General features: G+C 44.4%; 3 protein-coding genes across 6 annotated transcripts; 2 read left to right on the top strand and 1 right to left on the bottom strand.

The window, feature by feature from the left end:
• The first annotated feature begins 31,774 nt into the window (after positions 1 to 31,774).
• Positions 31,775 to 50,673, top strand: LOC123743225 (COX assembly mitochondrial protein homolog). Its single transcript, XM_045719377.1, has 4 exons — positions 31,775 to 31,904; positions 32,616 to 32,708; positions 40,004 to 40,094; positions 49,707 to 50,673. Exons 1-4 carry the CDS (start codon positions 31,886 to 31,888, stop codon positions 49,825 to 49,827), a joined length of 324 nt encoding a protein of 107 aa, XP_045575333.1. The 5' UTR covers positions 31,775 to 31,885; the 3' UTR covers positions 49,828 to 50,673.
• Positions 50,674 to 58,925: 8,252 nt separating this feature from the next.
• LOC106606131 (5-azacytidine-induced protein 2) lies at positions 58,926 to 77,864 on the bottom strand. The gene is given in 9 exon segments (XM_045719376.1): positions 58,926 to 59,566; positions 59,569 to 59,840; positions 65,218 to 65,348; positions 70,463 to 70,512; positions 71,209 to 71,342; positions 72,411 to 72,510; positions 73,220 to 73,336; positions 76,111 to 76,368; positions 77,656 to 77,864. Coding segments are annotated over 8 exon segments (1,194 nt in total). The 5' UTR covers positions 76,336 to 76,368; positions 77,656 to 77,864; the 3' UTR covers positions 58,926 to 59,401.
• On the top strand, positions 76,892 to 80,934 carry LOC123743224 (zinc finger CW-type PWWP domain protein 2). 4 transcript variants are annotated; one of them, XM_045719372.1, is made up of 6 exons: positions 76,892 to 77,183; positions 78,560 to 78,907; positions 79,246 to 79,408; positions 79,691 to 79,817; positions 80,120 to 80,202; positions 80,413 to 80,934. In XM_045719372.1, the coding sequence occupies exons 2-6, from the start codon at positions 78,594 to 78,596 to the stop codon at positions 80,539 to 80,541; spliced, it is 816 nt and encodes a 271-aa protein (XP_045575328.1). In that variant the 5' UTR covers positions 76,892 to 77,183; positions 78,560 to 78,593; the 3' UTR covers positions 80,542 to 80,934. The 4 variants fall into 4 exon arrangements, with proteins under 4 accessions (XP_045575328.1, XP_045575330.1, XP_045575329.1 ...); XM_045719374.1 differs by having other exon boundaries at positions 76,893 to 77,183; positions 78,610 to 78,907; XM_045719373.1 differs by lacking the exon at positions 76,892 to 77,183 and adding an exon at positions 77,902 to 78,238 and having other exon boundaries at positions 78,610 to 78,907.
• The last annotated feature ends 22,012 nt before the right edge of the window (positions 80,935 to 102,946 follow it).

Raw genomic sequence — 102,946 nt, 5'->3', positions numbered from 1 at the left:
TCAATTCCTTTGATGAAGACAACATCATATAGAAAACAACCTTAGATGTAAATAAAAAACTGCTCAGAGGAGAATTTCCCCTGAGAGTGAAGGCAGATTGGTGTAGTCTCACAGAACTGAAACCCAAATCAACCCCCTCTCCTCCTTCTTCCCCCATATGTTTCCTCTCCTCCTTCTGCTTGCTCTCTACTCCTCTCTATCACATTGGGAGTTTTTTTTTCTCCCCTCGCTGTATATTTTAGCACCTTTTCCTCTGAAGCTTGTCCTCTCTTCTGTGATCTGCTCCACGATTCAGGATAAATAGGAGCCAGTAGGAATTAGAAAAGCGAGCGACTGCTGAAATAACCTGCTGCTTTTAGATGTGATATTATGAATCATGGGTCCATCGTCCCTGTAGAGGTGTTGTTGAGGAGTGTTTTCTCATCTTTAGGTTCATCATTCGTTAGATAATAAAGACCCATAGACCATCCTGTTCTTGTCATAATGGACTGAGAATTGGGTCACAAGGCTCTGAAGCAGCAGTTCCTAAAACTAGGGGTCGCGACCCCATGTGGAGTCGCCTGGTATGAAAATGGGGTTGCGCGAATTTCCCAAATTCTGAAATAAATATATATATGTATGCATACAAAAATATATTTATTATAATATCGTCTTTGTATGTCAAAATCATTGTAATGTGGTTAACCTTAAAAATCAAACTAAAATGTATTAAAATCTAAAAGATACCTTTCAACCAGAGATTGCGTTAGATCGTGGGAAAAGGCCACACTTAACCATTCATTGCACTTGAATCATTCCCACGGTGAATGGTTAGGACACTATGCTATTAAACCACACACTATTGAATCATTCCCACGGTGAATGGTTAGGACACTATGCTATTAAACCACACAGTATTGAATCATTCCCACGGTGAATGGTTAGGACACTATGCTATTAAACCACACAGTATTGAATCATTCCCACGGTGAATGGTTAGGACACTATGCTATTAAACCACACAGTATTGAATCATTCCCACGGTGAATGGTTAGGACACTATGCTATGAAACCACACACTATTGAATCATTCCCAAGGTAAATGGTTAGGACACTATGCTATTAAACCACACAGTATTGAATCATTCTCACGTGCATTTTAGCAGACGCTCTTATCCACCACTTATCAGTAGTGAATGCACTACTCATTTCACACATTTTTTGTACCCTCACTATCATTCCCAAGGTGAATGGTTAGGACACTATGCTATTAAACCACACAGTATTGAATCATTCCCACGGTGAATGGTTAGGACACTATGCTATTAAACCACACAGTATTGAATCATTCCCACGGTGAATGGTTAGGACACTATGCTATTAAACCACACAGTATTGAATCATTCCCACGGTGAATGGTTAGGACACTATGCTATTAAACCACACAGTATTGAATCATTCCCACGGTGAATGGTTAGGACACTATGCTATGAAACCACACAGTATTGAATCATTCCCACGGTGAATGGTTAGGACACTATGCTATTAAACCACACAGTATTGAATCATTCCCACGGTGAATGGTTAGGACACTATGCTATTAAACCACACAGTATTGAATCATTCCCACGGTGAATGGTTAGGACACTATGCTATTAAACCACACACTGTTGCAGAGACTTTTATAAAACCAGATGCAATTGTTATGGTGAAAGCAATGTGTTTTTTTATTTTATTTAACTCGTCAAGTCAGTTAAGAACAAATTCTTATTTTCAATGACTGCCTAGGAACTAGTGGGTTAACTGCCTTGTTCAGAGCGACAGTTTTTTTTTACCTTGTCAGCTCAGGGATTCGATCTTGCAACCTTTCGGTTATAAGTCCGAGACAAAGAAGAGACAAAGAAACACACATCAATACCTTTCGTCAGATAAAACGGTTAAACTAAGAATTGATACTATAGCTAACAATCAACAGCAAACTGACTGAACGACACAAAAACTCCCCAGCTTCTGCTCTCCAAATGGACGTTAGCTGTGAGGGCCGAGACGCCCCATGCATTGACTTCTGTTCGCTATACATGTCGGGGGGGACGCTATTCACGAGGACATATTGTTCTGTCTCACGATTCCCGAACAGGAAACGAACACAGGGGATGTTCAGTGTGCTGCGTGGCTATCACAGGAGGCTGCTGTTGGGAGGACAGCTCATAATAATATCTGGAACGGCATCAAACACCTAGAAACCATGTGTTGGATGTATTTAATACCATTCCACTGATTCCGCTCCAGACATTACCACGAGCCCGCCCTCCCCAAATGATGGAAAAACAGATTCCATGGGGATGGAATGGTGGACTTTTGTACAGATGAGGCTCCATCTATGGTGGAACTTCGGGCAGGCCTCTGAATGTGTCTCTCTCTGCCATATGGACTCATTGTATGAAACACAGAGAGCAACTGGAGGCAAAAGAGCTGAGCACAGAACTCTGAGATATCCTGCATCGCACACGCATGTTCGCAAAACTATGTGAAGACACGGGATCAGAGCGGGACCAGTAGCGACCCGTCGTTCAGAACTATGTGGAGACACGGGATCAGAGCAGGACCAGTAGCGACCCGTCGTTCAGAACTATGTGGAGACACGGGATCAGAGCAGGACCAGTAGCGACCCGTCGTTCAGAACTATGTGGAGACACGGGATCAGAGCAGGACCAGTAGCGACCCGTCGTTCAGAACTATGTGGAGACACGGGATCAGAGCAGGACCAGTAGCGACCCGTCGTTCAGAACTATGTGGAGACACGGGATCAGAGCAGGACCAGTAGCGACCCGTCGTTCAGAACTATGTGGAGACACGGGATCAGAGCAGGACCAGTAGCGACCCGTCGTTCAGAACTATGTGGAGACACGGGATCAGAGCAGGACCAGTAGCGACCCGTCGTTCAGAACTATGTGGAGACACGGGATCAGAGCAGGACCAGTAGCGACCCGTCGTTCAGAACTATGTGGAGACACGGGATCAGAGCAGGACCAGTAGCGACACGTCGTTCAGAACTATGTGGAGACACGGGATCAGAGCAGGACCAGTAGCGACCCGTCGTTCAGAACTATGTGGAGACACGGGATCAGAGCAGGACCAGTAGCGACCCGTCGTTCAGAACTATGTGGAGACACGGGATCAGAGCAGGACCAGTAGCGACCCGTCGTTCAGAACTATGTGGAGACACGGGATCAGAGCAGGACCAGTAGCGACACGTCGTTCACGGCCTGTTTGGAGTCACAGCTGTTTAACTAAAAATGTGTAAAAACATTTTTTTAAATAATAATAAAAAATATTTTAAAAAATCAAATAAAAAATGTGTTATTTTGGCATTAATATGTGTCACATATCAGTTTGCAAACAATGTAAAAAATAATCTATATAATTGAGTTAATAAAGCCACATACAAAAATGGTCTCTTTTTTTGTTTTGTTTTCGCAAGGCAGCTCCAAAATGCAGGTGTTTCAGCCCAGCTCAGTGCTTTCTGTGGTGGTGGGGCAGCCAGGGGAAAATACGGAGCGTAGGGGGGTTGGGCATTTTCTTGGCTCACTGTTTTGTCACTCATGGGGACACCACGTCACCTCAAAATCTGTGTAGTTGCTTAGCTGGTATTCACCCCCCCCCAAAAAAAATTGCCCCACCAAGACTGACATGCTAAAATCCCCACTGAGCATGACAATGCTCTATTTCACACCCAGGCTTGGTTGTTATCGAGGGGGAGTGTTGGAAAGATTTTTTTGCGTTGAGAGAGGAGCTGTTGTTATTCACAATTGATGGAAAAAATAAAATAATGACTTGGTTAAATAAAATGTCTCTCCTTGCCTATGTAACAGACATATTTGGGAAACTGAACGAACTGAATGCAAGCATGCAGGGGAAATACAACAACATTCTACAGATCATTGACCGAATCAGGGGATTAAAAGGAAGGAATTCTTATCGGAGAGAGTCCTTCGAAAGCGAACCCTGCCCCCTTCCAGTGGTGGAAAAAGTAACCGATTGTTATACTTCAGTAAAATTCTAAAAGTATTTGGTTTTAAATATACTGAAGTATCAAAAGTAAAAGTATAAATTATTTAAAATTCCTTATATTAAGCAAACCAAATGGCACCATTTTCTTTTCTTATTTTTTATTTTTTTTACGGATAGCCTGGGGCTCCAGACATCATTCGCACATTTTCAGATATCAGAATGGAGTTGTGGGCCAAAGAAGTTGGGAAGCCCTGCTCTGAAGCCCTGCTCTGAAGCCCCGCTCTGAAGCCCTGATCTGAAGCCCTGATCTAAAGCCCTCAGTCAAGGAAGAGGTCTTGTGCTTCACATTTGTCAGTGCACCTTTACTACACAGAAGATTAGAAATCAGTCAGCAGTCCGTCCAAGTCTACTTCTGATAAGCTTCCCAGTAAAGCATTGAAAACATTCAAGCAACCCAGAAAAGTGTTAAAATAGCCCATATTAACATATGTAGCCTAAGAAAAAAGGTTAATGAAGTCAATAACTAGTTTGTAACAGATGACATTCATATTCTGACTATCTCTTAAACTCAGTTAGATAATACCTTTGATGATACAGTGGTAGTAATACATGGTTATAACATCTACAGAAGAGACAGAAATGCCAAAGGTGGAGGTGTTGCGGTCTATATTCAGAACCACATTCCTGTAAAGATTACAGAGGATCTCATGTTAAATACTGTTGAAGTAATCTGGCTACAGGTTCATCTGCCTCACCTAAAGCCCATTCTGGTGGGAAGCTGCTATAGACCACCAAGTGCTAACAGTCAGTATCTGGATAACATGTGTGAAATGCTTGATAATGTATGTGATATCAACAGAGAGGTATATTTTCTGTGTGATTTAAGTATTGACTGGCTTTTGTCAGGCTGCCCACTCAAGAGAAAGCTTCAAACTGTAACTAGTGTCGGCATCCTGGTTCAGGTTATTAGTCAACCTACCAGGGTCGTTACAAACAGCACAGGAATTAAATCATCAACATGTATTGATCACATCTTTACTAATGCTGCAGAAATGAGCTTGAAAGCAGTATCCAGATCCATCGGATGTAGTGATCACAATATAGCAGCCATATCTAGGAAAACCAAAGTTCCAAAGGCTGGGCCTAATATAGTGTATAAGAGGTCATACAATACGTTTTGTAGTGATTCATATGTTGATGATGTAAAGAATATTTGCTGGTCTGTGGTGTGTATTGAGGAGCAACCAGACGCTACACTTTTACACATGTATGACATTTCCTATTCCAGTTACTAATAAGCATGCACCCAAAAATAAAATAAATAAAAGAAAATAACTGTAAAAACGGTTGAATCCCCTTTGGATTGATTCATAAAAATAAACAAATTGTATGGTTGAGAGGGATGAGGCAAAAGGAATGGCAAATAAGTGTGGCAGAACAACCGATTGGCAAACACACCGAAAAGTGAGAAATCATGTGACTAAACTAAATAAAAAAATAAACTGTATTATGAAACAAAAATAAATGATTTAAAGAATGATAGTAAAAAGTTTGGAGCACCTTTAAATTATGTTTTTGATTTAAAAAGGCAAAATCCGCTCCATCAATCATTGAATCAGATGGCTGATTCATCACAAAACTCACTGATAATGCCAAATACTTTAATGATTTTTTTCAATGGCAAGATTAGCAGACTCAGGAATGACATGCCAACAACAAATGCTGACACTACACATCCAAGTATATCTGACCAAATTCTGAAAGACAAGCATTGTACTTTTGAATTCCCGAAAAGTGAGTGTGGAAGAGGTGAAAACAACGATTGTTGTCTATCAACAATGACAAGCCACCGGGGTCTGACAACCTGGATGGAAAATGACTGAGGATAATAGAGGATGATATTGCCACTCCTATTTGTCATATATTTAAGTTAAGCCTACTAGAAAAGTCATTCCGCTACCCAAGAATAGTAAAGCCCCCTTTACTGGCTCAAACAGCCGACCAATCAGCTTGTTACCAACCCTTAGAAAACTATTGACGAGATACAATGCTATTTTAACAGTAAACGAATTGACAACAGACTTTCTTCACGCTTATAGGGAAATACCTTCAACAAGCACAGACAGCACTTACACAAATCACTGATGATTGGCTGAGAGAAATTGATGATAAAAAGATTGTGGGACTGTTTTGTTAGACATAGTCTGCTGCTGGAAAAACGTACTGTATGTGTTATGGCTTTACACCCTCTGTTATATTGTGGATAAAGAGTTACCTATCTAACAGAACACAGAGGGTGTTCTTTAATGGAAGCCTCTCCAACAAAATCCAGGGAGAATCAGGAATTTCCCAGGGCAGCTGTTTAGGCCCCTTTCAATCTTTACTAACGACATGCCACTGGCTCTGAGTAAAGCCAGTGTGTCTATGTATGCGGATGACTCAACACTAAACACGTCAGCTACCACAGCTACTGAAATGACTGCAACACTAAACAAATAGCTGCAGTTAGTTTCAGAATGGGTTGCAAGGAATAAGTTAGTCCTAAGTACTTATAAAACTAAAAGCATTGTATTTGAAACAAATCATTCACTAAACCCAAAACCTCAAATAAATATTGTATTAAATAATGTGGAAATTGAGCAAGTTGAGATGACTAAACTGCTTGGAGTAACCCTGGATTGTAAACTGTCCTGGTCAAAACATGTTGATACAACAGAAGCTAAGATGGGGAGAAGTCTGTCCATAATAAAGCCCTGCTCTGCCTTCTTAACAAAACTATCAACAAGGCAGGTCCTACAGGCTATCAACAAGGCAGGTCCAGGCGGCTATCAACAAGGCAGGTCCAGGAGGCTATCAACAAGGCAGGTCCAGGAGGCTATCAACAAGGCAGGTCCTACAGGCTATCAACAAGGCAGGTCCAGGAGGCTATCAACAAGGCAGGTCCTACAGGCTATCAACAAGGCAGGTCCAGGAGGCTATCAACAAGGCAGGTCCAGGAGGCTATCAACAAGGCAGGTCCAGGAGGCTATCAACAAGGCAGGTCCAGGCGGCTATCAACAAGGCAGGTCCAGGCGGCTATTAACAAGGCAGGTCCTACAGGCTATTAACAAGGCAGGTCCAGGAGGCTATCAACAAGGCAGGTCCAGGCGGCTATTAACAAGGCAGGTCCTACAGGCTATTAACAAGGCAGGTCCAGGAGGCTATCAACAAGGCAGGTCCAGGCGGCTATCAACAAGGCAGGTCCTACAGGCTATCAACAAGGCAGGTCCTACAGGCTATCAACAAGGCAGGTCCTACAGGCTATCAACAAGGCAGGTCCAAGAGGCTATCAACAAGGCAGGTCATACAGGCCCTAGTTTCGTCACTCCCGGACTACTGTTCAGTCATGTGATCAGCTGCCACAAAGATGGACTTATGAAAATGACAATTGGCTCAGAACAGGGCAGCACGGCTGGACCTTAAAAGTACACAGAGAGCTAACATTAATGACATGCACGTCAATCTCTCATGGCTCAAAGTGAAAGAGAGATTGACTTCATCACTACTTGTTTTTTGTAAGAAGTGTTGACAAGCTGAATGTACCGAGGTGTCTGTTTAAACGACTAGCACACAGCTCAGACACCCATCCATACCTCCACAAGACCTGCCACCAATCTCGTCACAATCCCCAAGTCCAGAACAGGCTATTGGAGGCCCACAGACTTGCCTTGGCAGCAGCTAATGGAGATCCCTAATAAATACAATACCTCTGAACTGCTCTCATTCTCCGGTATAGAACGGACAACCACGGACAACAACAGCAACACACCGTATATCACCCTCTTATCCCAAATCCTCTCTAGTGACAATCTGAGCACTCAGGACAGGACGCTGTCTAAGCTTTGACACACTCTCTCTAGAAGTGTCAATAGATCTGATGTCATCTTCGTTTCTCACTTGGCTGAGACGAGGGGGCGGGGGGACCGTGGCGTTGTGAGTGGGGCACACAGAGTGTTGGTTGGATGAGTAGGGTTCACAGAGGAGTCAGGGGGTACATGGAGGCACTGTGATATGACAAGTACACCACCGTCTATTCAGGAGCGCTCTCAGCCAAGACCCTAGCACCAATATCACCAGGCAACGTGTTAAACATTTAAGGCCCTTTACAGCACAAGATTACCTGTCACTCAGGGTCAACCAGGGGCACAGACAGACTGCTGTCACGCTATCTCTTCCCTATCCTTCCCTCAGCATGGGCTGAACAGAGGTAGGCTGTAGAGTCACAGAGCTAGGCTGTAGAGCCACAGAACTAGGCTGTAGAGCCACAGAGGTAGGCTGTAGAGTCACAGATGTAGGCTGTAGAGCCACAGAGCTAGGCTGTAGAGTCACAGAGCTAGGCTGTAGAGTCACAATGCTAGGCTGTAGAGCCACAGAGCTAGGCTGTAGAGCCACAGAGCTAGGCTGTAGAGCCACAGAGCTAGGCTGTAGAGTCACAGAGCTAGGCTGTAGAGCCACAGAGCTAGGCTGTAGAGCCACAGAGCTAGGCGGTAGAGCCACAGAGCTAGGCTGTAGAGCCACAGAACTAGGCTGTAGAGTCACAGAGCTAGGCTGTAGAGTCACAATGCTAGGCTGTAGTGTCACAGAGATAGGCTGTAGAGTCACAGAGCTAGGCTGTAGAGCCACAGAGCTAGGCTGTAGAGTCACAGAGCTAGGCTGTAGAGTCACAGAGCTAGGCTGTAGAGTCACAATGCTAGGCTGTAGAGCCACAGAGCTAGGCTGTAGAGCCACAGAGCTAGGCTGTAGAGCCACAGAGCTAGGCTGTAGAGCCACAGAGCTAGGCTGTAGAGTCACAGAGCTAGGCTGTAGAGCCACAGAGCTAGGCGGTAGAGCCACAGAGCTAGGCTGTAGAGCCACAGAACTAGGCTGTAGAGTCACAGAGCTAGGCTGTAGAGTCACAATGCTAGGCTGTAGAGCCACAGAGCTAGGCTGTAGAGCCACAGAGCTAGGCTGTAGAGTCACAGAGCTAGGCTGTAGAGTCACAATGCTAGGCTCTAGAGCCACAGAGCTAGGCTGTAGAGTCACAGAGCTAGGCTGTAGAGCCACAGAGCTAGGCGGTAGAGCCACAGAGCTAGGCTGTAGAGCCACAGAGCTAGGCTGTAGAGTCACAGAGCTAGGCTGTAGAGTCACAATGCTAGGCTGTAGAGCCACAGAGCTAGGCTGTAGAGCCACAGAGCTAGGCTGTAGAGTCACAGAGCTAGGCTGTAGAGTCACAATGCTAGGCTGTAGAGCCACAGAGCTAGGCTGTAGAGCCACAGAGCTAGGCTGTAGAGCCACAGAGCTAGGCTGTAGAGTCACAGAGCTAGGCTGTAGAGCCACAGAGCTAGGCTGTAGAGCCTGGAACTTGCCTTCCAAGGAAGACATCTCCATTTCCTTCTCCTCCTCAATTCCCTTGAATTGATGAGGAATTGAAAAATTGTATGGTTGAGAGGGATGAGGGAAAATAAATTGCAAATAAGTCTGGCTGCACAAACGATTGACAAATGTATTGCAAATTGAGAAATAATGTCAGTAAACTACACTATGAAACAAAGAAAAATTACTTAAAGAATGATAGTAAAAAGCTTTGGTACACCTTAAATTACATTTTTGGGCAAAAAGGCAAACTCAGCTCCATCATTCATTGAAAGCCCACTGATATTGCCAACTACTTTAATGATTTTTTAAAATTGGTAATATTAGCAAACTTAGGCATGACATACCAGCAACAAACGCTGACACTACACATCCAAGTATATTTGACCAAATTGTGAAAGACAAGCTTTGTAATTTTTGAAATCTGAGGATAATAGCTGGCAATATTGCCACTCCTATTTGCCACATCTTCAATTTAAGCCTACTAGATCGTGTGTGGCTTCAGGCCTAGAGGGAAGCAAAAGTAATTCCCCCACCTAAGAATAGTAAAGCCCCCTTTACTGGATCAAATTGCCGACAAATCGACCTGTTACCAACCCTTAGTAAACCTTTGGAAAAAAATTGTGTTTGAGCAGATACGATGCTATTTTACAGTAAACAAATTGACAACAGACTTTCAGCATGCTTATAGGGAAATACATTCAACAAGCACAGCACTAACACAAATGACTGATGATTGGCTGAGAGAAAATGATGATAAGAAGAATGTTGGGGCTGTTTTGTTAGACTTCAGTGCAGCTTTTGACATTATTGATCATAGTCTGCTGCTGGAAAAAAGGATGTGTTATGGCTTTACACCCTCTGCTATATTGTGGATAAAGAGTTACCTATCTAACAGAACACAGAGGGTGTTCTTTAATGGAAGCCTCTCCAACAATATCCAGGTAGAATCAGGAATTCCCCAGGGCAGCTGTCTAGGCCCCTTTCTTTTTTTCAATCTTTACTAACGACATGCCACTGGCTTTGAGCCAATGTGTCTACGTATGCAGATGACTCAACACTAGATTCGTCAGCTACTACAGAAACTCAAATCACTGCAACACTGAACAAAGAGCTGAAGTTAGTTTCAGAACGGGTGGCAAGGAATAAGTTAGTCCTAAATATTACAAAAACTAAAATAATTGTATTTGGGACAAATCATTCACTAAAGCCTAAACCTCAACTAAATTGTGAATTGAATAATGTGGAAATTGAGAAAATTGAGGTGAGAAAACTGCTTGGAGTAACCCTGGATTGTAAACTGTCATGGTCAAAACATACTGATACAACAGAAGCTAAGATGGGGAGAGGTCTGTCCATAATAAAGCGCTGCTCTGACTTCTTAACAACACTATCAGAGAGGCAGGTCCTACAGGCCCTAGTTTTGTCGCACTTGGACAAAACTGTTCAGTCGTGTGGTCAGGTGCCACAAAGAGGGACTTATGAAAATTGGCTGAGAGCAGGGCAGCACGGCTGGACCTTGGATGTACACAGTGAGCTAATATTAATAATATACATGTCAATCTCTCCTGGCTCAAAGTGGAGGAGAGATTGACTTCATCACTACTTTTATTTATGAGAGGTATTGACATGATGAAAGCACCGAGCTGCCTGTTTAAACGACTACCACACAGGTCGGACACCCCATTCATACCCCACAAGACATGCCACCAGAGGTCTCTTCACAGTCCCCAAGTCCAGAACAGACTATGGGAGGTGCACAGTACTACATAGAGCCATGACTACATGGAACTCTATTCCACATCAAGTAAAAACCGATAAAAATACCCCTTATGGAACAGCAGGGACTGTGAAGCAACACAAACATAGGCACAGACACATGTATACGAACACATGATAACATACCCACTATACACTCACGTACACATGGATTTTGTGTTGTAGATATGTGGTAGTAGAGTGGTGGCCTGAGGGCACAACCTAATGTTTTATGAAAGATGTTATGAATGTATTGTAATATTTTTAAAATTGTATAACTGCCATAATTTTTCTGGACCTCAGGAAGAGTATCTGCTGCCTTGGCAGGAACTAATGGGGATCCATAATACACCCCAGGAAGAGTAGCTGATGTCTTGGCAGGAACTAATGGGGATCCATAATAAACCCCAGGAAGAGTAGCTGCTGCCTTGGCAGGAAATAATGGGGATCCATAATAAACCCCAGGAAGAGTAGCTGCTGCCTTGGCAGGAACTAATGGGGATCCATAATAATCCTACAGGAAGAGTAGCTGATGCTGCAGAACTAATGGGGATCCAAATACCCAGGAAAGAAGCTAGGCTGCCTTGGCAGGAACTAATGGGGATCCAACCCCAGGAAGAGCTAGCTGCTGCCTTGGCAGGAACTAGTGGGGATCCATAGAACTAGGCTAATACAAATACAGAGCTAGGCTGTAGAGCCACAGAGCTAGGCTGTAGAGCCACAGAGCTAGGCTGTAGAGCCACAGAGCTAGGCTGTAGAGCCACAGAGCTAGGCTGTAGAGTCACAGAGCTAGGCTGTAGAGTCACAGAGCTAGGCTGTAGAGCCACAGAGATAGGCTGTAGAGCCACAGAGATAGGCTGTAGAGTCACAGAGCTAGGCTGTAGAGCCACAGAGCTAGGCTGTAGAGCCACAGAGATAGGCTGTAGAGTCACAGAGCTAGGCTGTAGAGCCACAGAGCTAGGCGGTAGAGTCACAGAGCTAGGCTGTAGAGTCACAGAGCTAGGCTGTAGAGCCACAGAGCTAGGCTGTAGAGCCACAGAGCTAGGCGGTAGAGTCACAGAACTAGAATGAAGAGTCACAGAGCTAGGCTGTAGAGCCACAGAGATAGGCTGTAGAGTCACAGAGCTAGGCTGTAGAGCCACAGAGCTAGGCGGTAGAGTCACAGAGCTAGGCTGTAGAGTCACAGAGCTAGGCTGTAGAGCCACAGAGCTAGGCTGTAGAGCCACAGAGCTAGGCTGTAGAGTCACAGAGCTAGGCTGTAGAGTCACAGAGCTAGGCTGTAGAGTCACAGAGCTAGGCTGTAGAGTCACAGAGCTAGGCTGTAGAGTCACAGAGATAGGCTGTAGAGCCACAGAGATAGGCTGTAGAGCCACAGAGCTAGGCTGTAGAGTCACAGAGCTAGGCTGTAGAGCCACAGAGCTAGGCTGTAGAGTCACAGAGCTAGGCTGTAGAGTCACAGAGCTAGGCTGTAGAGCCACAGAGCTAGGCTGTAGAGCCACAGAGCTAGGCTGTAGAGTCACAGAGCTAGGCTGTAGAGCCACAGAGCTAGGCTGTAGAGTCACAGAGCTAGGCTGTAGAGCCACAGAGCTAGGCTGTAGAGCCACAGAGCTAGGCTGTAGAGCCACAGAGCTAGGCTGTAGAGTCACAGAGCTAGGCTGTAGAGCCACAGAGCTAGGCTGTAGAGCCACAGAGCTAGGCTGTAGAGTCACAGAGCTAGGCTGTAGAGCCACAGAGCTAGGCTGTAGAGCCACAGAGCTAGGCTGTAGAGCCACAGAGCTAGGCTGTAGAGCCACAGAGCTAGGCTGTAGAGCCACAGAGCTAGGCTGTAGAGCCACAGAGCTAGGCTGTAGAGTCACAGAGCTAGGCTGTAGAGCCACAGAGCTAGGCTGTAGAGCCACAGAGCTAGGCTGTAGAGCCACAGAGCTAGGCTGTAGAGTCACAGAGCTAGGCTGTAGAGCCACAGAGCTAGGCTGTAGAGCCACAGAGCTAGTCTGTAGAGTCACAGAGCTAGGCTGTATAGAGCCACATAGAAAGAGAGCCACTGTCAAGTCAACTAGTGGACTCTGACACACACTCACACACAGTTACTTCTGAAAGGTTCCAAAAAACGAATTACTCTTGACTTTACATTAAAAAGGTATCCATCAATCTTTATTTTATCTATGGGAGATGGAGATGTTGATAATTTGTCTCTGTGATAAAGGAAAGGCTGTCAGCCTATTCTTCATGATATGTACAGTAATTATGGATGAGAAAAGTTAAATAGGTTTTTTTTTTCTTCCTTTCACATGCCTGCTTTCAGAGGAACTCTCTCTCATCTCAGCATTCTTATTAGAGATGTATCTCTCTGAAAAGCTCTGTATGGTTTTCTCTCCGGCCATCCGCTGTATCTCGCCTTTGTTGGCATTAACAAGCCAACGAACCAAAAAGGGGATCTTTTCAACAGGTACAAAGTTTTCTTTCTTGTAATTAACTGAATTCAAGCACTCAGTGGTTCGCCAAAATGAAGAAGCCAAAAGAAGTATACTCCTGGAGAGAAGAGAGAAGAGAAAGGTGAAGATGTTCTCTGTGGAGCCGTTTAGTGCTCTTCCTGGATTCTATATGAAGTCCCATTCAAACAACATCTTCATCTCCCTCCTCTTCCTCCTCCCCAGCTTCGTCCTTTTAACACTTTGGAGTGAGCAGCACTGTACCTCATAATGAGACAACACTGGGATAGGTAGGTCGGAGATCAGACAGACAGACAGACTGACTGACTGTCTTAATGACCAGTTTAAACACTGTACCTCATAATGAGACAACACTGGGATAGGTAGGTCGGAGATCAGACAGACAGACAGACAGACTGACTGTCTTAATGACCAGTTTAAACACTGTACCTCATAATGAGACAACACTGGGATAGGTAGGCTGGAGATCAGACAGACAGACTGACTGACTGTCTTAATGACCAGTTTAAACACTGTACCTCATAATGAGACAACTCTGGGATAGGTAGGTCGGAGATCAGACAGACAGACAGACAGACAGACTGACTGTCTTAATGACCAGTTTAAACACTGTACCTCATAATGAGACAACTCTGGGATAGGTAGGTCGGAGATCAGACAGACAGACAGACTGACTGACAGACAGACAGACAGACAGACAGACAGACAGACAGACAGACAGACAGACAGACAGACAGACAGACAGACAGACAGACAGACAGACAGACAGACTGACTGACTGACTGACTGACTGACTGACAGACAGACTGACTGACTGACTGACTGACTGACTGACTGACTGACTGACTGACTGACTGACTGACCAGTTTAAACACTGTACCTCATAATGAGACAACTCTGGGATAGGTAGGCTGGAGTGCAGACAGACAGACAGACTGTCTTAATGAATAGTTTAATCATGACAGAGAGAGAGATAGACTGAATGGTCTGTTTTGTTCCCCATGCCTCGTGCCCCCCAGCCCGCCCCCCAGGTAGGCAGCCCGCCCCTCAGGCAGCCTGTTGAAGAAGGACCATCTGATGCCGATCTCTTGTTGCAGCCTTAAAGCCAGAAAAGCACAAGGCAGGAAAAGTAATTTTCTTCCAGCCATTCTCTTTGTGGCTTCTTCTTCTTCGTCCACTTTTCCTGTGTGCTCTCCTGAAGCTCCTTAATTACCTGGGTGAGTGGTCCCTCAAGTGAGAACCCAGGAGGCTGCTTTGTACCTTTCTTTCCCCCCGTCTCCTCTCTCTTCTTCTCTCCAAGATGGAAGTCATATTAACATTTCTTCTTCTTCTTCTTCTTCCCCACTTTCTCCCTGACGACGCAGTGGCAAAAAAAAAAAAACAGCCATTTTGTCTCACCACCTCCCAGTTTCCCTTCTGTCAGACATGATGATCTCGGGGTGCAACTTGTTGTACACAGTAACTACACTATATAGCGTACAGATTGGGGACAGTTTTCCAGTTGTTATACATTATCTGCAGATAATGTAGTTCTAGAATACGAACAATACATACAGTTAAAGGGGCAGTCTGCAGTTTGTTTTGGAGTAATACATGTATGATTTGTACCCATTGATTCTTCAATAATATATTCGTATAAATTCCTCCCCCTCCCCAATCAGATTCCCAAAATATAAGCCTGTTTTACTCCAATGTTTGTAAACAAACACTGTATAGCCTCAAAACATGGTTAAAACTATACTTTTGATATCATAAATGGCCGGTCCTTACATTCACAGCCCTGACTATGAATTTGAGAGTGGTTACATTTCTCCGGCCCCAATCCCTCAGCTGTTTACCAATATCCTCTTCTGAAATGGGAGGTTTTTCCTCCGCCAGTATATTTTTCCTTGAGTTCAATGATAAATGGATTCAGTCACCTTCCTAAACCCTTAAAGACACTAACCGTCAACTCCTTGTCTTTAGGATGACACATTTTCTGTGCTTTGTTCTGTGGAGAAGTTGTGACACAGCCCTGGGAAACGTACCTGTCCCTGTACTGGAGGTTATAGCAGGTATGACCCTGGACGGGCAGGACCCCGGACGGGCATGACCCCGGACCCCGGACGGGCAGGACCCCGGACAATGGTTTCCAGGAAACGGTGTGTGTCTCAGAGCCCAGAGTCTGGCTGTATCTGACAGATCTCAGAACAGATCATAGTGTCGTAGCGGGGAACAAAACCTCAAGCTGAAATCAGAGAAGCATCTCTGTTTCCTTATGCCCAGGAGTTACGCTATTTATGCAGCTCTCCATCATGTAAACTGACAGTGTGTGTGTGTGTGTGTGTGTGTGTGTGTGTGTGTGTGTGTGTGTGTGTGTGTGTGTGTGTGTGTGTGTGTGTGTGTGTGTGTGTGTGTCTGCATGCCTCTGTGTGAGTGTGTCGTGACTGAAGGTGCTGAAGCGTCTCTCCCTGCTGGCTCCACCTGAGGGTGAGTCCTCCTTTTAGGAGCCCCTCCGTGTCACTTCCTGCCAGCTCCTCGTAACACCTGCCAGACGCTGGTCCTCTCTGTTTATTCATCCCATCTGACACCGTAACAGAGAGCAGAGGGGGGTCTTAATAACATCAGATCTCCCATGGCCAGCAACACAGTGTTTACGTCCCTAATGACACCCTATTCCCTATATAGTGCACTACTTTTGACACCCTATTCCCTATATAGTGCACTACTTTTGACACCCTATTCCCTATATAGTGCACTACTTTTGACACCCTATTCCCTATATAGTGCACTACTTTTGACACCCTATTCCCTATATAGTGCACTACTTTTGACACCCTATTCCTTATATAGTGCACTACTTTTGGTACCCTATTCCTTATATAGTGCGCTACTTTTGACACCCTATTCCCTATATAGTGCACTACTTTTGACCAGAGCTGGGCCTTGGTTAAGCAGCAAGCAATGCAGGTGTAGAAGCACGGTGGCTAGGAAAAACTCCCTAGAAAGGCCGGAACCTAGGAAGAAACCTAGAGAGGAACCAGGCTATGAGGGGTGGCCAGTCCTCGTCTGGCTGTGCCGGGTGGAGATTATAACAGAACATGGCCAAGATGTTCAAATGTTCATAGATGACCAGCTGGGTCAAATAATTATAATCACAGTGGTTGTCGAGGGTGCATCGACCTGGCTAAGGCTTTCGGCTCTGTCAATCACCACATCCTTATTGGCAGACTCAACAGCCTTGGTTTCTCAAATGATTGCCTCGCCTGGTTTACCAACTACTTCTCTGATAGAGTTCAGTGTGTCAAATTGGAGGGCCTGTTGTCCGGGCCTCTGGCAGTCTCTATGGGGGTGCCTCGGGCCAACTCTCTTCTTTGTATATATCAATGATGTCGCTCTTGCTGCTGGTGACTCTCTGATCCACCTCTACGCAGACGACACCATTCTGTATACTTCTGGCCCTTCTTTGGACACTGTGTTAACTACCCTCCAGACGAGCTTCAATGCCATACAACTCTCCTTCCGTGGCCTCCAACTGCTCTTAAATACAAGTAAAACTAAATGCATGCTCTTCAACCGATCGCTGCCCGCACCTGCCCGCCCGTCCAGCATCACTACTCTGGACGGTTCTGACTTAGAATATGTGGACAACTACAAATACCTAGGTGTCTGGTTAGACTGTAAACTCTCCTTCCAGACTCACATCAAACATCTCCAATCCAAAATTAAATCTAGAATTGGCTTCCTATTTCGCAACAAAGCATCCTTCACTCATGCTGCCAAACATACCCTCGTAAAACTGACCATCCTACCGATCCTCGACTTCGGCGATGTCATTTACAAAATAGCCTCCAACACTCTACTCAACAAATTGGATGCAGTCTATCACAGCGCCATCCGTTTTGTCACCAAAGCCCCATATACTACCCACCACTGCGACATTTACATTTACATTTACATTTTTAAGTCATTTAGCAGACACTCTTATCCAGAGCGACTTACAAATTGGTGCATTCACCTTATGATATCCAGTGGAACACTTTACAATAGTGCATCTAAATCTTTTAAGGGGGGGTTTAGAAGGATTACTTTATCCTATCCCAGGTATTCCTTAAAGAGGTGGGGTTTCAGGTGTCTCCGACCTGTACGCTCTCGTTGGCTGGCCCTCGCTTCATACTCGTCGCCAAACCCACTGGCTCCAGGTCATCTACAAGACCCTGCTAGGTAAAGCCCCGCCTTATCTCAGTTCGCTGGTCACCATAGCAGCACCCACCCGTAGCACGCGCTCCAGCAGGTATATGTCACTGGTCACCCCCAAAGCCAATTCCTCCTTTGGCCGCCTCTCCTTCGAGTTCTCTGCTGCCAATGACTGGAACGAACTACAAAAATCACTGAAACTTGAAACACTTATCTCCCTCACTAGCTTTAAGCATCAGCTGTCAGAGCAGCTCACAGATTACTGCACCTGTACATAGCCCATCTATAATTTAGCCCAAACTACTACCTCTTCCCCTACTGTATTTATTTATTTATCTTGCTCCTTTGCACCCCAGTTTTTCTACTTTGCACATTCATCTACTGCACACCTACCATTCCAGTGTTTAATTGCTATATTGTAATTACTTTGCCACCACGGCCTATTTATTGCCTTAACTCCCTTATCTCACCTCATTTGCACTGACTGTATATAGACTTGTTTTTCTACTGTATTATTGACTGTATGTTTTTTATTCCATGTGTAACTCTGTGTTGTTGTATGTGTCGAACTGCTTTGCTTTATCTTGGCCAGGTCGCAGTTGTAAATGAGAACTTGTTCTCAACTTGCCTACCAGGTTAAATAAAGGTTAAATCAATAAATAAAGGGAAGAGGGTGCCATTTGGGACGAATGTCCAAATATTAAACGGCCTCCTTTAGGAGGAAGCTCCTTTAATGCCTGGAGCAGGAGGAGATAGCAGAAGGAGATAGTAGGAGGAGATGGCTGGAGGAAATAGCAGGAGGCTGGAAGAGATAGCAGGAGGCAGGAGGATATAGCAGGAGGCTGGAAGAGATAGCAAGAGGCTGGAGGAGATAGCAGGAGGCTGGAAGAGATTGCAGGAGGCTGGAGGAGATAGCAGGAGGAAGTAGCAGGAGGAAAAGCAGGACGCTGGAAAAGATAGCAGGAGGCTGGAGGAAAAAGCAGGTGGCTGGAGGATATAGCAGGAGGAGATATCAGGAGTCTGGAGGAGATAGCAGGAGGCGGGCGGAGATAGCAGGAGGAAAAAGCAGGAGGCTATAAAAGATAGCAGGCTATAAAAGATAGCAGGAGGCTTGAGACTTGCAGAAATCTCTGGAACATGCTAACATCTCTGACGAGTCTACGATTCGTATAACACTAAACAAGAATGGTGTTCATGGGAAGACACCACGGAAGAAGCCACTGATGTCCAAAAAAACATTGCTGCCCGTCTGAAGTTCGCAAAAGAGCACCTAGATGTTGCACAGCGCTACTGGCAAAATGTTCTGTGGACAGATGAGGAGATAGCAGGTGGAAAAAGCAGGAGGCTGGAGGAGTTCGCAAGAAGCTGGAGGAGATTTCAGAAGGCTGGAGAAGTTCGCAGGAGTACTTAGGAGGCAGGAGGATGTAGCAGGAGGATAGAGGAGATAGCAGGAGGCTGGAGAAGATAGCAGGAGGATATTAAAAGAGGATATAGCAAGTGGCTGGAGGAAAATGCAGGAGGCAGGAGAAGATAGTAAGAGGCAGGAGGAGATGGCATGATGAAATAGCAAGAGGCTGGAGGAGAAATCAGAAGGCAGGAAAAGATTGCAGGAGGCTAGAGGAGATAGCAGAAGGCAGGAGGAATTGCAGGAGGAGATAGCAGGAGGCTGGAGTAAATAGCAGGAGGCTGGAGGATAGCAGGGGGCTGGATGAGATAGCAGGAGGCAGGAGGATATAGCAGGAGGAGATAGCAAGAGGCAGGAGATAGCAGGAGGCCGGAGGAAATAGCAGGAGGCAGGAGATAGAAGGAGGAGATATCAGGAGGCTTGAGGAGATAGCAGGAGGAGATAGCAGGAGGCAGGAGGAAATGGCACAAGGAGATACCAGGAGGATATAGCAGGAGGAATTCGCAGGATTTTGGAAGAGATAGCAGGAGGCTGTAGGAGATAGCAGGCGACTATAAGAGATAGCAGGAGGAGTAGGCAGGAGGCTGGAGCTCTGAGCATCTGATATGACCCACCAGGCCAATATAAGGAGCAGCAGGTCTCCACCAGGCCTCCCCATCTGATATGACCCACCAGGCCACACACACACACACACACACACACACACACACACACACACACACACACACACACACACACACACACACACACACACACACACACACACACACACACAACACAGGTCAATATAAGTAGCAGCAGGTCTCCCTGGCCCTGGCAGAAGGGAGGTTAGAAAAGTTAAACCCTATTAGACCACACATCACTGACCAGGCCAACTGCGGTCCACTCCAACTGTCTGTCCACACATCACTGACCAGGCCAACTGCGGTCCACTCCAACTGTCTGTCCACGCGTCACTGACCAGGCCAACTGCGGTCCACTCCAACTGTCTGTCCAGTGAAGGCTGGGCAGGAACACAAGGCCCCTGTCAGAGAGTGTTAAAGGGTCACTGCGTCCTTGTGCCCCTAAAACCTTACAAAGCCAACTATTAGCCGATCTGGTATCTACCCACCTACCTTCCCCAAAGACCAACATTTTTCATTAGATGGATACGGTCCTACAGATAGTGACCAAATCTGGGAAGGACAGGATGTTCATAAGGCGTCATGTCCAGTTTTATGTCAGACAGTCAGAGCCTCTCCAAAGGCCCCTTCCCCACCGTGTAGCCATCCCTACATCCCCCTTCCCCCACCGTGTAGCCATCCCTACATCCCCTCCTTCCCCCACCGTGTAGCCATCCCTACATCCCCTCCTTCCCCCACCGTGTAGCCATCCCTACATCCCCTCCTCCCCCCACCGTGTAGCCATCCCTACATCCCCTCCTCCCCCCCACCGTGTAGCCATCCCTACATCCCCTCCTCCCCCCACCGTGTAGCCATCCCTACATCCCCTCCTCCCCCCCACCGTGTAGCCATCCCTACATCCCCTCCTTGGCCCACCGTGTAGCCATCCCTACATCCCCTCCTCCCCCCACCGTGTAGCCATCCCTACATCCCCCCTTCCCCCACCGTTAGCCATCCCTACATCCCCTCCTTCCCCCACCGTGTAGCCATCCCTACATCCCCTCCTTCCCCCCACCGTGTAGCCATCCCTACATCCCCTCCTCCCCCCACCGTGTAGCCATCCCTACATCCCCTCCTTCCCCCACCGTGTAGCCATCCCTACATCCCCTCCTTGGCCCACCGTGTAGCCATCCCTACATCCCCTCCTTCCCCCCCACCGTGTAGCCATCCCTACATCCCCTCCTCCCCCCACCGTGTAGCCATCCCTACATCCCCTCCTTCCCCCCACCGTGTAGCCATCCCTACATCCCCTCCTTGGCCCACCGTGTAGCCATCCCCTACATCCCCTCCTTGGCCCACCGTGTAGCCACCCCTACATCCCCTCCTTGGCCCATCGTGTAGCCATCCCTACATCCCCTCCTCCCCCCACCGTGTAGCCATCCCTACATCCCCTCCTCCCCCCACCGTGTAGCCATCCCTACATCCCCTCCTTGCCCCACCGTGTAGCCATCCCTACATCCCCTCCTTCCCCCACCGTGTAGCCATCCCTACATCCCCTCCTTGGCCCCACCGTGTAGCCATCCCTACATCCCCTCCTTCCCCCACCGTGTAGCCATCCCTACATCCCCTCCTCCCCCCCACCGTGTAGCCATCCCTACATCCCCTCCTCCCCCCACCGTGTAGCCATCCCTACATCCCCTCCTCCCCCCACCGTGTAGCCATCCCTACATCCCCTCCTTCCCCCACCGTGTAGCCATCCCTACATCCCCTCCTTCCCCCACCGTGTAGCCATCCCTACATCCCCTCCTCCCCCCACCGTGTAGCCATCCCTACATCCCCTCCTCCCCCCCACCGTGTAGCCATCCCTACATCCCCTCCTCCCCCCACCGTGTAGCCATCCCTACATCCCCCTCCTCCCCCCACCGTGTAGCCATCCCTACATCCCCTCCTCCCCCCACCGTGTAGCCATCCCTACATCCCCTCCTCCCCCCACCGTGTAGCCATCCCTACATCCCCTCCTTGGCCCACCGTGTAGCCATCCCTACATCCCCTCCTCCCCCCACCGTGTAGCCATCCCTACATCCCCTCCTTCCCCACCGTGTAGCCATCCCTACATCCCCTCCTCCCCCCACCGTGTAGCCATCCCTACATCCCCTCCTTCCCCCACCGTGTAGCCATCCCTACATCCCCTCCTCCCCCACCGTGTAGCCATCCCTACATCCCCTCCTTCCCCCACCGTGTAGCCATCCCTACATCCCCTCCTTGGCCCACCGTGTAGCCATCCCTACATCCCCTCCTCCCCCCCACCGTGTAGCCATCCCTACATCCCCTCCTCCCCCCACCGTGTAGCCATCCCTACATCCCCTCCTCCCCCCACCGTGTAGCCATCCCTACATCCCCTCCTTGCCCCACCGTGTAGCCATCCCTACATCCCCTCCTTGGCCCACCGTGTAGCCATCCCTACATCCCCTCCTCCCCCCACCGTGTAGCCATCCCTACATCCCCTCCTTGCCCCCACCGTGTAGCCATCCCTACATCCCCTCCTCCCCCACAGTGTAGCCATCCCTACATCCCCTCCTCCCCCCACCGTGTAGCCATCCCTACATCCCCTCCTCCCCCCACCGTGTAGCCATCCCTACATCCCCCCCTCCCCCCCACCGTGTAGCCATCCCTACATCCCCTCCTTGGCCCACCGTGTAGCCATCCCTACATCCCCTCCTTGGCCCACCGTGTAGCCATCCCTACATCCCCTCCTCCCCCCCACCGTGTAGCCATCCCTACATCCCCTCCTTCCCCACCGTGTAGCCATCCCTACATCCCCTCCTCCCCCCACCGTGTAGCCATCCCTACATCCCCTCCTCCCCCCACGTGTAGCCATCCCTACATCCCCTCCTCCCCCCACCGTGTAGCCATCCCTACATCCCCTCCTCCCCCCACCGTGTAGCCATCCCTACATCCCCTCCTCCCCCCCACCGTGTAGCCATCCCTACATCCCCTCCTCCCCCACCGTGTAGCCATCCCTACATCCCCTCCTCCCCCCACCGTGTAGCCATCCCTACATCCCCTCCTTCGCCCACCGTGTAGCCATCCCTACATCCCCTCCTTCCCCCACCGTGTAGCCATCCCTACATCCCCTCCTTGGCCCACCGTGTAGCCATCCCTACATCCCCTCCTTCCCCCACCGTGTAGCCATCCCTACATCCCCTCCTTCGCCCCACCGTGTAGCCATCCCTACATCCCCTCCTTCCCCCACCGTGTAGCCATCCCTACATCCCCTCCTTCCCCCACCGTGTAGCCATCCCTACATCCCCTCCTCCCCCCACCGTGTAGCCATCCCTACATCCCCTCCTTCCCCCACCGTGTAGCCATCCCTACATCCCCTCCTCCCCCCACCGTGTAGCCATCCCTACATCCCCTCCTTCCCCCCGTGTAGCCATCCCTACATCCCCTCCTCCCCCCCGTGTAGCCATCCCTACATCCCCTCCTTGGCCATTCTTCCAGGCTGTGAGTGAGGGGGATCTCAGTAATGTCTCAGCAGATGGGGTTGAGATGGGCTTTTAGAGAGGAGAGTGGTTTAGTCTGGGCGCAGGGAGCAGTGGGGGGGGGATCCGTTTCAGGGTCGATGGAGAGGAGATAATCAAACCGTTCCAGGTGAAGGGATTACCAACTACCAGAGGACTTCAACTGTTGATTCTATACCAGGGATTTGTCTTGTTAAATCTCTTCTTTCCAAAGAGACAATTTAAAGGTTTTTCTCCAAAGTTTTAATGCATGTTCCATATACCTTTTAAAATTAGTTTAATGCTAAACCAAGCATTCCGTTTAGGCTGGAACATAAATTCAGGAATGTGGCTTTAAACTGTCAGTTAGGAGCGAGCACAACCCTTTTAGTTTTCACCCCCACACCTTCACCTCCACCCTTCCCCAGACACTCCACACCTTCTGTGTTCCTCCTATTCTACTGCTATATTAATATCGTATTAATGAATTATAATTACAAGTGACAGTAATATAGGAAAGCACCTTCTCTACCCATGGTGACTATCCTCTCATTGTGACCGTGCCCCGTGGCCAGACCGTGCCCTCGGCCCTGTACAGTAGACTGCCTTTTGTTCATGTTGTCGTAGGTCGTCCAGGTCACACAGGTTGGTGTCAGGATGCATTTCCTCTCCAACCAAGTGAGGGGGGTTTACCACAGCGCTGCAATCTGGGCCCACTTCTCAAGCCCACTAAACCCTTTGACACCGCAGTTTTTAATTAAAATTACATTACGAGTAATCAGCCGGAAGAGTTAGCCATGGAGGGAGGGGTGGGGAGGGAGGGGTGGGGAGGGAGGGGGTGGGGAGGAGGGAGGGAGGGGTGGGGAGGGAGGGGGGAGGGAGGGGGGAGGGAGGGAGGGAGGGGGGGGTGGGGGTACACTTCTTGATTACAAACCTGTGACGGATGAGTCTGTTGTCAGCCTGCTAAAGACAAGGGCAGGCTAATGCCAGGTCAGGTCTGGCCATGGGATTTGGAGGGGATGGGGAGGCTCCGGTCTGGCCATGGGATGGGATGGGATGGGGAGGGGAGGCTCAGGTCTGGCCATGGGATGGGATGGGGAGGCTCAGGTCTGGCCATGGGATGGGATGGGGAGGAGCTCAGGTCTGGCCATGGGATGGGATGGGATGGGGAGGGGAGGCTCAGGTCTGGCCATGGGATGGGATGGGATGGGATGGGGAGGGGAGGTTCAGGTCTGGCCATGGGATGGGATGGGGAGGCTCAGGTCTGGCCATGGGATGGGATGGGGAGGGGAGGCTCAGGTCTGGCCATGGGATGGGATGGGATGGGGAGGGGAGGCTCAGGTCTGGCCATGGGATGGGATGGGGAGGGGAGGCTCAGGTCTGGCCATGGGATGGGATGGGGAGGGGAGGCTCAGGTCTGGCCATGGGATGGGATGGGATGGGGAGGGGAGGCTCAGGTCTGGCCATGGGATGGGAGGGGAGGGGAGGCTCAGGTCTGGCCATGGGATGGGATGGGATGGGGAGGGGAGGCTCAGGTCTGGCCATGGGATGGGGAGGGGAGGGGAGGCTCAGGTCTGGCCATGGGATGGGGAGGGGAGGCTCAGGTCTGGCCATGGGATGGGATGGGGAGTGGAGGCTCAGGTCTGGCCATGGGATGGGATGGGATGGGGAGGGGAGGCTCAGGTCTGGCCATGGGATGGGGAGGGGAGGCTCAGGTCTGGCCATGGGATGGGATGGGATGGGGAGGGGAGACTCAGGTCTGGCCATGGGATGGGATGGGGAGTGGAGGCTCAGGTCTGGCCATGGGATGGGATGGGGAGGGGAGGGGAGGCTCAGGTCTGGTGAGTCATGTTTTCAGCACTTTTATTTCCGTGACCATGACTGACCAAAACTCGTTTTCTCATGCTCTCTAGCCTCTCTGCAGCAGACATATGGTGAGCAATATGTTTGGAACATTGAATTGCAATATCAAATTGCAATACATATTGAATAGTGCATGATAAATCATGATACAGTGGCAAGAAAAAGTATGTGAACCCTTTGTAGTTACCTGGATTTCTGCATAAATTGGACATAAAATTTGATCTGATCTTCATCTAAGTCACAACAACAGACAAACACAGTGTGGTTAAACTAATAACATACACATTATTGTATTTTTCTTGTCTATATTGAATACATAATTTAAACATTCACAGTGTAGGTTGGAAAAAGTATGTGAACCCCTAGGCTAATGACTTCTCCAAAAGCTAATTGGAGTCAGGAGTCAGCTAACCTGGAGTCCAATCAATGAGATGAGATTGGAGATGTTGGTTAGAGCTGCCCTGCCATATAAAAAAGGCTATTCACAAGAAGCATTGCCTGATGTGAACCATGTCTCATACAAAAGAGATGTTTGAAGACCTAATATTATGAATTGTTGACTTGAATTGTAACTGGGAAGGGTTACAAAAATATATCTTAAAGCCTTGATGTTCATCAGTCCACGGTAAGACAAATTGTCTATAAATGGAGAAAGTTCAGCACTGTTGCTACTCTCCCTAGGAGTAGCCGTCCTGCAAAGATGACTGCAAGAGCATAGTGCAAAATGCTCAGTGAGGTTAAGATGAATCCCAGAGTGTCAGCTAAAGACTTACAGAAATCTCTGGAACATGCTAACATCTCTGTTGACAAGTCTACGATACGTAAAACACAAAACAAGAATGGTGTTCATGGGAGGACACCACGGAAGAAGTCACTGCTGTCCAAAAAAAACATTGCTGCACGTCTGAAGTTCGCAAAAGAGCACCTGGATGTTCCACAGCGCTACTGGCAATATATTCTGTGGACAGATGAAACTAAAGTTGAGTTGTTTGGAAGGAAGGAAGGAAGGAAGGAAGGAAGGAAGGAAGGAAGGAAGGAAGGAAGGAAGGAAGGAAGGAAGGAAGGAAGGAAGGAAGGAAGGAAGGAAGGAAGGAAGGAAGGAAGGAAGGAAGGAAGGAAGGAACACAAAACACTATGTGTGGAGAGAAAAAAGGCACAGCACACCAACATCAAAACCTCATCCCAACTGTAAAGTATGGTGGAGGGAGCATCGTGGTTTGGGGCTGCTTTGCTGCCTCAGGGCCTGGACAGCTTGCTATCATTGACAGAAAAATCAATTCCCAAGTTTATCAACACATTTTGCAGGAAAATGTAAGGCTATCTGTCTGCCAATTGAAGCCCAACAGAAGTTGGGTGATGCAACAGGACAACGACCCAAAACACAGAAGTAAATCAACAACAGAACGGCTTCAACAGAAGAAAATACGTCTTCTGCAGTGGCCCAGTCAGAGTCCTGACCTCGACCCGATTTGAGATGCTGTGGCATGACCTCAAGAGAGCAGTTCACACCAGACATCCCAAGAATATTGCTGAACTGAAACAGTTTTGTAAAGAGGAATGATCCAAAATTCCTCCTGACCGTTTTGCAGCTCTGATCCGCAACTACAGAAAACGTTTGGTTGAGGTTATTGCTGCCAAAGGAGGGTCAACCAGTTATTAAATCCAAGGGTTCACATACTTTTCCCACCCTGCACTGTGAATGTTTACACGGTGTGTTCAATAAAGACATGGAAACGTATAACTGTTTGTGTGTTATTAGTTTAAGCAGACTGTGTTTGTCTATTGTTGTGGCCTAGATGAAGATCAGATCCAAAGGGTTCACATACTTTTTCTTCCGACTGTATATCTAGAATCGCAATAAATATTGTATCACCACTTAAGTATGGTGATAATATCGTATTTTTGACGTCCTTGGCAATTCCCAGCGGCACGCACGCACGCACGCACGCACGCACGCACGCACGCACGCACGCACGCACACACACACACACACACACACACACACACACACACACACACACACACACACACACACACAGCTGAGTGTTCCACCAACAGGTTGAGGCCACTGAGGTGTCAAGCCAGGTCGTCCCAGTATGGCGCATGGCTCTAATATTGTCTCATCTAGACTATGGTCTCAACTATACAGAACAGAGGGAGAGGAATCACATCTGGGAGAATGTTTCTGGGAATGTGGAGAAGTCTCCATACGAGGAGGAACTGTCATTTTACCCAATCAAGTATTGAGCGGTGAGACTGTTGTCCAATGACAGGGACAATAGCAGAAATCAAAGGACGCGCAACCTAGCCACAGCAACACCGGATATTTTATGTTGCCTGATAACTGTTTATGTCTGAACCTACAGCTGTTTATGTCTGAACCTACAGCTGTTTATGTCTGAACCTACAGTTGTTTATGTCTGAACCTGCAGCTGTTTATGTCTGAACCTACAGCCTCTGTCTGATAACTGTTTATGTCTGAACCTACAGCTGTTTATGTCTGAACCTGCAGCTGTTTATGTCTGAACCTACAGCTGTTTATGTCTGAACCTACAGCTGTTTATGTCTGAACCTACAGCTGTTTATGTCTGAACCTACAGCTGTTTATGTCTGAACCTACAGCTGTTTATGTCTGAACCTACAGCTGTTTATGTCTGAACCTACAGCTGTTTATGTCTGAACCTACAGCTGTTTATGTCTGAACCTACAGCTGTTTATGTCTGAACCTACAGCTGTTTATGTCTGAACCTACAGCTGTTTATGTCTGAACCTACAGCCCCCTGTCTGATAACTGTTTATGTCTGAACCTACAGCTGTTTATGTCTGAACCTACAGCTGTTTATGTCTGAACCTGCAGCTGTTTATGTCTGAACCTACAGCTGTTTATGTCTGAACCTACAGCTGTTTATGTCTGAACCTACAGCTTTGTTTATGTCTGAACCTACAGCTGTTTATGTCTGAACCTACAGCCTCTGTCTGAATAACTGTTTATGTCTGAACCTACAGCTGTTTATGTCTGAACCTACAGCTGTTTATGTCTGAACCTACAGCTGTTTATGTCTGAACCTACAGCTGTTTATGTCTGAACCTGCAGCTGTTTATGTCTGAACCTACAGCTGTTTATGTCTGAACCTACAGCTGTTTATGTCTGAACCTACAGCTGTTTATGTCTGAACCTACAGCCCCCTGTCTGATAACTGTTTATGTCTGAACCTACAGCTGTTTATGTCTGAACCTACAGGTGTTTATGTCTGAACCTACAGCTGTTTATGTCTGAACCTACAGGTGTTTATGTCTGAACCTACAGCTGTTTATGTCTGAACCTACAGCCCCCTTCGTAACTGTTTATGTCTGAACCTACAGCTGTTTATGTCTGAACCTACAGGTGTTTATGTCTGAACCTACAGCTGTTTATGTCTGAACCTACAGCCTCTGTTTATGTCTGAACCTACAGCTGTTTATGTCTGAACCTACAGCCTCTGTCTGATAACTGTTTATGTCTGAACCTACAGCTGTTTATGTCTGAACCTACAGCCTCTGAACACACACATGATCTCACCAACGTACTGCTCCTCAACCAGGCTGCAGACAAACACACACACACACACACACACACACACACACACACACACACACACACACACACACACACACACACACACACACACACACACACACACACACACACACACACACACACACACTATATACCCATCTACCAGTGGAGGTGACAGACTTGCTGTGGTCCCATTTTGCACCCAGCTCCTTGTCTCATGGTCGTCTCAAAAAAAAGCAGCTGCACGTTTCTCTTTGATTTCTCTCTCTGGTATTTTCTTTTGATGGACGGAAGAAGGGGAAGAAGAAAAACAACTCTGCCACCTTTCCTCTTCTAGTGGGCTGAAAGGAGACGTGGTGTTTAATGTTAGAGGACAGTGTGAGAACTGACGGCAGAGAGACAGACAGACAAACAGACGGGTCCTCTGCTTCTATCTGTTGTTGTGGTGGTCCAGGTGTTACATACTTACATATCAGACCTGTCGTAGATAGACCAGACACTGATACACAAACACCTGTGGGCCTCACATGAATTCCAGACTGCCAGTCTAGAGTCTACAATAGGCCTACACTTCACAGGTGATTGTGGTCAGCATCCAGCATGTTGCACAGCGGCTGTGAGAAGAGACTCCAGCACCACCTTGAATGCAGCTGTGGTCAAAGCTGAAGTACATCTAGGTGAATGTTGTTATTTCTATCGTATACCAAGTTTTTTTTGTAGGATGAAAGCCTGTTGCATGTCAGGTAAGCTGCCACTGTCATCTCTTCATTTGTTGTTGAAGACAATACATTAAGTTATTCACTTGGTAGATCCAGTCTCATTCAAACAGATCATTGAACCACTCTTTAACTTGACAGTTATGCGTGATGGACAATGTAATACACATTTTAAAGTGTACACGCTTCCAAACCAGCTGCCCACTGCACTGAGGATAGGAAACTCTGTCACCTCTGATAAATCCACTATAATTGAGAATTTCAATAAGCATTTTTCTACGGCTGGCCATGCTTTCTACCTGGCTACCCCTACCGCGGTCAACAGCACTGTACCCCCCCACATCTACTCGCCCAAGCCTTCCCCATTTTTCCTTCTCCCAAATCCAGTCAGCTGATGTTCTGAAAGAGCTGCAAAATCTGGACCCCTATAAATCAGCTGGGCAAGACAATCTGGACCCTTTCTTTGTAAAATGATCTGCCGAAATTGTTGCAACCCCTATTACTAGCCTGTTCAACCTCTCTTTCGTGTCGTCTGAGATTCCAAAAGATTGGAAAGCAGCTGCTGTCATCCCCCTCTTCAAAGGAGGGGACACTCTTGACCCAAACTGCTACAGACCTATATCTATCCTACCCCGCCTTTCTAAGGTCTTCGAAAGCCAAGTCAACAAACAGATAACCGACCATTTCAAATCCCACCGTACCTTCCCCGCTATGCAATCTGGTTTCAGAGCTGGTCATGGGTGCACTTCAGCCACGCTCAAGGTCATAAACGATATCGTAACCGCCATCGATAAGAAACAATACTGTGCTGCCGTATTCATTGACCTGGCCAAAGCTTTCAACTCTGTCAATCACCACATCCTCATCGGCAGACTCAATAGCCTTGGTTTCTCAAATGATTGCCTCGCTTGGTTCACCAACTACTTCTCTGATAGAGTTCAATGTGTCAAATCGGAGGGCCTGTTGTCCGGACCTCTGGTAGTCTCTATGGGGGTACCACAGGGTTCAATTCTTGTGCCAACTCTTTTCTCTGTATACATCAATGATGTCGCTATTGCTGCTGGTGAGTCTCTGATCCACCTCTACGCACACGACACCATTCTGTATACTTCTGGCCCTTCTTTGGACACTGTGTTAACAACCCTCCAGACGAGCATCAATGCCATACAACTCTCCTTCTGTGGCCTCCAACTGCTCTTAAATACAAGTAAAACTAAATGCATGCTCTTCAATCGATTGCTGCCTGCACCTGCCCGCCCGTCCGGCATCACTACTCTGGACGGTTCTGACTTAGAATATGTGGACAACTACAAATACCTAGGTGTCTGGTTAGACTGTAAACTCTCCTTCCAGACTCACATCAAACATCTCCAATCCAAAGTTAAATCTAGAATTGGCTTCCTATTTCACAACAAAGCATCCTTCACTCATGCTGCCAAACACACCCTCGTAAAACTGACCATACTACCGATCCTCGACTTCGGCGATGTCATTTACAAAATGGCCTCCAAACACTCTACTCAATAAACTGGATGCAGTCTATCACAGTGCCATCCGTTTTGTCACCAACGCCCCATATACTACCCACCACTGCGACCTGTACGCTCTCATTGGCTGGCCCTCGCTTCATACTCATCGCCAAACCCACTGGCTCCAGGTCATCTACAAGACCCTGCTAGGTAAAGTCCCCCCTTATCTCAGCTCGCTGGTCACCATAGCAGCACCCACCTGTAGCATGCGCTCCAGCAGGTATATCTCTCTGGTCACCCCCAAAGCCAATTCCTCCTTTGGCCGTCTTTCCTTACAGTTCTCTGCTGCCAGTGACTGGAACGAACTACAAAAATCTCTGAAACTGTAAACACTTATCTCCCTCACTAGCTTTAAGCACCAGCTGTCAGAGCAGCTCACAGATCACTGCACCTGTACCTGTAGCCCATCTATAATTTAGCCCATACAACTACCGCTTCCCCTACTGTATTTATTTTGCTCCTTTGCACCCCATTATTTCTATTTCTATTTTGCACTTTCTTCCACTACAAATCTACCATTCCAGTGTTTTACTTGCTATATTGTATTTACTTTGCCACCATGGCCTTTTTTGCCTTTACCTCCCTTATCTCACCTCATTTGCTCACATTGTATATAGACTTATTTTTCTACTGTATTATTGACTGTATGTTTGTTTTACTCCATGTGTAACTCTGAGTTGTTGTATGTGTCGAACTGCTTTGCTTTATCTTGGCCAGGTCGCAATTGTAAATGAGAACTTGTTCTCAACTTGCCTACCTGGTTAAATAAAGGTTAAATCAATAAATCAATATAAAAAAACAGGCCTTTGTAGTTCAAAGTTGTGGAGAACTGTGGGGATTGTAGTTCGTTCCACAGTTGAGTGACGCACGCGGAAGTAACGTGATGATGAAGAGAGGTGACTTTGCTTCAGTTTTGTAATGTTTTGATTCAGCAACACTGCTGATAATTATGGAAGCAACCAAAGCAGGTATTGTATAGACAATATGTTGAGTATCATTATCCTATGTCGCTCTTACGGCATTGTTATAGTTGTAAAGCATCTATAGAAAAGTGTGTTATCATACGCACATCCTTAAAAACATAACGTTAGGTTCTGGACTAACAAAGTCTAGGTAAAGAACAAGAAGGCCCAAGCACACTGTTAAAGCTCCCAATTCACCGCTTTATTGACAAAGTTTCGATCCCGACACGGATCTTCGTCGAATCGAAACGTTGTCAGTAAAGCGGTGAATTGGGAGCTTCAACAGTGCGGGGTCTTGTTCTTTACTAGTTGTAAAGCATGCTAGCATTAGCAGTTAGACGTCGCTAGCCAGGGCTAACTAAGCTAGCTTCAGTACAGTCAACATGTCATTCAATTGGCTAGCTAACTATCACGGTGAGCAAGTGTCGTAGCCGATTAAACGTTTAACTTTAAACTGTTTTCCTGACATACTAGCTAACTTAGCTGTCATACTTCTAATCTTCCACGTTCATCGCTTGCGAGCTCAGAAACAACTGGGTTACCTAGATGTTGTTAGCTATAGTTACCTAGCGTCTACTGTGTCTAACTAGCTAGCTAGTTTGATGGATATGCTAGCCCTGGTACAGCAGGGTAGCTATGACTGATGTGTGTGTGTGTGTGTGTGTGTGTGTGTGTGTGTGTGTGTGTGTGTGTGTGTGTGTGTGTTGTGTGTTCCAGAGGAGCCTTTCCTGAGGCATGTGGAGACAGATGTACTCATACCCAAGATGATGAGGGAGAAAGCCAAGGAGCTCTGTGCTGAAAAGGTTACAGGTGAATATCTGAGATTAATAAAACACATGTGTTAGTTCCCTGAACAAATGCTTTAGGTCACAGCGGGCTTACAGTCTTGTGGCTCCCAGGATATATGATCTGGAACCCAAGATGCTCACAGAGATATATCCACCGTTCACCTTCGCTGTTTATACACATTGTATTGTTGAAGTCTCTATGCACCTTCCCAGTTACAATCTCAAGCAAAGGCCCTGTTAATGCCCTGAGCCATGACAGAGTATTAATGGATACCTCCCCTGTTATGTATATTTGTGTTTTTCTGTTGCGTTGATCTGGCTGTCATGCCCTGTCTGAAAACCAGTCAGAAGTAGATGACCCGATGAAGAAAAAAATACAGTCAAGATCAAACCTGATATGGTGGTTAAATATGAATATACCACTTGATACAATGAACTTCCTCTTTTCTGCCTCCAATGTCCTTTTTCTAGCAGTGTTTATGGTATCTGTATTATAAGGAGTGTAGACTGCTGATCTGATCTCGTTATTGCTCAACATGTAGGCCTAACAGAAACTTGGCAAATGTTCTCCTTTTTACAGGAAGATACTTGAAACAGACTGCAGTTGAATGTTTTTGTTACTAACATCTCTAAATTCACTTTATGCTGCTGACATCAACATTTTATTTATTTTTGAACCTTACGAAGACTCTGAGCCGCTGCTCTAATGTTGTGGTCCCGTGTGGCTCAGTTGGTAGAGCATGGTGTTTGCAACGCCAGGGTTGTGGGTTCGATTCCCACGGGGGACCAGTACTGGGGGAAAAAGTTTTTCAAAATCTATGAAATGTATGCATTCACCACTGTAAGTCGCTCTGGATAAGAGCGTCTGCTAAATGACTAAAATGTAAATGTTGCAGGGCAATTCCACGGCAACGGAATGATGCTGAGACTCAGATATTTCACTTTAAAATGTATGTCAAACAAAAAACAATTTTTTTGCAAAGTTAAACAAACCATACAACTCTATGCATAAAGACTACTTTTAACAATTTCCACCATTTTTTTATTTTTTTTACATAAACACATTTTATGGATGAACAGTGCAGATGCACCATTTTGGCATGGCACCAGCTGCACAAACCGTCATTCTGTTACCAAAATGTACATCTGCATTGTTCAAGTAAATGTGTTTTTTTTGGTAAAATGTTCTTTGAAAGTTGTTAAAAGTAATTGTGCATGGAGTTGTATTGTTTGTTTTAAGTTGACAATCATTGGTTTTTGTTTTGGCGTCCATTTTAAAGTGAAAACGGCTCTGCATCATTCTGTTACTTTGGGATTGCCCAACAGCAACTCTCGGTGCTGCATAGGTACTTCGATTGTGGTTAGGCCTAAAGTCCTCTTCATCCTCTGAGGCTGCACGCCTGCTGCTGCTCGCCCAGAGAGACACAGCCTAGCCCTCGAGGTGACAGGGCTGTGGAAATCCCCTTCTGGTCTCCTCTCTGCCCCCTCCTTTTCACACCTCCACCCCAGCCCTAGCTGCTGTATTGCCTGCATACTACCCTATTTGTATTACTGATGCTTGCAGTGGCTGTTTGCTCTGACCTGTGTGTTTGTGCATGCGTGTATGTTATGTAATGTTGTTTAGTTAAATACAGTTCCATAAAACATCTGACCAGAGACGGTGTGTTTACTCTGATCAGAGACGGTGTGTTTACTCTGATCAGAGACGGTGTGTTTACTCTGATCAGAGACGGTGTGTTTTCTCGGTGTTTACTCTGACCAGAGACGGTGTGTTTTTCTCGGTGTTTACTCTGACCAGAGACGGTGTGTTTTTCTTGGTGTTTACTCTGACCAGAGACGGTGTGTTTTTCTCGTTTACTCTGACCAGAGACGGTGTGTTTTTCTCGGTGTTTACTCTGACCAGAGACGGTGTGTTTTTCTCGGTGTTTACTCTGACCAGAGACGGTGTGTTTTTCTCGGTGTTTACTCTGACCAGAGACGGTGTGTTTTTCTTGGTGTTTACTCTGACCAGAGACGGTGTGTTTTTCTCGGTGTTTACTCTGACCAGAGACGGTGTGTTTTTCTTGGTGTTTACTCTGACCAGAGACGGTGTGTTTTCTTGGTGTTTACTCTGATCAGGGACGGTGTGTTTTCTTGGTGTTTACTCTGACCAGAGATGGTGTGTTTACTCTGATCAGAGACGGTGTGTTTTCTTGGTGTTTACTCTGATCAGGGACGGTGTGTTTTCTTGGTGTTTACTCTGACCAGAGACGGTGTGTTTTCCGGTGTTTACGCTGACCAGAGACGGTGTGTTTTTCTCGTGTTTACTCTGACCAGAGACGGTGTGTTTACTCTGACCAGAGACGGTGTGTTTACTCTGATCAGAGACGGTGTGTTTACTCTGACCAGAGACGGTGCGTTTTCTCGGTGTTTACTCTGACCAGAAGCGGTGTGTTTACTCTCACCAGAGACGGTGTGTTTTCTCGGTGTTTACTCTGATCAGAGATGGTGTGTTTTCTTGGTGTTTACTCTGACCAGAGACGGTGTGTTTTTCTCGGTGTTTACTCTGACCAGAGACGGTGTGTTTTTCTCGGTGTTTACTCTGACCAGAGACGGTGTGTTTTTCTCGGTGTTTACTCTGATCTGATCTGATGACGACCCGTCGTGCAGCAGCTTCTTTCCCCACTAGTCTACCAGAATGACATCACCTCTCCAAACCCATGCCCTTTTCTAAGACACGTGTCCTTACTACTGCACTGATTTGATCAGCTACTTCAGAACAGTCAGCTCTCCATATCTCATCATCACATAGATTATTCTGTAGAGTCGATTTAATGTCAGTTTCATCTGGGGACTCGGATTAGGAGATTATCATTTTAGTGGGGGGGGGGAATAATCCCTCACTACTCCATACCTCCTCCTGAAGTCCCCTCCCTCTCACTACCACGTCGTCTCTAGTGGAGATCACTGGATAATGGGCGCGTCCCACGTGGCACCCTATTCCCTAATGGGCCCTGGTCAAAAGTAGTGCACTATATAGGGAATAGGGTGTCAGTTGGGAGGCTACCTCTGAGATCATTGTCACTATGGTCTTTTCTGTGACTGTGTTGGGTGACTGCTGATGTGTGATGGGATACCAGCGGCGGTGTCAGGCCCCAGTACAGTCCTCTGTGTTTCTGTTCTACTGATTTAGATTAGTCACACTGTTCTGCCTCTTCAAATTGCTTCTGCAGGTTTTCTGCGTTCGGATGAAAGCAAGTCGTGGTGATAATCACGCTGATCATAACAGGGAGATTATGATGATGGGTTTGCATCCCAAATGGTACCCTATTCTCTATACAGTGTACTACTGTTGAGCAAGGCTCTGGTCAAAAGAAAAAGTAGTGCACTTCGTAGGGTTAGGGTACATTGTCAATTTTGGGATGTATCCCATGGTTGTTTATGAGACGCTGGAGACGGGGGGACGGGGGACGAACGAGGCTAATTAAAGTCTACCAAAGACCTGGCTAACAGCGTGAGAGACAAGGCCAGGACCCTTCAGCACCTCTTTAGCACCACCAACACAATGGCACCTTTCATCCACAACACCTTGATATCAGTTAAAGGATTGAAAGGAAAATACCTTGTTTATTTATTTTTTATCTCTGTAGTCTTAACGCAGTTAGGCCTAATGGCTAACTCCATCTCTGTGTGATTCACCTTGCACTCAGCTGTTTGTCAGGGTCTCAACTGCTTGCCAAACATCATGTCTTTTTTAGGAAATGGTTAGAAAGGAGAATCCTTGTTAAGTCGACCATCTCAGCCCTAAATGTGTCTTCTACGGTCAAACTAAAAGAGACACACCGAGTTCTGTATGTTATTCAGAGTTAATATAGACCTCGTTGGTTTACAGTTAGCATGTTATTCAGAGTCAATATAGACCTCGTTGGTTTACAGTTAGCATGTTATTCAGAGTAAATATAGACCTCGTTGGTTTAGAGAGTTCTGTATGTTATTCAGAGTAAATATAGACCTGGTTGGTTTAGAGTTAGCATGTTATTCAGAGTAAATATAGACCTGGTTGGTTTACAGAGTTCTGTATGTTATTCAGAGTTAATATAGACCTGGTTGGTTTAGAGTTAGCATGTTATTCAGAGTTAATATAGACCTGGTTGGTTTACAGAGTTCTGTATGTTATTCAGAGTAAATATAGACCTGGTTGGTTTAGAGTTATGTATGTTATTCAGAGTAAATATAGACCTGGTTGGTTTAGAGAGTTCTGTATGTTATTCAGAGTTAATATAGACCTGGTTGGTTTAGAGTTAGCATGTTATTCAGAGTTAATATAGACCTGGTTGGTTTAGAGTTAGCATGTTATTCAGAGTAAATATAGACCTGGTTGGTTTAGAGAGTTCTGTATGTTATTCAGAGTAAATATAGACCTGGTTGGTTTAGAGAGTTCTGTATGTTATTCAGAGTAAATATAGACCTGGTTGGTTTAGAGAGTTCTGTATGTTATTCAGAGTTAATATAGACCTGGTTGGTTTACAGAGTTCTGTATGTTATTCAGAGTTAATATAGACCTGGTTGGTTTACACAGTTCTGTATGTTATTCAGAGTAAATATAGACCTGGTTGGTTTACAGAGTTCTGTATGTTATTCAGAGTAAATATAGACCTGGTTGGTTTAGAGTTAGCATGTTATTCAGAGTTAATATAGACCTCGTTGGTTTACAGAGTTCTGTATGTTATTCAGAGTAAATATAGACCTGGTTGGTTTAGAGTTAGCATGTTATTCAGAGTAAATATAGACCTGGTTGGTTTAGAGTTAGCATGTTATTCATAGATCATTAGTGTTGAGCGATTTAACGTCCGTTTCCTATTTCTTCCGGTTATTAAACAGCTACTTGACCGATGTCGGTTCAATTACTTGAATTCCATTTAGTTAGTTTTTTGGGAGCCCAAATAATTCATGAGAGAAATCAAGTCAATAACGATGTGGGAAGCTGGGCTGAAGGGAGTTGTAGTTTTCATAAGTAAATATTCAAACTAAGTTCAGCGCAGAAACGTGGTAATTAACTATACTGAACAAAAAATATAAACGCAACATGTAAAGTGTTGGTTTCATGAGCTGAAATAAAATATCCCATACACACAAAAAGCTTATTCCTCTAAAATGTTGTGCAAGAATTGGTTTACATCCCTGTTAGTGAGCATTTCTCCTTTGCCAAGATAATCCGTCCACCTTACCGATGTGGCATATTGTGCTTTGGACAATATATGGCCACTCAAAAATGTGCAGTTTTGTCAAACAACACAATACCATGGATGTCTCATGTTGAGGGAGCGCGCAATTTACATGCTGACTGCAGGAATGTCCACCAAAGCTGTTGCCGGAAGATTGAATGTTCATTTCTCTACCATAAGCCACCTCCAACGCCGTTTTAGACAATTTGTCAGTACGTCCAACCGGACTAAAAACCACAGACCATGTGTAACCACTCCGTCCCAGGGATCGTCTGAGACCAGCCACCAGGACAGCTGATGAAATTCAGGAGTATTTCTATCTGTAATAAAGCCCTTTTGTGGGGGAAAAAAACTCATTCTGATTGGCTGGTTTCCTTATATGAACTGTAACTCTGTAAAATCTTGAAATTGTTGCGTTTTTATATTTTTGTTCAGTGTATAATGACCATAATCCATTGCACCATTTTTTATTTTTATGGCACAGAGACGGATGAAAGAGGCGAAGCGAGACGTTTCACTCTTCACTAAAATCTGTCTAAAATGAATCCCAATGCGTTTCAATGAGCTTATTTTTGGACCTAAGCCTTCCCGCCTTTGGGACAAACACTCCCATTTTGTTAGGGCAGCGATATGAGCATTACGCCTGCTATGTTACGTTAGATACACACAGACCGCATAGACCACATGACAGAGGACTGTACACAACACAACTAGGAGAGGAGGTAGAGACAGTTAGTGAAAGTATGCCTTATCTTCTTTTGAAGAACTAGTCAAATGATTTGAGCAGACCGCTCTGCAGTGTACTTAGGCAGGCTAGCTAAATAGGGTGACTAAAGACCGTACAGTATGGGGAGCACATAGCGCTAGATGGCCTGGCTGGCTGCTTCTGTCTGAGCAGAGATCAGATGATTTTACTTTAAGGAATGAAAAAGAATAAAGTCATCAAATAAAAACCAATTAAAATACGCAACTGAAATATTGTATTATTTCCTAGTAATTTCCTGTTCTATTGATGTCTACCCAATGTGGGCCTGACAGAGACAATATAACATTTTCAATGTTTTGGAAATTGAATTTTCTATTTTTCTATTTTAAAAGCTCTCAAATCATTATAACATCATTATTTCATAATACATTATCAAAACCGAAATCGAAAACCGTGATGATAAAAAAAAAAAAAAAAAAATGGAACTGAAACTCGAACCAACCTCAAAAAGCCCTTATGGCTCAGCACTATTCTTCATGTATGGCCTCTCCTCCTCCTCTGTATGAATAGAAAGCCCTAATGGCTCAGCATTATTCTTCATGTATGGCCTCTCCTCTGTATGAATAGAAAGCCCTAATAGCTCAGCATTATTCTTCATGTATGGCCTCTCTGAATGAATAGAAAGCCCTAATGGCTCAGCATTATTCTTCATGTATGGCCTCTCCTCTGTATGAATAGTTTAGATTGCTGCTCTTTTCCATTCATATTAATAGCCAGATAGGCCTGGTCTGTGTGAAGGACAGTTATAATGGGCCATGCCAGCCAGATAGTTACACTGGTGCCAATGTGGACAGAAACACCAACCACAAGTATGAATACATATGATAGTCAGTCTTTTACTTCAGCCTGGCGGTAGAGGAAACATTGGGGCTGGTAAGATAAGAGGCCTGTCAGTACTCACTACGGTAGTATCTACTTTGACCAGGCTTGTCACCGTGTGGCAGAGATGCCTAGCAGAGACGGTATGGTTGGCTGTCCCCTCTCTCTCCTCTCAGCCTGTGGCTACACTCAGATTGGCAGAGGGGGACAGATTTGAAAGAGACATGACCTTTTTAGACTGGGGCTCTTACCCTGGCTGCTTTTTAAAAAGCCCCTGTCAAGAGACTGGCTTCCTGATGGTGGTCATTTACTGGCTAAATCTATGTCTCCTTGCATCTATCTGGTTTCAGCGTTCAACCACTGCTGTAAAGAGACTGGCTTCCTGATGGTGGTCATTTACTGGCTAAATCTATGTCTCCTTGCATCTATCTGGTTTCAGCGTTCAACCACTGCTGTAAAGAGACTGGCTTCCTGATGGTGGTCATTTACTGGCTAAATCTATGTCTCCTTGCATCTATCTGGTTTCAGCGTTCAACCACTGCTGTAAAGAGACTGGCTTCCTCATGGTGTTCAAGTGTCGGGATCAGAACGCTGCCCTGAAGGACTGTCTAACCGTACAGTGAGTCAACTAACTCACACCTCATGTAATCAATAAGGCTTCATAAAACATGTCTTTTATTTACACTTTAAAACAAATACATTTATTTTATTACCATTTAAGACCAAACAAATTATATCAAGTACAATACATGTATTTTTTTCTGGTATATAGTTCATACTAGTTCTGACTCAGTGTTCTAATGATAACTGTTCTTCATACTAGTTCTGACTCAGTGTTCTAATGATAACTGTTCTTCATACTAGTTCTGACTCAGTGTTCTAATGATAACTGTTCTTCATGCTAGTTCTGACTCAGTGTTCTAATGATAACTGTTCTTCATACTAGTTCTGACTCAGTGTTCTAATGATAACTGTTCTTCATGCTAGTTCTGACTCAGTGTTCTAATGATAACTGTTCTTCATACTAGTTCTGACTCAGTGTTCTAATGATAACTGTTCTTCATACTAGTTCTGACTCAGTGTTCTAATGATAACTGTTCTTCATACTAGTTCTGACTCAGTGTTCTAATGATAACTGTTCTTCATACTAGTTCTGACTCAGTGTTCTAATGATAACTGTTCTTCATGGTAGTTCTGACTCAGTGTTCTAATGATAACTGTTCTTCATACTAGTTCTGACTCAGTGTTCTAATGATAACTGTTCTTCATACTAGTTCTGACTCAGTGTTCTAATGATAACTGTTCTTCATACTAGTTCTGACTCAGTGTTCTAATGATAACTGTTCTTCATACTAGTTCTGACTCAGTGTTCTAATGATAACTGTTCTTCATACTAGTTCTGACTCAGTGTTCTAATGATAACTGTTCTTCATACTAGTTCTGACTCAGTGTTCTAATGATAACTGTTCTTCATACTAGTTCTGACTCAGTGTTCTAATGATAACTGTTCTTCATACTAGTTCTGACTCAGTGTTCTAATGATAACTGTTCTTCATACTAGTTCTGACTCAGTGTTCTAATGATAACTGTTCTTCATACTAGTTCTGACTCAGTGTTCTAATGATAACTGTTCTTCATACTAGTTCTGACTCAGTGTTCTAATGATAACTGTTCTTCATACTAGTTCTGACTCAGTGTTCTAATGATAACTGTTCTTCATACTAGTTCTGACTCAGTGTTCTAATGATAACTGTTCTTCATACTAGTTCTGACTCAGTGTTCTAATGATAACTGTTCTTCATGGTAGTTCTGACTCAGTGTTCTAATGATAACTGTTCTTCATACTAGTTCTGACTCAGTGTTCTAATGATAACTGTTCTTCATACTAGTTCTGACTCAGTGTTCTAATGATAACTGTTCTTCATACTAGTTCTGACTCAGTGTTCTAATGATAACTGTTCTTCATACTAGTTCTGACTCAGTGTTCTAATGATAACTGTTCTTCATACTAGTTCTGACTCAGTGTTCTAATGATAACTGTTCTTCATACTAGTTCTGACTCAGTGTTCTAATGATAACTGTTCTTCATACTAGTTCTGACTCAGTGTTCTAATGATAACTGTTCTTCATACTAGTTCTGACTCAGTGTTCTAATGATAACTGTTCTTCATGCTAGTTCTGACTCAGTGTTCTAATGATAACTGTTCTTCATACTAGTTCTGACTCAGTGTTCTAATGATAACTGTTCTTCATACTAGTTCTGACTCAGTGTTCTAATGATAACTGTTCTTCATACTAGTTCTGACTCAGTGTTCTAATGATAACTGTTCTTCATACTAGTTCTGACTCAGTGTTCTAATGATAACTGTTCTTCATACTAGTTCTGACTCAGTGTTCTAATGATAACTGTTCTTCATACTAGTTCTGACTCAGTGTTCTAATGATAACTGTTCTTCATACTAGTTCTGACTCAGTGTTCTAATGATAACTGTTCTTCATGCTAGTTCTGACTCAGTGTTCTAATGATAACTGTTCTTCATACTAGTTCTGACTCAGTGTTCTAATGATAACTGTTCTTCATACTAGTTCTGACTCAGTGTTCTAATGATAACTGTTCTTCATGCTAGTTCTGACTCAGTGTTCTAATGATAACTGTTCTTCATACTAGTTCTGACTCAGTGTTCTAATGATAACTGTTCTTCATACTAGTTCTGACTCAGTGTTCTAATGATAACTGTTCTTCATACTAGTTCTGACTCAGTGTTCTAATGATAACTGTTCTTCATACTAGTTCTGACTCAGTGTTCTAATGATAACTGTTCTTCATACTAGTTCTGACTCAGTGTTCTAATGATAACTGTTCTTCATACTAGTTCTGACTCAGTGTTCTAATGATAACTGTTCTTCATACTAGTTCTGACTCAGTGTTCTAATGATAACTGTTCTTCATACTAGTTCTGACTCAGTGTTCTAATGATAACTGTTCTTCATACTAGTTCTGACTCAGTGTTCTAATGATAACTGTTCTTCATACTAGTTCTGACTCAGTGTTCTAATGATAACTGTTCTTCATACTAGTTCTGACTCAGTGTTCTAATGATAACTGTTCTTCATACTAGTTCTGACTCAGTGTTCTAATGATAACTGTTCTTCATGCTAGTTCTGACTCAGTGTTCTAATGATAACTGTTCTTCATACTAGTTCTGACTCAGTGTTCTAATGATAACTGTTCTTCATACTAGTTCTGACTCAGTGTTCTAATGATAACTGTTCTTCATACTAGTTCTGACTCAGTGTTCTAATGATAACTGTTCTTCATACTAGTTCTGACTCAGTGTTCTAATGATAACTGTTCTTCATACTAGTTCTGACTCAGTGTTCTAATGATAACTGTTCTTCGTACTAGTTCTGACTCAGTGTTCTAATGATAACTGTTCTTCATACTAGTTCTGACTCAGTGTTCTAATGATAACTGTTCTTCATACTAGTTCTGACTCAGTGTTCTAATGATAACTGTTCTTCATACTAGTTCTGACTCAGTGTTCTAATGATAACTGTTCTTCATACTAGTTCTGACTCAGTGTTCTAATGATAACTGTTCTTCATACTAGTTCTGACTCAGTGTTCTAATGATAACTGTTCTTCGTACTAGTTCTGACTCAGTGTTCTAATGATAACTGTTCTTCGTACTAGTTCTGACTCAGTGTTCTAATGATAACTGTTCTTCATACTAGTTCTGACTCAGTGTTCTAATGATAACTGTTCTTCGTACTAGTTCTGACTCAGTGTTCTAATGATAACTGTTCTTCGTACTAGTTCTGACTCAGTGTTCTAATGATAACTGTTCTTCGTACTAGTTCTGACTCAGTGTTCTAATGATAACTGTTCTTCGTACTAGTTCTGACTCAGTGTTCTAATGATAACTGTTCTTCGTACTAGTTCTGACTCAGTGTTCTAATGATAACTGTTCTTCGTACTAGTTCTGACTCAGTGTTCTAATGATAACTGTTCTTCGTACTAGTTCTGACTCAGTGTTCTAATGATAACTGTTCTTCGTACTAGTTCTGACTCAGTGTTCTAATGATAACTGTTCTTCGTACTAGTTCTGACTCAGTGTTCTAATGATAACTGTTCTTCGTACTAGTTCTGACTCAGTGTTCTAATGATAACTGTTCTTCGTACTAGTTCTGACTCAGTGTTCTAATGATAACTGTTCTTCGTACTAGTTCTGACTCAGTGTTCTAATGATAACTGTTCTTCGTACTAGTTCTGACTCAGTGTTCTAATGATAACTGTTCTTCGTGCTAGTTCTGACTCAGTGTTCTAATGATAACTGTTCTTCATACTAGTTCTGACTCAGTGTTCTAATGATAACTGTTCTTCGTGCTAGTTCTGACTCAGTGTTCTAATGATAACTGTTCTTCGTGCTAGTTCTGACTCAGTGTTCTAATGATAACTGTTCTTCGTACTAGTTCTGACTCAGTGTTCTAATGATAACTGTTCTTCATACTAGTTCTGACTCAGTGTTCTAATGATAACTGTTCTTCATACTAGTTCTGACTCAGTGTTCTAATGATAACTGTTCTTCATACTAGTTCTGACTCAGTGTTCTAATGATAACTGTTCTTCATGGTAGTTCTGACTCAGTGTTCTAATGATAACTGTTCTTCGTACTAGTTCTGACTCAGTGTTCTAATGATAACTGTTCTTCGTACTAGTTCTGACTCAGTGTTCTAATGATAACTGTTCTTCATACTAGTTCTGACTCAGTGTTCTAATGATAACTGTTCTTCATACTAGTTCTGACTCAGTGTTCTAATGATAACTGTTCTTCATGCTAGTTCTGACTCAGTGTTCTAATGATAACTGTTCTTCATACTAGTTCTGACTCAGTGTTCTAATGATAACTGTTCTTCATACTAGTTCTGACTCAGTGTTCTAATGATAACTGTTCTTCATACTAGTTCTGACTCAGTGTTCTAATGATAACTGTTCTTCATGCTAGTTCTGACTCAGTGTTCTAATGATAACTGTTCTTCATACTAGTTCTGACTCAGTGTTCTAATGATAACTGTTCTTCATACTAGTTCTGACTCAGTGTTCTAATGATAACTGTTCTTCATACTAGTTCTGACTCAGTGTTCTAATGATAACTGTTCTTCATGCTAGTTCTGACTCAGTGTTCTAATGATAACTGTTCTTCATACTAGTTCTGACTCAGTGTTCTAATGATAACTGTTCTTCATACTAGTTCTGACTCAGTGTTCTAATGATAACTGTTCTTCGTACTAGTTCTGACTCAGTGTTCTAATGATAACTGTTCTTCGTACTAGTTCTGACTCAGTGTTCTAATGATAACTGTTCTTCGTACTAGTTCTGACTCAGTGTTCTAATGATAACTGTTCTTCGTACTAGTTCTGACTCAGTGTTCTAATGATAACTGTTCTTCGTACTAGTTCTGACTCAGTGTTCTAATGATAACTGTTCTTCGTACTAGTTCTGACTCAGTGTTCTAATGATAACTGTTCTTCGTACTAGTTCTGACTCAGTGTTCTAATGATAACTGTTCTTCGTACTAGTTCTGACTCAGTGTTCTAATGATAACTGTTCTTCGTACTAGTTCTGACTCAGTGTTCTAATGATAACTGTTCTTCGTACTAGTTCTGACTCAGTGTTCTAATGATAACTGTTCTTCGTACTAGTTCTGACTCAGTGTTCTAATGATAACTGTTCTTCGTACTAGTTCTGACTCAGTGTTCTAATGATAACTGTTCTTCGTACTAGTTCTGACTCAGTGTTCTAATGATAACTGTTCTTCGTACTAGTTCTGACTCAGTGTTCTAATGATAACTGTTCTTCGTACTAGTTCTGACTCAGTGTTCTAATGATAACTGTTCTTCGTACTAGTTCTGACTCAGTGTTCTAATGATAACTGTTCTTCGTGCTAGTTCTGACTCAGTGTTCTAATGATAACTGTTCTTCGTACTAGTTCTGACTCAGTGTTCTAATGATAACTGTTCTTCATACTAGTTCTGACTCAGTGTTCTAATGATAACTGTTCTTCGTACTAGTTCTGACTCAGTGTTCTAATGATAACTGTTCTTCGTACTAGTTCTGACTCAGTGTTCTAATGATAACTGTTCTTCATGGTAGTTCTGACTCAGTGTTCTAATGATAACTGTTCTTCATACTAGTTCTGACTCAGTGTTCTAATGATAACTGTTCTTCATACTAGTTCTGACTCAGTGTTCTAATGATAACTGTTCTTCGTACTAGTTCTGACTCAGTGTTCTAATGATAACTGTTCTTCATACTAGTTCTGACTCAGTGTTCTAATGATAACTGTTCTTCATACTAGTTCTGACTCAGTGTTCTAATGATAACTGTTCTTCATACTAGTTCTGACTCAGTGTTCTAATGATAACTGTTCTTCATGCTAGTTCTGACTCAGTGTTCTAATGATAACTGTTCTTCATACTAGTTCTGACTCAGTGTTCTAATGATAACTGTTCTTCATACTAGTTCTGACTCAGTGTTCTAATGATAACTGTTCTTCATACTAGTTCTGACTCAGTGTTCTAATGATAACTGTTCTTCATACTAGTTCTGACTCAGTGTTCTAATGATAACTGTTCTTCATACTAGTTCTGACTCAGTGTTCTAATGATAACTGTTCTTCATACTAGTTCTGACTCAGTGTTCTAATGATAACTGTTCTTCATACTAGTTCTGACTCAGTGTTCTAATGATAACTGTTCTTCATACTAGTTCTGACTCAGTGTTCTAATGATAACTGTTCTTCATACTAGTTCTGACTCAGTGTTCTAATGATAACTGTTCTTCATGCTAGTTCTGACTCAGTGTTCTAATGATAACTGTTCTTCATACTAGTTCTGACTCAGTGTTCTAATGATAACTGTTCTTCGTACTAGTTCTGACTCAGTGTTCTAATGATAACTGTTCTTCATACTAGTTCTGACTCAGTGTTCTAATGATAACTGTTCTTCATACTAGTTCTGACTCAGTGTTCTAATGATAACTGTTCTTCGTACTAGTTCTGACTCAGTGTTCTAATGATAACTGTTCTTCATGCTAGTTCTGACTCAGTGTTCTAATGATAACTGTTCTTCATACTAGTTCTGACTCAGTGTTCTAATGATAACTGTTCTTCGTACTAGTTCTGACTCAGTGTTCTAATGATAACTGTTCTTCATACTAGTTCTGACTCAGTGTTCTAATGATAACTGTTCTTCATACTAGTTCTGACTCAGTGTTCTAATGATAACTGTTCTTCATACTAGTTCTGACTCAGTGTTCTAATGATAACTGTTCTTCGTACTAGTTCTGACTCAGTGTTCTAATGATAACTGTTCTTCATACTAGTTCTGACTCAGTGTTCTAATGATAACTGTTCTTCATACTAGTTCTGACTCAGTGTTCTAATGATAACTGTTCTTCATACTAGTTCTGACTCAGTGTTCTAATGATAACTGTTCTTCATGGTAGTTCTGACTCAGTGTTCTAATGATAACTGTTCTTCATACTAGTTCTGACTCAGTGTTCTAATGATAACTGTTCTTCATACTAGTTCTGACTCAGTGTTCTAATGATAACTGTTCTTCGTACTAGTTCTGACTCAGTGTTCTAATGATAACTGTTCTTCATGGTAGTTCTGACTCAGTGTTCTAATGATAACTGTTCTTCATACTAGTTCTGACTCAGTGTTCTAATGATAACTGTTCTTCATGGTAGTTCTGACTCAGTGTTCTAATGATAACTGTTCTTCATGGTAGTTCTGACTCAGTGTTCTAATGATAACTGTTCTTCATGGTAGTTCTGACTCAGTGTTCTAATGATAACTGTTCTTCATACTAGTTCTGACTCAGTGTTCTAATGATAACTGTTCTTCGTACTAGTTCTGACTCAGTGTTCTAATGATAACTGTTCTTCGTACTAGTTCTGACTCAGTGTTCTAATGATAACTGTTCTTCATACTAGTTCTGACTCAGTGTTCTAATGATAACTGTTCTTCATACTAGTTCTGACTCAGTGTTCTAATGATAACTGTTCTTCATACTAGTTCTGACTCAGTGTTCTAATGATAACTGTTCTTCATGCTAGTTCTGACTCAGTGTTCTAATGATAACTGTTCTTCATACTAGTTCTGACTCAGTGTTCTAATGATAACTGTTCTTCATACTAGTTCTGACTCAGTGTTCTAATGATAACTGTTCTTCATACTAGTTCTGACTCAGTGTTCTAATGATAACTGTTCTTCATACTAGTTCTGACTCAGTGTTCTAATGATAACTGTTCTTCGTACTAGTTCTGACTCAGTGTTCTAATGATAACTGTTCTTCATACTAGTTCTGACTCAGTGTTCTAATGATAACTGTTCTTCGTACTAGTTCTGACTCAGTGTTCTAATGATAACTGTTCTTCGTACTAGTTCTGACTCAGTGTTCTAAAGATAACTGTTCTTCGTACTAGTTCTGACTCAGTGTTCTAATGATAACTGTTCTTCGTACTAGTTCTGACTCAGTGTTCTAATGATAACTGTTCTTCGTACTAGTTCTGACTCAGTGTTCTAATGATAACTGTTCTTCGTACTAGTTCTGACTCAGTGTTCTAATGATAACTGTTCTTCGTACTAGTTCTGACTCAGTGTTCTAATGATAACTGTTCTTCGTACTAGTTCTGACTCAGTGTTCTAATGATAACTGTTCTTCGTACTAGTTCTGACTCAGTGTTCTAATGATAACTGTTCTTCGTACTAGTTCTGACTCAGTGTTCTAATGATAACTGTTCTTCGTACTAGTTCTGACTCAGTGTTCTAATGATAACTGTTCTTCGTACTAGTTCTGACTCAGTGTTCTAATGATAACTGTTCTTCGTACTAGTTCTGACTCAGTGTTCTAATGATAACTGTTCTTCATACTAGTTCTGACTCAGTGTTCTAATGATAACTGTTCTTCATGGTAGTTCTGACTCAGTGTTCTAATGATAACTGTTCTTCATGGTAGTTCTGACTCAGTGTTCTAATGATAACTGTTCTTCATGGTAGTTCTGACTCAGTGTTCTAATGATAACTGTTCTTCATGCTAGTTCTGACTCAGTGTTCTAATGATAACTGTTCTTCATACTAGTTCTGACTCAGTGTTCTAATGATAACTGTTCTTCATGCTAGTTCTGACTCAGTGTTCTAATGATAACTGTTCTTCATGGTAGTTCTGACTCAGTGTTCTAATGATAACTGTTCTTCATGGTAGTTCTGACTCAGTGTTCTAATGATAACTGTTCTTCATACTAGTTCTGACTCAGTGTTCTAATGATAACTGTTCTTCATACTAGTTCTGACTCAGTGTTCTAATGATAACTGTTCTTCATACTAGTTCTGACTCAGTGTTCTAATGATAACTGTTCTTCATGCTAGTTCTGACTCAGTGTTCTAATGATAACTGTTCTTCATGCTAGTTCTGACTCAGTGTTCTAATGATAACTGTTCTTCATACTAGTTCTGACTCAGTGTTCTAATGATAACTGTTCTTCGTACTAGTTCTGACTCAGTGTTCTAATGATAACTGTTCTTCGTACTAGTTCTGACTCAGTGTTCTAATGATAACTGTTCTTCATACTAGTTCTGACTCAGTGTTCTAATGATAACTGTTCTTCATACTAGTTCTGACTCAGTGTTCTAATGATAACTGTTCTTCATACTAGTTCTGACTCAGTGTTCTAATGATAACTGTTCTTCGTACTAGTTCTGACTCAGTGTTCTAATGATAACTGTTCTTCGTACTAGTTCTGACTCAGTGTTCTAATGATAACTGTTCTTCGTACTAGTTCTGACTCGGTGTTCTAAAGATAACTGTTCTTCGTACTAGTTCTGACTCAGTGTTCTAAAGATAACTGTTCTTCGTACTAGTTCTGACTCAGTGTTCTAATGATAACTGTTCTTCGTACTAGTTCTGACTCAGTGTTCTAATGATAACTGTTCTTCGTACTAGTTCTGACTCAGTGTTCTAATGATAACTGTTCTTCGTACTAGTTCTGACTCAGTGTTCTAATGATAACTGTTCTTCATACTAGTTCTGACTCAGTGTTCTAATGATAACTGTTCTTCGTACTAGTTCTGACTCAGTGTTCTAATGATAACTGTTCTTCGTACTAGTTCTGACTCAGTGTTCTAATGATAACTGTTCTTCTGTACACCACTGTCTCTGTCTCTCAGCTACAGAGACTCGGCATTCTTCGAGGAGTGCAAGCAGGAGTACATCAAGGAGAAGCTGGAGTTCCAGAGGACAGGGGTGGCGGCTAAGAACCGCTCACAAAAACTTCCTACCAGCATGTAGATTCCAAATTGACCCCTGAACATGTTGCTTCCACCTGTCCAATCCTCTCAGATCTACAGGAGTGGTTAGGTAGCAGGGGCTAGGGGTCACGAGGTAGCTAGGGGTCACGAGGGTGGCAGGGGGAGGGACGGCTACTCACAGGGCTTTGCAGTGTGTGTATTGTACATCCGGTTGGGATGCTCATTGCCCCAACGGGAGGAACTAGATCAACGAAGGGACAGGAGACAGGAGGACATCCTAGGCCCTAAGGGACCTGTGTAACGACTATGAGCCAGGTTGGAAAGGTGTGTCTAAAGGCCTCCGTTCACCTGTATGTACAGAAAAGGAATCTCTTACAGATACATGTCCTCCACAGAGTCCCTCTGGTTGATCTGATCAAACAGCCATGATGGAAAAACACACTGTCCTCCTGTTTCAGAATGATCATTAATGTTTTGTTGATGATGCCGTCTGTCTGCTCTGCAGTTTGTGTATGTTTATGAAGAATTCTTTCTGTCAATGCTTTGGGAGTGTTTTCATGTTGAGCTTGTTAGCAACCAATACTGTCCAAAGTGAGATTGATTCCAAGGATAAGACCTGTCCAAAGTACATGAATAATATTCAAGGTGTTGACATCAACATCCTCCACTATGAGAATGTTCCAGATGGTTCCTAATTATACACAGATTGATACTGCGTAGAGGCTTATCCCATAATTAGGATTCACCGGTGAGTTGCCGTAACTAGTGGTGTGATGACAGGTGAAGCATTACGGACAGAGTTGTTGTAAAAAAAGGTCTGATTATATAACATTTGACTTGACATTGTGTTAACGTACATATAAATAAAGACAAACGGATGTTCATAGCCTCTGTGTGTTGTGACTTTGGCTTTTTAAAACCATACAGGTGTCACAAAAATGACTTCCAGGTTCACAATCACCCTTTTCAATGTCCCTTGAAATCCCTATTTGAAGTGTTATTACTGAGTCACTTAGGCTTGTGACTGTCGTACCTCCACACAGCCTTGATTTATACTGGATGTGGATCACTGACTGTCACCCATATCTCATCTACCTTTTTTAGATTACATGTGTTCATCTCTATTCATTTTATTCATACAAGCCTGGCGCTGTATGCTACAAGACAGGAATAGCAACACAATGAGCCGTGGCAGGGGCCATTTCAGTGTTCAGCTGTCAAGCAGTAGTCGCACAAGACAATTGTTCATGAAATATCACACACAATATCTGCCTATCGTAAATATTCACCCACTTGGATTTCTTCACATTTGTGTTAAAAAGTGTGATTATAATGGATTTAATTGTTTTTTTGTCAATGATCTACATAAAATATTCTGTCAAAGTGAAATAAAAAAATAAAAAAAGTTTTTAAAGGTTAATGAAAAATAGAACCCTAAAATACCTTAATTAGATAATGATTCACTCCCCTGAGTCAATACATGTTAGAAACACCTTTAGCAGCGATTACAGCTGGGAGTCTTTCTGGGAAAGTCTCTAACGGGTCGATCTCGATTCAGGAATGTATGCCTTTCTTACACACACTATTTATTTTCCAGTAACTTAACGTGCGCACTCTGAATACATTTCATTCAACCGCTGAAAAACCTCCCACTTGGTGACCAATAGATTTTTTTTTTCGTGGAGTTTTCATTCAATAGAAGTTATCAGTACATTTATTTTAGCCATTCTTTTAAATACGGGGTGCATTTCATTAGAATTTAGTTGACAGACACTAGAATACATGGAGAGAACGGGGTCAGAATATAGGAATCATGGGGGGGGGAAGCCATCTATGCATTTTCGCTTCCGTTTCACGACCAACTAGTAGATTTAAAAATACTCTTGATCTTCAAGATTATTTAGGCACATTTTAGGTTTAGGAAAGTATGCATGTATTTAAATTTAAAAAACCGGTTTGGAGAGCCTTTACGCACGAAATATGTTGATAAATAAAAAACAGTGGCTGAATTCATCCTGAAAGATGTCATATTCTAGCTCAATCCATGAAATATTGGAAGGTGGTGAAAGTGTACAATAGGGGTTGAACATTAGTCCTATAAATGTTCCCTAATTCTCACTAATCATGGAACTGTAATGACCACGGTCCAGTCGTGGTGAACCGTGCGCCAGGCTCCATGTTTAACCTGCTGCGCTGCGTGGGTTCCAGAATGATTCAATAGGCTACATGTCCCAAATCATTACACAACGTCAGCCTAATATCATCCACTAACTCTAGCGACGCACAGGAACAATTTACAAGGACGTGACAGAGGAAATACATGTAAACGGAATGGAATGATAAAAAAAAAAAAAATGTATGTGTGTATTACTGACGTGGCTCTCGATATTCGCTAATATTTAACATTTAACATTTATCATTGTAAAATAAAACGGAGAAAAGCCCAGATATAATCAAAACATTCTAAAGCGCACACAAAACTCGGCAGGTTCAGCCCTACAGAAGCATATAGCTTGGATGTCCACATTTCATCCACGCAAATGATGAGGGCACACAATAACAATTCTGAATAATGGCGAAGGTATTTATATCCTATTTCACAGTGTAAAAGGGACCGCAATACACGTGATATGATTTTCAGTTTGGCTTCCATGTGGCTGGTTTCACATTCGTCTCCAGGGATCATAAGGAAAACTAATCTAAAACAATATGCTATGTATATTTACAATCGCCTTCTCCAAATGGAGTACTCATTTACCTAGGTTTTATCAATAGCTCTTATCAATTTATAAATTATGAAGGAATTAAGTCAAGGTCAGAATATATTTTGTTTTGCTATCTGTAAGACACACCTCCGCATAAAATGGGAATTGCATTCCATTTAAGAGCTTAACTCAAGTCGGAACAGAATCGGGACTTATTAATGTTTTACACACCTGGATTGTGCAATATTTGCCTTTTATTCTTTTCAAAATTCTTCAAGCTCTGTCAAGGTGTTGGGGATCATGGTTAGACAGCATTTTTTAAGTCTTGCCCTATATTTTCAAGCAGATTTAAGTCAAAACTGTAACTTGGCCACTCAGGAAAATTCACGTCTTCTTGGTAAGGAACTCCAGTGTAGATTTGGCCATGTGTTTTAGGTTATTATCCTGCTGAAAGGTGAATTCATCTCCCAGTGTCTGAAGCAGGTTTTCCTCTAGGATTTTGTCTGTGCTCAGCTCATCCCATTTATTTTTATCCTGAAAAACTCCTGTCTTAGCCGATGTTAAGCATACCCATAACATGATGCAGCCATCACCGTGCTTGAAAATAAGGAGGCAGTTACTCAGTGATGATGTGGATTTTCCCCAAACATAAGGCCAACAACTATATTCCTTTGTGGAGTCACTACATTGTTGTTGACCCATCCTCAGTTTTCTCCAATCACAGCCATTGAACTCTATAGCTGTTTTAAAATTCAGATGGGTCACAGAGTCAAGTGTTTTAAAATCGTCATGATGACATCCCTGAGCAGTTTCCTTCCTGTCCTGCAGCTCAGAAGGATCACTATCGTTGTGTCTGGGTGACGTAATACATCATCCACAGAATAATGATTCACTTGACCACGCTGAAAGAGATATTCAATGTCTGATTTGTTATTGTTACCAATCTACCAATCACTGCCCTTCTCTATGAGGCTTTTGAAAAGCCCCCTGGTCTTTGGAGTTTAATCTGTGCTTGAAATTCAACATTTGACTGAGGGACCTTCCAGATGTTGTATGTTGTATTATTTCAGACAGAGTGAGTTTATGTGATTTGTTAAGCCAAATTTTACACCTGTACTAATTGAGGCTTGCCTAAACAAAAGGGGGTGGATACTTCAGCAACTAATATACATAAGCTATAAAATGTGTATTCATTTGTAAATATATTTGTAAAATTATTTTTATTTTGACATTATGGAGTATTTTGTGTAGATCAATGATTTAAAAAAATAAATAAAATCACAATTAAAACTATATTATTCATCCCTCATGGTAACAACAAAATGGGTAGAAATCCAAGGTGGGGTGAATACTTCTGATACCCACTGTACCTACAACAATGTGAAAAACTGGAAATCACAGCTAGCCAATCAACAGTATCCATGATAGAAGAACAAAGTGTATCTGAGCCAGTCAGTCTATAACTGAGATGTAGATGGTGGGGTTCTGATGCCGAGACACAATCTGATCTCATGTCGCTCATGTAAAACAACCGCTAGCTAAAAAATGATCATCCTGAATGAGAAATGACTAATATCATGGGACATAGAGTCTACTAGTTACAGCTTCATATGAATAATCCGTCTTTAGATTGCATGACTGTTTGAATGTTGAATAAGTACCGTATTGTTGGCAGTTCCACATCCACTACTCTCACTGGTTATATTACAGTACTTGGTATAACTGAAATAGGTCTCAGGGTTAGGACTGAAATAACCTGAATAACTACAGTATGTGTGATTGGGGTCACTTCCTGTATTTTATCATAGATACAGTTGCTCGACCTTTTCCCTGCTCTTCTCTGATGGAACTATTTTAGTCTACGAGACAGTCTCTCTCTCTCTCTCTGTGGGTTAACAAAAATGGCAATTCTTGCGCGTGCTGCTCTTCGGGTTGGTCAGTTATCCATTACACAAAAATAGATGGTGAGTGAACGCCTTTATTCACACATTTTTTTTGGCAAATAGCGTGATCTTTATCCAACCTGTTTCTAACCAGTCAATAAATATTCCTCACTGGCAGTCCACAATATGTGTGTATCACAAAAAAACAAAAAAAAACATGATTTAGAATCTTGTAAAGTTAAGAACACAGGATATGAAGTCGTGAGTTATGAACCAAAAGACATTCAATCATTTATTTAATTTAAATCATATTTACATAAAGCGGTAGGTTCTAAAATATAATCCTTATCTACTGTACATTGCATTGTGGTCTGCAAATCTTTTACAGGAGTGAGTATGAAACAACTGCTGTAAAAATAACATAGGTTTAAAAAAAATAAAAAAGAAAATATAGAAATAATCATTGATCACAATTGTAAAGGGACTGTAGGAGAAAATGGAGGTAAGAGAAATCCCTTTCACCATCGTGGCCCTTTTCCAGACAAGACAGAAGTCACATGACATTTCTAGATGATATTTGACTTTATATCCATGGAGAGGCTTCCTCTATATTAGGACGCCTCTTAAAAACACTGGAGTGAACTCAACTCAGCCCGGCAGAACACTTCAGAAACATACGATACGACTCTACATGTGGATCTCAGCACCTCCCAAACGGCACACTATCCCCTACATAGTCAACTACTTTTTGTTCACCGGGTAGTGCACTAATATAGAGAATAGGGGGCCAAATGTTGCGTGCCCCACTGACCTGGTGGATATCCATCTCACAGGAAACAAGACTGTACAGCTACTGCACACCAACTCTCATATGATTAAATATGCTTCCCATAACACACCTCTTTCATATATAGATATATATATATATTATTGTATTGACATGGTTTTGGTGTAAAAGACAAGCCCTACTTCCATTGACTTCAAAACAGAATAGCTGAACCATAATACATTGGAAAAAAGTGAGTAATATAGAAATAAAGATAGCTTTTGACGTGAAGATACCAGGTACGGTGTGGATTTGGGCTGTGAGCCCAGCAGAACTTGATACCAGGTATGGTGTGGATTTGGGCTGTGAGCCCACCAGAACTTGATACCAGGTATGGTGTGGATTTGGGCTGTGAGCCCACCAGAACTTGATACCAGGTATGGTGTGGATTTGGGCTGTGAGCCCACCAGAACTTGATACCAGGTATGGTGTGGATTTGGGCTGTAAGCCCACCAGAACTTGATACCAGGTACGGTGTGGATTTGGCCTGTAAGCCCACCAGAACTTGATACCAGGTATGGTGTGGATTTGGGCTGTGAGCCCACCAGAACTTCATACCAGGTATGGTGTGGATTTGGGCTGTGAGCCCAGCAGAACTTGATACCAGGTATGGTGTGGATTTGGGCTGTAAGCCCACCAGAACTTGATACCAGGTACGGTGTGGATTTGGCCTGTAAGCCCACCAGAACTTGATACCAGGTACGGTGTGGATTTGGGCTGTGAGCCCATCAGAACTTGATACCAGGTATGGTGTGGATTTGGGCTGTGAGCCCAGCAGAACTTGATACCAGGTACGGTGTGGATTTGGGCTGTAAGCCCACCAGAACTTGATACCAGGTACGGTGTGGATTTGGCCTGTAAGCCCACCAGAACTTGATACCAGGTATGGTGTGGATTTGGGCTGTGAGCCCAGCAGAACTTGATACCAGGTACGGTGTGGATTTGGGCTGTAAGCCCACCAGAACTTGATACTAGGTACGGTGTGGATTTGGGCTGTAAGCCCACCAGAACTTGATACCAGGTATGGTGTGGATTTGGCCTGTGAGCCCAGCAGAACTTGATACCAGGTATGGTGTGGATTTGGGCTGTAAGCCCAGCAGAACTTGATACCAGGTACGGTGTGGATTTGGCCTGTAAGCCCACCAGAACTTGATACCAGGTACGGTGTGGATTTGGGCTGTGAGCCCAGCAGAACTTGATACCAGGTATGGTGTGGATTTGGGCTGTAAGCCCAGCAGAACTTGATACCAGGTACGGTGTGGATTTGGCCTGTAAGCCCAGCAGAACTTGATACCAGGTATGGTGTGGATTTGGGCTGTGAGCCCACCAGAACTTGATACCAGGTATGGTGTGGATTTGGGCTGTGAGCCCAGCAGAACTTGATACCAGGTATGGTGTGGATTTGGGCTGTGAGCCCAGCAGAACTTGATACCAGGTATGGTGTGGATTTGGGCTGTAAGCCCACCAGAACTTGATACCAGGTATGGTGTGGATTTGGGCTGTGAGCCCAGCAGAACTTGATACCAGTTATGGTGTGGATTTGGGCTGTGAGCCCACCAGAACTTGATACCAGGTATGGTGTGGATTTGGGCTGTGAGCCCACCAGAACTTGATACCAGGTATGGTGTGGATTTGGGCTGTGAGCCCACCAGAACTTGATACCAGGTATGGTGTGGATTTGGGCTGTGAGCCCATCAGAACTTGATACCAGGTATGGTGTGGATTTGGGCTGTGAGCCCAGCAGAACTTGATACCAGGTATGGTGTGGATTTGGGCTGTGAGCCCACCAGAACTTGATACCAGGTATGGTGTGGATTTGGGCTGTGAGCCCACCAGAACTTGTAGGTCGCAGTACTGGGTTAAAGGCCTTTATATTTCAGGGGATTTCTGCAATGCTTATTTGCCATGATACACTATATACACACACAAAAGTATGTGGACAGCCCTTCAAATTAGTGGATTTCAGCCATTTCAGCCACACCCGCTGTTGACAGGTGTATAAAATCAAGCGCACAGCCATGCAAACTCCATAGACAAACATTGGCAGTAGAATGTCCTTACTGAAGAGCTCAGTGACTTTCAACGTGACACCGTCATAGGATGCCACCTTTCCAACAAGTCAGTTCGTAATTTCTGCCCTGCTAGAGCTGCTCCGGGTCAACTGTAAGTGCTGTTATTGTGAAGTGGAAATGTCTAGGAGCAACAACGGCTCAGCCGCTAAGTGGTAGACCACATAAGCTCACAGAACGGGACCGCCGAGTGCTGAACCGCGTAGCGCGTAAAAATCGTCTGTCCTCGGTAGCAACACTCACTACCGAGTTCCAAGCTGCCTCTGGAAGCAACGTCAGCACGATAACTGTTTGTCGGGAGCTTCATGAAATGGGTTTCCATGGCAGAGCAGCTGCACATAAGCCTAAAATCACCATGCGCAATGCCAAGCGTTGGCTGGAGTGGTGTAAAGCTCGCCGCCATTGGATTATGGAGCAGTGGAAACACGTTCTCTGGAGTGATGAATCACGCTTCGCCATCTGGCAGTCTGACGGAGGAATCTGGGTTTGGCGGATACCAGGATGTTACCAATAAAGTTAGGTGGAGAAGGAATAATGGTCTGGGGCTGTTTTTCATGGTTCGGGCCCCTCAGTTCCAGTGAAGGGAAATCTTAACACTACAGCATACAATGACATTCTAGACGATTCTGTGCTTCCAACTGTGGCAACAGTTTGGGGAAGGCCCTTTCCTGTTTCAGCATGACAATGCCCCCGTGCACAAAGCGAGGTCCATACAGAAATGGTTTGTCGAGGTCGGTGTGGAAGAACTTGACTGGCCTGCACAGAGCCCTGACCTCAACCCCATCGAACACCTTTGGGATGAATTGGAACGCCGACTGCAAGCCAGGCCTAATCGCCCAACATCAGTGCCCGACTTCACTAATGCTCTTGTGACTGAATGGAAGCAAGTCCCCTCAGCATTGTTCCAGCATCTAGTGGAAAGCCTTCCCAGAAGAGTGGAGGCTGTTATAGCAGCAAAGGGGGGGACCAACTCCATATTAATGCCCATGATTTTGGAATGAGATGTTCGAGGAGCAGGTGTCCACATACTGTTGGTAGTGTAATGTAAGTTGTACCAAATACAATACAAATTAGCCATCAGTATCTGAAACAACGGACAGATCAGCCTTGTTATGGGGTTTAGGACAAGGCAAGCTGTGTGGAGGTTTATACCTTGTGTTGTGTGGTTAAAAACAGCTTTTGGTGCTATTGGCCCAAACAGATTTTTAACCTTGTCAACCCAGGGAATCGATCCAGCAACCTTCCGGCTACTGGCCCAACGCTCTAACCGCTAGGCTACCTGCCGTCCCTCCACTCTAACCACTAGGCTACCTGCCGTCCCTCCACTCTAACCACTAGGCTACCTGCCGTCCCTCCACTCTAACCACTAGGCTACCTGCCGTCCCTCCACTCTAACCACTAGGCTACCTGCCGTCCCTCCACTCTAACCACTAGGCTACCCTGCCGTCCCTCCACTCTAACCACTAGGCTACCCTGCCGTCCCTCCACTCTAACCACTAGGCTACCTGCCGCCCCTCCACTCTAACCACTAGGCTACCTGCCTTGTGTTGTGTGATTGAAAACAGCTTCAGGTGCTACTGGGGGTATATATTCCAGTATCTGTTACAGCGCAGCTACACTATAACCTCTATATTATTAAGGACAGATACCGTAAGGATTGACTATATATCTTTATAATACATGACAAGGGGAACATGTAAAGAAGTCACATTTAAGGGGGGCTAAAATTGAAAAGCAGTCAGACTGTGGATTAGTTCACTACAGCTTTGAGCTCTAGTAAATACCAGTATGGATACACACACACACACACACACACACACACACACACACACACACACACACACACAACAGTCATAATCTGGCTGTCCAGACTCTCCATCATCTTTCCCTCTTGTGTGGATGAAATGTCCTTTCTCTGCCACCTGGTTCCCAGGGAGGGGAGTCATCAGTGTGTCTGGGCTGGGTCAGAGGGTAGCCCATCACAAGCTTCTCCTGTGGTTTGCTCTGTGGCTAGTTGAATCCTCCTGGAGCTAGTTCACCAGGCTGGAGAGTCCATAGGAGTTGTCTCCTCATCTTAAGGCAGGTTGGGTGTTGCACGGCAGGGCAGGCTTAGAGCCAGGGAGTCTCCACCTCAGTAGGGTGGGGGCTTGGCCCAGTCTCCATTAGGGCTTATGGGGGTACTACCCCTGGAGGAGTGGATGGGGCTGCCCTGGCTCAGACCCTGCCTTTGGCCCTCCCAGAAGAGGGCGTCGCTGGGTTTGGGCGGGGAGGGGAAGGACCAGGAGGAGTCATCTAGAGAGGCCTGGTTGAGAGGAGGAGGAGGCAGGAGGACAGGGCTGGTACTGTCCAGACCCAAGGCTCCAGGGTAGTGGCTGGACCAGGGACCGTTTGGCCAGTAGTCCTCCCTGAGACCCTCCAGAGCCGGGGGGCCCACGGGGGGCAGGCAGGGCCGGCCAGAGCTGGAGGGGACAGGGGGGCGCTAGGGGCACGGGGCACGGACATGCGGACTGTTCGATGGTTCAGGTTCTTCTCCACATCGTCCAGGCACTGGACAGGGACAGTTGGTGCAGCTAGAGAGAAGGGCACAAACACTATTTATTTAACTTGACTGCTTCAAATCAGGTTGTCAGATAATTAGAATGTTTTACCTGGTTGTGTTCAGTAGACGTCAAACAGGAGGAAACATTTTGACACTGTTGTTTTGGTACTACCTGAACTGGTACAATGACACTAATTGTTGGCTTTCAGTTGCATTATGTTCTACTACGTTATGCCCTACTGAACAAGACCCAGTATTTAGCACCATCACCCTTGCCACCAACCCCAAAGCAGCACTCAAGAAAATAAATCCATTTCAACACACCAAAATCAAAAAAGCAACTCATCACACCTGACTGTTCATGAAGACCAGGGAACATTCATTAGGATCATTTCAGTTAGCGTGACTGGCTCTGGTAATCATTTCAGTTAGCGTGACTGGCTCTGGTAATCATTTCAGTTAGCGTGACTGGCTCTGGTAATCATTTCAGTTAGCGTGACTGGCTCTGGTAATCATTTCAGTTAGCGTGACTGGCTCTGGTAATCATTTCAGTTAGCGTGACTGGCTCTGGTAATCATTTCAGTTAGCGTGACTGGCTCTAGTAATCATTTCAGTTAGCGTGACTGGTTGTAGTAATCATTTCAGTTAGCGTGACTGGTTGTAGTAATCATTTCAGTTAGCGTGACTGGTTGTAGTAATCATTTCAGTTAGCGTGACTGGTTGTAGTAATCATTTCAGTTATCGTGACTGGTTGTAGTAATCATTTCAGTTAGCGTGACTGGTTGTAGTAATCATTTCAGTTAGTGTGACTGGTTGTAGTAATCATTTCAGTTAGTGTGACTGGTTGTAGTAACCATTTGGGCTCAATAATCAACTGTAAATGCTGTTGATTGATATCCGTTATCCTCTAAGTTGGATGAGTGCCAGGCTAATTAATTAAAGACTGTTCCTGTGTACCTTTAGGGATGTGTGGTTGGGTTGGGTGATGCTGAAAAGGAATTAGTAAACAGTGTGTGAATATAGTAGACAAAATATTTATTAAGAAATTATTTATCTTACATTCAGTCAGCATTTTAGTTTATTTTTCTCCTCTAGAAATCAAAGTGACAGACAGACATGTAGACAGACATGTAGACAGACAGGCAGACATGTAGACAGACAGACATGTAGACAGACAGACATGTAGACAGACAGACATGTAGACAGGCAGACAGACAGACATGTAGACAGGCAGACAGACATGTAGACAGACATGTAGACAGACAGGCAGACAAAGACAGGCAGACAGGCAGACCATGTAGACAGACAGGCAGAGCGCCAGACAGCCAGACAGGCAGAGCGCCAGAGCGACAGACAGGCAGAGCGCCAGAGCGACAGACAGGCAGAGCGACAGACAGGCAGAGCGACAGACAGGCAGAGCGACAGAGCGACAGACAGGCAGAGCGCCAGAGCGACAGACAGGCAGAGCGACAGACAGGCAGAGCGACAGACAGGCAGAGTGACATACAGGCAGAGCGACAGACAGCCAGACAGGCAGAGCGACAGACAGGCAGATCGACAGATGAACAGACCGACAGACAGAAGAACAGCCATACAGACAGGCAGAGCGACAGACAGGCAGAGCGACAGACAGAAGAACAGCCATGCAGACAGGCAGAGGGACAGCCATGCAGACAGGCAGAGGGACAGCCAGGCAGAGCAACAGAACGACTGACAGACAAACAGCCATGCAGACACGCAGAGCGACAGACAGATGAACAGACCGACAGACAGAACAGCCATGCAGACAGGCAGAGCGACAGACAGATGAACAGACCGACAGACAGAACAGCCATGCAGACAGGCAGAGCGACAGACAGGCAGACACTGTAGTTTCCAGAGGCTGTATAGCTAATTGGGCTGAGTAGTGTGAGGAGAGACAGAGTGAGAATCACACCTCTGACGTTCCCTTCAGAACTAGACAGGCTTCAGAAACACACACAGGCCTGATTACGGCTTTTAGAGAGATGCATCCCTGAGATAACATGGCTTAGAAAAATATTTCAAGAGAATAGACATTTCTTTCTATGTAAAGAGAGTCAGAGCAGTTCAGTCAAACAGCTTACACACACACACACACACACACACACACACACACACACACACACTCTTTAATATGCAGCACAAACACATGCAACATTAGACACACACATCATTGGTTTTCTATCCAATCATCATGTTGAGCGGATAATAATAAAGTTTAAATGAGAGTTCCTCTGTGTTTGATGGAAGAGCAGGAGGGAGAGAGAGAGAAACAGTCTCATGAGAGTTTCCATTTGAATAAAAGTGATTCCGTAGGAAGAACCGCCGACGAATACAGATGCTCAGTGTCTTTGAATAAATACATCTCTCCCTTTTTCTCTCTCATCTACAAAACAGGATTAGTCTGGGATATTCACTACAATAAATATATTTGCTCTTTATATTTCATTCTAATTTACACCTCTTGTTTGGTCCCCTGTTCCACAAAGAGAATAGTAACCTACTAAATCTCTTGTTTGGTCCTCTGTTCCACAAAGAGAATAGTAACCTACTAAATCTCTTGTTTGGTCCTCTGTTCCACAAAGAGAATAGTAACCTACTAAATCTCTTGTTTGGTTCTCTGTTCCACAAAGAGAATAGTAACCTACTAAATCTCTTGTTTGGTCCTCTGTTCCACAAAGAGAATAGTAACCTACTAAATCTCTTGTTTGGTCCTCTGTTCCACAAAGAGAATAGTAACCTACTAAATCTCTTGTTTGGTCTTCTGTTCCACAAAGAGAATAGTAACCTACTAAATCTCTTGTTTGGTCCTCTGTTCCACAAAGAGAATAGTAACCTACTAAATCTCTTGTTTGGTCCTCTGTTCCACAAAGAGAATAGTAACCTACTAAATCTCTTGTTTGGTCTTCTGTTCCACAAAGAGAATAGTAACCTACTAAATCTCTTGTTTGGTCCTCTGTTCCACAAAGAGAATAGTAACCTACTAAATCTCTTGTTTGGTCTTCTGTTCCACAAAGACAATAGCAACAAACTACATCTCTTCAGGGAAGAAAAACATCAGAACAGGAAAGAGAGATAGCTTTAATATCATCATATATCCTCTACCATTGTAGTGCTATGATAATAGCTGGGCTCTCTTTCTCCACCGAGCCTCCAGTAGAATCCCTCTTTCTCCACCTAGCCTCCAGTAGAATCCCTCTTTCTCCACCTAGCCTCCAGTAGAATCCCTCTTTCTCCACCTAGCCTCCAGTAGAATCCCTCTTTCTCCACCTAGCCTCCAGTAGAATCCCTCTTTCTCCACCTAGCCTCCAGTAGTATCCCTCTTTCTCCACCTAGCCTCCAGTAGAATCCCTCTTTCTCCACCTAGCCTCCAGTAGACTCATCAACAACTTTTATTTTGAAAGATTCCTTGTTGATGGCATGTTGTTTTGCGATGTGTGAAAAGACAGGTTGGATTTAGTTATCACTCCGAGAGAAGGGGGAACTCATGAGATGTTGACAAGGGAACTTGAAGAGAAAACATTCATTTCTCTACACTAAATAAGAAGTAGCAGTACGTCAGAAAATCTGCTCTTTAGTCTTTAGTCTGAGGCCCTCTCCCTCATACACAGGGATTCTGTTAATGAGGAGGGCACATTATCCTGGACTGTTCAGATAGAAATACATTACCTAGAAAATACACACATCTCTGCCATGTAGTATAGGGGATCAAGCCAGCTCAAGACATTTCTGTCTGCAACCTTCCAGAATGTCTGCTGAAAGAGCCTCAGCCAGGACTTACCTTGTCTGTTAGCTGCGGTTTGTAACTCACCTCATCTGTTAGCTGCGGTTTGTAACTCACCTCATCTGTTAGCTGCTAGCTGTGGTTTGTAACTCACCTCGTCTGTTAGCTGCTAGCTGTGGTTTGTAACTCGCCTCGTCTGTTAGCTGCTAGCTGTGGTTTGTAACTCGCCTCGTCTGTTAGCTGCTAGCTGTGGTTTGTAACTCGCCTCGTCTGTTAGCTGCTAGCTGTGGTTTGTAACTCGCCTCGTCTGTTAGCTGCTAGCTGTGGTTTGTAACTCACCTCGTCTGTTAGCTGTGGTTTATAACTCACCTCGTCTGTTAGCTGCTAGCTGTGGTTTGTAACTCACCTCGTCTGTTAGCTGCTAGCTGTGGTTTGTAACTCACCTCGTCTGTTAGCTGCTAGCTGTGGTTTGTAACTCACCTCGTCTGTTAGCTGCTAGCTGTGGTTTGTAACTCGCCTCGTCTGTTAGCTGCTAGCTGTGGTTCATAACTCACCTCATCTGTTAGCTGCTAGCTGTGGTTTATAACTCGCCTCGTCTGTTAGCTGTGGTTTGTAACTCGCCTCGTCTGTTAGCTGTGGTTTGTAACTCACCTCGTCTGTTAGCTGCTAGCTGTGGTTTGTAACTCGCCTCGTCTGTTAGCTGTGGTTTGTAACTCGCCTCGTCTGTTAGCTGTGGTTTGTAACTCACCTCGTCTGTTAGCTGCTAGCTGTGGTTTGTAACTCGCCACGTCTGTTAGCTGTGGTTTGTAACTCGCCTCATCTGTTAGCTGCCAGCTGTGGTTTGTAACTCGCCTCGTCTGTTAGCTGTGGTTTGTAACTCGCCTCGTCTGTTAGCTGCTAGCTGTGGTTTGTAACGCGCCTCGTCTGTTAGCTGTGGTTTGTAACTCACCTCGTCTGTGAGCTGCTAGCTGTGGTTTGTAACTCGCCTCGTCTGTTAGCTGCTAGCTGTGGTTTGTAACTCGCCTCGTCTGTTAGCTGCTAGCTGTGGTTTGTAACTCACCTCGTCTGCTAGCTGCTAGCTGTGGTTTATAACTCACCTCGTCTGCTAGCTGTGGTTTATAACTCACCTTGTCTGCTAGCTGTGGTTTATAACTCACCTCGTCTGTTAGCTGCTAGCTGTGGTTTATAACTCACCTCGTCTGTTAGCTGCTAGCTGTGGTTTATAACTCACCTCGTCTGCTAGCTGTGGTTTGTAACTCACCTCGTCTGTTAGCTGCTAGCTGTGGTTTGTAACTCACCTCGTCTGTTCGCTGCTAGCTGTGGTTTGTAACTCACCTCGTCTGTTATCTGTGGTTTGTAACTCACCTCGTCTGTTAGCTGTGGTTTGTAACTCACCTCGTCTGCTAGCTGTGGTTTATAACTCACCTCGTCTGTTAGCTGCTAGCTGTGGTTTGTAACTCACCTCGTCTGTTCGCTGCTAGCTGTGGTTTGTAACTCACCTCGTCTGTTATCTGTGGTTTGTAACTCACCTCGTCTGTTAGCTGTGGTTTGTAACTCACCTCGTCTGCTAGCTGTGGTTTATAACTCACCTCGTCTGTTAGCTGCTAGCTGTGGTTTATAACTCGCCTCGTCTGTTAGCTGCTAGCTGTGGTTTATAACTCACCTCGTCTGTTAGCTGCTAGCTGTGGTTTGTCTCCGAGCTTCTTCATCAGGTCAGACTGTTGTTTCAACACAGAGTGTAGAGAGGAGATCTCAGTGGCCAGGGCCTCATAGGACTGTAGAACTGCCTTATCGCTGTAAAATAACAATACAATACTACAATGAGACAAGACTACAGGACAACACTCCTACATTCATCTACTGGACTATTTCCATTTGCACAATACATACTTAAATCAGGACAGGAATACACAGATGACTATTTTTATATTTGTGAAAACAGTAATGCTGCCACTTTCCGCTGCTCCAAGCAATTCCATAATATTAAAATAAATAAATGTATAATTGTTAATAGAAGAAAAATCCTTCAACATTTTACATTAACGGAAAGACCTAAATGCATATTTTAGATTATAGAGTCAAGATGCACAAGACAAGATGTTTTGAACATCAAAAAGGGAGTTAGAGACGTGATGTTGGTGGCAGCACCTGTAAGACTGCCTTGTAGAGGAGCACAGATCTCATGAACATGTTGACTAAACCGGACTCAGCAGAGAGAGAGACCACGGGATAAAAAAAAAAACATCTACAGTGGTACTGATTTTCTACAGAATTATAATATATTTATTTGCCAAGTGCTTTTCAAACGTTACACTTAAAAAAAGATACTTGGGCTTAAAAAAAAAATTCTCTGTTATATTCACAGGATGGAGAAGGAATTGTTTCAGCCAGGCACCTGTTTGGGGTGATAAAAGACGATTACTTCGTTTCTCCATGAATGAAACGCTGGGTCTGTAGCGCCAACTAGTGGACATAATAATGTACTGGAGGTCTACTCCACGTTCCCAAATTAGATCAAATCCCTTTGTACTTGTCAAACGCTCCTGATGCAACAGCTGTAGTGGACTTTACAGGGAAATACTTCTTCACCAGCCATTTCAAAAACATGCAGAGTTTAAGTATGAAACATTTGCTGAATAAAAAATGGAAATAGTAACACAATAAAATAACAATAACGAGACTATATACAAGGAGTACTGGTACAGAGTCACTGTGCAGGGGTACCAGGTAGTAATGAGACTATATACAAGGAGTACCAGTACAGAGTCACTGTGCAGGGGTACCAGGTAGTAATGAGACTATATACAAGGAGTACAGAGTCACTGTGCAGGGGTACCAGGTAGTAATGAGACTATATACAAGGAGTACCAGTACAGAGTCACTGTGCAGGGGTACCAGGTAGTTGAGGTAATATGTACATGTCGGTGGGGGTAAAAGTGTCTTGGCAATCAGGATAGATAATAAACAGAGTAGCCGCAACGTATGTGAAGAGTGTGAAAGAGTGAGTGTATATAGAGCCAGTGAGTGTGTATAGAGCCAGTGAGTGTAGATAGAGCCAGTGAGTGTAGATAGAGCCAGTGAGTGTAGATAGAGCCAGTGAGTGTAGATAGAGCCAGTGAGTGTAGATAGAGCCAGTGAGTCCAGTGAGTGTAGATAGAGCCAGTGAGTGTATATAGAGCCAGTGAGTCCAGTGAGTGTAGATAGAGCCAGTGAGTGTATAGAGCCAGTGAGTGTAGATAGAGCCAGTGAGTGTAGATAGAGCCAGTGAGTGTAGATAGAGCCAGTGAGTGTATATAGAGCCAGTGAGTGTAGATAGAGCCAGTGAGTGTATATAGAGCCAGTGAGTGTATATAGAGCCAGTGAGTGTATATAGAGCCAGTGAGTCCAGTGAGTGTATATAGAGCCAGTGAGTGTATATAGAGCCAGTGAGTCCAGTGAGTGTATATAGAGCCAGTGAGTCCAGTGAGTGTAGATAGAGCCAGTGAGTGTATATTACATTTACGTCATTTAGCAGACGCTCTTATCCAGAGCGACTTACAAAATGGTGCATTCACCTTATGATATCCAGTGGAGTATATAGAGCCAGTGAGTCCAGTGAGTGTATATAGAGCCAGTGAGTCCAGTGAGTGTATATAGAGCCAGTGAGTGTATATAGATCCAGTGAGTGTATATAGATCCAGTGAGTCCAGTGAGTGTATATAGAGCCAGTGAGTGTATATAGAGCCAGTGAGTGTATATAGAGCCAGTGAGTGTATATAGAGCCAGTGAGTGTATATAGAGCCAGTGAGTCCAGTGAGTGTATATAGAGCCAGTGAGTGTATATAGAGCCAGTGAGTGTATATAGAGCCAGTGAGGCCAGTGAGTGTGTATAGAGCCAGTGAGTGTGTATAGAGCCAGTGAGTGTATATAGAGCCAGTGAGTGTATATAGAGCCAGTGAGTGTGTATAGAGCCAGTGAGTGTATATAGAGCCAGTGAGTGTATATAGAGCCAGTGAGTCCAGTGAGTGTATATAGAGCCAGTGAGTGTATATAGAGCCAGTGATTCCAGTGAGTGTATATAGAGCCAGTGAGTGTATATAGAGCCAGTGAGTGTATATAGAGCCAGTGAGTCCAGTGAGTGTATATAGAGTCAGTGAGTTTATATAGAGCCGTGAGTGTACAACGAGCCAGTGAGTGTATATAGAGCCAGTGAGTGTATATAGAGCCAGTGAGGCCAGTGAGTGTGTATAGAGCCAGTGAGTGTGTGTAAAGCCAGTGAGTGTGTATAGAGCCAGTGAGTGTATATAGAGCCAGTGAGTGTATATAGAGCCAGTGGGTGTGTATAGAGCCAGTGAGGCCAGTGAGTGTATATAGAGCCAGTGAGTGTATATAGAGCCAGTGAGTGTGTATAGAGCCAGTGAGTCCAGTGAGTGTATATAGAGCCAGTGAGTCCAGTGAGTATATATAGAGCCAGTGAGTGTATATAGAGCCAGTGAGTCCAGTGAGTGTATATAGAGCCAGTGAGTCCAGTGAGTATATATAGAGCCAGTGAGTGTATATAGAGCCAGTGAGTGTATATAGAGCCAGTGAGTCCAGTGAGTGTATATAGAGCCAGTGAGTCCAGTGAGTGTATATAGAGCCAGTGAGTCCAGTGAGTGTATATAGAGCCAGTGAGTCCAGTGAGTGTATATAGAGCCAGTGAGTGTATATAGAGCCAGTGAGGCCAGTGAGTGTGTATAGAGCCAGTGAGTGTGTATAGAGCCAGTGAATGTATATAGAGCCAGTGAGTGTATATAGAGCCAGTGAGTGTATATAGAGCCAGTGAGTGTATATAGAGCCAGTGAGTGTATATAGAGCCAGTGAGGCCAGTGAGTGTGTATAGAGCCAGTGAGTGTGTATAGAGCCAGTGAGTGTGTATAGAGCCAGTGAGTGTGTATAGAGCCAGTGAGTAAAGAGCCAGTGAGTGTATATAGAGCCAGTGAGGCCAGTGAGTGTATATAGAGCCAGTGAGTGTGTATAGAGCCAGTGAGTGTGTATAGAGCCAGTGAGTGTGTATAGAGCCAGTGAGTCCAGTGAGTGTGTATAGAGCCAGTGAGTACAGTGAGTGTATATAGAGCCAGTGAGTGTGTATAGAGCCAGTGAGTGTGTATAGAGCCAGTGAGTGTGTATAGAGCCAGTGAGTGTGTATAGAGCCAGTGAGTCCAGTGAGTGTGTATAGAGCCAGTGAGTCCAGTGAGTGTGTATAGAGCCAGTGAGTGTATATAGAGCCAGTGAGTGTATATAGAGCCAGTGAGTCCAGTGAGTGTATATAGAGCCAGTGAGTGTGTATAGAGCCAGTGAGTGTGTATAGAGCCAGTGAGTCCAGTGAGTGTATATAGAGCCAGTGAGTGTATATAGAGCCAGTGAGTCCAGTGAGTGTATATAGAGCCAGTGAGTCCAGTGAGTGTATATAGAGCCAGTGAGTGTATATAGAGCCAGTGAGGCCAGTGAGTGTGTATAGAGCCAGTGAGTGTGTATAGAGCCAGTGAATGTATATAGAGCCAGTGAGTGTATATAGAGCCAGTGAGTGTATATAGAGCCAGTGAGTGTATATAGAGCCAGTGAGGCCAGTGAGTGTGTATAGAGCCAGTGAGTGTGTATAGAGCCAGTGAGTGTGTATAGAGCCAGTGAGTGTGTATAGAGCCAGTGAGTCCAGTGAGTGTATATAGAGCCAGTGAGTGTGTATAGAGCCAGTGAGTGTGTATAGAGCCAGTGAGTGTGTATAGAGCCAGTGAGTGTGTATAGAGCCAGTGAGTCCAGTGAGTGTGTATAGAGCCAGTGAGTGTGTATAGAGCCAGTGAGTGTATATAGAGCCAGTGAGTGTATATAGAGCCAGTGAGTCCAGTGAGTGTATATAGAGCCTGTGAGTGTATATAGAGCCAGTGAGTGTGTATAGAGCCAGTGAGTCCAGTGAGTGTGTATAGAGCCAGTGAGTGTGTATAGAGCCAGTGAGTGTGTATAGAGCCAGTGAGTGTGTATAGAGCCAGTGAGTCCAGTGAGTGTGTATAGAGCCAGTGAGTCCAGTGAGTGTGTATAGAGCCAGTGAGTCCAGTGAGTGTGTATAGAGCCAGTGAGTCCAGTGAGTGTATATAGAGCCAGTGAGTGTGTATAGAGCCAGTGAGTCCAGTGAGTGTATATAGAGCCAGTGAGTGTGTATAGAGCCAGTGAGTCCAGTGAGTGTGTATAGAGCCAGTGAGTGTATATAGAGCCAGTGAGTGTGTATAGAGCCAGTGAGTGTATATAGAGCCAGTGAGTGTGTATAGAGCCAGTGAGTCCAGTGAGTGTGTATAGAGCCAGTGAGTCCAGTGAGTGTGTATAGAGCCAGTGAGTGTATATAGAGCCAGTGAGTGTGTGTTTAGAGCCAGTGAGTGTGTGTATAGAGCCAGTGAGTGTGTGTATAGAGCCAGTGAGTGTGTGTATAGAGCCAGTGAGTGTGTGTATAGAGCCAGTGAGTGTGTGTATAGAGCCAGTGAGTGTGTGTATAGAGCCAGTGAGTGTGTATAGAGCCAGTGAAAGCGAGATAAGATATTAGTGTTTATCAGCATGGGGACAACTGGCAGAGTTTGTTGTTTTGCAACAACTGATGCCTTGAATTTCTGTGGCATGTATCCTAGTCTATTCTAGTACGATCCGTCTATCTGAGTGGCATGTCCCAGTACTCAGACGAGTTTCTCATTGAAAGTGAAACCCTGTTGCTAGGTAAACTACAGACATAGATCTACCTGGCTCTGAGGTAAACAAAGCTTTGTCTCCATCTGGTGGCTGGTGTATGGCATCTACACTATGACAGGTGTTTCAAAATGGGGCTAATTTCTGCTTCAAATTTATTTAGTGAGATCTTTCCCTGGCGTCAAACCTGAAGAAGTATTCTGAGGAGATGAAGGACATACCTGGGGTTAGACTCCACGTGATTCTGGTCACAGTTCGTTCCAGAAGAATCCTAGGACGAGGAGAACATCAAAAGGGTTAGAAATTAAACCCTAGGAAAAGAGAGTCGTTCACAGACCATGTCTGGAAACGAAAGCCCAGCAAACTACACTGGCATTCTGGTTGCTCCACGATGTGTCTTCATGGACCTCAAAACAAAGGTTTTGGGTCCAACAGACCTTCACCGTGTGTTTTGGGTCCAACAGACCTTCACCGTGTGTTTTGGGTCCAACAGACCTTCACCGTGTGTTTTGGGTCCAACAGACCTTCACCGTGTGTTTGGGTCCAACAGACCTTCACCGTGTGTTTGGGGTCAACAGACCTTCACCGTGTGTTTGGGTCAACAGACCTTCACCGTGTGTTTGGGTCAACAGACCTTCACCGTGTGTTTGGGTCAACAGACCTTCACCGTGTGTTTGGGTCAACAGACCTTCACCGTGTGTTTGGGTCCAACAGACCTTCACCGTGTGTTTGGGGTCAACAGACCTTCACCGTGTGTTTTGGGTCCAACAGACCTTCACCGTGTGTTTTGGGTCCAACAGACCTTCACCGTGTGTTTAAGTCAACAGACCTTCACCGTGTGTTTGGGTCAACAGACCTTCACCGTGTGTTTAAGTCAACAGACCTTCACCGTGTGTTTGGGTCAACAGACCTTCACCAGGACTTTTGTGAATGAAACACTTGCAGTTATATATCCCCATAGTCTTACCTCACAGTGTTCCTGCAGTCGGTGCTTCTCCAGAGTCATCCTCTCCAACTCCTCCTGCAGAGTATGGATCTTCAGTTCACTGTTGATCCTGTCCACCTGCCAGTAGTCCTGAGTACTGGTTAGAGACTTCATCACTACGGAGGGAGAGAACACACACACACACACACGGTTAGAATACACTCTGTCACTTCTGGGTCATGTGACATCAGTCCCCATCAGTACTTCTTTAACTCTAGCTTGTCTGGGAGAAACATTCAACATCAGGGTAGAGAGAGGTGAACAGTGAACACTCTAGCTTGTCTGGGGGATAGTGGGCACATTGGGAGTTGAGCTTCTAGACTCAGTGTAAAGTCATAGGCATTAACTGTCCCTTGGACATTAGGGACAATCCTGGTCATTACACCTTGGCTGAGCGTAAAGGAAAGTCCCTGCCTGGTCATGATGACTCTGCCTGTCAGTCTGTTGGTGAGACTAAGGGGAAAACCTGGTAATGATACTGTCCCTTGGCTGAGGTTCAGTCCCTGGTCATTAAAGTACCTTGGCTGAGGTTAAGTCCCTGGTTGTTAAAGTACCTTGGCTGAGGTTCAGTCCCTGGTCATTAAAGTACCTTGGCTGAGGTTCAGTCCCTGGTCGTTAAAGTACCTTGGCTGAGGTTAAGTCCCTGGTCGTTAAAGTACCTTGGCTGAGGTTAAGTCCCTGGTCGTTAAAGTACCTTGGCTGAGGTTAAGTCCCTGGTCATTAAAGTACCTTGGCTGAGGTTAAGTCCCTGGTCGTTAAAGTACCTTGGCTGAGGTTAAGTCCCTGGTCGTTAAAGTACCTTGGCTGAGGTTAAGTCCCTGGTCGTTAAAGTACCTTGGCTGAGGTTAAGTCCCTGGTCGTTAAAGTACCTTGGCTGAGGTTAAGTCCCTGGTCGTTAAAGTACCTTGGCTGAGGTTAAGTCCCTGGTCGTTAAAGTACCTTGGCTGAGGTTAAGTCCCTGGTCGTTAAAGTACCTTGGCTGAGGTTCAGTCCCTGGTCATTAAAGTACCTTGGCTGAGGTTCAGTCCCTGGTCATTAAAGTACCTTGGCTGAGGTTCAGTCCCTGGTCATTAAAGTACCTTGGCTGAGGTTCAGTCCCTGGTCATTAAAGTACCTTGGCTGAGGTTCAGTCCCTGGTCATTAAAGTACCTTGGCTGAGGTTCAGTCCCTGGTCATTAAAGTACCTTGGCTGGTCTCCATCTCAGTCTTTAACTGCAGCAGCTCCATCTCTTTGGCCTGCAGCTGCTCATTCAGAAGCCTCTCTGACTCACTCTTCTCCCTCTTCTAGAGAAACACAGTTAAAGAAAGAGAGACATGAGAAAGAGTAAAAGAGGAAGAGTCAGTGAAGCAGGAGAAGAGACAGTTACAAAAAGACAGGATAACGAGAGGAAGAGTCAGTGAAGCAGGATGAAATACTGTTTCTGACCAGCTGGACCTAGTGGACTGTCCACGCCAGCTGGACCTAGTGGACTGTCCACGCCAGCTGGACCTAGTGGACTGTCCACGCCAGCTGGACCTAGTGGACTGTCCACGCCAGCTGGACCTAGTGGACTGTCCACGCCAGCTGGACCTAGTGGACTGTCCACGCCAGCTGGACCTAGTGGACTGTCCACGCCAGCTGGACCTAGTGGACTGTACACGCCAGCTGGACCTAGTGGACTGTACACGCCAGCTGGACCTAGTGGACTGTACACGCCAGCTGGACCTAGTGGACTGTCCACACCAGCTGGACCTAGTGGACTGTACATACCAGCTGGACCTAGTGGACTGTCCACACCAGCTGGACCTAGTGGACTGTACACACCAGCTGGACCTAGTGGACTGTACACACCAGCTGGACCTAGTGGACTGTACACACCAGCTGGACCTAGTGGACTGTCCACACCAGCTGGACCTAGTGGACTGTCCACACCAGCTGGACCTAGTGGACTGTCCACACCAGCTGGACCTAGTGGACTGTACACACCAGCTGGACCTAGTGGACTGTACATACCAGTTTATTAAGCTCCAGTTGCAGGTCCTCCTTTTCCATGTAGATGCCACGGTAGGCACTGAAGGCCTTGTTGACGTACTGGGGTCCTTCAGGGGAAGGAGCTTCAGGTCTGAACAGCTACAGGTTACAACACAGCTACAGGTTACAACACAGCTACAGGTTACAACACAGCTACAGGTTACAACACAGCTACAGGTTACAACACAGCTACAGGTTACAACCACACGTCATCAGTTACAACACAGCTACAGGTTACAACACAGCTACAGGTTACAAACACAGCTACAGGTTACAACACAGCTACAGGTTACAAACACAGCTACAGGTTACAGCCACACATCATCAGTTACATCACAGCTACAGGTTACAGCCACACATCATCAGTTACAACACAGCTACAGGTTACAACACACAACTACAGGTTACAACACAGCTACAGGTTACAACACAGCTACAGGTTACAACTCAGCTACAGGTTACAACTCAGCTACAGGTTACAACTCAGCTACAGGTTACAACACACAGCTACAGGTTACAACACAGCTATAGGTTACAACACAGCTACAGGTTACAACCACACGTCATCAGTTACAACACAGCTACAGGTTACAACACAGCTACAGGTTATAACTCAGCTACAGGTTACAACCACACGTCATCAGTTACAACTCAGCTACAGGTTACAACTCAGCTACAGGTTACAACTCAGCTACAGGTTACAACACAGCTACAGGTTACAACACAGCTACAGGTTACAACACAGCTACAGGTTACAACCACATCATCAGTTACAACACAGCTACAGGTTACAACTCAGCTACAGGTTACAACACAGCTACAGGTTACAACCACACATCATCAGTTACAACACAGCTACAGGTTACAACACAGCTACAGGTTACAACACAGCTAAAGGTTACAGCACACATCATCACTTACAACACAGCTACAGGTTACAAACACAGCTACAGGTTACAGCCACACATCATCAGTTACATCACAGCTACAGGTTACAGCCACACATCATCAGTTACAACACAGCTACAGGTTACAACTCAGCTACAGGTTACAACACAGCTACAGGTTACAACCACACATCATCAGTTACAACACAGCTACAGGTTACAACACAGCTACAGGTTACAACACAGCTAAAGGTTACAGCACACATCATCAGTTACAACACAGCTACAGGTTACAAACACAGCTACAGGTTACAGCCACACATCATCAGTTACATCACAGCTACAGGTTACAGCCACACATCATCAGTTACAACACAGCTACAGGTTACAACACAGCTACATGTTACAACACAGCTACAGGTTACAACACACAGCTACAGGTTACAACACAGCTACAGGTTACAACACAGCTACAGGTTACAACCACACGTCATCAGTTACAACCACACGTCATCAGTTACAACACAGCTACAGGTTACAACACAGCTACAGGTTATAACTCAGCTACAGGTTACAACCACACGTCATCAGTTACAACTCAGCTACAGGTTACAACTCAGCTACAGGTTACAACTCAGCTACAGGTTACAACTCAGCTACAGGTTACAACACAGCTACAGGTTACAACCACATCATCAGTTACAACACAGCTACAGGTTACAACTCAGCTACAGGTTACAACTCAGCTACAGGTTACAACTCAGCTACAGGTTACAACCACACATCATCAGTTACAACACAGCTACAGGTTACAACACAGCTACAGGTTATAACTCGGCTACAGGTTACAATCACACGTCATCAGTTACAACTCAGCTACAGGTTACAACACAGCTACAGGTTACAACACACAGCTACAGGTTACAACACACAGCTACAGGTTACAACACACAGCTACAGGTTACAACACACAGCTACAGGTTACAACCACACATCATCAGTTACAACCACACGTCATCAGTTACAACACAGCTACAGGTTACAACACAGCTACAGGTTATAACTCAGCTACAGGTTACAACCACACATCATCAGTTACAACTCAGCTACAGGTTACAACTCAGCTACAGGTTACAACACAGCTACAGGTTACAACACAGCTAAGCAGCTACAGGTTACAACCACACGTCATCAGTTACAACACAGCTACAGGTTATAACTCAGCTACAGGTTACAACACAGCTACAGGTTACAACCACACATCATCAGTTACAACACAGCTACAGGTTACAACACATCTACAGGTTATAACTCAGCTACAGGTTACAACTCAGCTACAGGTTACAACTCAGCTACAGGTTACAACTCAGCTACAGGTTACAACTCAGCTACAGGTTACAACTCAGCTACAGGTTACAACACAGCTACAGGTTACAACACAGCTACAGGTTACAACCACACATCATCAGTTACAACACAGCTACAGGTTACAACCACACGTCATCAGTTACAACACAGCTACAGGTTACAACCACACGTCATCAGTTACAACTCAGCTACAGGTTACAACTCAGCTACAGGTTACAACACAGCTACAGGTTACAACACAGCTACAGGTTACAACACAGCTACAGGTGACAACACAGCTACAGGTGACAACACAGCTACAGGTGACAACACAAGCCTCTACAAGAACAGGATGACCTCAACACATTGATAAGTGACAATGTTTTACTGTGAGAACAGCCCCTGATAATAGAGCTAGATGTACTTTGACCATCTGAGGTTTTATCTGTCCCCCCCAAAAAAAATCAATGACCCTATCGGGATAATAAAGTTGTATTTTACTGCTACTGCTGAGAACTTACTTTCTGTATCAAGGTGTGCATGTATGAAGTTAGAGCAGAGTAGGTTTATTACCAACATATTTTGGGTGCTGAGTCAGCTGACTGTTGTGTCTTAATGAAGCCCCTCCCCATCCTGTACCTTATCTTCCAGTTGTTTAACTCTCTTCCTCAGCAGTGTGTTCTCTCTCTCCGTGTCTCTCAGCCTCTTCTTGATGTCCTCGTATGCTGTGACCAAGGCAAAGTGGGAGGCTACAGACTCATCCCCGGCACACACGGACACGGGGCTCTCCCCTGCTCCACCGTACGCCGTCTCATGCTTCAGAATGCAGATATCATCCTCCACTGCCTCCATGCCAAGCTCCATGCCAGACCGAGCTAGTAGAGAGCAGAGGTAGACCTGAGGAGTCAGTTATACACAACTAAGACAATACAATAATACCAAGCTCCATGCCAGACCGAGCTAGTAGAGAGCAGAGGTAGACCTGAGGAGTCAGTTATACACAACTAAGACAATACAATAATACCAAGCTCCATGCCAGACCGAGCTAGTAGAGAGCAGAGGTAGACCTGAGGAGTCAGTTATACACAACTAAGACAATACAATGATGTCATGAGTTTGACATAGAGTTGCATATATTTGGGAACAAATGTATTTATTTCCAGCATACTTTAGAATGACAATCGTTGTGTGCCATGCCAGTTGTGCTACAAGTCCAGGATTGAGATTCTAGCGATGAGTTGACTTCACTCTTTGAAAATGCAGCGAAAAGGTCAAAAATAAATAGGAGGAGCCGTTCGAACTCCGTCAATAGGAGGAGCGGGTCGAACTCCGTCAATAGGAGGAGCGGGTCGAACTCCGTCAATAGGAGGAGCGGGTCGAACTCCGTCAATAGGAGGAGCGGGTGCCCGGGGTCGAACTCCTTCAATAGGAGGAGCGGGTCGAACTCAGTCAATAGGAGGAGCGGGTCGAACTCCTTCAATAGGAGGAGCGGGTCGAACTCAGTCAATAGGAGGAGCGGGTCGAACTCAGTCAATAGGAGGAGCGGGTCGAACTCCGTCAATAGGAGGAGCGGGTTGAACTCCTATCTCATTCTTATCTTAGCCATAACAAGCTGCGGTGGGCTTGGCTGCTTGAGCAAGACACCACGATAACCAGCTCTGGGACACAACATCGGGAGTCTGTGTGTTGGTTGGATTCCCAACATCCTGACGGTGTGTCTCAATGTTACACGATAACGGAAGTGAGAGCTCACTGTTGCGTCAAAGAGAAACCAAAACCAATGTTGTATGTCATGACACTTGTTGAAATCAATCTGTTATTGAAACGATTAGTTCAAACCATAATCAATTATTACCTGTTAAAACAATTAGTAAATATATCAGGTTGTCATAAAATAAACACGTCCCTTTCCACCACACCAGGAAACAAATCAAAACATCAGCATTTCGAAGGACGTTAGCATAGCTAGTTAGCAACTCGGGACAGGCCATTATTCAATATGGATCAACCCTAACTAAAGACTGATGTGTTATCTAGCGTGCTAAATTGGTCATCTGGACCTTACAACTGTGAGCCAGTTTGCGATGACAGTCTTATAGCTGTTAGCTGGCAGCTAAACGATACAAGAATACGCAACCAGCTGATGATCAATTGATACTAGCTAGCCGCGTTAGCTTATTTTACCTGGTTGATGTTGTTTTCGACGATATCACGTTGTGTATCTATCGAGCATGGTTTGGTACCAATTTACAGGACGACTGTGATGCCAAAATATAGCTCTGTTGTAAATCGTTATTTTAGATGTTTTCGATATAAAATACATTTGTGGTTAAACATGAACCAGGAAACATCCACCGTCTTGTGAAATGTCACTTTCAAAACTTCCGGGGTGATGTGATTTTCAAAATAAAAGCCCCGACGTCATCCTCGACTTTAAAAAACTATTAATCTGGTTGTAGCTAAATATGTTACTCGGATGAATACTATAATATTTGAAAAGCTTCCAAACTATGGGTTAGAGATTATAGAAACAATATCATGTGTATTCATACTATTTTGTTATGACATGAACAGCATTTCTGGTCTCGGGCTTCTACTGACCTCTCCTCCGCAAAGTTTGATACTCGATTCTTTTGCCTGTCCGGGTAGCTAGCAAAATGCTAAATTAGCGAGCTAGCTTGCTAAATTCGCTAGTAGTAGTGATACACATTAGCGATTCAATCTGTGTAAGGTTAAATACATTTATTCGGGGATAGCTAGCCAGCCAGTAAGTAACTATCAATATATTTTGAAACGACTTGAACGAAGAGGGACGTTAGCTAGGCGCTAATAAGAAGGATTTTATCCAAAGCTAGAATGTTGTTAGCCAGCTAGCTAACGTTAGCTAGAATCATGACGATCTAAATGTGTGGATCGTTAGCAAAGGCCATTCATTCATAGTCTAGCTAGTAACTCAGTATATGAAAAAATATTTGCTAGCAAGTAGACTTGGCAAATACATTATAGACCGCTGACGCTAATTATTTATTTTCTCTATGACAATATCAGATGGGCTAGCTAGCCAATATGTTTGTGTTTGCATGTTTAGGTCAGCCAAGATCGCTCAGTTCAGCTGTAAAAAAATGAGTCTTCTTCCAGACCTGAATGCCAATGAGGATGAAACATCCTACTATGCAGACAAGACCTGGGTCCAGTGCGAGTCTCCCAGATGCCTGAAGTGGAGACTGGTACCAAAGGGTGATGAAGCGGTGGCTGAGCTGGACCATGGCAAGTCCTGGCACTGTCATATGAACCCAGACCCTCTCTTCAGCCACTGCAGCATCCCTCAGGGCCCTTTCCCCAAGAACTCCCAGTTGAAGGAACATGGCCTGAAGGTTGTGTACTCCCTGCTTCCTGTCGGGAGCCTGGTGCTGGTGAAAGCATGCAACTGGCCATGGTACGGGATGGTTGGCAGTTGGTGCTTATGTGTCGGTTTCTAGGACTCAGATCAAGGCTAGGCCTGAAAGGGCTTTTTAGTCCAGAAATAGGTTTCATCTAGTTCCATAAAAACAGGCACTAACCCTAGACCTGAAAGGGCTTTTTAGTCCAGAAATAGGTTTCATCTAGTTCCATAAAAACAGGCACTAACCCTAGGCCTGAAAGGGCTTTTTAGTCCAGAAATAGGTTTCATCTAGTTCCATGAAAACCGTCCCTTAGCCACTACAGTTAGTTCTATTGAATTCATCCATACCAGTCTCAGATAAAGCGTTAACTAATCATTGTTGCTCTCTCCAGGTGGCCAGCCATTCTAAGTCCAGACCCCAACGTGGAGGAGTATGTGAGGCTGGACAGCGAGGGTTATGTGGAGCACTACCATGTTGAGTTCCTGGGGAAACCTCACACCAGATACTGGGCTGCTACCAAGCATGTAGAACTCTACGACACCTCCTTCACTAAAGTATGTATCTTTTTCTTTGTGTGCCAGCTTAATGTTAGTTAGTGAAGGCGAATAGAGATGAAAGATTCAGTGATATGACGAGACATACTCTATCTTGGAGGGAATGAAAAACATTTGAAACATTTTGAGCTGTTTTTTCCAGACACAGATTTAGCCTGGTCCTAAACTAGAATAAAACCTCTCAATGGAGAATCTCTAATAAAAATGTTTTATTTTTATTTTATTCCAAAACTAGGCTTAATCTGTGTCTGAGAAACAAAATAAAAGTGTTTTCCGGCATAGCCCAAATGCAGGAACCTGCGAGGTGCTATGAGGAAGTCGTATGAGGTGGCGATGGAGGAGGTGGCTAAGGTCATGGAGATGGGATGTGAGGAGAGACTGCAGATCAGCCACTTCCAGCCTCAGGAATGTGAGTAGACTTACATCTGAATAACTGCATTAATAGTCTCTGAGGTACTGTCACCTGACCACTGTCTTTTTGAACATGTTGCATTTGTTCTTTAATTGTCAGAATTGTCCCAGAATTGGGTTCTAATGTTTCATATTTGAAGTAAGTTTAATATTTGAAATAGGTTTCATATTTGAAATAGGCAGAAAAATACATTCAGATATATGGAGATGTTGCCATGCTGTTGTCCAAATAGTTCTGTGGTGATAATGTGTTGATTCTGTGTTGCATGATGTGACCCCTGTGACTGTGTGTCAGTGCAGTGTTGAGTCAGGCTCAGAGGTTAATGCATGCTATTGAGAGGATGCTCAGACAATGCTCCAACCAGCAGGACAACCAGAGCAAGGTAGACACATTTGGGTTCTAGTAACTTCTGTATTTTACTAACAATCTCCTGGGTATCCAGTATCCAGTGCTATTAGAATGTTTCTGCAGACAACAACCCAAAAAAATGTGACACTGTACATACATCAATGATTGACTATTTTGAATGAGATAAATGATGACGCTGTGTTGTATTTGGCTACGTGTTCTGTGTGTATTGATGTTGTGACAGCGGGACCAGATGATTAGGATGTGGGACGACAGCATCGAGGAGGACGGAGACACTCTGATCATAGAAGGTTTCAGGTTTGACAGCGCTGCCTGTCTGGAAGACCTGATGACTGCAGGAACCAAGAAATAAGAGATTTTTTAAACAAGATATTTTTTAAACAAGATATTTCCAGAGAGTTTTTCTTAAAGACATGTTAATCCTTTCCCCTTTAAAGTGCTTTATATTTATGATATTTATTTGAAATGTTATATTGTTGTAAAATATTTGATACTGTGGTCTTTGTTCAAGAAAATATACATTGTGGTGACTGGCATTATAAAGAAGCCTTCAACCTCACTACAGTCTTCTCTGTTTGGCCCGTTTGTTAAATCTCTCACCGTGTTCATTTATTCTCAAGTTGTCATTTTATGTTATTGCTATATTGTTATTCCAGTGCAATACGGCTGCATGTTGTATTCCTCATGCTGTTTACAGTTCAGAGAATGTAAGAAATAAACATTGGTATCAGACAAGAAAACCATGGGGGTGCATCAACAATCACTTCTTAATTGCCTAAGGATAATGTACTGTATATATCAGTATGGAGCAGGATAATGTACTGTATATATCAGTATGGAGCAGGATAATGTACTGTATATATCAGTATGGAGCAGGATAATGTACTGTATATACAGTATGGTTCGTAGGATAATGTACTGTATATATCAGTATGGTGCAGGATAATGTACTGTATATATCAGTATGGAGTTAGGATAATGTACTGTATATATCAGTATGGAGCAGGATAATGTACTGTATATATCAGTATGGAGCAGGATAATGTACTGTATATATCAGTATGGAGCAGGATAATGTACTGTATATACAGTATGGTTCGTGATAATGTACTGTATATATCAGTATGGTGCAGGATAATGTACTGTATATATCAGTATGGAGCAGGATAATGTACTGTATATATCAGTATGGTGCAGGATAATGTACTGTATATATCAGTATGGATGTGATAATGTACTGTATATATCAGTATGGTGCAGGATAATGTACTGTATATATCAGTATGGAGCAGGATAATGTACTGTATATATCAGTATGGTGCAGGATAATGTACTGTATATATCAGTATGGTGCAGGATAATGTACTGTATATATCAGTATGGAGTAGGATAATGTACTGTATATATCAGTATGGTGCAGGATAATGTACTGTATATATCAGTATGGTGCAGGATAATGTACTGTATATACAGTATGGTTCGTGATAATGTACTGTATATATCAGTATGGTGCAGGATAATGTACTGTATATATCAGTATGGTGCAGGATAATGTACTGTATATATCAGTATGGTGCAGGATAATGTACTGTATATATCAGTATGGAGCAGGATAATGTACTGTATATATCAGTATGGTTCAGGATAATGTACTGTATATATCAGTATGGTGCAGGATAATGTACTGTATATATCAGTATGGTGCAGGATAATGTACTGTATATATCAGTATGGTGCAGGATAATGTACTGTATATATCATTGGAAACCCAAATTGGTCTACATGGACAAGTTCTGGCCTGGTTTAGATCTTATCTGTCGGAAAGATATCAGTTTGTCTCTGTGGATGGTTTGTCCTCTGACAAATCAATTGTAAATTTCGGTGTTCCTGTAAACTCCGTTTTAGGACCACTATTGTTTTCACTATATATTTTACCTCTTGGGGATGTCATCCGAAAACATAATGTTAAATTTCACTGCTATGCGGACGACACACAGCTGTACATTTCAATGAAACATGGTGAAGCCCCAAAATTGCCCTCGCTAGAAGCCTGTGTTTCAGACATAAAGAAGTGGATGGCTGCAAACTTTCTACTTTTAAACTCGGACAAAACAGAGATGTTTGTTCTAGGTCCCAAGAAACAAAGAGATCTTCTGTTGAATCTGATAATTAATCTGGATGGTTGTACAGTCGTCTCAAATAAAACTGTGAAGGACCTCGGTGTTACTCTGGACCCTGATCTCTCTTTTGAAGAACATATCAAGACTGTTTCAAGGACAGCTTTTTTCCATCTACGTAACATTGAAAAAATCAGAAACTTTCTGTCCAAAAATGACGCAGAAAAATTCATCCATGCCTTTGTTACTTCTAGGCTGGACTACTGCAATGCTCTACTTTCCGGCTACCCGGATAAAGCACTAAACAAACTTCAGTTAGTGCTAAATACGGCTGCTAGAATCCTGACTAGAACCCCAAAATTTGATCATATTACTCCAGTGCTAGCCTCCCTACACTGGCTTCCTGTTAAGGCAAGGGCTGATTTCAAGGTTTTACTGCTAACCTACAAAGCATTACATGGGCTTGCTCCTACCTATCTTTCCGATTTGGTCCTGCCGTACATACCTACACATACGCTACGGTCACAAGACGCAGGCCTCCTAATTGTCCCTAGAATTTCTAAGCAAACGGCTGGAGGTAGGGCTTTCTCCTATAGAGCTCCATTTTTATGGAATGGTCTGCCTACCAATGTGAGAGACGCAGACTCAGTCTCAACCTTTAAGTCTTTACTGAAGACTTATCTCTTCAGTAGGTCCTATGATTAAGTATAGTCTGGCCCAGGAGTGTGAAGGTGAACGGAAAGGCTGGAGCAATGAACCGCCCTTGCTGTCTCTGCCTTGCCGGTTCCCCTCTTTCCACTGGGATTCTCTGCCTCTAACCCTTTTACAGGGGCTGAGTCACTGGCTTACTGGTGTTCTTCCATGCCATCCATGGGAGGGGTGCGTCACTTGAGTGGGTTGAGTCACTGACGTGGTCTTCCTGTCTGGGTTGGCGCCCCCCCTTGGGTTGTGCCATGGCGGAGATCGTTGTGGGCTATACTCGGCCTTGTCTTAGGACGGTAAGTTGGTGGTTGGAGACATCCCTCTAGTGGTGTGGGGGCTGTGCTTTGGCAAAGTGGGTGGGGTTATATCCTGCCTGTTTGGCCCTGTCCGGGGGTATCATCGGATGGGGCCACAGTGTCTTCTGATCCCTCCTGTCTCAGCCTCCAGTATTTATGCTGCAGTAGTTTATGTGTCGGGGGGCTAGGGTCAGTCTGTTACATCTGGAGTATTTCTCTTGTCTTATCCGGTGTCCTGTGTGAATTTAAATATGCTCTCTCTAATTCTCTCTTTCTCTCTTTCTGTCTTTCTCTCGGAGGACCTGAGCCCTAGGACCATGCCTCAGGACTACCTGGTATGATGACTCCTTGCTGTCCCCAGTCCACCGGCCGTGCTGCTGCTCCAGTTTCAACTGTTCTGCCTGCGGCTATGGAACCCTGACCTGTTCACCGGACGTGTTTGTTGCAACCTCGACAACTACTATGATTATTATTATTTGACCATGCTGGTCATTTATGAACATTTTAACATCTTGACCATGTTCTGTTATAATATCCACCCTGCACAGCCAGAAGAGGACTGGCCACCCCTCATAGCCTGGTTCCTCTCTAGGTTTCTTCCTAGGTTTTTGGCCTTTCTAGGGAGTTTTTCCTAGGGAGTTTTTCCTAGCCACCGTGCTTCTTTCACATGCATTGCTTGCTGTTTGGGGTTTTAGGCTGGGTTTCTGTACAGCACTTTGAGATATCAGTGTACGAAGGGCTATATAAATAAATTTGATTTGATTTGATATCAGTATGGTGCAGGATAATGTACTGTATATATCAGTATGGTGCAGGATAATGTACTGTATATAGCAGTATGGTTCATGATAATGTACTGTATATATCAGTTTGGTGCAGGATAATGTACTGTATATATCAGTATGGTGCAGGATAATGTACTGTATATATCAGTATGGTGCAGGATAATGTACTGTATATATCAGTATGGTGCAGGATAATGTACTGTATATATCAGTATGGAGCAGGATAATGTACTGTATATATCAGTATGGTGCAGGATAATGTACTGTATATATCAGTATGGTGCAGGATAATGTACAGTATATATCAGTATGGTGCAGGATAGTGTACTGTATATATCAGTATGGTGCAGGATAATGTACTGTATATATCAGTATGGTTCAGGATAATGTACTGTATATATCAGTATGGTGCAGGATAATGTACTGTATATATCAGTATGGTGCAGGATAATGTACTGTATATAGCAGTATGGTTCATGATAATATACTGTATATATCAGTATTATGCAGGATAATGTACAGTATATATCAGTATGGAGCAGGCTAATGTACTGTATATATCAGTATAGTGCAGGATAATGTACTATATAAAACAGTATAGTGCAGGATAATGTACTGTATATAACAGTATAGTGCAGGATAATGTACTGTATATAACAGTATAGTGCAGGATAATGTACTGTATATAACAGTATAGTGCAGGATAATGTACTGTATATAACAGTATAGTGCAGGATAATGTACTGTATATAGCAGTATAGTGCAGGATAATGTACTGTATATAGCAGTATGGTGCAGGATAATGTACTGTATATAACAGTATAAGCTTGGGTTTGGCCATGAAGCATGACACTCCACTACATTCTACCTACGTCCTACGAGTCTAAACAGCTTCACAGTGGCTGAGATTTTCTGGCTACTTGATGTTTTCTGTTCTTAGCTGGTCAGCAGCTTTTCAGGTTATTTGACTCCTGGTTTATTGTTATAAACACAGAGTCTGTGAGGGTCTTCATACGTTTCTGGTTTATTGTTATAAACACAGAGTCTGTGAGGGTCTTCATACGTTTCTGGTTTATTCATCACGGTGTAGTGGAGGTGGTTAGTAATGTGTGACTCTAGTTCTCTCTCTCTCTCTCTAGAGCTCTTTGGTAACGCACACCCAATGGTTTGGCGGCGAAAGAAGGATACATATGTAGAAAATAACCTCATACCGTGTTTATCCTGGGGCTTAAATGAACCTCGTTGGGGAGCTGAGCGAGAAGTTAATTGACCACAAAATCAGGTCTCCGAACTTGAACCCTATTGAAAACCTGTGGTGTGAATTGAAGAGAACCAGTCCATAAGCACAGACGAAGGATATCAAGGATCTGAAAGGATTCTGTATGGAGGACTGTTCTAAGATCTCTCCTAATGTGTTCTAGAATCTCAGAAAACATTCTACAATATGTCTCAGTACATTTATCCTCACAAGGTGTTCTAGAATCTCAGAAAACATTCTAGAATAAGTCTCAGTACCTTTATCCTCACAAGGGGTTCTAGAATCTCAGAAAACATTCTAGAATAAGTCTCAGTATCTTTATCCTCACAAGGTGTTCTTGTCATGGGCGTCGTAAGGATTGGACCAAGGCGCAGCGGGTAAAGCGCTCATCTCCTTAATTTATTTAAAGAAAACACTTAAACTAAATAAACAAAGGACGAAACAGTTCCGTAAGGCAACACATGCTATACAGGAAAACAACCACCTACAAAACACAAGTGAAATCAAACCCAACTAAATATGGCCTCCAATTAGAGACAACGACAACCAGCTGCCTCTAATTGGAGGTCATTGCCAAAAACCCAACATAGAAATAGAAAACTAGATATACAGATAGAAATAGAAAATATAGAACATAAACCAAAAACACCGAAACGCACAAAACAAACACCCCCTGCCACGCCCTGACCAAACTACAATGACAAATAACCCCTTTTACTGGTCAGGACGTGACAGTTCTAGAATCTCAGAAAACATTCTAGAATAAGTCTCAGTACCTTTATCCCCATAAGGGGAGGGTGCCGGAGTATTGAAAACAGGGGTGCCAATAAAAATCTCTTTCTCTGGGCAATTGTATTAGTAGTGGTGGAAAACGTACCCAATTGTCATACTTGAGTAAAAGTAAAGATACCTTAATAGAAAATGACTCAAGTAAAAGTGAAAGTCACCCAGTAAAATACTACTTGAGTAAAAGTCTAAAAGTATTTGGTTTTAAATATACTTAAGTATCAAAAGAAAAATGTCGAAATAAAAATCATTTCAAATTCCTTGGTGCCAGACGGCACCATTTTCTTGTTTTTTTTATACATTGACTGACAGTCAGGGGCACACTCCAACACTAGCCAGTAGATAGCTACAGATAACCAGTAGAGAGGACCAGGGATGTTCTCTTGATAAGTGTGTGAATTGGACTACTTTCCTGTCCTGCTAAGCCTTAAAAATGTAATGAGTACTTTTGATTGTCAGGAAAATAAATTACATTATTTTCTTTATGTCACGTCCTGACCAGTAAAGGGGTTATTTGTTATTTGAGTTTGGTCAGGACGTGGCAGGGGGTATTTGTTTTATATGGTTCGGGGTGGTTGTGTATGTAGAGGGGTGTTAGATTTATGTATTCCGGGGTTTTTGGTTATTATTCTATGTTAGTTTATTTCTATGTTCTGTCTAGTCGTTTGTATTTCTATGTTTTGCTAATTGGTGTTGGGGCCTTCAGTTGGAGGCAGCCGTCTATCGTTGCCTCTTATTGAAGGTCCTATAATTAGGAGTATGTTTGTTTTGGGGTTTGTGGGAGATTGTTCTTTGTACTGCTGTGTGTTGCCTACAAGGATGTTTGTCGTCCGTTCATCGGTTTCTTGTTTTTTTTGTTGTGTTAAATAAAATGAGCGTTCACATACCCGCTGCGCCTTGGTCCATCTATTACGACGACCGTGATACTTTAGGAATGTAGGGAAGTAAAAGTTGTAATAAATATTAATAGTAAAGTACAGATGCCCCCCCAAAAACTACTTAAGTAGTACTTTTAAGTATTTTTACTTAAGTACTTTACACCACTGTGTATTAGTAAAACAATATAATTTCCATGTTTTTGAGCCTACTGTATAGCTCAGTATTTTTCATTTTGCTCATCTAAAGGGTGTCAATCATTTTGGAACTGACTCAACATGTTGAGGTGTTTCTGAAATATCTTTATTTGTTGAATAGGTACAAATACCAATACTGAGCTATATTGTCACGCCCTGGCCTTAGAGACGTTTATTTTCCTCTAGTTTGGTTAGGTCAGGGTGTGATGTGGGGTGGGAAATCTAGTTTTTCTATTTCTTTGTTTTGGCTGAGTGTGGTTTCCAATCGTTGTCTCTGATTGTGAACCATACTTAGGCAGCCCTTTTTCCCTCCTTGAGTTGTGGGATCTTGTTTATGTGTAGGTTATTGCACGCCATGACTTCACGGTTCGTTTGGTGTGTTTTGTTTTGGTGAGTTTCCTTTATTAAACATGTGGAACTCTACGCACGCTGTGCCTTGGTCTCCTCATTCTTACGACGATCGTGGCATATATTGTGTGGTGCAAACCTTTTTAGGATATGATGGGGGATGTCACTGGCACGCACACTTTCCACATCTGAACACAAACAATTTGAGGTGGTGAGTACTGGTCGACCAGAACCAACCTCACCCTCCATATTATAACAGACAGGGTGAGGAGGGACCAATACTCCATATTATAACAGACAGGGAGGGGAGGGACCAAGCCCTCCATATTATAACAGACAGGGTGGGGAGGGACCAAGCCCTCCATATTATAACAGACAGGGTGAGGAGGGACCAAGCCAATACTCCATATTATAACAGACAGGGTGAGGAGGGACCAAGCCAATACTCCATATTATAACAGACAGGGTGGGGAGGGACCAAGCCCTCCATATTATAACAGACAGGGTGAGGAGGGACCAAGCCAATACTCCATATTATAACAGACAGGGTGGGGAGGGACCAAGCACTCCATATTATAACAGACAGGGTGATGAGGGACCAAGCCAATACTCCATATTATAACAGACAGGGTGAGGAGGGACCAAGCCCTCCATATTATAACAGACAGGGTGGGGAGGGACCAAGCCCTCCATATTATAACAGACAGGGTGAGGAGGGACCAAGCCCTCCATATTATAACAGACAGGGTGAGGAGGGACCAAGCCCTCCATACTATAACAGACAGGGTGAGGAGGGACCAAGACCTCCATATTATAACAGACAGGGTGAGGAGGGACCAAGCTCTCCATATTATAACAGACAGGGTGAGGAGGGACCAAGCCAATACTCCATATTATAACAGACAGGGTGAGGAGGGACCAAGCCCTCCATATTATAACAGACAGGGTGAGGAGGGACCAAGCCAATACTCCATATTATAAAAGACAGGGTGAGGAGGGACCAAGCCCTCCATATTATAACAGACAGGGTGAGGAGGGACCAAGCCAATACTCCATATTATAACAGACAGGGTGAGGAGGGACCAAGCCAATACTCCATATTATAACAGACAGGGTGAGGAGGGACCAAGCCCTCCATATTATAACAGACAGGGTGAGGAGGGACCAAGCCCTCCATATTATAACAGACAGGGTGGGGAGGGACCAAGCCAATACTCCATATTATAACAGACAGGGTGGGGAGGGACCAAGCCCTCCATATTATAACAGACAGGGTGAGGAGGGACCAAGCCAATACTCCATATTATAACAGACAGGGTGAGGAGGGACCAAGCCCTCCATATTATAACAGACAGGGTGGGGAGGGACCAAGCCCTCCATATTATAACAGACAGGGTGAGGAGGGACCAAGCCAATACTCCATATTATAACAGACAGGGTGAGGAGGGACCAAGCCCTCCATATTATAACAGACAGGGTGAGGAGGGACCAAGCCAATACTCCATATTATAACAGACAGGGTGAGGAGGGACCAAGCCAATACTCCATATTATAACAGACAGGGTGAGGAGGGACCAAGCCCTCCATATTATAACAGACAGGGTGAGGAGGGACCAAGCCCTCCATATTATAACAGACAGGGTGAGGAGGGACCAAGCCCTCCATATTATAACAGACAGGGTGAGGAGGGACCAAGCCCTCCATATTATAACAGACAGGGTGAGGAGGGACCAAGCCCTCCATATTATAACAGACAGGGTGGGGAGGGACCAAGCCAATACTCCATATTATAACAGACAGGGTGAGGAGGGACCAAGCCCTCCATATTATAACAGACAGGGTGAGGAGGGACCAAGCCCTCCATATTATAACAGACAGGGTGAGGAGGGACCAATACTCCATATTATAACAGACAGGGTGGGGAGGGACCAAGCCCTCCATATTATAACAGACAGGGTGAGGAGGGACCAAGCTCTCCATATTATAACAGACAGGGTGAGGAGGGACCAAGCCAATACTCCATATTATAACAGACAGGGTGAGGAGGGACCAAGCCCTCTATATTATAACAGACAGGGTGGTATCCCACATGGTACCCTTTATAGTGTACAGCCCTATGGCCTCTGGTAAAAAGTAGGCTTAGTGTGGTAGACAGCGATAGACTGTGAATTATCTTGTGTATTGTTGTTCACAGTAGCCTGGTCTGTGAATCTTTTGAAAGGTTCCAGAACGCTTTAAACAAGGCCACATGTCCTTGATAGATTGACCTCAGACAGACAGACAGACAGACAGACAGACAGACAGACAGACAGACAGACAGACAGACAGACAGACAGACAGACAGACAGACAGACAGACAGACAGACAGACAGACAGACAGACAGACAGACAGACAGACAGACAGACAGACAGACAGACAGACAGACAGCAGGGGAATGTGATGCTGCAACCATGGCTTTCCTTTTAATTACACTGCAGAGCTGCTACTGAGAGCTCAGCGTGTGTGTGTGTGTGTGTGTGTGTGTGTGTGTGTGTGTGTGTGTGTGTGTGTGTGTGTGTGTGTGTGTACTGCACCCTACATCTTGGTAGTTGCTGCGGTGCTGCACAACATTACCTGCTTCGGTCATAAAAGTGTATTGTGAGTTTGTTCCACGCTGTGCGGTGCTGAAATGACACTGCTGATGTTGAATAGGAAAAACAGCTAATTGAATAGTAGAATCTCCCTCCAACTCGCTGTTTGAAGAAGGACGTGCTCTATGATCTGGTACTGCTTTAAGAAATCCCCACAATTCCTCTGAAAGAACCAATTAACGTTGACTTGCCTATTTATCATAAGACTGGCTTTCATACAGTTCTACAGTTCTGCTTCATACCCCTGAAGGGAAATGAGTTGAAATAACCAGACTACCTGCAGTGTTTATATCCCTGAAGGCGAATTAGTTGAAATAACCAGACTACCTGCAGTGTTTATATCCCTGAAGGGAAATGAGTTGAAATAACCAGACTACCTGCAGTGCTTTAAATCCCTGAAGGGAAATTAGTTGAAATAACCAGACTACCTGCAGTGCTTTAAATCCCTGAAGGGGAATGAGTTGAAATAACCAGACTACCTGCAGTGTTTATATCCCTGAAGGGGAATTAGTTGAAATAACCAGAGTACCTAACATGAGGAAGGATGTTGGTGGGTGAATGTATTGATAGTGATTTAATGTTGGTCAGGAATGTACTTTGAGATGCTGCTGGCTTCCGTTTCTCCAACAGTGTTCTACCCGTCTTGACAGCTTCTTCTCCACAGAACGCTGTTGAAACATTATGCTAATGTTTACTAAAACAAACACTGAAGCTTGGGCTGTTCCACAGAGCAGTGATGACAGTGTTATGAGTGTGATGTCTGACAGCTCTGTTACACTGCCATTGGTGCTGATGTTGCACAGTTTATCAGATCTCACAATGTCTTGAGAGGTGTTTAATATCTCAGAAAGCCCATTCATATAGTAGAGTACCACAGACCCCAGTCAGCCAAGAGATTGACCCTCTTCAGGGATGCCTATGACTGGGCTTCTGTGGTGAGCAGACAGTGGTGAGCAGACAGTAGTGACGTACAGTGGTGAGCAGACAGTGGTGAGCAGACAGTAGTGACGTACAGTAGTGACGTACAGTGGTGAGCAGACAGTGGTGAGCAGACAGTAGTGACGTACAGTAGTGACGTACAGTGGTGAGCAGACAGTGGTAAGCAGACAGTAGTGACGTACAGTAGTGACGTACAGTAGTGATGTACAGTGGTGACGTACAGTGGTGAGCAGACAGTGGTGAGCAGACAGTGGTGACGTACAGTGGTGACGTACAGTGGTGAGCAGACAGTGGTGAGCAGACAGTGGTGAGCAGGCAGTGGTGAGCAGACAGTAGTGACGTACAGTGGTGAGCAGACAGTGGTAAGCAGACAGTGGTGAGCAGACAGTAGTGAGCAGACAGTAGTGACCAGACAGTGGTGAGTAGACAGTGGTGAGCAGGCAGTGGTGTTCAGGCAGTGGTGAGCAGACAGTAGTGACGTACAGTAGTGAGCAGACAGTGGTGAGCAGACAGTGGTGAGCAGACAGTGGTGTGTCCACTGCTAGTGAGTAAGCTGGCGTAGCATCAGAGATACCAGTGAGGTGGTCACGGTGCTCTCTCAGCTCTGTCCCAGTCTCAGACCTGTCTCTCTCTCTCTGTGTTTTAGCTGGGAGTTAAAGGAGAGTAAAGGACATCAGCCAGGGATCCAGGCTCACCAGCCCTCTCCTTAACTCGGCTTGGCTGAGGGAACAGCAGCACTCTGGCTCTGCCTGTTTTGGAGCACGGAGGGCACTTCTCCTGTGCATACTCCATTTGTACATTTTTTAAAGCATGTATCGATGCAAGCTGCAACGGAAAGTTTGCAAAGAAATATGACTCAACCACGTAATAAAATTACAGAACATTTCTTGAAATCAATAGCGGCCATTTTTTGAGCTGAAGCCAGAGAAAATACACTCTGACTTCGCTATGACATTTTGACTATTCACATCTCATATGTTGCCTGACTACAATATTTTATCTTGCTACGTTAATAATAAATACATGCTGTGTCGATTTTAGCATGTTTACCTGCCTATGGACCGTATATCACAAACCCATAATAAGTCAATAGGGCTAACTGGCTAGCTACTAGTACTGTTAGGGCTAACTGGCTAGCTACTAGTACTGTTAGTGCTAACTAGCTAGTTACTAGTACTGTTAAGGCTAACTGGCTAGCTACTAGTACTGTTAGGGCTAACTGGCTAGCTACTAGTACTGTTAGAGCTAACTGGCTAGCTACTAGTACTGTTAGGGCTAACTGGCTAGCTACTAGTACTGTTAGGGCTAACTGGCTAGCTACTAGTACTGTTAGCGAGCCAGATAGCCACGGAGAATTGTTAGCTAGCTACCCACAAAGAATTTACATCTACCTTGCATAACATTAGTTTTAGGTCATTTTTGCCTGTTTAACCAGCTGGGTTAGCTGCATTATTACGATTCACATATATCTAGCAGATAGTTATGAGGTAAAATGTTTTGCTTTGTGTATATCTTGTTTCATCTTTATTGCCTTTGTCCTGGTTGGAAGGTTCAGTGAATGAGGAGGTGCAGCGTGAGGTAATACAGTAGGGGGAGTGCTTCTCAAGTGTAATGTTTTGTGTTCTCCACACTCTTATCCTCACAAGAACGTACTCTGAGAATGCACTCAGAGCATGAGAGTGTGGAGCATGGTAGTATGCATATTGAGAAACACCCTATGTTTTTGCTGCTTGGCCAATTAGTGAGTGAGATAACATCTGTTAGGAGAGAGAGAGGACAATGTGGCCCTGTTCAGATCCCCAGCCTCTCTCTCTCTCTCTCTCTCTCTCTCTCTCTCTCTCTCTCTCTCTCTCTCTCTCTCTCTCTCTCTCTCTCTCTCTCTCTCTCTCTCTCTCTCTCTCTCTCTCTCTCTGTGATGTGTTCATGCAGTCTGAATGATCAGCAGAGATCAGTGATAATCTTAGTATTAAAACTGGAATGTTAAATTAGACACACACACAGCATAGAGATGTACACCCAAAGACACACCAGATAGTCACAGATATATTTTGCTTTAACAATCAACATCTAGGTGTATGATAATCTGAACTCTGTACGATGATCATTTCTTCTGTAACACAGTGTACCATTGAAACTCAAACTGGCTCTTCAGAGGTCACCTCCACTTCCTGCTGCTATAGAGAGAGATATATCCTGTTAAATACGTCTCCTACCTGCTGGTATAGAGATATATCCTGTTAAATACGTCTCCTACCTGCTGGTATAGAGATATATCCTGTTAAATACGTCTCCTACCTGCTGGTATAGAGAGATATATCCTGTTAAATACGTCTCCTACCTGCTGGTATAGAGATATATCCTGTTAAATATGTCTCCTACCTGCTGGTATAGAGATATATCCTGTTAAATACGTCTCCTACCTGCTTGTATAGAGATATATCCTGTTAAATACGTCTCCTACCTGCTGGTATAGAGAGATATATCCTGTTAAATACGTCTCCTACCTGCTGGTATAGAGAGATATATCCTGTTAAATACATCTCCTACCTGCTGGTATAGAGATATATCCTGTTAAATACGTCTCCTACCTGCTGGTATAGAGAGATATATCCTGTTAAATACGTCTCCTACCTGCTGGTATAGAGAGATATATCCTGTTAAATACTCTCCTACCTGCTGGTATAGAGAGATATATCCTGTTAAATACGTCTCCTACCTGCTGGTATAGAGATATATCCTGTTAAATACGTCTCTTACCTGCTGGTATAGAGATATATCCTGTTAAATACATCTCCTACCTGCTGGTATAGAGAGATATATCCTGTTAAATACGTCTCCTACCTGCTGGTATAGAGAGTATATATCTCCTGCTTTACATCTCCTACCTGCTGGTGGAGAGATATCCTGTTAATACGCTCCTACCTGCTGGTATAGAGAGTGAGAGTCATATAAAGTTAGATGAATCATCTTCCTGCTGGTGTAGAGAGTGAGAGTCATATAAAGTTAGATGAATCTCCTACCTGCTGGTGGTGAGAGTGAGAGTCATATAAAGTTAGATGAATCATCTACCTGCTGGTATAGAGAGTCATATAAAGTTAGATGAATCTCCTACCTGCTGGTGTAGAGAGTGAGAGTCATATAAAGTTAGATGAATCATCTTCCTGCTGGTGTGGAGAGTGAGAGTCATATAAAGTTAGATGAATCTCCTACCTGCTGGTATAGAGAGTCATATACAGTTAGATGAATCTCCTACCTGCTGGTGTAGAGAGTGAGAGTCATATAAAGTTTGATGAATCTCCTGCGGTGTAAAGTTGGATGGTACCTGGGCTCCTTGCTGTGAGAAACAGACTGCTCTACCGTATGGTACCATTTATTATGGAGAACGTCTCATTAAACCCCACTTCTTTACGGTGCTGCAGCTCTCCACTGGGTCCTGTCTGTCTGCCTGGACGTGACCTGACCTCTAGTCTTCCTCATCCATGCAGACCAGACCAGCAGCACTGCAGATTTAGCAATTTCAGCCAAACCCATTGCTGACAGGTGTATAAAATCGAGCACACAGCCATACAATCTCCATAGACAAACATTGGCAGTAGAATGGCCTTACAGTGACTTTCAACGTGGCACCATCATAGGATGCCACCTTTCCAACAAGTCAGTTCGTAATGTCTGCCCTGCTAGAGCTGCCCCGGTCAACTGTAAGTGCTGTTTTTGGGAAGTGGAAACGTCTAGGAGCAATAACGGCTCAAGCGCAAAGTGGTAGGCCACAAAAGCTCACAGAACGTGGCCGCAGTGTGCGGAAGCGCGTAACGCGTAAAAATCGTCCGTCCTCACTACCGAGTTCCAAGCTGCCTCTGGAAGCAACGTCAGCACACAAGAACTGTTCGTCGGGAGCTTCATGAAATGGGTTTCCATGGCCGAGCAGCCTCTAAGATCCCCATGCGCAATGCCAAGCGTCGTCTGGAGTGGTGTAAAGCTCACGGCCATTGGGCTCTGGAGCAGTGGAAACGCGTTCTCTGGAGTGATGAATCACAATTCACCATTTGGCAGTCCAACGGACGAATCTCGGTTTGGCGGATGCCAGGAGAAAGCTACCTGCCCGAATGCATAGTGCCAGCTGTAAAGTTTGGTGGAGGAGGAATAATGGTCTGGGGCTGTTTTTCATGGTTTGGGATAAGCCCCTTAGTTCCAGTGAAGGGAAATCTTAACACTACAGCATACAATGACATTCTAGACGATATCTTGCTTCCAACTTTGAGACAACCGTTTGGGGAAGGCCCTTTCCTGTTTCAGCATGACAATGCCCCTGTGCACAAAGCAAGGTCCATACAGAAATGGTCCATCAAGATTGGTGTGGAAGAACTTGACTGGCCTGCACAGAGCCCTGACCTCAACCCCATCAAACATCTTTGGGATGAATTGGAACGCTGACTGCGAGCCAGACCTAATCGCCCAACATCAGTGCCCGGCCTCACTAATGCGATTGTGACTGAATGGAAGCAAGTACTCGCAGTGTGGAAAGCCTTCCCAGAAGAGTGGAGGCTGTTATAGCAGGAAAGGGGGGACCAACTCCATTTTAATGCCAATGATTTTAGAATGAGATGTTCGAGGAGCAGGTGTCTACATACTGTACCTCTACCACTATATACCTCTACCACTATATACCTCTACTACTATATACCTCTACCACTATATACCTCTACCACTATATACCTCTACCACTATATACCTCTACTACTATATACCTCTACTACTATATACCTCTACCACTATATACCTCTACCACTATATACCTCTACCACTATATACCTCTACTACTATATACCGCCACTACTATATACCTCTACCACTATATACCTCTACCACTATATACCTCTACCACTATATACCTCTACCACTATATACCTCTACCACTATATACCTCTACTACTATATACCTCTACCACTATATACCTCTACCACTATATACCTCTACCACTATATACCGCCACTACTATATACCTCTACTACTATATACCTCTACTACTATATACCTCTACCACTATATACCTCTACCACTATATACCTCTACCACTATATACCTCTACCACTATATACCTCTACCACTATATACCTCTGCTACTAAATACAGAACCAGTCAAAAGTTTGGGCACACCTACTCATTCAAGGGTTTTTCTTTATTTTTACTATTTTCTACATTGTAGAATAATAGTGAAGACATCAAAAATATGAAATAACACACGTGGAATCATGTAATAACCAAAAAGTGTTAAACAAATAAAAATATATTTTATATAGTCACCCTTTGCCTTCATGACAGCTTTGCACACTCTTGGCATTCTCTCAACCAGCTTCATGAAGTAGTCACCTGGAATACTTTTCAATTTACAGATGTGCTTTCTTAAAAGTTGATTTGTGGATTTTTTTTGAGCCAATCAGTTGTGTTGTGACAAGATAGGGGTGGTATACAGGAAATAGCCATCAGGTCCTCCAGTGAGGGCTTAACCACCACCATCTTCTACAGGGCCAGATGGAAGGACAGGTGTACAATGTTGTGGTTGTACAGGGCCATGTCACACAAGACACCGAAAACAGGAAGTAGCTCTTCTCCTCCACTCTGGGCTTGGTAGGGAACCAGAAAAGTGTCTTGGTATCATTGTACGTTGTACATCTCAGACTCTGGTGCCGACAGCTCTTCAAACACCTTGGAGGAAGAAGATCCCTTTTTGTTGACGAGTGACAGCTTCATGTCCTACACAAACTGCAGCACAGGTTCTCTCTGGAACTAATCATGATGTGCAGCACTCAGTTGTCTGAAGGTGTCTTCGATGAGTGATCTGGAAGACTGGAGCAGGGGAAGAGTCTTGGTTGTCTCAGAACTTTCCAGAAGGACACATTACGTGTCAGCCGGTGGGCGAGTTTGTGGACGAGTTACAAAGAACCTTCTTTGAAAATTTGTGAAAAATGTTGAAAATCCCCATCTTGTAGATCAGATTCAACACAAAATGGGTAATGGCAAAAGATGACTGGCGTCACCTCTGTGTCCTCCCTTGTTGACCAAAAAACGGCAAAGCTTCTCATCCTCTAATAGAATAACACTATTGTTGATCTCTTCCACATAAAAGGTACTGGCTGGAACTCTCTGGGTTCTTCCGGCCCTTTTGTTTGCTCTGTTGAGGTACTTGAGGGTTTCCAGCATGAATTTGACTCCGGGGTTGTGGGTAACCAGAAGACCGTTCCTCAGCATGAATGACAGGGCATTCTTCCACATCAGAATGTGTATTTAGCGCCATCCATTATTCCTTCAATTCTGACCAGTTTCCGATGAAAAACATCCCCACAGCATGATGCTGCCACAACTATGCTTCACTGTGCGGATGGTGTTCTCAGGGTGATGAGAGGTGTTGGGTTTGCGCCAGACATAGCGTTTTCCATGATGGACAAGAAGCTACATTTTTGTCTCATCTGACCAGAGTACCTTCTTCCATACGTTTGGGGAGTCTCCCACATGCCTTTTGGTGAACACCAAACGTGTTTTCTTATTTTCTTCTTTAAGCAACGGCTTTTTTCTGGCCACTCTTCCGTAAAGCCCAGCTCTGTGGAGTGTACATTTACATTTACATTTAAGTCATTTAGCAGACGCTCTTATCCAGAGCGACTTACAAATTGGTGCATTCACCTTATAATATCCAGTGGAACAACCACTTTACAATAGTGCATCTAAATCTTTTAAGGGGGGGGTTAGAAGGATTACTTTATCCTATCCCAGGTATTCCTTGAAGAGGTGGGGTTTCAGGTGTCTCCGGAAGGTGGTGATTGACTCCGCTGTCCTGGCGTCGTGAGGGAGCTTGTTCCACCATTGGGGTGCCAGAGCAGCGAACAGTTTTGACTGGGCTGAGCGGGAACTGTGCTTCCTCAGAGGTAGGGAGGCGAGCAGGCCAGAGGAGGATGAACGGAGTGCCCTTGTTTGGGTGTAGGGCCTGATCAGAGCCTGAAGGTACGGAGGTGCCGTTCCCCTCACAGCTCCGTAGGCAAGCACCATGGTCTTGTAGCGGATGCGAGCTTCGACTGGAAGCCAGTGGAGAGAGCGGAGGAGCGGGGTGACGTGAGAGAACTTGGGAAGGTTGAACACCAGACCGGCTGCGGCGTTCTGGATGAGTTGTAGGGGTTTAATGGCACAGGCAGGGAGCCCATCCAACAGCGAGTTGCAATAATCCAGACGGGAGATGACAAGTGCCTGGATTAGGACCTGCGCCGCTTCCTGTGTGAGGCAGGGTCGTACTCTGCGAATGTTGTAGAGCATGAACCTACAGGATCGGGTCACCGCCTTGATGTTGGTGGAGAACGACAGGGTGTTGTCCAGGGTCACGCCAAGGCTCTTAGCACTCTGGGAGGAGGACACAAGGGAGTTGTCAACCGTGATGGCGAGATCATGGAACGGGCAGTCCTTCCCCGGGAGGAAGAGCAGCTCCGTCTTGCCGAGGTTCAGCTTGAGGTGGTGATCCGTCATCCACACTGATATGTCTGCCAGACATGCAGAGATGCGATTCGCCACCTGGTTGTCAGAAGGGGGAAAGGAGAAGATTAATTGTGTGTCATCTGCATAGCAATGATATGAGAGACCATGTGAGGATATGACAGAGCCAAGTGACTTGGTGTATAGCGAGAATAGGAGTGGGCCAAGAACAGAGCCCTGGGGGACACCAGTGGTGAGAGCACGTGGTGCGGAGACAGATTCTCGCCACGCCACCTGGTAGGAGCGACCTGTCAGGTAGGACGCAATCCAAGCGTGGGCGGCGCCGGAGATGCCCAGCTCGGAGAGGGTGGAGAGGAGGATCTGATGGTTCACGGTATCAAAGGCAGCAGATAGGTCTAGAAGGATGAGAGCAGAGGAGAGAGAGTTAGCTTTAGCAGTGCGGAGAGCCTCCGTGACGCAGAGAAGAGCAGTCTCAGTTGAATGCCCAGTCTTGAAACCTGACTGATTAGGATCAAGAAGGTCATTCTGAGAGAGATAGCAAGAGAGCTGGCCAAGGACGGCGCGTTCAAGAGTTTTGGAGAGAAAGGAAAGAAGGGATACTGGTCTGTAGTTGTTGACATCGGAGGGATCGAGTGTAGGTTTTTTCAGAAGGGGTGCAACTCTCGCTCTCTTGAAGACGGAAGGGACGTAGCCAGCGGTCAAGGATGCGTTGATGAGCGAGGTGAGGTAGGGGAGAAGGTCTCCGGAAATGGTCTGGAGAAGAGAGGAGGGGATAGGGTCAAGTGGGCAGGTTGTTGGGCGGCCGGCCGTCACAAGACGCGAGATTTCATCTGGAGAGAGAGGGGAGAAAGAGGTCAAAGCACAGGGTAGGGCAGTGTGAGCAGGACCAGCAGTGTCGTTTGACTTAGCAAACGAGGATCGGATGTCGTCAACCTTCTTTTCAAAATGGTTGACGAAGTCATCCGCAGAGAGGGAGGAGGGGGGGAGGGGGAGGAGGATTCAGGAGGGAGGAGAAGGTAGCAAAGAGCTTCCTAGGGTTAGAGGCAGATGCTTGGAGTTTAGAGTGGTAGAAAGTGGCTTTAGCAGCAGAGACAGAAGAGGAAAATGTAGAGAGGAGGGAGTGAAAGGATGCCAGGTCCGCAGGGAGGCGAGTTTTCCTCCATTTCCGCTCGGCTGCCCGGAGCCCTGTTCTGTGAGCTCGCAGTGAGTCGTCAAGCCACGGAGCAGGAGGGGAGGACCGAGCCGGCCTGGAGGATAGGGGACAGAGGAAATCAAAGGATGCAGAGAGGGAGGAGAGGAGTGTTGAGGAGGCAGAATCAGGAGATAGGTTGGAGAAGGTTTGAGCAGAGGGAAGAGATGATAGGATGGAAGAGGAGAGAGTAGCGGGAGAGAGAGCGCGAAGGTTGGGACGGCGCAATACCATCCGAGTAGGGGGAGAGTGAGAAGTGTTGGATGAGAGCGAGAGGGAAAAGGATACAAGGTAGTGGTCGGAGACTTGGAGGGGAGTTGCAATGAGATTAGTGGAAGAACAGCATCTAGTAAAGATGAGGTCAAGCGTATTGCCTGCCTTGTGAGTAGGGGGGGAGGGTGAGAGGGTGAGGTCGAAAGAGGAGAGGAGTGGAAAGAAGGAGGCAGACAGGAATGAGTCGAAGGTAGACGTGGGGAGGTTAAAGTCACCCAGAACTGTGAGAGGTGAGCCATCCTCAGGAAAGGAACTTATCAAGGCGTCAAGCTCATTGATGAACTCTCCAAGGGAACCTGGAGGGCGATAAATGATAAGGATGTTAAGCTTGAAAGGGCTGGTAACTGTGACAGCATGGAATTCAAATGAGGAGATAGACAGATGGGTCAGGGGAGAAAGAGAGAATGTCCACTTGGGAGAGATGAGGATTCCAGTGCCACCACCCCGCTGGCTCGATGCTCTAGGGGTATGCGAGAACACGTAGTCAGACGAGGAGAGAGCAGTAGGAGTAGCAGTGTTATCTGTGGTGATCCATGTTTCCGTCAGCGCCAGGAAGTCTAGGGACTGGAGGGTAGCATAGGCTGAGATGAACTCAGCCTTGTTGGCCGCAGACCGGCAGTTCCAGAGGCTGCCGGAGACCTGGAACTCCACGTGGGTCGTGCGCGCTGGGACCACCAGGTTAGAGTGGCAGCGGCAACGCGGTGTGGAGCGTTTGTATGGCCTGTGCAGAGGAGAGAGAACAGGGATAGGCAGACACATAGTAGACAAGCTACAGAAGAGGCTACGCTAATGTAAATGAGATTGGAGTGACAAGTGGACTACACGTCTCGAATGTTCAGGAAGTTAAGCTTACGTTGCAAAAATGTTATTGACTAAAATGATACAGTACTGCTGGCTGGTGGAGTAGGCTTAAAGTGGTCCTATGGACAGGTACTCCAATCTCTGCTGTGGAGCTTTGCAGCTCCTTCAGGGTTATCTTTGGTCTCTTTGTTTCCTCTCTGATTATAGCCCTCCTTGCCTGGTCTGTGAGTTTTGGCCCTCTCTTGGCAGGTTTGTTGTGGCGCCACATTCTTTCCTTTTTAGAATAATGGATTTAATGGTGCTCCGTGGAATGTTCAAAGTTTCAGATATTTTTTTTAATAATCAACCCTCATCTGTACTTCTCCACAACTTTGTCCCTGACCTGTTTGGAGAGCTCCTTGGTCTTCATGGTGCCACTTGCTTGGTCGTGCCCCTTGCTTAGTGGTGTTGCAGACTCTGGGGCCTTTCAGAACAGTTGTATATATACTGAGATCATGTGACAGATCATGTGACACTTAGATTGCACACAGGTGGACTTTATTGAACTAATTATGTGACTTCTGAAGGTAATTGGTTGCACCAGATCTTATTTCGGGGCTTCATAGAAAAGGGGGTGAATACATATGCATGCACCAAAAAAAAAAATAATAATTGAAACAATTTTTTTTTTCATTTCACTTCACCAATTTCGACTATTTGTGTATGCCCATTACATGAAATCTAAATAAAAATCAATTTAAATTCCAGGTTGTAGTGCAACAAAATAGGAAAAATGCCAAAGGGGATGAATATTTTTGCAAGGCACTGTAAGTCTTGGAAGGACTTAGTACCTTTTCTTGTCCAGTAAGAGAAAGCATCATCTATCAGAGAAGCGAGAAATAAGTGATTCATATCATAGGACCCATAGTAGATGCAGCATTAATCCTTCCTATAAGTGATCGTCGTAAGCTTCCCCATCTCTGAAAATCAGTTTTCATTTGCGCAAGAAGGGGAGCAAAGTTTGCAGAAAAAAAGAGCATGTAATGAACGAGTTACGTTCATTAAGTTTCCAAGGTTTTTGAAACCAGAGCAGCTAAGCTGAAAGGGCAAGTCTGTCTGCTGTAGCTGTAGTGCTGCTGGATTGATCTGGAAGCACTCACTTTTCTGGAGATTCAGCTTGTAACCGGAGAAGGAGCCAAAGTTCTCCAGAATGGAAAGGATAGAAGGTAAACAGGTTACAGGGTTATTTACATAAGTTATCATTATATGCAGATGATTTGTTACTCTATGTTCAACTCCTTCCTGTGTTACACCTTGGAAAGAGGTGGATGCCCGTAAAGCTACTGAAAGGGACTCAATGGCAACGGCAAATAATAAAGGGGACAGTGGGCATCCTTGGTGTGTCCCACGTTCCAGGGCAAAATTATCCGAATGGGTGTCATTGGTACAGACACTGGCCTGGGGAGATGTATACAAGAGACAGATCCATGAGTTAAATTTGTCCCCACATCCACAATTTTTTAAGAACAGCAAATAGGTACTCCCACTCAATTCTGTCGAAGGCCTTCTCTGCATCTAGGGAGATTACCACCTCAGGGGAGTTGGAGAATTGTTTAGAATAAATAATGTTAAACAGCGTCCGAATGTTAAAATAATTAATATCTGTCTTTTATAAAGCCGATTTGTTCCTGTGATATGAGTCCTGGTGAGACTACTTCCAGACGCCTCACTATCACCTTCGCCAGCACCTTTACATCCACATTAACGAGACTTAGGGGCCTAAATGAAGAACAGGAAGTGGGGGTCTTTCCCCTTCTTAAGGAGAAGCGCTATTGAAGCTTGTTTTAGGGTAGGTGGCAACAAGCCACGTTCAAGTGATTCATTATACATAGATAAAAGTAAAAGGGGCTAACTTGGTATAGAATTTCTTAAAGAACTCAGTTGGAAACCCATCTGGCTCTGGAGCCTTGCAGCTCTGCATTGACTTGATAGACTGAATAACTTCTTCAAGGCTGAGAGGGGAATCAATGCCATCTGCAGTTTCAGCCTCAACTGTGGGAGTCTGCAGTTCACCCAGAAATGGAGCCATATTGGCAGTATCTG

The sequence above is a fragment of the Salmo salar genome, chromosome ssa05 (genome assembly GCF_905237065.1).
Source record: "Salmo salar chromosome ssa05, Ssal_v3.1, whole genome shotgun sequence".
NCBI classification, from domain to species: Eukaryota; Metazoa; Chordata; class Actinopteri; order Salmoniformes; family Salmonidae; genus Salmo; species Salmo salar.
This window is presented reverse-complemented; position numbering and strand designations above follow the sequence as displayed.

What these genes read in the sequence shown, in the direction of transcription:
- LOC123743224 (XM_045719372.1), top strand. Translation starts at nt 78,594, where the DNA reads ATGAGTCTTCTTCCAGACCTGAATGCCAATGAGGATGAAACATCCTAC. An exon ending in ACGACACCTCCTTCACTAAA is followed by an intron (nt 79,409 to 79,690) that starts GTATGTATCTTT and finishes TTTCCGGCATAG; the next exon opens with CCCAAATGCAGGAACCTGCG. An exon ending in AGCAGGACAACCAGAGCAAG is followed by an intron (nt 80,203 to 80,412) that starts GTAGACACATTT and finishes ATGTTGTGACAG; the next exon opens with CGGGACCAGATGATTAGGAT.
- LOC123743225 (XM_045719377.1), top strand. An exon ending in CTGTGCTGAAAAGGTTACAG is followed by an intron (nt 32,709 to 40,003) that starts GTGAATATCTGA and finishes ATCTGGTTTCAG; the next exon opens with CGTTCAACCACTGCTGTAAA. An exon ending in AAGGACTGTCTAACCGTACA is followed by an intron (nt 40,095 to 49,706) that starts GTGAGTCAACTA and finishes TCTGTCTCTCAG; the next exon opens with CTACAGAGACTCGGCATTCT.